This window comes from Salvelinus alpinus, chromosome 33, assembly GCF_045679555.1.
Source record: "Salvelinus alpinus chromosome 33, SLU_Salpinus.1, whole genome shotgun sequence".
Classification (NCBI taxonomy): domain Eukaryota; kingdom Metazoa; phylum Chordata; class Actinopteri; order Salmoniformes; family Salmonidae; genus Salvelinus; species Salvelinus alpinus.
In genome coordinates this window covers 19,213,685-19,330,791 of record NC_092118.1, presented here as the reverse complement: position 1 = coordinate 19,330,791, position 117,107 = coordinate 19,213,685, and the positions used below count along the sequence as shown (strand labels likewise).

Here is a 117,107-nt window from a genome sequence, read left to right as displayed (position 1 = left end):
GATTCGCGTTTATCGCCGAAGGAATGAGCGTTACACCGAGGACTGATCTCAATCCCGTTGAGCACGTCTGGGACCTGTTGGATAGGAGGGCTAGGGCCATTCCCCCCCAGAAATGTCCGGGAACTTGTAGGTGACTTGGTGGAAGAGTGTGGTATCATCTCACAGCAAGAACTGGCAAATCTGATGCAGGCCATGAGGATGAGATGCACTGCAGTACTTATTGCAGCTGGTGGCCACACCAGATACTGATTGTAACTTTTGATTTTGACCCCCCCTTTGTTCAGGGACACATTATTAAATTTATGTTGGTCACATGTCTGTGGAACTTGTTCAGTTTATGCTTCAGTTGTTGAATCTTATGTTCATACAAATATTTACACATGTTAAGTTTGCTGAAAATAAACGCAGTTGACAGTGAGAGTATGTTTCTTTTTTTGCTGAGCATATGTGTATTGGCATTCATATTGCACTGTACACCCTTACCCCATTTCATGGACCCAAGATCCATAGGTATCAGTCTACAAAAGACAATAAGTAGTTCATTTGACCAACAGAAAAAAAGTTGAATTCGCACTGTGGATGTATTAGATTTCAGAACTGTCTTGGGGACATACTTATATGCCCTGTACAGCCTTACCTATTGATGTTGGGTCCATGAACTGGGGTCCTGCAATACGTGCTAAAATGCTAACATTTGTGTAGACTCTTCACAGTTGTGTTCTGTGGGTGTCACAAGTAGGCTGATATAAGTATGTCCCCAACACAGTTCTGAAATCTAATACCTCCACAGTGCGACTTCAATATTTTTTTTGTCAAATTAACTACTTATTGTATTTTGTTGAATTTAATTATCAACATTCCAAACTTGTTTAGCAGGATCTATTCCAAATATTGCATTATTCCACTATTTGTATCCGTTTGCATGTTTCAATGGGAGCCTTTTATTTTGAAGGCGAATTGCAAATTCCAGACACTTTTGTGGCTAATCCTTATTGTGGCTAGTTTCACACAAGTCCAGCAACCCAACCTAGGTGCCATCAAGAGTAAACGGACGAGTCGAGCTGGGTAAACAACAGTGGACGCCTCGAAGAGGCAGGAATGGGGACTTCATCAAGGGCCCTGAAGGCAAATGGAATGGAAGTTCTGTTTTTTCGTAGATGTATGTATTGCGTACTGTGTTAATATGCCACATAAAGCCAGGAAAAATATTAAGTATTTTTCTCTCGGGTCTTCATCCAAGCGCTGATTTGTAACGACGTTGGTATTGCCACGGGCCCACTTCGATTTTGTTCCTGTTGTCAGTTTCACAACCCGGTGACTGTCGTTCGATCGCGATTTACTTGTGTCGCTTATTTAAGTACATTCAGGGCATATGCAATTCAAAGGGAGCCACGAAATAACACAGAAGCCCATTTCAAGAGAGTACAGGTATGTGTTGAGTTAATATACGTTAGCTAACTCGATAACTGCCTTTGTTTTTCTCTCAACGTTAGCTGGCTAACACTGCCAGGCAGTAGCCAGCAAGCTATTGTTTGCTCTGAAGATTCAGTAGTTAACGTTAGCTAGCTTGGTACGGTAGTGTGGTAGTAGCTAATATGTCTTGTTGTGAGCCATTTTGAGGTTGGCTAGCGAACAAGCTAGGTAGTTAGCTACATTGGTTATTAGCAAATAGGATCTTATCAGCGAGTTCATGAGAAACCCAACCTTTGAATGTGAAGATTCGCAGCCCTGCCATCTTGCTAACTAAGTAAACTAGTTAGCCAAGGCCATGTAGCTATAGCCATTTATTACATTTTACTACGAACTCGGACGTAACCCAAGTAGCTAACGTTAAGTTAACAAAATAAGACCACTCCGTGTAGAACTAACTTAAACGTTAGCTTACTAGTGCTGGTTAAAGTTGGGCAACATCAAAATATTTTGTATCTGTGACTGACAGAGGATGATGTCGAAATGTTCATCACATTATTTACAAGTAGTGAAACTGCGCTGTCAAATCAGCCTGGTAGCGTGTTATGTTTGTTGACTTACGTTAATATTGCTAGAGAAGAAAACAAAATGCTGGAGACGCTTGCAGCAGTCTATTTCAAATTTGGTATGGCTTTGGTTGTAATATTTATGTGGCAGGTAGCCTAGTGGTTAGAGCGTTGGACTAGTAACCGAAAGGTTGCAAGATCGAATCCCCGAGCTGACAAGGTCAGTTCTACCCCTGAACAAGGCAGTTAGCCCACTGTTCCTAGACCTTCATTGAAAATAAGAATTTGTTCTTAACTGACTTGCCTAGTTTAATAAAGGTCCAAATTAAATAAATATGCATTTTTTTAAATAAAGATTAAATAAATCGATAGGCTTGGACAATTAATAGGGTTATGTACCTAAAGAGCCAGAGACCAAATGAGGAAATATCTCTGACTGAGGCCTAGTACACGCCAGAAAACATTAGGCAAATACTGTCACAATGGTTTAAATGGGGGTTTTTTTGCATAAAGGAGAAAATTTGTCAACCGAATGACTCATTATTAGAAAACTTGATGTGTACACTTGGGACCAGTCAATCGTTAATTATCCTGCCCTACATTCTCTGCACTGTAGTATAAGAAGCACCAACACTTCTTCCCTCATGACATGTTTTGGTTTATGTTCACGATGTTGATGCCATTCTTTTTGCGTTGATGCTACTCTTTATCTATGATAGAAGACACCTAATCTCATAGTCACAATTTGGAGAACAATAACACATCACTGGATTGATTTAAAGCTGCAATATGTAACTTTTTGGGTGACCGAACAAATTCACATAGAAATGTAAGTTATAGATCTGCCATTCTCATTGAAAGCAACACCAAAGCCGCGTTTCCATTGGCACTTTGAATTCAACCCAGGCTGGGGTGGCCTTGGTGGGATAGCTCAAATTGCATTTCCACTCCCCCCAGAAATTAGAAATGATGTCATGTTGCTAGGTAGCCAGTATGTGACTGCAGCTGGCTTCGCTAATGTTGCTAGCTAGCAAGATGTTGAAGTGCCAGTCAACCATGTATTTAGCTTGCTGACGTTCGCTAACTAAACGTTAGCGTTGTTGTTAGCATAACTAATAATTCATACCTTGCTTGCCATGGTGTTGGCTATTAACTAGCTAGCAAACCAGGCGACCGGTTTGATATGATGTAGCTAGCTTTAAATACGACCTGGCCAGCTAAAATTCCTGCTAGATTACGTTAGCTAGCTTGTTTCAACTCTAATTTGGTAGCTAGCATTTGAGGGGTGATAGTTCTCATAAAAGTGTATTGTGTAGTGTACAAATTAATAAAGGATCCAGCTTTGGTGGTAATTTGTGTTATGTCTAGCTACTGCAGTACCGCTTGTCCATGTGCTAGCTAACAGCAACAAGCCCAGACAAGCTAGCTAAACGTATCAGCATCCAGCAGTGATCCGCTTGGTGGTTGCATAGTAATGGCGTCACCAACCCGAATTCGAGCCAGTTGTAAAACTAGGCTGCGCTGGCCCGGGTTTCCCTCGACCCAGGTCGAATTTGGCCAACATTTTAAGTGCCAGTGGAAACGGGGCTTTGGAAGCGGTAGCTCTGTTAAGTGTTCTATTTCTATGCTTACGTAATTAAATGTAGTTATTGCGTCTTTTACTTTCGGGTTTGTACACCAGCTTCGAGCAGCTGAAAGTACTATATTTTTGGTTATGGAAAATATATTTCACAGCGGTTTAGATGGTACAATAACAGCAACAAGCCCAGACAAGCTAGCTAAATGTATCAGCATCCAGCAGTGATCCGCTTGGTGGTTGCATAGTAATGGCGTCACCAACCCGAATTCGAATCGAGACAGTTGTGAAACTAGGCTGCGCTGGACCGGGTTTTTTACACTATTTTGGTTGTTTTGTCACATAAACTGAAATTAGGCAAACTGTTATAATTTTAGGAAATGGCAGAGCACCTTAAATTATATGAGCTAGAAATAAACTTAATTGTAGCTACACACATTCCCTTGTTACTATGGCAGCTTCTAAAACCCACTAGATGCCATATTGCAGAGCAGTGGCACAGTTATAGAATGATAATAGTGGTGCCTATTTCAGCATTTTCCTCTCAGCACATCAGCATGGTTATTTTTTTGTCAGTTTTAGTTTGACTTGAACAGTCATATCACTGTTTTTATCATCAGAAGTAATCACATCTGTTCTGCCCACAGAATTGTAGTAGTATTGAAATACGCCTACATCATGGCACTTCTCTCAAGCCTGTATTTGAGATGTCAAAACCTTGTAGGATATATAGTACCATGCACTAATAGGAAACCCATGCTTAATCACTCAAAGGTTGTCTAGGTGTTCATTCTTTGAATGATTATTTATTTGTTTATACAAATGGCCATTCTTGTCAGCACATTAGGGGATTTTCATCCCATTTGCAGTATGGAATGCTGTCAATGTTAGCAGTGCTGGTTGGTTCATACGGCATTAGAAGAATCCCTGTGATTGGGATGAGGATGACATCTTAGCTTCTCAGAAGGGCCTATCATAGCAGCAATGTATGAAACACTGTGCCTGCTTACTCAAAGCTGTTCGCTTTTTGTTTCTTGGCTAACATGTTGGCTACCTTTTTTTGAAGAGACAAGAATGTGTAACTTCCTGTTCTGCAGTTCATTGCACTGTTTTCTTCAATTATTGACTGGTAGAAGTACTGCATATTGAGTTCTGATTCACCCCACAATTTGAGTCACACCTTGCACAGAACACATTGACAAACCTGCACTCAAAATAGAAAAAGCTAAATTAGGTAAAGGTTTGGGATAGGTTTAATAATTTGTGTCCTTGCGTAGGTGGTAGATTTGGTTTTTCAGAAGCCATTGCTGAAACTGTGTGCCGAGAAGCTCAAGATAGGTCTGCATTGTGCTCCTCAAGGAATGAATTAAAGCAGTTTCCCATAAACGCCCTCTCCTCTGAAATGTCTCCACCTTGGTGCCAGGGGGGATTGATTGCCAAGGTGGCTGTCCTCTGAAGCTGCTGTGTGTCATGGCGCTGCTCGCTCTGTGGCACAGGGACTCATCAGTGGCTCACAGGGGGAGCCTCAGAGGATCATGGGTCGGGGCTTTGGTTCCCTGGCAGCAGTTATACATTGGAACCCAGGGAGGGGGCATCTCAGAACGCCCCCACCCCCACCTTCCCCCCCGAGCCCCAGTTCTCAGAAGTCTCCACCTGCGGCATCCTCTTCCTTCTTTTTGCTCATGAGATGGAAACACAGTCATGATACACAAGTGTTTTCATGAATACTGTATCAGGTATTTGTTCAGTGCTACTCTCAATGTTTGTTTTCTTTAGTAGGCTAGGCTACACATTGAGGGCTCCTGGCCAGATACCCTCTCCTGTTGTCTAGTTTGTGAGGTGGATATCATGTTTTAATGGTAGTCAACTCAGGGCTACACAAATCCTTGAGTTGTGGAGGATTCATGAGGATTCGATGATCGAGGATTCGATGAACCCTGAGGGTTTCGTTGCAGTTTGAAGACAAGCACCCACACAATCCTTATGTTTCCTGCATGCCTCAATCTACTTATGGGTCACTGGGATTTAATATGCATATGGAGAATTCCAGCAGAAGGTCAACCTGAGAAAGTATTTTTTTCATTTTAAAGTGAAACCAACATGCCAATATTGTATACACTCCCCCCAAGGGGTACTATAGACAAACACATCAAACTTTTAATTTATATATTGTTTGTCCATTCTGTGAGACATTTAAAGTTGTGGTTTTGCATGCAAATGTAACATCCATAACTATGGAATTACTCTTGTCCAAATAATGGGTGGGGGAAGTGGCTTCCACCCCAGGCACTCACTGACTGACTGGGTTTTGCAGTAAGTTTGCATTCTGGTGTATGCTCATGAATACACCAAATTACACCCTGCACTACTTTCCAGGTGCAGGTTTTCACACGCTTTATGATCATTAAATAAGCTAATAGTGCTGCATGCTCATGTGTGGTGTTGTGTAACATCAAGATCTCAGGGTCAGCGAATGGAATGCAACAGACTGGATAGTATTGCAGTATTTGCTATAGCTACGGCGAAAACACTGTGACCTGACCACAGTTGCTGGGTGCTTTTCTTTTTCTTTGCCTGAGATGTGCTAACATAGGGCCCTATAAAATCTGTTATAATTTTTTGCCAATTCCTTTTCTCTCTCAAATTATTTCTCTTAGTTTTCCCAGGTTTCTGAAATGTTCCAGTTTTTGTCAGGTTTTCGCTCTCAACCAGATGTTTTAATAGAAAAACAACAAAATTTCATGTTTTAAGAACACAAAAATGCTTAAACCACAACAGGAGACAATTTATTTGGGTCTGGGAAAAATCTAAGATATTTATATTTTGGAATGTAGTTACCCTTTTAATTCAAGTGAGCACCTAGCAAGAGAATGCTGTTTTTGTAGCAGACATAAGGGTAGAGTTTGCTAAACAAATACTCATGATATCATTCTGCCAGGTAAGCATAGGCTACTTAGTAGTTAACATTAATTGAGAAAGTTTGGGAGAGCTTTTCCATCTATCAGAGTTTGAGTTAGCATCATCGCTAACAGCTACACAAAGTGGTAGACGCTCGCACCTCACAGACGGGCATTCTCATTGCCTCTTCAGAAAGTTGCAGGAAATACAAATGACTGATGCGTTCTGTTCTTGTCTTATGATAAACTTAGGCATGTATTACTTTTCAATACATTTACTTGTTTCCCTACTAAGTTCAATATGTTTTTGAATATGGTTGAATTCCGTTTTAATGTCTGGATTCGGTGATTCCGCCATTATTCTCCACATCGTGGATTTTATAGGGTCCAACTAACAGTAAATACATGTGTTTTGACGCTTAGACAGAACAGAACCTTCACTTACTATAATGTGTGCTTGTGTCTTGTGGTGCATTGTTATAGCCTATGCCACTAAAGCCGTGTTCACATTGGCAGTTTGAAGTGACTCAAATCCTCTTTTTTCCCCCCCATATCTGATGCATATGTCCTTTTCTTGCAGTCTGAACAGTCAAAAAGGACATGGAATCTGATATTACAAGCTACATTTGAAACCACTCTATGTGGTTTGAAAGCAGATACAAATCTAATTCTTGGCCTTGCAGCTTGTCTAAATCTGGTTTATTTGCCCTCAACTGGTTTTTAGACTGCTATTTGGCATATCTTGTTGCTTGCTAGCTACTCTGACAGTTTGATCAGATAGAATGTTAGTTTCACAACACACACAAATGAGTGAATGTGCTAGAAAGCTGAACGGCTAGCCAAAAAGGACTCGATTTGAAAGTTGACTCATTTTATCGTTTGAAGCTTAGTCTTATTACATAATGATTTTGAACATTCAAAGCGACTGGGAAATGTCCATGGCAGCCATTGTTGTCACCTCAGCTTGCTACATCACTTCTGAGTGATAGGAAGCAGGAGCACCACCACCAATCAGCCTCCACTACAGAGCACACACCTGTTGTGACTATGACAACTAGCGTAGCCATGTCAGCAAAATAATTTTGACTGAACTCCCACACATCCGATATGGTCACTTGTAACTTGCTGTTTGGACAGTCAGTATTCCAAAGCAGTTTTGAAAAACTAAACTGATTTGAGCATTAAAGCCTGTAGTGTGAACAACGCTTTATACCATAGACTTCATTGTTTTCAAACTGAGCCTTGTCAATACACAGGATATTGCAGGCTGGAGAATGGCAATTAGTATGTCTTTTACACATTACTGTTTAATCAGTGCGGGCTTCATTAGGCCAACCATTATAAGGCTTGTAAAGGATAATTTACAATGTCCAGTTCACTTGTGTCATTAAATAAATACACCTCATAAAGTGGGATTTTATTCTGAATCTTAGTTTGAGGTGTTTTACTGGTGGATCAAGTATAGGAAAACACCACCCTGCCAGCTGTGTGTGCACGTTATACCACACCAAGAAGTAGGCCAATGAATGGAGCCAACGTGCCTTTTTAAACAGATGGCTGCTTTCATAATTCAAAGGAAAGGACTTGAGGTGACTGCACTGAAGCAGAAGACATTTTACTCTGTCCTCCCCTTGGTGAAAGGCTTCTTTTTTTAAATAGAAACTGTGTGATTAGACTAGACAATTTTAGGAAAGGAGGAAGCGTGATAAATGGTGAGGGATAGAGAGGGGAAGCGTGATGGATGGAGAGGGGAAGTGTGATAAATGGTGAGGGATGGAGAGGGGAAGTGTGAGGGATGGAGAGGGGAAGTGTGATAAATGGTGAGGGATGGAGAAGGGAAGCGTGATAAATGGTGAGGGTGGATGGATAGGAGGAAAGTGGTGAGATTAGGCCTATATGAAGGACTAGAAGCTTCCATTTAGGTAAGAGTTTCTGCTAGGCTAGTGTTTTGATGCCAGCATGCTTGTTTTTATTTACAAGATCTATATCAAAGGGATGCATGCTTAGCATTGGTTGCTTGTAGCCTGGAACCTTCTGAAGATATCGATAAGCGAGTTCTCCAGTCCGTTCTGTTCCGGTAATGCCATTATGAAAATGTCTCCTAATCTCCCCACGCAGCCTTTCCATGGTTTTATCACTTTACAATAGAGAATTGAGCTGGAAACATTAAACTGGTAAAAGAGATGCTCCAGTGTTTGTTTCCACTTTTTCCATATTGCCGGGCTGCATGACCTTACTTTGCTCATCAGTTTCCTTCATTACAGCATCAAGCCTAGCCAGCATACTGAGATTAGTCCCAGATTACCACCCAGTCTGAGTCATGCACTGCCAGGAATGGATAATAAAACAAATGCTACACAACTGACTCAGCCCAAGGCCTCAATTCATTTGCTCTCAAAAAACAAACCATGGTGCACTGTTTTTGCCTACACAACGAGATAGCGAGTGCCCCTATATTACCACCACATGTAATTATTATCATAATACATTTAGCCCATATTTCTGTTCATAAACTCCATTGAAAAATAATGATCGCACTTTGCTAGTGTCTAACGTTTATCTTCTCTTGTTTCACAGAACTAGGTTAGTTGCGGTGCCGCCAATGGACCTATAGGAGCTGGTGGAAGTGTAGTTGGCGTTGCTTCTGCGTGGACCAGGCAGCATGAAGAGCGAGGTGCCCTCTGAGGCCCAGGGTAGACAGGAGCACCTGAAGGGTCCGCTGGCCAACCCAGAGCCCATGGAGACAGCCAAGAGCTTCCCTGCCAACATGGAGGTGATCGGCAAGGCAGGCAGCGAGTTTGCACAGCTGTGTGCCGAGACTAGGCACCGGCCTCTAAGCCACACAGGGGCCCGCAGAGACCCAGACAGGGGCCTGCCCGGACGCAAAAAGCGCAAGAGCCAACAGCCAGGGCCTTCGGACTGCTCCCTGAAGGAGGGTCGTGTCAGTGAGGGCTCTCTTCCCCTTCAGCGCCACCAGCCAGATCTCTTGGAGCGTCGCAGCGAGGACGAACGCAACCCAGAGTCCTCGTTCAGTGACTGTGCCTCCTCTCCCTCCTCCAGCCTGCGCTTCGGGGACTCGGACACTCTGAGCTCAGAGGTGGAGGCTGGAGGGACGGGAGCAACAGGGGGACCGCAGCCCCCACAGCAGGTGCCGGTCTCCACCACAGGGGGCGGGACCGGGGTGGGTCTGCGCACCATTCTGGGTCGGACTCGGGGAAGCCGCTCTCATAAGTGGGCACGGTTGGAGGTGGAGCCGGTGCTGCTGAAGCGGCCGTGTCTGAGCGGGCGGCGGTCACTGCATAGGAAGCGGTTTGTGAAGCCTGGGCCCGGCGCCATCCAGCGGACTCAGAAGCAGAAAGAGCGCCTACTTCTCCAGAGGAAGAAGCGGGAGGTAATTGCTCGCAGGAAGTACGCGCTGCTCCACAGCACCAGCAGCTCCAGTGAGGAGCTGACCAGCGAGTCATCCTCACCCTCGTCCACAGAGGCAGAGGACGAGCTGTATGTAGACGTCAGCAGCAGTAGCAGCCAGCCAAGCAGCGCAGCTGTGGCCACAGGTAAACTCACCCTCCTTATGCACTCTGGTGCGTGCTTCAGACCTTTTCTCTTGTGCGCGCACACATTACAGTTGAAGGATTCAAACATTTCATAGGTCATGGATATATGGACACTTATGGATACAGAAAACACATCCTTCTCCATACAGCTAAGCTGCCCATGTCTGCTGACACAGAGGAGTACCTCGCTAGCTGCTTTGCCTTTGTCCTACGCAGGTCTGCAATCTGAAGGCTATGTACTGTCAGCCTATGTACATGGCCGAAACTCCCAAATATCATCACTACAAAGTTTGCACTGATAGCCAATGCTGTTCAGACGTGACACAAGGGGCTGGTATTTCAGAAACTTGTCAGTAAAGGTCTGCTCCATCTAGGAGTCAAAAGAGTAACCCACTTCCTAAATGTGCACCCCCACAACAACAGTAGCTGGCATTTTGTGAGAAAAAACACATACACAATCCCCATAGAGAGGAACATCTTCCTCACTCCTCTGACACTGAGCTTGCAATGACATGAAGCTGCTCTGACCAGGGTAAATTCTACTGGTCCTTACATTGTAGTAATTTAGCAGACTCTCTTATTCAGAGCAACTTAGTTCCTTGCTCAAGGACACTGACAGATTTTTCACTAGTCGGCTCGGGGATTCGAACCAGCGATCTTTCGGTTACTAGCACAGTGCTCTTAACCACTAGTCTATCTGCCACCCCACAAGTCAGACCAGAGGCAAAGGAGTCGCTCACTGTTAAATAGCCAGCCAGAGTTAAATCACAGATAGACTCCATCCGTAGCACCGTTCACTCGTGTCCAACTGCTCTGTTTCCCAGCTGTCTGCTTTGCAGGCCTTATTAGTATGGAGTGGGGGTGGGGGGTCATGGACTTCATGATTTTGCAGAGCCAAACATGTCATACTTTTGTCCACATTAGCCAAAGTCAAAGTCTGTGTTGCATCACACCCCAGAAATATGTTGTCAAATGAATGGAATGCAAGCTAATTTCTGTGAATCCGCTTTGCTCAGAATTGAGATCAATTGATATTTTTAGCCTCCGAGAAAAGACTGAGCGAAGGAATGCATGAATGGCTTTCAGAATGTACATTTAGTGTGTACACAGCCTATTCCTACAGTTTTATCCAGTCTCACTGTAACTGTATTGGGGGGAATATATTTGGCCTCTGTGGTGTTATTCTCTTGAAATGAAATGTGTAGCCTAGAGGCCAAGCAACCATTACAATGTTTTTGTTCCATCTTGCTGAAAGATGTCCTACCAGGGCTATTTGAAGACACTCAGAATTGCGATTTCTTTCACCAGGCCAGCAGCACTTTCGCTCTTTCTCTCTCACTCTAGCCAGAACTGTGTGTTGTTTACCGTCTCCCTCTCCCCTTTATTTGGAAAGGCACTTGATTTGAAAGTGAACATCAACCGAATGCTCGTTACACTCTCAAACACATGACTCCAGTAAAATGTTATTTTATTCAGAGAAAATTATCCAAATAAAGCTCCAGTAAAAGATACATTACTCCTCTGATCGTGGAAGAGACCATTTTAATCCCTGAGCCAAGTTTGGTTTGTGTCAGACCTTGCCTGCTCTGTGTGCTCAATAGCAATGAGAAAAGCTGCCTATATATTGATTGATGAATTCGCTCACAGTCAGAGCTAGGCTATTTTATGAACAAAGCACAATATCACAGGACTAGTGTGGGTGTGTCTGTGGGTGTATCAAATTTGATTGGTCACATACACATGGTTAGCAGATGTTAATGCGAGTGTAGCGAAATGCTTGTGCTTCTATTTCCGACAGTGCAGTAAAAGTAATATCTAGTGAAATTGTTAGATTACTGACAACTACCTAATACACACGTAAAGGGATGGAATAAGAATATGTACATAAATATATGGGGCGGCAGGTAACCTAGTGGTTAGAGCGTTGGACTAGTAACCGAAAGGTTGCAAGATCGAATCCCCGAGCTGACAAGGTCAGTTCTACCCCTGAACAAGGCAGTTAGCCCACTGTTCCTAGACCTTCATTGAAAATAAGAATTTGTTCTTAACTGACTTGCCTAGTTTAATAAAGGTTGAATAAATATGGATGAGCGATGGTCAGGTGGCATAGGCAAGATGCAAGACATGGTAGAAAATACAGTTGAAGTCGGAAGTTTACCTTCACCTTAGCCAAATACATTTAAACTCAGTTTTTCACTATTCCTGACATTTAATCCAAGTAAAAATTCTCTGTTTTAGGTCAGTTAGGATCACCACTTTATTTTAAGAACATACACTCAATTAGTATTTGGTAGCATTGCCTTTAAATTGTTTAATTTGGGTCAAACATTTCGGGTAGCCTTCCTCAAGCTTCCCACAATAAGTTGGGTGAATTTTGGCCCATTCCTCCTGACAGAGCTGATTATAACTGAGTCAGGATTGTAGGCCTCCTTGCTCACACACGCTTTTTCAGTTCTGCCGACAAATTTTCTATAGGATTGAGGTTAGGGCTTTGTGATGGCCGCTCCAATACCTTGACTTTCTTGTCCTTAAGCCATTTTGCCACAACTTTGGAAGTATGCTTGGGGTCATTGTCCATTTGGAAGACCCATTTGCGACCAAGCGTTAACTTCCTGACTGATGTCTTGAGATGTTGCTTCAATATATCCACATAATTTTCCTCCCTCATGAGGCCATCTATTTTGTGAAGTTTGTGAAGTGCACCAGTCCCTCCTGCAGGAAAGCACCCCCACAACATGATGCTGCCACCCCCGTGCTTCACAGTTGGGATGGTGTTCTTCGGCTTGCAAGCCTCCCCCTTTTTCCTCCAAACATAACGATGGTCATTATGACCAAACAGTTCTATTTTTGTTTAATCAGACCAGAGGACATTTCTCCAAAAAGTACGGTCTATGTCCCCATGTGCAGTTGCAAACCGTAGTCTGGCTTTTTTATGGCGGTTTTGAAGCAGTGGTTTCTTCCTTGCTGAGCGGCCTTTCAGGTTGTCGATTTATAGGACTCGTTTTACTGTGGTTATAGATACTTTTGTACCTGTTTCCTCCAGCATCTAAACAACGTCCTTGCTGCTGTTCTGGGATTGATTTGCCCTTTTGGCACCAACGTACGTTCATCTCTAGGAGACAGAACGCGTCTCCTTCATGAGCGATATGACGGCTGCATGGTCCCATGGTGTTTATATTTGCGTACTATTGTTTGTACAGATGAACGTGGTACCTTCAGGCGTTTGGAAATTGCTCCCAAGGATGAACCAGACTTGTGGAGGTCTCCAATTTTTTTTCTGAGGTCTTGGCTGATTTCTTTTGATTTTCCCATGATGTCAAGCAAAGAGGCACTTGAAATACATCCACAGGTACACCTCCAATTGACTCATGATGTCAATTAGCCTATCAGAAGCTTCTAAAGCCATGATATCATATTCTGGAATTTTCCAAGCTGTTTAAATGCACAGTCAACTTAGTGTATGTGAACTTCTGACCCACTGGAATAGTGATGCAGTGAAATAATCTGTCTGTAAACAATTGTTGGGAAAATGACTTGTGTCATGCACAAAGTAGATGTCCTAACCGACTTGCCAAAACTATAGTTTGTTAACAAGAAATCTGTGGAGTGGTTGAAAAACGTGTTTTAATGACTCCAACCTAAGTGTATGTAAACTTCCGACTTCACCTGTACATATGAGATGAGTAATGCAAGATATGTAAACATTATTAAAGTGGCATTATTTAGAGTGGCATTGTATAAAGTGACTAGTGATCCATTTATTAAAGTGGCTACTGATTTGAGTCTCTGTGTAGGCAGCAGCCTCTCTGTGTTAGTGATGGCTGTTTAACAGTCTGATGACCTTGAGATAGAAGCTGTTTTTCAGTCTCTCGGTCCCAGCTTCGATGCACCTGTACTGACCTCGTCTTCTGGATGGTAGTGGGGTGAACAAGCAGTGGCTCGGGTGGTTGTTGTCCTTGACAATCTTTTTGGCTTTCCTGTGACATCGGGTGCTGTATGTGTCCTGGAGAGCAGGTAGTTTGCCCCCGGTGATGTGTTGTGCAGACCGCACCACTCTCTGGAGAGCCTAGCAGTTGTGGGTGGTGCAGTTGCTGTACCAGGCTGTGATATAGCCTGACAGGATTCTCTCGATTGTGCATCTGTAAAAGTTTGTCAGGGTTTTGGGTGACAAGCCACATTTCTTCAGCCTCCAGAAGTTGAAGAGGCCCCTGCTGCGCCTTCTTCACCACACTGTCTGTGTGGGTGGACCATTTCAGTTTGTCTGTGAGATGTGTACGCCGAGGAACTTAACTTTCTAGCTTCTCCACTACTGTCCCTTCGATGTGGATAGGGGGGTGCTCCCTCTGCTGTTTCCTGAAGTCCACGATCATCTCCTTTGTTTTGTTGATGTTGAGTGAGAGGTAGTTATCCTGACACCACACACCGAGTGCCCTCACCTCCTCCCTGTAGGCTGTCTCGTCAATCAATCAATCAAATGTATTTATAAAGCCCTTCTTACATCAGCTGATGTCACAAAGTGTTGTACAGAAACCCAGCCTAAAACCCCAAACAGCAAGCAATGCAGGTGTAGAAGCATGGTGGCTAGGAAAAACTCCCTGGAAAGGACAGAACCTAGGAAGAAACCTAGAGAGGAACCAGGCTATGAGGGGTGGCCAGTCCTCTTCTGGCTGTGCCGGGTGGAGATTATAACAGAACATGGCCAAGATGTTCAAATGTTCATAGATGACCAGCAGGGTCAAATAATAATAATCACAATGGTTGTCGAGGGTGCAACAGGTCAGCACCTCAGGAGTAAATGTCAGTTGGCTTTTCATAGCCGATCATTAAGAGTATCTCTACCGCTCCTGCTGTTTCTCTAGAGTTGAATACAGCAGGTCTGGGACAGGTAGCACGCCCGGTGAACAGGTCAGGATTCCATAGCCGCAGGCAGAACAGTTGAAACTGGAGCAACAGCAAGACCAGGTGGACTGGGGACAGCAAGGAGTCATCAGGCCAGGTAGTCCTGAGGCATGGTTCTAGGGCTCAGGTCCTCCTCCTCCGAGAGAATTAGAGAGAGCATACTTAAATTCACACAGGACACCGGATAAGACAGCAGAAATACTTCAGATATAACAGACTGACCTTAGCCCCCCGACACAAACTACTGCAGCATAAATACTGGAGGCTGAGACAGGAGGGGTCGGGAGACACGTTTGCCACGTCCGACGATACCCCCGGACAGGGCCAAACAGGCAGGATTTAACCCCACCCACTCTGCCAAAGCACAGCCCCCACACCACTAGAGGGATATCTTCAACCACCAACTTAACATCCTGAGACAAGGCCGAGTATAGCCCACAATGAATTCCGCCACGGCACAACCCAAGGGGGGGCGCCAACAAGCCCACTACTGTTGTGTCGTCTGCAAACTTTATGATTTAGTTGGAGGCGTGCTTGGCCGCGCAGTCAATTGTTGAACAGGGAGTACAGGAGGGGGCTGACCATGCACCCTTGTGGGGCCCCAGTATTGAGGGTCAGCAAAGTGGAGATGTTGTTTCCTACCTTCACCACCTGGGGGCGGCCCGTCAGGAAGTCCTGGACCCAATTGTACAGGGCAGGGTTGAGACCCAGGGCCTCAAGCTTAATGATGAGTTTGGAGGGTATTATGGTGTTGAATGCTGAGCTGTAGTCAATGAACAGCTTTCTTACGTAGGTATTCCTCTTGTCCAGATGGGATAGGGCAGTGTGATGACGATTGCATCATCTGTGGACCTATTGGGGCTGTATGCAAACTGAAGGGTGGTAGGTAAGGTGGAGGTGATATGATCCTTGACTAGTCTCGCAAAGCACTTCATGATGACAAGTGAGTGCTACAGGTGGCGATAGTCATTTAAAAACAATACTGCATAGTTTCCTAAGGACTCAAAGCGAGGCGACCATCTCTGTGGATGTATCTGTGGGTATTGAAGAATCATTAAAAAAAGAAAAATTCTGTCCAGTGTTTGAGCTCTATGCATCTTTGTAGGTGCCAGGGGTAGATGCAGTGAGAAGTCCAGCATTTTCCATTCTTTTGACATAGCTCTTGTGCAGTGGAATACACACAGCGAAGTTAAGCCCAAGGTTTTGCTGGATTATGACCCCTGGGCCATGGCCAAGCCTGTTAGGATTTTTATACATTTACATAGGCTGAAAATGCCTGAAACAAAGAGGGCTATGTTCAAGAGACATTACAGTTTTTTTCCCTCTCATATTCATATGCCTCTTTAGGAACCTCTGAGGCCAGCTCTTCAGCAGTTACCATGAATATACATGCTTTGATGGAGCTCTAATGTATGTGTTTCACTTTGAGACATACAAATGAGGGCGTGCGTCGCTCGCTATAAAAGGTGCTATAGAATGGCCCGGTGCTGTACACACACATTTCAAGTTCGACTATATATGCACATTTGAATTTCCTGTTGATTAGCAATAGCACCTTCCCTCCCACATATCTCAGTCTTGCGCACGGTCATTATTATGTAGCACATTCTCTTTGTTCTACCGAGGTCACTCACTGGCTCCTCTCTATCACACCCCTGAGTCACCCCGACCTGTGAATATGTGTGAAAAATAGACTTTGCACGCAAGGTGGATAGGTACTGCTGATGGGAGGGCTAACCGACCTCGCACCAAAAGGGCATGTGTCTCCGCTCTTCTACCCAGAGCGCCAAACCTGGCAGCCCAGAAACCAGGCCTCTTCCTCGGTCTGAGCTGCAGGTGTCTGGGTTTATGCACCCTGTTTGTCCTCCCACAACACACCACATACAGCAGGGTAGAGCAGCACAGCACGCCTCTGACAACCACCTGCTGTTTCCCGAGCTGCACCGCTACAACACAAGCCAAAGAACGCCATTTTTCAAGGAACTCTTAATTTTCCATTCCTGCCTGACCCTTTTTCACCTCTCTCAGTTTAATGTCTTCATGTAGCTAATCTGTAATAGTGTTTCCACCCAGTGGCCCTGGGGAAGGATCGGGGGGGTCATGGGGCAAGGCTGCCTCTCACTGTGTCTTTTGCTATGGGAAGTAGGTGGGTGGAGAGGACTGACTCAAGCACTGAGCTCTAATCCCCACTGTAGCCTGCTAACAACAAGGGCTCTGAAGAGAAACTATGCCATTGTTCAGCAGATGAGAGGAGGGAGGGAGGCAGTCAGTAGAGATGGATCTCTATTGGCCAGAGGAGGGGATGAATATAATGGACATAAAAAGGCCCAATCACCAAGCTGCCTATTCACAAGACTTTAAATACATTGACATGACAGGAGTGTTTTAGTACTGTAATTCCTGTATTCATGTCACAATATAGACATATGCCATGCAGTAGGGTACGAAAATCATGACAGTTCTATATATTACATTTCTATCTGCAACTGATCATACTGTGTTAGGCCAAGCTGCATACACCCTGAGGTCACACTCTGCCTTCTCTCAACTGCAAAATGGAGAATGCAGACACTACACACTGAAATAGATCTCTATTCAAAGCTAGCAGCCAGGACATTTCTCTTATTTGTCCATGTCAATAGTCACATCGGCCATTGTTCACAGTTTAGATGTGAGGTCATATAGTCTTCTTATTTACATTCCCTAAACCAGGAAGTGTTTGTGTAGAGCAGTATGTTTCATGAGGTAGCTAGGTTAGGAGAGGGTGCTAAGCAGCAGCACCCAGTGGACCACTGCAATAGAACTCACTCGGGAGGGCTGATGTTCACTAGAGCAACAAGCCACTGCTCACTACACAGAAACACAGCATCTATGAGGCAACACATGGCACAGTTGAACCTAATGTTAGAAAATCATTTCAGTATAGTAATAATACACTGGACTAGAATTAATTTAGTTTTTGAACTGTACGTTTTAATCTTGTAAGATATGTCTGTAGATTAAACAGACAGTGAGTTTAAGTGCCACATTTAGAACTAGCTGTTTGGGGTGGTGTGACAAAAACAACAAGCCTCTTGCCTTCCTGGTTGCGATGTTATGAAATGTTAAGTGTATTGAACACACTCCAGGCCTCTTCCTGACAGTGAGGCCAGGTCAGGCATGGCTGAAATGAGAACTGGACAGGGGACCAATCAGTGCAGATGCAGAGATTGCACTGCAAATCCTGCAGACAGTGGAGAGCAGAGCAGCATTTACTGACCTACATTTCACACAGGCCCAGTACACAGACTGTTAGCCTGCACACCCACACCACAATCACTATTCATTTATACTGATACTCCTATTTAGCTTTGGGTGTGTTTCTCCCCTGGTGAGGAAGAACCACCAGAAGATGCTGGTGGAGGTTGTTTGTTGCTGCGTAACACACATGAGCTGATGTGTTGTCAACCAGCCATCTTAGCAACAGAGCCTGCTATATACAGCAACAGACATGTACAGTATAACCTCTCTGGAATTAACTGCGTACTAAAATGGCTGCAATTTTAATTACGTAAAGAGAATTTCTGGCCACTTTATATGACTACAGTCCAAGGTTCTCACGTAGCAAAGAGTCTCATTTGATCATTATCAGTTCAACAATGTTTACATCAGGACTTACAAATTGCTGGATGTCTCTCTCCCCAGTATACTCTTATCTGTTCGGATGCCTAGTCACTTTACCCTGCCTTCATGGACATATCCTACATTACCAAAAGTATGTGGACACCTGCTCGTCGAACATCTCATTTCAAAATCATTGGTTATTAATATGGAGTTGGTCCCTTCTTTGCTGCTAGAACAGCCTCCATTCTTCTGGGAAGGCTTTCCACTAGGCTTTCCACTGTTAGAACATTGTTGTGGGGACTTGCTTCCAGTCAGCCACATAAGCATTAGTGAGGTCGGGCATTGATGTTGGGCGAATATGCCTGGCTCGTAGTCGGCGTTCCAATTCATCCCAAAGGTGGACGATGGGGTTGAGGTCAGGGCTCTGTTCAGGCCATTCAAATTCCTCCACACCGATCTTGACAAACCATTTCTGTTTGTACCTCGCTTTGTGAGGGCCTGCCCCAAACTGCTGCCCCAAAATTGGAAACACAGAATCGTCTAGAATGTCATTGTATGCTGTAGCGTTAATATTTCCCTTCACTGGAACTAAGGGGCCTAGACTGAACCGTGAAACAGCTCCAGATCATTATTCCTCCTCCACCAAACTTTACAGTTGGCATTATGCTTTCAGGCAGGTAGCGTTCTCCTGGCATTCGCCAAACCCATAATCGTCTGTCGGACTGCCAGATGGTGAAGCGTGATTCACGGCTGCTTGGCCATGGAAACCCAATTCATGATGCTCCCGACGAACAGTTCTTGTGCTGATATTGCTTCCAGAGGCAGTTTGGAACTCAGTAGTGAGTGTTGCAACCGAGGACAGACAATTATTTTACGCGCTTCGGCACTTGGCTATCTTGTTCTGTGGCTTGTGTGGCCTACCACTTCGCGGCTGAGCCATTGTTGCTCATAAACATTTCCACAATAACAGCACTTACAGTTGACCGGGGCAGCTCCAGCAGGGCAGAAATTTGACGAACTGACTTGTTGGGAAGGTGGCATCCTATGGCTGTGCCATGTTGAAAGTCACTAAGCTTTTGGCTCCCGAGTGACGCAGCAGTCTAAGATACTGCATCTTAGTGCTAGAGTCGTCACTGCAGACCCTGGTTCGATTCCAGGCTGTATCACAATCGGCCGTGATTGGGAGTCCCACAGGGCGGCGCACAATTGGCCCAGCGTCGTTAAGGTTTGGCCGGGGTAGGCCGTCATTGTAAATAAGAATTTGTTGACTTGCCTAGTTAAATAAATAAATAAACTGACTTGCCTAGTTAAATAAATAAAAATATTGCATGTATTTGTGCTCTATTTTATACAACTGTTAGCAACCAGTGTGACTGAAATAGCAGAATCCACTAATTTGAAGGGGTGTCCACATACTTTTGTGTATATATAGCTCCACATTGATCTGGTACTGGTACTCCCTGTATATAGCTCCATTCTTGTGTATTTTATTTTATTCCTCTTGTGTTAAAAACAATTACATATTTTTTTACTCTGCATCAATTGGAAAGGTTTGTAAGCAAGCATTTCACTATATAGTCTATACCAGTTGTATTAATTTAACAACCCTACCTGCATGTACATAATTATAACAATTACCTCGACACCGGTGCCCTCGCGCATTGACACATTGACTCTGTACTGGTACCCCCTGTATATAGCCCCGCTATTGTTATTCACTGCTGCTCTTTAATTATTTGTTTTTCTTATCTCTTACTTTTTTCATTTTTTTTTTTTTTGTTGTTATTTTCTTAACTGCATCGTTGGTTAAGGGCTCGTAAGTAAGCATTTCACTGTAAGGTCTACACTTGTTGTATCCGGCGTATGTGACAAATAAATCAAATTTGATTTGATTCGGCGCATATGATGAATAACTTTGATTTGACTGTGTTGTGTTCCAGGTTCTCTGGATGAAGACGTGGTGGTGATCGAGGCGACCCCAGCACCCCCTGTCCCAGCCAGCGAGGAGATCAACGTCACCTCCACCGACAGCGAGGTGGAGATAGTCAACGTGGGAGATGGCTTCAGGTGAGCACCTTCCCCCGTCTCCTCTCTGAGGAGATCAACGCTGTACAGAGCTAATGAACCACAGTGGAAAATCGAATGAAGTGACATGGTAAAGTACTTTGGCTGTGAAATTCTCTCTCTCGGGAGTAAAAACATCCATCTCAATATTTCTCCCCATCTTTAAGCTGTGAAAGCAATCTAAATGACACCAGCCTTCATTTGTGTCCTGAGACAGCCTGGCCCTGCAGTACTGACAGTACTTTATCCTCGTGGCTCTGTCGATATAATCACAGTCAACTGTGGTGTGTCTAATAGAGGCTCGCTGAGCACTGGCTTCTCATCAAGTGTCATAACATTTACTGAGACTGCCACATTGGGCTGGGGTAGTGTTTTTCCAGGATACCTCAGAAATGCAGTGTCGGCTCTTGGAGTGCTATTTGGCCCCTATGGAGAAGTTACTGGTATCGCTATGGCAGGGGAGATAATTCTCATCTGGGATTGGCCGTGAAGCTGGCAGGCTGCAGCATTGCACTGGCATTCCACAGCTCTCCCAGCTGTTGCTATCGCTGTCTTCTTCAAGGGCAAGGCTTCCATACAGTAATACACAAGCTCTCTCCCCATCCATGAACAATCTAACAAGAGACCCTCTCTCCCCCCAGGGCATTCTCATCTGACCCTCAGTTCACTCTGATCCAGGTCCAGTTACCTCTGATGCCCCTGTCAGGGAACTGCAGGTTCAGTTCGTCTCTCTGGTACAGTCTCTGATCTAGAGAACCAGGACATTAGATCCAGGTGGATTTGCTTTTCTTCTCGCGGCACGCTCTCCTGAACCGATATGATTACTAAAACATGGGAAATAAATGCCAGCTGGTTACAGGTTACCAGGGCTTTTGGCAGGCTTTGTGAAGTGGGTACCCAGAGTGTACTCTTTCTACATAGACCTAGGCCTACATGATTTCTCTATCTGACTCATGTGGGATGTCTTCTGAAAATGCTCTCTGCCATGACCTGAGGAGAGTTGATCTCATTCATTGGGATTTTACAGCAGTGCCAGCCAGTGTGAGAGCCCTATGCTACAGTATATCGGTACTGTTATAGTGGTGTTCCTCTCGGATTTGTTTCTAGTTGTCTCCCCTTGTCTTCCTCTCCTTGAACCCCTCTCCTCTCTTTAATTGTTATTGAGGTGTCTTGGTGCATAGCGCTGAGAATCATTTCCACCAGCTTGATTCCATTATCTCACCCTCTGCTGCCAGAAATAGCAAGGCCTGTGAATTTCACTCCTGCCAGCAAAGTCACTCTGTCAACCCAAATTAATTGCGCTCTCTTTGTGATATGCGTTGCCTCTTGTGAGACAAATGAGCAGAATTCCAGCAGAAATTCTGCTCCGGCAATCAAATGGTCGGTTTCAGTTACTGTAGCGTTTATCTTGTAGAAAACCTTTATACATGCCAGCAAAGCCACAACACAACACTAAACAATACATTTATTGCACTATAACGGTGACAAACGGTGCCCACAAACTGTTAGGGCCTACAGTGCTTTCGGAAAGTATTCAGACCCCTTGACTTTTTCCAAATGTTATATTAGAGCCTTATTTTAAAATCGCTAAAACATGTTTTTTTATTAATCTACATACAATGCCCCATAATGACAAAGCGAAAACAGGTTTTTAGAATTTTTTGAAATGTATTAAAAATGAAAAACAAATGCCTAATTTAAATAAGTATTCAGACCTATTACTATGAGAGACGAAATTGAGCTCAGGTGCATCTTATTTCCATTGATCATCATTGAGATGTTTCTACAACTTGATTGGATTCCACCTGTGGTAAATTCAATTGATTGGAGAAGGGCCTTGGTCAGGGAGGTGGCCAAAAACCTGATGGTCACTCTGACATAGCTCCTGAGTTCCTCTGTGGAGATGGGAGAACCTTCCAGAAGGACAACCATCTCTGCAGCACTCCACCAACCAGGCATTTATGGTAGAGTGGCCAGACAGAAGCCACACCTCAGTAAAAGGCACATGACAGCCCACTTGGACTTTGCTAAAAGGCACCTAAAGGACTCAGAACATGAAAAATAAGATTCCCTGGTCTGATGAAACCAAGATTGAACTCTTTGGCCTGAATGCCAAGCGGCACGTCTGGAGGAAACCTGGCACCATCCCTACGGTGAAGCATGGTGGTGTCAGTATCATGCTGTGGGGATGTTGATGAAAACCTGATCCAGAGCATTCAGGACCCTAGACTGGGCCGACGGTTTACCTTCCAACAGGACAACAACCCTAAGCTCACAGCCAAGACAATGCAGCAGTGGCTTCGGGACAAGTCTCTGAATGTCCATGAGTGGCCCAGCCAGAGCCCGGACTTGAACCTAATCGAACTTCTCTGGAGAGACCTGAAATTAGCTGCGCAGCGACACTCCCCATCCAATCTGACAGAGCTTGAGAGGATCTGCAGAGAAGAATGGGAGAAACTCCCCAAATACAGGTGTGCCAAGCTTATAGCTTCATACTCTAGAAGACTCGAGGCTGTAATCTTTGCCAAAGGTGCTTCAACAAAGTACGGAGTAAATGGTCTGAATACTATTGTAAATGTGATATTTGTTTTTTTTATTTTGAATACATTTGCAAGAATTTCTAAAAACAGTTTTTGCTTTGTCATTATGGGGAATTGTGTGATGAGTATTTTTTTAAATCCATTTTAGAATAAACGTAACAAAATGTGGAAAAAGTTGAGGGGTCTGAAAACTTTACAAATGCACTGTACATAAAGCTGTCCCAATAGCAAAGTCCCAACAGCAGTCCCAACACCTTACCACTGCTACTCCTGGCTATCAGCGGAGCCTTGTCTGGCAGCGAAACAGTTAATTCAGCCTAATTTACTGACTTTAAAAAACATAGCTGATATGGCTGACTGCTTAAAGAAATGTGGTTTCTACTGACAATTGAGATGTTCAAACTATGGCGTAAGGGGACGACGTGAGGATGAGGCAATCTGTTATTTTGATTAAGACATTAATGAGCGAGTTAGGACAGATGTTTTTCAATATAACTATTTGTTTAGCACTTTTGAAATGGGCTGTTTTTACAGTGTTCTCCCTGTACACCAATTCAGAACCGTAGGATAAATAAAGGCGGCATATAGGCAGACAATGAAAGCTCTTACAATATTCAATGATTGAATTTCTCTAAAACAGGTTATAGGCACCACCAAGTCAGATCAGTAGGTGAAAATAGATGAAATTATTAGTGAGGCACATGGGCTACTAACAGCTTACTACACAACATACATTTAGTATTACTTTCTTAGCTACAGTATACATATCTACCTGGCATATTACATTTATGCAGCAGCATACAAGATATTTTTGGACTCAGTGTTATGCTGTGCTCACTTGAACAGGAAAGTGGCGCGGTGGTCCTTCGTGGGCAAATTTTGGCATCAAACTCTATCATCAGTCTGGCATTCTCTGGATTTATGGTGCTTTCAAGACAACTGGGAACTCTAAAAAAAAAAACAACAACAAAAGTTGTCCTGAACTCACTGAAGTCTGAGATTTCCCAGTTAAGAGTTTCCAGTTTTGAGCACGACAGAAGTCATGCTGGATTGACAGCATGGCCAATGTTGAATGTTTATCCTTTTTAATCTTGGAAAAGAGACCCTTAAACCCAGAGTTGGACCACACACCCACTCCACCAGAATAGCAGGCTAGTGATTGCTTAGCAATGCTTGCAGTTAGCCACGGATTCCTTTCAAACCACTCATTGTTGAATTTACGATTTCCAACTTGTTGTGTAATGTTTGTCCAATGGCCGATGAGCACCGATACGTTTTATCTATAATTTCTCATTATTATTTATCTTCATATGACAGTGATTGAAAAGGATTTATCAGTAGATTGTCGACTTGATTCATGATGACTGCTAGCTAAGATTTTAATTCCAATCAAAGCTACTGTAGATCTAACGTGATTTGATGTAATTTTATCTGTGGCCAATGACCTTAAGCCTTCTTGGATGGACACTGCTAATGTAATTTTATGGCAGCACCCAAGGGGCTTGAATTTGAGCTCTACCCGTAGATTTTGCGGTGATGTAGTTCACCGCTGACACTGTTCTGACACTGTCATTGTAATTAAGAATTTGTTCTTAACTAACTTGCCTAGGTAAATAAAGGTTACATTTAAAAAAAAATCTAAAAAATGTAATGTCCCCATGCGTGACAGAACACTGAGCCAATCACGGCGCAACTCGACAACACTACCAACCGCTACGCTCCGTATTTTCTGCTGTCTGCCCCTCCACCACAGAAGCACTGAGCTAGGCTGAAACCCCTGCATTTTGGAGCTGCCCTTCTCAAGAAAGCAAAAAAGAGACCAACTTGGTATGCGGCTTTATTAACTCAGTGATATAAAAAACATTTAAATACATTGTTTTGGAACAAATATGTGACACGTATTAATGCCAAAATAACGTGCAAAACAGGAAACAAAAAAAGATAAACAGCTGGGGCTCAAAACAGCCCTGAATGACTGGTTGCTCCTGCTTGTATGTAATGGCTAGGTATCTGGGGAGTAAAGTAATCAAAATAAACCTACATAGGGGATTTTATGTATCCTTTTTATCCCATGGCAGGTCAAAACACTGTTCTGACACTTAAAAATACTTCAAGGTTTACTGCAGGTTTTCTGAATAGGCAAATTCTCTCAACCCTGTGCCTGTCACCAATCTCTAGATGTGCACAAAGCATACCATAGGTCTAAAGATATCAGGAGTGGCCAGCCCAATGAGCCCTCTGCGTTTTCATGTTTTTTTCCATTTCATCTGAATGACATGCATATGTTCAGGGTGGCAGTAAGTAAGGCCTATTGATCAGGGGAATGGATGGCTGACTGGAGAGGAGATAGTTTGCTAGTAATCCCAGGTGAGCCTCCCAGCTGCTGTGTCCTTGAATGAGCCACTAATTTGCTTCAGTAAATACTCAGCTAGCTACATAAATGCAAACTTAATGAGGCCGTGTCATTCACTTGCATGTTAGTGGATTGGTTGGTTTCTGTCACTGTATAGTGTGTTAACTAGCTAGCTAATCCACCTTGTGTAATTATGCTCCTTACTAATGTAATCCTTGGCATAGCATGCTAGCATTGTTATCAATAAGTTTAAGTTTGTTAAACCCAGTCATTATGCTTTCAGGAAGATAATCAGCCAAATATGGCCTACTCAATGATGGCTAGAGAGGAGGTACACAGCACAGCCATGTCATGGAGTGTTCTGTCTAAACAGGCCCGTTGTGGCCAGAGAAGGTTCTGGAAGCCTCTTGTCTCTCTGGTATGACCAGTCATGTGGCATCACTTCCCATTATTTTCAGGATGAGAGGAGCCCCCTCCACATTCTACAAACAACAAACACTAAAATAGGCAACTCCATATCTGGCCCAGTTAGAGTCCTATGATATTGACCTACAGTATCTATCGTATAATACATTTAGTGCCTGCAAGGAATGTGATCATGTTGTTTTCAAGGGTAGGTTTTTAGATGTAGGATATTTGTTCTGTATGTAGGGCAGTGCAATGAAGTGTTGAGTAGTGTCTGGCTGTTCCCAGAATGGGACCCTCTGTGTGAAACCTAAGGTCAGTTGGTGGAGCTCCCTCTCTCAGGCTCTGACCGTTGACGTGACTCATCTCCAGGCTCCCAGTTCTCTGTGTGTATGTGCTGTGAGTGGAATGTGGGAGTGGGGGAAAACCGGGGGGGTTTCTAGGCGGGGGGGGGGTGTTAATAGTAGCAAGTCTTCACATCTCAGGAAAGTGTGTGCGTGCATGCGTGCGAAGAGGAACCAAAGCAGGAACAAGAAGAGTAATAACATACTGTTGATTGTGTGGATGAGCAGTTTAAAGAACAGGTTTAGAGACCAGTTCAGGCTGCTGTGGAGTGTAATAGCAGGGTGGCAGGCAGGGTCTCTCTATAGCTCTGCATAGTGCATAGCATACCCAGAGAAGAGCTACACTGGGGATCAGGCCACATGCCTCCGGTTGTTTTTAGCAGTGAAGCCAAGCCCCTCTTCCAGAGGCCAGCTCATCTGACCACTCTCTCTGGGCTCACCATCTCAGTGAGCCCATTCTGCAGGTCTGGAACCCCAATGGAGAATTTCACCCACTTGGCTTGACTGACTGGAGCTTTAGTGGCCCTGTTAATTTCTCCCATGTTCCCTCTGTCCCACAGACACACGATTAGCTTGCCCGTGATTGTTCCCTGACAGTGCTCCTCTGTAGATGTATTCAGGTTGTGCAGTGTGACTTATTTTAAACGGTGTTATCCAAGAGTTGATAAGGCTAAACGTGCCTGGCCTTTTCAGAAATATTCAGGGGGAAGAGATCGGGGGGGAGATCAGTAAGGGGGGGAAGAGATCACTAAGGGCCCTCTAAGAAATAGAAAAGGGCTGTCTTTTTCAGAGAGTGTGTAAATATTTGGAGTGTGATACAGATGGGTTTACATAAGCATTGCTCTCTCTCTCTCCCTCACCCCAGCCCTTGCTCTCCATCTCCCTCCTCCCTCTCTGGTGCTCCCTCACTTGCTCTATCACTCTTCCTCCCTCCCCCTCGCTCTCTTCCTTAATCTCCCTCCCTCCGCTCTCTCACTGTATCGCTCCCTCTCTCTCCCTGTAGATATCCCTCACTCCCTTCGCTCTCTCTCCCCTTATCTCTCTCCCTCTATCTTCCTTCTCTCCCTCTCTCTTCATGCTAGGTTGACCATATTCTCCCTAGGTATTTCCGGGAAGTGAATGAGCAGAGTGTAGTTAGTTAACGAGAGGGTGTGTGTGTGTTTTATTTCCCCATCTTTGCCTGCACCTCCCAGAGATGCCCTGGCTTGCAGGAGAATGCAGAGAAGGGCTGTTTCTGAAGGGGGAGGTGTAGCGAGGAGTACTGGATGTGTAGGTCAAAGGGCAGCAGGATGAGCAATACCGGTTTTCCGCTAAAAGATCCTTTGTTTACTGTGCAGAGAGGATAATGGTTGGGATAGAGGGTGTGAGTATGCATAAGTGCCATATTCAGTATCAGTGAATGCTTTGGATTTTGGTGCAGAACATGCAGCTTGCGCTTCTGCCTTGCTGTGATGTAGTACCAGATGCTTCATAATGTTTGTTTCCACACACAGTCCATTTAGTCCCTTAATTGTGTCGCCCCCTCCCTCCTCCCCCCAGTACCATAGCCTTTATACACAGTCCATAGATCCCGTCCCTGCAGTTAGCCAAACATTACCCCACTGCCGAGCCCTCTCTAAGCCCTCGGGCATTTGGCAGAGTGCGCGTGGAGATGGCAAAACCGTGGTCCTGCCAAGCCCCCAGTTCCCACAGTGTTCATGTTTACTGTGTTCTGTTTTCCCCTCGCCTCCACCCCTCAGAGGCCACGGTGGTAAACAGGTATTTACAAAATAATCCCAGGTCTACGTTGTGGGTAATTAGGTGCTTGTCCCTGGTGGGCTAGCCTGCTCCCTGGGCCCCGAGGTGGGCTAGCCTGCTCCCTGGGCCCCGAGGTGGGACAGAGGAGGAGCAGGTGCCAATTACAGTGCAATCAAGCCACACCCCCTGTACTGGCTCTCTGTGTGTACCACCTTCACTGCTCCACATGGGTGAGAACTGCCCCATGGGACATGCCATGGCTTTTCTTCCTCTTTTCTGCATTGCCAACATTAGAAGTTGCACTAATAGGTTTTTGTTGCCTTCCGTTCTTTTTCGTTTGTTGTGAAGTGTGTCCGTCTGACAGGAAATGGAATGGACTGCAGTATGAGCTAATGGGATCCCCCCACATCACAGCACTGATGCAGCCCACAGCAGTTAGAATGGCATTTCCTCTGCTGAATTGTGTGAGAAGACGGAGTGTGAGTGGACACTCTCTCACACGCCTGCTTATTAGAAGGACTTCTTAGGCCTACATGGCTGTGTGTGTGTGGCGCTGCTATTGTTGTGCACACACACACTGGTCTCACTGGAATAGCAGCAGCCCACCATGCTTGTCTGTAATCTTATTGTTTTAATGATGCAACCTGTGGTTTAGTGGTTCCAGCAGCAGCCCTGTGTTGAGAGGAGCAAGAGTCTCTCTGCTCCTGGCTCTCCCCTTCCCTCAGCCTGGTCTTGGCCATCAGTCCTGGTTCACTGCTCTCTCTCTTCCCCAGCCTCATCTCTCCATGTCTCCATGACAGGCTGCTTTACGGCAGGCACTTTATCCCCTAGGCTCCCCCCTCTCATCCTGCTTTACGGCACACTGATACTCTCTGGACTCCCACATCACACAAGATAGCGGAAGGCAGGAGGAAAGAGTGAGGCAGTGAGATGCGGAGAGAGGAAGACTGCAAAAGGGAGAGGGAAGAGAGCACAGTCAATAATGCACAATGGTTGTGACTTGAGCAAATGTGTGTGGTAGCTGAGGCTAAATGAGGTAGAGGTGTTTCTGTGTGTTGGATGTTGAATTGTGTTTTCCACAAGGTTGTTTTGGAGTTTTTTAGTGGGTGTGGTGGAAGAAACCATGTGTGTAAAACAAACATGATCTTTCTATGTGGTTCTCAAAAGTTTACACAGCTGTGTGTCTCTCTCATACGCACGGCTGTGTGTAGACTGTCTTTTTGAATTAGCTGCAGCGCTAGCACTCATGTCAGCTAGCTCTTATTTACATTCCAGCCAGGTGTTCCAGCAGCTCCCAAAGTGAGCCCGATTTGTGCTCATCACACAGAAAAAGCCATGTGGACCATCCCCTGCCTCCAAATGACAACGTTTCAACTTTCCCTTTTACTACATAAATGACATCATAAAATGAACTGTTGTTCATATATTTATGTAAAGGACAATCGGGCTGGGAAAGCAAGAGATTTGCTTTGGGAGGAAAAATAGGCTGAATTGTCTGGATTTTCTCACTTCTCCATGAAGTCTTATGGACTGGTTCTCATCCACTGACCACCGGTCTCCAGTGAGAGGGCTGTGTGGTCAGCAATCTCATAGAATTGTTACAATACCGTAGCCCAGGCCCGGGGTCCAGATAACCTGGCATTATCTGGTTGTTTACCCCCCTCTCCCCTCCTTCCTCTCTAACTGGCTGTGTGTTTGTGTCTACAGGCCTCGCTCGGTGGGGGGCCACGGCAGGATGTACTGGGGCCCCAGCTGCTCCCAGAACCGACCCCAGGAGCCGCGCAGCCGCCACCGCCTCTCTACCGTCATTCAGCCGCTGCGCCAGAGCGCCGGGGAGGTGGTGGACCTCACAGTGGACGAGGATGGTGAGCATGAGGACGTGCCGACCCACAATACCACTCTGAGATGAACTATATGATGTAACAGTCACATAGACGTCCTAGACTTGGCCTCTGTTTTTCCACTGTCTTTTCTTTCAAAGCTAGGCTCATTTGTCTTTCAACACAAAGGCGAGTTTACAGTAGTCCTCTGAGGCATTTGTCCTCTTAAGGACAGTCATTTTTATATGAGCAACATACAAATGGTTGCATGTTCTCTCTCTCTGTGTGTCAATGTCACACACACACACGGATACAGATACAGAGAAGCAAGTTTACTCTTGAGGCAGAAAGACAATAGATCTAGTGATTATATGTGTAAAAATCAATTACATTTGGGAACAGTTTTTTATAGATGCTGCTTACGATAGCCGGACTGTCGCACAGCATGTGAATGTGGGCGTCCAATACTAGGATTTAGATGAGTTTTAATGCTTTCTTACATGATCCAGCTCAACACTGCGTAGGAGGTTGGGAAATATTACATGTCAAATTAAATACTCTCATTTACACTCTATTGTTTAATAGGATTAGCTAGCTTCTTCCACACATCTCTCCAAACCTGGGAGCGAGTGGGTGTCGCTAACTTGAAATAAGAATTGTCCTGTCATCACAATTCAATTTGAAATGTTCCCGTAAGCGAGCACTGTTTAATAATGATTCATCTGTATCTTTTCATCAAATGGAGGGATATTAATAGCGACCGTGCCCCTAAGAGCGACTGCTCTTTCATTGGTTGGCTTTTACACATCAACCCAATGCATTTCTGATGCATGTCATTTCATACTGTCAATCCTATCATGTTTGTAGCATGATAAGATGTCACAGTAATGCCTGCCACTGGAGCAGTAGCCAGAAGCATGCTCTTCATTGTAAATGTGGAGGCATTAGGCACAATGAATGAAATACACCTGGCAGTATTAAAGCTTATGTGGGTAAAGGGTTTCACTCTGGATTTAGGGGACATACAGCCGACTCCTGATGAGTATAGCCTACATTGAATTACAAAGTCCATTGAAGAGCTGTGTATTTAATCATCCCCAATTCATACTACATCTACTTTGTGCATGACACAAGTAATTTTTCCAACAATTGTTTACAGACAGATTATTTCACTGTATCACTATTCCAGTGGGTCAGAAGTTTACATACACTAAATTGACTGTGCATTTAAACAGCTTGGAAAATTCCAGAATAGGATGTCATGGCTTTAGAAGCTTCTGATAGGCTAATTGACATCATGAGTCAATTGGAGGTGTACTTGTGGATGTATTTCAAGGCCTACCTTCAAACTCAGTGCCTCTTTGTTTGACATCATGGGAAAATCAAAATAAATCAGCCAAGACCTCAGAAAAAACATTGGAGACCTCCACAAGTCTGGTTCATCCATGGGAGCAATTTCCAAACGCCTGAAGGTACAACGTTCATCTGTACAAACAATAGTACACAAGTATAAACACCATGGGACCACGCAGCCGTCATACCGCTCAGGAAGGAGACGCGTTCTGTCTCCTAGAGATGAACGTACTTTGGTGCGAAAAGTGCAAATCAATCCCAGAACAGCAGCAAAGGAGCTTGTGAAGATTCAGGAGGAAACGGATACAAAAGTATCTATATCCACAGTAAAACAAGTCCTATATCGACATAACCTGAAAGGCCGCTCAGCAAGGAAGAAGCCACTGCTCCAAAACCGCCATTAAAAAAAAGCCAGACTATGGTTTGCAACTGCACATGGGGACATAGACCGTACTTTTTGGTCTGATGAAACAAAAATAGAACTGTTTGTCCATAATAACCATCGTTATGTTTGGAGGAAAAAGGGGGAGGCTTGCAAGCCGAAGAACACCATCCCAACCGTGAAGCACGGGGGTGGCAGCATCATGTTGTGGGGGTGCTTTGCTGCAGGAGGGACTGGTGCACTTCACAAAAAAGATGGCCTCACGAGGAAGGAAAATTATGTGGATATAGTGAATGCAACATCTCCAGACATCAGTCAGGAAGTTAAAGCTTGGTCGCAAATTGGTCTTCCAAATGGACAATGACCCCAAGCATACTTCCAAAGTTGTGGCAAAATTGCTTAAGGACAATGAAGTCAAGGTATTGGAGTGGCCATCACAAAGCCCTGACCTCAATCCCATAGATAATTTGTGGGCAGAACTGAAAAAGTGTGTGTGAGCAAGGAGGCCTACAAATCTGACTCAGTTACACCAGCTCTGTCAGGAGGAATGGGCCAAAATTCACCCAACTTATTGTGGGAAGCTTGTGGAAGGCTACCTGAAACGTTTGACCCAAGTTAAACAATTTAAAGGCAATACTACCAAATACTAATTGAGTGTATGTAAACTTCTGACCCACTGGGAATGTGATGAAAGAAATAAAAGCTGAAAAATCATTCTCTCTACTATTATTCTGACATTTCACATTCTTAAAATAAAGTGGTGATCCTAACTGACCTACGACAGGGAATTTTTACTAGGATTAAATGTCAGGAATTGTGAAAAACTGAGTTTAAATGTATTTGACTAAGGTGTATGTAAACTTCCGACTTCAACTGTACATACATTATGCTCACCAGATGTATAGGCTTACTCCAGTTCAGTTCATACATTCATGACAGCCCCAAGCCATTGCATATACACCTTTTAAAAATTACCTGAAATCCCTCCTCTTTAGGAAGGTCCTCCATTAGATATAGCTGTGTTCCTTGTCCCTTGTAGTGTCATCTGGGTACTTTGTTTCAGTTTCTCTGTCTAGTTGTTTATTGTTTTTATTTATTTCAATGAAAAGCAAATTATACATTCAATTTATTATTATTATTGTATATCAGGTGTCGACTGACTGTTTTTGCTTAACCATTCCAACATCCTACATATCTCTGGCTAATGGTTATGTTTTCCCAGACCAGTTTGCCCTCTAACCTGAGGCATTAGCAAACCAGACCAAAGCATTAATGTGACTAAGTCCAATTTGGTGCATTTTCTTTTTGGTCTCGCACCGTGTGACTGATAACAGAATAACAGAGCAGTGTGAGATATGAGCCTATTTGCATTTCTTTGGAGGAGGAGGAGAAATTAATTTGTGAGTATGAAAAGCAGATGGAGCGCACACTGTGGAATGCTAATGAGGTCTCTTCTCCCTGGCTGCCAAGCCACTGCAGCCAGTCTACACACCAGGGTTTCCGTTAACCGGTAATAGCCAGCTTTTGGCCGATTTTAAAAATAAATAAATAGAAAGCAGATAAAATTGCTGTGTGTATAGTAGGCTTACACTGAGTGTCCAAAACGTTAGCACACCTTCTTAATATTCAGTTGCAACCGCTTTTGCCATCAGAACAGCCTCAATTCGTCGGGGCATGGACTCTACAAGGTGTCGAAAGCGTTTCACAGTGATGCTGGCCCAAGTTCACTCCAATGCTTCCCACAGTTGTCAAGTTGGCCGGATGTCTTTTGGATGGTGGACCATTCTTGATACACTTTGATTTGACTTGATTGACTGCTTTGTTTGAATGGAATATTGGCATATTGAATCTGCAGACGTGTTGCTGTGCGTTTTGTTGCTGTGCGTTTTGCTGCCAACTTTACTTTGCTAGCTGACAACTTTACGTTTTTTTGTTTTGTTTTTGTTTTTAATTACCGTTTATATTTTTAGTTTTTTCCATCGCAACTTTTTTCCCTCATTCAACTTTTTCACTCCGGACGCTTTATCTGGACATGGTTCGTCAACACCTTCAACAGCCGAAGCTAAGTAGTAACATTAACATGATGTCTTCTAATTGCAGTCGCTGTACTCATAATATACAGGAGAACGATCGCCTTACGGCGAGAATAGCTGTGCTACAAGCCCAGCTTCAGACGCAATCGTTAGGCAAGGGTAATTTCAGTGTAGGAAAGGAAGAAACAGCGTCTGTGCCACCAGTAAGTACAGATAGTAACGTTAGTATAAATCCCCCCGCACAGTCCCCGCAGCCGGACAACTTTCTCATGGCTTCTGGAGGGAAATGCTGTTGGAATGCTCAACCGGTGTCGCTCATTCAGCCGACAGAAACTTTCAACCGGTTCTCCCCATTATGTAGCGAGTCTGAGTCTGAGTCTTCTCTTGTCTCTACTCCTCCCGTTACGGGGTCTGAGACGCCGAAGGCTCCCACCATTAGCTCTGACAAATTGAAAACCCTAGTCATTGGCGACTCCATTACCCGCAGTATTAGACTTAAAGCGAATCACCCAGCGATCATACACTGCTTACCAGGGGGCAGGGCTACCGACGTTAAGGCTAATCTAAAGATGGTGCTGGCTAAAGCTAAATCTGGCGAGTGTAGAGAGTATAGAGATATTGTTATCCACGTCGGCACCAACGATGTTAGGATGAAACAGTCAGAGGTCACCAAGTGCAACATAGCTTCAGCGTGTAAATCAGCTAGAAAGATGTGTCGGCATCGAGTAATTGTCTCTGGCCCCCTCCCAGTTAGGGGGAGTGACGAGCTCTACAGCAGAGTCTCAGCACTCAATCGCTGGTTGAAAACTGTTTTCTGCCCCTCCCAAAAGATAGAATTTGTAGATAATTGGCCCTCTTTCTGGGACTCACCCACAAACAGGACCAAGCCTGACCTGCTGAGGAGTGACGGACTCCATCCTAGCTGGAGGGGTGCTCTCATCTTATCTACCAACATAGATAGGGCTCTAACTCCTCTAGCCCCACAATGAAATAGGGTGCAGGCCAGGCAGCAGGCTGTTAGCCAACCTGCCAGCTTAGTGGAGTCTGCCAATAGCACAGTCAGTGTAGTCAGCTCAGCCATACCCATTGAGACTGTGTCTGTGCCTCGACCTAGGTTGGGCAAAACTAAACATGGCGGTGTTCGCCTTAGCAATCTTATTAGGATAAAGACCTCCTCCATTCCTGCCATTATTGAAAGAGATCGTGATACCTCACATCTCAAAATAGGGTTACTTAATGTTAGATCCCTCACTTCAAAGGCAGTCATAGTCAATGAACTAATCACTGATCATAATCTTGATGTGATTGGCCTGACTGAAACATGGCTTAAGCCTGATGAATTTACTGTGTTAAATGAGGCCTCACCTCCTGGTTACACTAGTGACCATATCCCCCGTGCATCCCGCAAAGGCGGAGGTGTTGCTAACATTTACGATAGCAAATTTCAATTTACAAAAAAAAAAATGGCGTTTTCGTCTTTTGAGCTTCTAGTCATGAAATCTATGCAGCCTACTCAATCACTTTTTATAGCTACTGTTTACAGGCCTCCTGGGCCATATACAGCGTTCCTCTCTGAGTTTCCTGAATTCCTATCAGACCTTGTAGTCATAGCAGATCATATTCTAATTTTTGGTGATTTTAATATTCACATGGAGAAGTCCACAGACCCACTCCAAAAGTCTTTCGGAGCCATTATCGACTCAGTGGGTTTTGTCCAACATGTCTCTGGACCTACTCACTGCCACAGTCATACTCTGGACCTAGTTTTGTCCCATGGAATAAATGTTGTAGATCTTAATGTTTTTCCACATAATCCTGGACTATCGGACCACCATTTTATTACGTTTGCAATCGCAACAAATAATCTGCTCAGACCCCAACCAAGGAGCATCAAAAGTCGTGCTATAAATTCTCAGACAACACAAAAATTCCTTGATGCCCTTCCAGACTCCTTCTGCCTACCCAAGGACGTCAGAGGACAAAAATCAGTTAACCACCTAACTGAGGAACTCAATTTAACCTTGCGCAATACCCTAGATGCAGTTGCACCCCTAAAAACGAAAAACATTTGTCATAAGAAACTAGCTCCCTGGTATACAGAAAATACCCGAGCTTTGAAGCAAGCTTCCAGGAAATTGGAACGGAAATGGCGCCACACCAAACTGGAAGTCTTCCGACTAGCTTGGAAAGACAGTACCGTGCAGTACCGAAGAGCCCTCACTGCTGCTCGATCATCCTACTTTTCCAACTTAATCGAGGAAAATAAGAACAATCCAAAATTTCTTTTTGATACTGTTGCGAAACTAACTAAAAAGCAGCATTCCCCAAGAGAGGATGGCTTTCACTTCAGCAGTAATAAATTCATGAACTTCTTTGAGGAAAAGATCATGACCATTAGAAAGCAAATTACGGACTCCTCTTTGAATCTGCGTATTCCTCCAGGGCTTAGCTGTCCTGGATCTGCACAGCTCTGCGAGGGCCTGGGATCGGGAGAGACACTTAAGTGTTTTAGTACTATATCTCTTGACACAATGATGAAAATAATCATGGCCTCAACCTTCAAGCTGCATACTGGATCCTATTCCTACTAAACTGCTGAAGGAGCTGCTTCCTGTGCTTGGCCCTCCTATGTTGAACATAATAAACAGCTCTCTATCCACCGGATGTGTACCAAACTCACTAAAAGTGGCAGTGATAAAGCCTCTCTTGAAAAAGCCAAACCTTGACCCGGAAAATATAAAAAACTATCGGCCTATATCGAATCTTCCATTCCTCTCAAAGATTTTAGAAAAAGCTGTTGCGCAGCAACTCACTGCCTTTCTGAAGACAAATAATGTATACGAAATGCTTCAGTCTGGTTTTAGACCCCATCATAGCACTGAGACTGCACTTGTGAAGGTGGTAAATGACCTTTTAATGGCGTCAGACCGAGGCTCTGCATCTGTCCTCGTGCTACTAGACCTTAGTGCTGCCTTTGACACCATCGATCACCACATTCTTTTGGAGAGACTGGAAACCCAAATTGGTCTACACGGACAAGTTCTGGCCTGGTTTAGATCTTACCTGTCGGAAAGATATCAGTTTGTCTCTGTGAATGGTCTGTCCTCTGACAAATCAACTGTACATTTCGGTGTTCCTCAAGGTTCCGTTTGAGGACCACTATTGTTTTCACTATATATTTTACCTCTTGGGGATGTCATTCGGAAACATTATGTTAACTTTCACTGCTATGCGGATGACACACAGCTGTACATTTCAATGAAACATGGTGAAGCCCCAAAATTGCCCTCGCTAGAAGCCTGTGTTTCAGACATAAGGAAGTGGATGGCTGAAAACTTTCTACTTTTAAACTCAGACAAAACAGAGATGCTTGTTCTAGGTCCCAAGAAACAAAGAGATCTTCTGTTAAATCTGACAATTCATCTTGATGGTTGTAAAGTCGTCTCAAATAAAACTGTGAAGGACCTCGGCGTTACTCTTGACCCTGATCTCTCTTTTGACGAACATATCAAGACTGTTTCAAGGACAGCTTTTTTCCATCTACGTAACATTGCAAAAATCAGAAATTTTCTGTCCAAAAATGATGCAGAAAAATTAATCCATGCATTTGTTACTTCTAGGTTAGACTACTGCAATGCTCTACTTTCCGGCTACCCGGATAAAGCACTAAATAAACTTCAGTTAGTGCTAAATACGGCTGCTAGAATCCTGACTAGAACCAAGAAATTTGATCATATTACTCCAGTGCTAGCTTCCCTACACTGGCTTCCTGTTAAGGCAAGGGCTGATTTCAAGGTTTTACTGTTAACCTATAAAGCGTTACATGGGCTTGCTCCTACCTATCTTTCCGAGTTGGTCCTGCCGTACATACCAATACGTACGCTACGGTCACAAGACGCAGGCCTCCTAATTGTCCCTAGAATTTCTAAGCAAACAGCGGGAGGCAGGGCTTTCTCCTATAGATCTCCATTTTTATGGAACAGTCTGCCTACCCATGTGAGAGACGCAGACTCGGTCTCAACCTTTAAGTCTTTACTGAAGACTTATCTCTTCAGTAGGTCATATGATTGAGTGTAGTCTGGCCCAGGAGTGTGAAGGTGAACGGAAAGGCTCTGGAGCAACGAACCGCCCTTGCTGTCTCTGCCAGGCCGGTTCCCCTCTCTCCACTGGGATTCTCTGCCTCTAACCCTGTTACAGGGGCTGAGTCACTGGCTTGCTGGTGCTCTTTCATGCCGTCCCTAGGAGGGGTGCGTCACTTGAGTGGGTTGAGTTACTGACGTGATCTTCCTGTCTGGGTTGGCGCCCCCCCTTGGTTTGTGCTGTGGTGGAGACCTTTGTGGGCTATACTCGGCCTTGTCTCAGGATTGTAAGTTGGTGGTTGAGGATTTCCCTCTAGTGGTGCGGGGGCTGTGCTTTGGCAAAGTGGGTGGGGTTATATCCTTCCTATTTGGCCCTGTCCGGGGGTTTCTTCGGATGGGGCCACAGTGTCTCCTGACCGCTCCTGTCTCAGCCTCCAGTATTTATGCTGCAGTAGTTTGTGTCGGGGGGCTAGGGTCAGTTGGTTACCTGGAGTACTTCTCCTGTCTTATCCAGTGTCCTGTGTGAATTTAAGTATGCTCTCTCTAATTCTCTCGTTCTCTCTTTCTCTCTGAGAACCTGAGCCCTAGGACCATACGTCAGGACTACCGGGCATGATGACACCTTGCTGTCCCCAGTCCGCCTGGCCTTGCTGCTATTCCAGTTTCAACTGTTCTGCCTGCGGTTACGGAACCCCTACCTGTCCCAGACCTGCTGTTTTCAACTCTTAATGATCGGCTATGAAAAGCCAACTGAGATTTATTCCTGATTATTATTTGACCATGCTTGTCATTTATGAACATTTTGAAAATCTTGGCTCTCTCTAATTTTCTCCTTCTCTCTTTCTTTCTCTCGGAGGACCTGAGCCCTAGGACCATACGTCGGGACTACCGGCCGTGGTGACTCCTTGCTGTCCCCAGTCCGCCTGGCCTTGCTGCTATTCCAGTTTCAACTGTTCTGCCTGCGGTTATGGAACCCCTACCTGTCCCAGACCTGCTGTTTTCAACTCTTAATGATCGGCTATGAAAAGCCAACTGAGATTTATTCCTGATTATTATTTGACCATGCTTGTCATTTATGGAAATTTTGAAAATCTTGGCTCTCTCTAATTTTCTCCTTCTCTCTTTCTTTCTCTCGGAGGACCTGAGCCCTAGGACCATACGTCGGGACTACCGTCCGTGGTGACTCCTTGCTGTCCCCAGTCCGCCTGGCCTTGCTGCTATTCCAGTTTCAGCTGTTCTGCCTGCGGTTATGGAACCGCCACCTGTCCCAGACCTGTTGTTTTTCAACTCTTGATGATCGGCTATGAAAAGCCAACTGAAAATTATTCATGATTATTATTTGACCATGCTTGTCACTTATGAACATTTTTGAACATCTTGGCATAGTTCTGTTATAATCTCCACCCGGCACAGCCAGAAGAGGACTGGCCACCCCTCATAGCCTGGTTCCTCTCTAGGTTTCTTCCTAGGTTTTGGCCTTTCTAGGGAGTTTTTCCTAGCCACCGTGCTTCTACACCTGCATTACTAGCTGTTTGGGGTTTTAGGCTGGGTGTCTGTACAGCACTTCGAGATATTAGCTGATGTACGAAGGGCTATATAAAATAAAATTGATTGATTGATACACACAGGAAACTGTTCATTGTGAAAAACCCATCAGCGTTGCGGTTCTTGACACAAACCGGTGCGCCTGGCTCCTACTACTATACCCCATCCAAAGCCTCTTAAATATTTTGTCTTGCCCATTCACCCTCTGAATGGCACACATACACAATCCTTGTCTCAGGGCTTAAAAATCCTTCTTTAACCTGTCTCCTCCCCTTCATCTACACTGATCTGAAGTGGATTTAACAAGTGACATCATAGTTTTCACCTGGATTCACCTGGCCAGTCTTTCATGGAAGGAGCATGTTTTGTTCACTCTGTGTATATTCGTTATGTAGGCATATCTTATTTATCACACGCATACAGCATACAGATACAGAGCCTTTGATCGGAAAATCTCTCAGAGCGCGAGAGCTGTTGCTACAGCATCTCAAACAGCAAACGCATAGGCAACGGAAGACACGCTTCATCAGCGCGAGGTAGTATGCATTTTGAAATTCAAAAGTTCATTAGCTAGAGGTAGTATGCATTTTGAAAATAGATACTTAATTGTTTTTCCCATTTTGTTGCATTACAACCTGTAATTTAAATTGATTTTTATTTGGATTTCATGTAATGGACATATACAAAATAGTCCAAATTGGTGAAGTGAAATGGAAAAAAATTACTTGTTTCAAAAAATGTATAAAAGGAAAAGTGGTGGTGTATTCACCACCTTTGCTATGAAGCCCCTAAATAAGATCTGGTGCAACCAATTACCTTCAGAAGTCACATAATAAAATTGCACACATGTGGACTTTATTTAACTAAGTGTCACATGATCGGTCACGTGATCTCAGTATATTTACACCTGTTCTGAAAGGCCCCAGAGTCTGCAACACCACTAAGCAAGGGGCACCACCAAACAAGCGGCACCATGAAGACCAAGGAGCTCTCGAAACAGGTCAGGGACAAAGTTGTGGAGAAGTACAGATCAAGGTTGGGTTATAAAAAAATATCTGAAACTTTGAACATCGGAGTATCTGTCCATAGGACCACTTTAAGCTGTATTCTCCACAGAGCTGGGCTTTACGGAAGAGTGGCAAGTAAAAAGCCATTGCTTAAAGAAAATGAATAATCAAACACGTTTCGTGTTCGCCAAAAAGCATGTGGGAGACTCCCCAAACATATGGAAGAAGGTACTCTGGTCAGATGAGACTAAAATTTAGCTTTTTGGCCATCAAGGAAACGCTATGTCTGGTGCAAACCCAACACCTCTCATCACCCCGAGAATACTATTCCCACAGTGAAGCATGGCCGGCTCGGTCCTCCCCTCCTGCTCCGTGGCTCGATGACTCATTGCGAGCTCACAGAACAGGGCTCCGGGCAGCCGAGCGGAAATGGAGGAAAACTCGCCTCCCTGCGGACCTGGCATCCTTTCACTCCCTCCTCTCTACATTCTCCTCTTCTGTCTCTGCTGCTAAAGCCAATTTCTACCACTCTAAATTCCAAGCATCTGCCTCTAACCCTAGGAAGCTCTTTGCCACCTTCTCCTCCCTCCTGAATCCTCCTCCCTCTCTGCTGATGACTTCGTCAACCATTTTGAAAAGAAGGTCGACGACATCCGGTCCTCGTTTGCTAAGTCAAACGACACCGCTGGTTCTGCTCACACTGCCCTACCCTGTGCTTTGACCTCTTTCTCCCCTCTCTCTCCAGATGAAATCTCGCGTCTTGTGACGGCCGGCCGCCCAACAACCTGCCCGCTTGACCCTATCCCCTCCTCTCTTCTCCAGACCATTTCCGGAGACCTTCTCCCTTACCTCACCTCGCTCATCAACTCATCCTTGACCGCTGGCTACGTCCCTTCCGTCTTCAAGAGAGCGAGAGTTGCACCCCTTCTGAAAAAACCTACACTCGATCCCTCCGATGTCAACAACTACAGACCAGTATCCCTTCTTTCTTTTCTCTCCAAAACTCTTGAACGTGCCGTCCTTGGCCAGCTCTCCTGCTATCTCTCTCAGAATGACCTTCTTGATCCAAATCAGTCAGGTTTCAAGACTGCTCTTCTCTGTGTCACGGAGGCGCTCCGCACTGCTAAAGCTAACTCTCTCTCCTCTGCTCTCATCCTTCTAGACTTATCGGCTGCCTTTGATACAGTGAACCATCAGATCCTCCTCTCCACCCTCTCCGAGCTGGGCATCTCCGGCGCGGCCCACGCTTGGATTGCGTCCTACCTGACAGGTCGCTCCTACCAGGTGGCGTGGCGAGAATCTGTCTCCGCACCACGTGCTCTCACCACTGGTGTCCCCCAGGGCTCTGTTCTAGGCCCTCTCCTATTCTCGCTATACACCAAGTCACTTGGCTCTGTCATATCCTCACATGGTCTCTCCTATCATTGCTATGCAGACGACACACAATTAATCTTCTCCTTTCCCCCCTCTGATAACCAGGTGGTGAATCGCATCTCTGCATGTCTGGCAGACATATCAGTGTGGATGACGGATCACCACCTCAAGCTGAACCTCGGCAAGACGGAGCTGCTCTTCCTCCCGGGGAAGGACTGCCCGTTCCATGATCTCGCCATCACGGTTGACAACTCCATTGTGTCCTCCTCCCAGAGTGCTAAGAACCTTGGCGTGATCCTGGACAACACCCTGTCGTTCTCAACTAACATCAAGGCGGTGACCCGTTCCTGTAGGTTCATGCTCTACAACATTCGCAGAGTACGACCCTGCCTCACGCAGGAAGCGGCGCAGGTCCTAATCCAGGCACTTGTCATCTCCCGTCTGGATTACTGCAACTCGCTGTTGGCTGGGCTCCCTGCCTGTGCCATTAAACCCCTACAACTCATCCAGAACGCCGCAGCCCGTCTGGTGTTCAACTTTCCCAAGTTCTCTCACGTCACCCCGCTCCTCCGCTCTCTCCACTGGCTTCCAGTTGAAGCTCGCATCCGCTACAAGACCATGGTGCTTGCCTACGGAGCTGTGAGGGGAACGGCACCTCCGTACCTTCAGGCTCTGATCAGGCCCTACACCCAAACAAGGGCACTGCGTTCATCCACCTCTGGCCTGCTCGCCTCCCTACCTCTGAGGAAGTACAGTTCCCGCTCAGCCCAGTCAAAACTGTTCGCTGCTCTGGCACCCCAATGGTGGAACAAACTCCCTCACGACGCCAGGTCAGCGGAGTCAATATTCACCTTCCGGAGACACCTGAAACCCCACCTCTTTAAGGAATACCTAGGATAGGATAAAGTAATCCTTCTAACCCCCCCCCCCCCTTAAAAGAGTTAGATGCACTATTGTAAAGTGGTTGTTCCACTGGATATCATAAGGTGAATGCACCAATTTGTAAGTCGCTCTGGATAAGAGCGTCTGCTAAATGACTTAAATGTAATGTAAATGCATGGTGGTGGCAGCATCATGCAGGGGGGATGTTTTTAATCGGCAGTGACTGGGAAACTGGTCAGAATTGAAGTAATGATGAATTGTGCTAAATACAGGAAATTCTAGAGGGAAACCTGTTTCAGGCTTCCAGAGATTTGAGACTGGGACAGAGGTTCACCTTCCAGCAGGACAATGACCCTAAGCATACTGCTAAAGCAACACTCGAGTGGTTTAAGGGGAAACATTTAAATGTCTTGGAATGGCCTAGTCAAAGCCCAGACCTTAATCCAATTGAGAATCTGTGGTATGACTTAAAGATTGCTGTACACCAGCGGAACCCAGGAGCTGGAGCAGTTTTTCCTTGAAGAATGGGCAAAAATCACAGTGGCTAGATGTGCCAAGCTTATAGAGACATGCCCCAAGAGTCTTGGAGCTGCAAAAGGTGGATCTACAAAGTATTGACTTTGGGGGGGGGGTGAATAGTTATTTTTCACTGAGGTTTTCTGTTTTGTGGTCTTATTTCTTTTTTGTTTCACAATAAAAAATATTTTGCATCTTCAAAGTGGTAGGCATGTTGTGTAAATCAAATGATACAAACCCCCCAAAATCTATTTTAATTCCAGGTTGTAAGGCAACAAAATAGCAAAAATGCCATGGGGGGTGAATACTTTTGCAAGCCATTGTATGAGGCAAGTTTTAATTTGCTTCAAAGTAGCCTATCCAAAATCAGACCATATCCGTGAAGGCAATCATTTGATATAAACTTTCTTTCATTTTCCGGTAGCCAAAGGCACAATCCTAGTCATATTAGCAAACCATGCAGGTTGTTGCATATTAGATCTCCCCTCTTTCTAAATTTCCGCAATCACGTGCCCTTTTGACAAGTGTTTTCCCGCTAATTGGGTTATGGAACAAACATTCGCACGTTGCTTACTGCCTTGTGCGCATTGCTGCGCAAATAATAGTTTATCAACATTTTAAGCTAAATGTTCTAATCTGTTGCATAAGACTCATTGCTTTGTAACGTTTGTTTTATGTAGCCTAGGCATACTGGTTGTATGAATTTGGGATCTATCGTTCCGCAATTGTCCCAGAGTTTTTGGAATAGGCTATTTCTTTCTCGACAAGCTGACCAATAGAATAGGTCAATGTTCTACTATGGGGGATAGTAGATTGACATAGGCTAGTGATTTTGCTGTTCTTTACTTGTCTTGTTAGCTGAGGAAAAGTAAATGTGGACAGTTATTCTAACCTCTTTAAAGTGCACATCAGAATTTGGTAAGAAGGACTGCACGTTATTGCGTCCTTGACTTGCATGTTCTGTTTTTTTGAATTACCATAAGTGATTTCTGTCACTCTGAGCACTTTGGGTGGACGCCCTAATAGGTTATGCACCCAATGCGTATGGGTCCGGTAAATTAAAATGCTGCCGGTCAAATGTCCGGCGCCACATTTTCCTGACGGAAACCCTGCTACACACACACATACACAGATGGATATGTGTGCTACATAATAAATTCCCACCTATTTACTCTGTTTACTTGTCTGTCTTCCCTACCTCAGATCTCTCTGTCGTGCCATCCACCTCTGACAGCATTCACCCTCAGACTGTCAGCTCCTCCTCTTCATCCTCCTCTCATCATACCTCTACCTCAGAGCCCCACGATGCTCCGGGCCCCTCCACCAGCTGCCCTGGTCAAGCCCCAGACAGCACGCTGGCACAGGGGCCAAGGGGTACCGCAGGCACGGAGGGTAAGACAGACCATAGACTCTCCAGAAAGCCATGATGTCAACCTTGTGTGCCTTTTATAAGTTTAGTAATCTTCCCTGTGGGTCATCTATGAATAATGATTGAAGCTTAAAGGTGTTTTCCATCTCTCTATCAGATGAGAGCAGACGAGGCTCATCCGGCGTGGCAGGAGAGAGTGGGGGTGCGGCCATGCCCAGGTTACCCTCCTGCTGCCCGCAGCACTCCCCCTGCGGAGGGCCCTCCCCTGGTCACATGACCCTGGGCCATTCCAGCTGCCTGCAGGCCCAGCCCTCCCAGCAGCCGGGCTCCCAGCAGCACAGCCACGCCCACCACTTCCACCACCACCATCACCACATGCCTCAGCACCCACCTCCACCCACTCTGCCCTTTCCTGAGCCCAGCTGCCCCCTAGAGAGGCCCACTGCCCTGCCTGCACCATGCAGAGGGGGAGGGATCAGCAGCAGCAGCTCCACCCAATACCACGACCAGGTAGGCCTGAGCATCAACACCCTGTTATGTTTTTTTACATTGTAGCATTGTTGGAGGTTTGGCTGTTATTTCTGCTTCCTGTTTTGGCTTCCCCAACTTTAATATATCGACCAGAGAATTTATGCATTTCTTATAGCAGTAACATTTTATAAATATAGTCCATATTAAAAATTTGATTTCTTAAATCTTGAAAGTATTTTATCATTTTCTTTTTTGCCCCAAATCTATAAAAGTAGGCAAAATGAATAGAATTTGAGGAGATAAAAGGCTGCCTTTTCCTCCCACAATAGCTGGAGATAAATTAGAAATAATTTATAGTTTTAGTAAACTATGTAAGCCATGTTCTCCCTGGCAGATGGCACCATCGCATTCAAATGTATCTTTGACCAAGTCTTTGTGTATCTAAACAAAAGGCTCCGTCAATATCTGCACTAGCCAATGAATCAGATTCAAGGTGATTTAAAAAGGATTAAGAAGGAAAAAATGGAATAGGAACTGAAACAGACAAATAACTGGTATCTTAACAAAAATGTTACAAAGGATCTAGCTGGCAGCCTCCCTTGAAGCCAGATTCACTGCTGAATAGTTAAAATTCTGCTAATTGTTAGGAGCTGCTGAATTGTATTATTTACCATCAAAGTGGAGCAGTGTGTGGTTAAAGTGTAATGAGTTGGGTTGGGGTTGAGAGGGCTGTGTCTGCAGGTCAGGTTAGGGGCTCCCTCCATAGACCTCCGTCTCTCTGTCTTGATACTCTCTGATTCCTACATAATTCATGCAGGGCTGGGGCAAGTATTCAAAACTGGGCCGTCAGGTCTCTACCATGAAAAGGAGGAAGTAGTTGCATGGGTAAAGCAAAATGCTGTGCCCTTTGATGGGCTTGGCCTACATGTAGGTACCGCCCTCAGCTACAGCTCAGAGAAAGGAGACATACTGCCTGAATAAGGTGAATAAGTCATGTTTTATGCATCAGTCTAAATATGATTATTTATTTGAATAATTCAACGAGGGATGGCTGCTACTATGATTTGAAACTCCATCACTTAGATTTCATTTTCTCAGCCGGTTTACTGCAGTCTAGTCTGTAAAGCCTGTTGTCTTGTACTTGTATCTTGTGCTTTGTGCTGGCTGGACCATGAAGCCCTGTGGTTTTAGTTTAGTGTTTTGCTGGTTAGTTATATATTTTGTCACTACAGAGATCAAAGTCAGACAGTAGCACCATAACATCATATTCTGGTTCTACTCTCTCCATACCTCCCTTCCCTGTATCTCTCTCCCCTATTCTTTCCTTTTCATTCCCTTCCTCTCCTCTCCAACCCTCCTATCTCTGTCTCTCCCCTCCCAAGCAGACTCTGCCGGTCGACCTGAGCAACAGTGGCTTGCGGAGCGGCGGGGGCAGCGGGGCCGGTAGTTTCCATGGCACCTCAGCCTTTGACCCGTGCTGCCCAGGCTCCACGTCGCGGCCCACTGCCTACAACTCCCAGAATGCAACGGGGCCAGGGCCCAGCCAGCCCAGCGCAGTGGTGGACTCCTTCAGCTCAGCCATGGTGGCCCAGCCTCAGCCACAGCCACAGCTATCCACCTGCAGGCACTTCATGCACCCCTCCTGTGAGTAGAACTACATCTGCACCAAAAGGGAAATGGCCTTTTATTTTGGGAGGTGATATAATTTTGTGGTTTCTTTTGTTTAAATGTTGATTTGATAGGAAAATTAAATGCTGCAGTAGTAACTATAGTGTATTATTCCCATGCAGAACCTGCATACTACTGTACTAAACACGTGAGCCTTTAGGATATATACATACAGTAACTATTACCACCAGACATTGAAAGATTATGCCGACAACAGCACTCTTGAAACCCAGTGCTAATAGTAATTAAGAGAAACACCTGATGTTTAATGTGCTAAGTGCTGCGGGTGTGCTACCAAACAGGCCCTGTTAATTGCTGTTTCTCCTCAGAATAGCTCTGTGTGGAATGAGAAGGAGTGTGGTGGGGCTCCCTGGTGCAGCCATATTTAGAGGGATAATAGGAACTGTTTGGCGCACCTGTCTAGTGCCTACACTCTGTCATGTCAGACAGTCATTCCTGATCCATCCCCCTTCTCTCTGCAGTAGGGAGGGAGACAGACAGACAGAGGCTGGGTCTGTCCGGGGTCTCAGGTGGGAGACCTGCTCAGCACAGGGAACTGCCAGGCAGCATGTTTCAGTGAGGAGAGTCATAACTGATGATGATCAGGTGTCATCATTAGGAATGGGACTTAAAGGCGATCTGGTAACGTGTTACTAACTACTTCTCAACTTTCTCCCACCATTCTCACTCTGTCTCTCTGACACCCAGACGCCCCCCTGGCACGCTCCCTGCACCACCAGCCCTCTAACACCTGCCCCCATTCCCATGGTAACCCTCCTCCCCCTCCTCAGCCCACTCCACAGGGTGACTACGTCATCCCCCACCCCATCCATCCCTTCCACACGCCCCTGCCTTCCCACCCCCCTGGCCACGCCGTGCCCCCACCCCCCCCTGCCCCTCTGCCTGCCCACCACCTCACAGGCTCCAGTGCCCCCCAACACCTGCCCACAGAGCACCAGGCCCTGCAGCACCACATGCCCGCGCTGGGGACCTCTGTGCAGAGGCTGCACCAGCACGAGATGCTGCAGAGGATGGAGGTGCAGAGACGCAGGATGATGCAACACCCCACGTGAGTGTAGCCTCTGTCCAACCCGTCTGATGGCAGCAACACAACTGCTAGCACAGACAGTAGCTTCCAATTGTCTGATTACAGGGACAATATTATGGTGTTTTCCATCTCATGTTTCTGATACACCTCTCTTTCTTCTCCTTTCTCCAGACGAGCACATGAGCGCCCCCCTCCACACCCCCACAGAATGCACCCCAACTACGGCCATGGCCACCACATCCACGTGCCCCAGACCATGTCGTCCCACCCACGACAATCTGAGCAGAGGACTGCATGGTTAGTACCATTTAGAGCAGTGGAGGGCCAGTGCCTTGCGTGTAGGGCCAAGAGTATTTATTATTATTTTTTACCGACGTATATGTGGCCTGCTGTGTGCAAAGGATATAGTCAGTCATGTATGCCCTCATCTTCACTGTTAAAATGGCACCTGTGATGTCAATGTCTATGAGTTGATAAGGACTGTTGTTGGTCTGGTTCTCTTCTGTAGGGAGCTGGGTATCGAGGCTGGAGTGACCGTGGCGCCATATCCTTCAGGACACCTACACCCTCACCTGCCCCACTACCACCCTCCCCCAAGACTGCACCACTTCCCCATCCCCTTCATGGTGGGTGCACGACTGGCACCCTCACTCTAAGCACACGTGCCTACATTATAATAATTTCGAAGTATGGCTTGGATTAATGATGCTAGTCCTCTATTTATAACATCTGTTTTTTCAAGGATGGTTTGTTGGGCCACATGAATAATGCATTGGCAATTAATGGTGGCCCGTAAGGCATTTCAAGTGCATATTCAACATAACCAGCAGCCTGAAATCAATGGATGCCCCTTTGAAAAGATGTTAAAAGTTAATGTACAATGTCAGAAGATATGAAATTGTGAGACTTCTGTGGTTATCAAAAATGCCGTTTTCGGCAATGCTAACCAGACTTTATTCCCAAGTCAAGCAGTGTCAGCAGACTTAGTTAATAATGCTATATATCCCTATATGTGCTTCATGAACTGTAGCCTACAGAAACAAATGACTGTACTCCACTGAAGTGAACATATTTCCATGGAATTGTTTTGCCTCCCTCACAGCACACTGGCATGTCTGAAGTAACCTACCCGCACATTCGCTATATCTCATCCAGAATGACTGGATTTGGACGAACTTATGAGGTAACACTCGATTAGTAAAGATATAGTAACTAGGGCCTGGAGTTTTTCCTGCACACGTCAGGTGGTGAGGAAACTCTCCTGGCCCTGGTAATTAGTTATGAAGGAGCTGAGAGCGTGTTATGGCTGTGGCTTATGAGCTGTGTGGAACTGAGTTGGCTCAGTCTCACGTTGGGTTGTTTTCCTGCCCTTTTCCTCAGGATCTGCTGCATTTAGAGGAGAGATTGGGGACTGTGAACCGAGGGGCCTCTCAGGGAACCATAGAGAGGTGCACTTACCCACACAAGTACAAAAAGGTGAGAGCACTCCTATAAAACTGTGTGTGTGTTTCAGAACATATCCTGTTTAATGTAGTTTGCTGTGATGCATTTTGTGCATGTCTGCACAAGATTTTATTCTGGGACAGAGTGCACACTCGGTGGTTATTTTGTGCTCCTCAGATGCTGTAGAAACTAGAAAGTGTCCCTTTCAACCAAAGTTGCAGCCTTTAGAAAACATTGTAGGGAAAGATTCCATCTAGGTTTCCAAATGTATTTAAATAAGTAACCTAATAACCTGCTGCCCAATACAGAAGGTGTTGGAGACTGAGCGAGACATTGACGAACAGTTAACCCCTGAAGCATGGGCAACTATTGGGAAAAATATGCACGCAACCTCCGACTCGGTGAGAAAAAAATGAACAAATTCAATTTGGAAACATGTCTCTGCTCATTTATAGTTGTTAATGGTAGTAGGTTTGGGGGCAAGGGGATTCGGCAGTAGAAACATTTGATAGATTTTTTTGTTTTATATTTATTTATTTATTAAAAAAAAAAAAATCCATATTACCTTGATCCATAGGGATGACATGACATGTTTTGTAGCCAGGACAAAATGACCATTCTCTGTGTCCTCATAGGGATATGTGTTCACCCTCATAATGCTTGTACTGTATACAGTAAGCCCTCTATCAGTCATAAAGGATAGTTTATTCACAAGTTGGATTGTAGCTGTAATGTTTACACCCTGTGAACCCTGAATACATTTATTGTGTTTGACAGTAACCCTCATAGAATGGTCTCAGCCATTCCCTGTTTGTAATACGTCTTTATAATTTGAATAAAAGTTGTCTTTGTGGAAACTGTGGTGCTGTGTATCTATAATGGTGTTTTCATTAACAGAGAAAGCTGCATGGTAAGCAAGAAGAAGATGAGGGGGCGGACGAAGACACAGAGGAGAAATGCACCATCTGTCTGTCAATACTGGAGGAAGGGGAGGATGTCAGGTACAGTTATACTGTAGCATGTTTTTTAATGCGGGGCTGTTTGTGTGAGAACGACCACTCCTTTCCCACATTTTCTCTTGATATGCCGTGGAGATTTTCTCAACACCCAAAAGTATAGTAATCAGCAGAAAAGCCAATCCTTTGAGTGCCTGAAAATGACTGGTCTCAGAGGACATTTCTGGAGCTCAACATATGTGCTCATGTGATCAAGTGAGTTTAAGAGTTTCTGCCCTCTGTTGGTATAATAATGTAAGAACTGTAATGTATGAATGATAATTTTCCATCTTTCAGCAAACCAAATTAAACATTTTATTCATTGTCATTTCATTCCAACTTCACATGATTTTTTCATTATGAAGATGGAATTCAAAGTCTATGTCTAACAATATATTCTCTCTTCCACAGACGCCTACCTTGTATGCATCTCTTCCATCAACTGTGTGTAGACCAATGGCTCCTCACCAATAAGAAGTGCCCCATCTGCAGAGTGGACATCGAGGCGCAGTTGTCTGCCGTTGAGAGTTGATGCTGTTTTTCTAACAACTCTTTGTTGGAATTTTCTTTATTTGTTGTTTTGTTTGAATTTTTCTTCAGAACTGCAGTCAACCAAAGAGGGCATGAATTACCTGCGCAGATCCACTATGAGAAAATAAAAACATCAGGCTAAAAAAGCGTTGAGCCTAGAGTGCCAGCTATCACACAGTACAATACTGCTAGAATTGACATCTCCATTAAGGATTTAAAATGTTATTGTATTTATAAAGCTTTTATGTAGCTTTTGATTGTTTCCTCGTGTCATATTTTATTTTTATTTGTTTTATTTTTTGCATGGCTCCTCGCAATGCATTTCTTTGCACATATATTGTGGGCTTCTCATAGCCTAACAACTTGCAGGTGAGGATAGCTGCTCTAGTAAAGAAGCATTTCTATATACCTAATGCCTTGCTTTACTAAAGTAGAACGTTAACCTCCATTTAAAAACATTGCAGGACTCATTTTACCGATCATTGTATTGATTAATTCATGTTTAGACAATGTGGTTTGCTAGTGGAAGACGTTTTATTTCTAAGAAGGTAAATCAAGACATTCCTTAATTAGGAAAATATCATGTTAAACTGATCAGCTGCTGTATTCATGTTCACCCAGTATTTCTAGAGTGGGAATAAACTCAAACTTCACCTCACCTCCCAGAAAATGCACATGCGTGTCTTACACCTCTCCTGCACCACCTTGATTTGACTAAACACCATTCACACGTCATCTAATGTATTTTAAGGAAAAAGAAAATGAATGTCACATCTGTTCTTGACTGTTCTTTTTCAATGGAATGATTGTTGAGGTCTGCTGAGGATACAGTCTGTGTTCTGTTTGGATTTCTCCCTCAGACAGGCCCCAGATGGAAAACTGGGTTCTATAAGGGGATCTCAGGCCCACAGATGCAACCAGTTTCACATGAGCCTACAACCTGGGGATATCTGTTGTTTGGAAACTGGGAATGGCGTTGGTTTTTCCTTGCTTTTCGTTTATCCTCCGTTTCTTTTTTCAGAGGGAAATACACAGCGCTCAGCTCAGAATAATAAATAAGTAGCTGATTATTCTTACGTCCCAGATCATTGTTCTTACCCACACTTTCTCTCTCTGTCTCTCTGTCTCTGTAGCTGTGCAGCAGCAATTTCTCTCTGCTGCCATTGAAAAGATAACACTAATATTATTCTCGACTTGCTAACTTGCATATACTTGCACAGGAGAGAACAGACAGGAGTGTTGTAAAGAGAGTGCGCTGAGGCCATGTATTTCCACTCTGATTGCTGAGTTTTGGAAAAAATTAATAATTTTGAATGGAGTGTTGGAATGCAGTACTTATGGCAGGTATCCATGCATTCATAGACTTAATGGCACCGGGATGATATTCCATGGGATTTATATTAGTTTTAAAATAATATTAATAAAGTTAGAACTCTTTCCTGTGTCTGTTTATTTGTGCCTTACCGTTCACCTATGCATGTTAGTCCATATTTCACAACTGCACATTCAGAGGGATCTACTGACAAAAATATTGTTAACACTTGGTATTCACACCCCTAGACTTTTTCCAAATGTGTTAAAGCTTGAATTTAAAATGTATTACATTTAGATTTGCTTGTCATTGGCCTCCACACAATACCCCATAATGTTAAAGTGGAATGAATTAAGTTTTACATTTTTTTTTACTAATGAATTAAAAATGAAAAGCTGAAGTGTCTTGAGTCAATAAGTATTCAACTCTTTTGTTATGGAAAGCCTAAATTCCATGAGTAAAAATGTGCTTAAGTCACATAAGTTGCATGGACTCTGTGTGCAATTCTAGTGTTAATATGATTTTTGAATGACTACCTCATCTCTGTACTCCACACATACAATTATCTGTAAGGTCCCTTAGTTGAGCAGTGAATTTCAACCACAAAGACCAGGGAAGTTGACTGAGTGAAAAGAAGTCTGTACAGAATAAAAATATTCCAAAACATGCATCCTGTTTGCAACAAGGCACTAAATTAATACTGCAAAAGATGTGACAAAGTAATGAACTACTAGTCCTGAATACAAAGTGTTATGTTTGGGGAAAATCCAATACAACATTACTGAATACCACTCTCCATATTTTCAAGAATAGTGGTGGCTGCATCATGTTATGGGTATGCTTGTAATCATTAAGGACTGGGGAGTTTTTCAGGATAATAAAGAAACGGAATGGAGCTAAGCACAGGCAAAATCCTAGAGGAAAACCTGGTTCAGTCTGCTTTCCACCAGACACCGAGATTAATTCACCTTTCAGCAGGACAATAACCTAAAACACAGTTGCTTACAAAGAAGACAGTACATGTTTCTGAGTGACCGAGTCACAGTTTTGACTTAATTCTGCTTGAAAATCTATGGAAAGATTTGAAAATGGTTGTCTAGCATTGGTCAACAACCAATTTGACAGAGCTTGAAGAATTTAGAAAAAAATCATGGGCAAATATTGAACAATCCAGTTGTGCAAAACTTTTAGAGACTTACCCAGAAAGACTGTAATTGCTGCCTTAAAGGCTACCAAAGGTGATTGTAACATGTATTCATAGGGTGTGAATACTTCTGTAAATTAGATATTTATGTATTTTGTTTACAGTAAACGAGCAAAAAATTATAAAAACATGTTTTCACTAGATGGGTGAGAGAAAAACATATTTAATCTATTTGGAAATCAGGCTGTAACACAACAAAATGTTGAATAAGTCAAGCGGTATGAATACTTTCTGAAGGTACTGTGGATGTAATATAGCAGTACTAAAAATGCCTATTCAACTCACCCCCCCAAAAAATTGTTTGTGCCATGACAGTAAAAGGCATATAAACGGTTTATAATCTGTTTATAAGCCTTATGGCAAATCAAGTAAAGATTAACTGAAGTATCCATCCATGTATCCAAAGAGCCTGCAGCAAGAATAAAAAAACGTATTTTATCCATTCTATGTAGATTTTATGAATATTCCCCTTACTTATTACTACTCGTCAATCAGGGAAGACCATGTGTAGTGTTTCTTAATTAGAGTAGCCAAGATTAGCAATTTGGTCAATTCATAGAATGTTATTTTGGCCAAGTGGATTTATCAGCAATATTGAAATGTGGCCTCTGCTGAGCAATAAATCCAAGCTGCAGACACTTTTTATTTTTCCTTTATTTAACTAGGCAAGGCAGTTAAGAACAAATTCTTATTTACAATGACGGCCTAGGAACAGTGGGTTACTGCCTTGTTCAGGGGTAGAACGACAGATTTTTACCTTGTCAACTCGGGGATTCGATCTAGCAACCTTTCGGTTGCTGACCCAACGCTCTAGGATACCTGGGGCCTAAGGTTGTGTAAATGGTATGGTGTGTGTTGCAAACATTGATGCAACTATTTTCTCTCTTTTCTTCAAATGACATTTCAAATGACATTCAAATGGCATTGCTTTTTGTAATTTAAAAGGAAAGTGTCGTTTTTGGATGAGTAGTGTCAATTTCTCTTTGATTGGGTCGTCACTAGCTAGCTACCCCAGCCACAAAGTCATAAAACCCGCCTATTTCTACAATTGATCTTCTTAAAATGTAATTTGAAACATAACCTTAACCCTAACTTTAAACACACTGCTAACCGTATGCCTAAACCTAACCATTTGTATTCATGAATTTTGACTGTATAGCCAATTGTGACCTTGTAGCTGTGGTAACTAGTGGAAACCCTTTGATAGGGGTGTTCGTTCGTTCGTGGTTTAATCGGGTGGGGGTTCTTATAGATTTTTCTTTATTTTTATTCATAATACAAATCAACAACTTACATTTCTACAGCATACAAAACAGAACGCAGGTATTAACAATAAAATAATAAAACATACAAAAAATATCAGTGAAATAAAAAATAAAAAACAATTCTAGTGCAATTGTAATCACTCTGAAAAAATATCATTATAATGATTCAGGAAAATGTTATTCTCGTTGTTGTTCACAAGGGATAATGTTTTAATAAGATAGTTAAATTCAATCATAGAAATATGTAATTTTGGTATAGAATTTTTGTTTGTGTATGAAGTATTTGGCAACAAGAATAAAAAATTAACAATCATTTCAGTGGTCTTGTTATCATTGCAATGGTAACATATTATATCTTTCATGTCAAAAACATAGGCAGTGTTCATAATGGTAAATAAGTATTTTGCAAGGTTTTTCCAAAATTCTGACACAAATTTACATTCAAAGAACAAGTGAGACAGATTCTCACCTTCTTTTTCACAGAAAACGCAGATATCATCAATAGCCACAAATTTGGATATCATAGAATTACATGGATATATCTTATGTAAAATTTTGAAATGCACTTACTTAACTTTGTTTGGTATACAGTATTTGTACGGCCTTAACCATGCATTTTTCCAGACAACGTCAAGAATAAGCATGTGTTGGATTTTGTTGACATAAATTACACTTTCAAGATAAACTGGTTGAAAAGATGTTTGATCAATACTGATTCAATATGGTATTTCATTCCAAATAATGTTTTTAATAAGTTGGGAGGTCTTCAATTTTTACTGAAATGTAATTATATTCCTGAAAGATTACCTGCTAAATTGGCTAGGTTTCACCAACAAGCTTTAATGGCCTGGAAAATATGTTTCCTGCACAATTTTTCCCCACATAAAGCTCTTTTGGGGAATAATTCAGACATAACTATAAGGAATAAGTCATTGTTCTACCCCAGCTGGCATGAGAGGAATATTGACTTTGTTCTTGATATTTTCGACAACAAGGGTAATATTCTCACATATGAACAACTTATAACATTGAAAGAGTTTCCAATACCTTTCAGAGTTATTTCTGTGATCAAAGCCGTTCCCAGTGGTCTAACTACACTAATGAAAACTCAGCTTAGTTTTGGGAATGATCACAACGTTTATCCAGAACTCAGATTGGAAGGTGTGGGCTTACTTGAGAGATCTTGTTGTAATAAATATATAAGACAAATTCTTCATTCCCGAAACCAATTTACACCGAGAGGAAAGTTTTTCTGGTTCTTATCATAGATATCCGTTCTGATTGTGACTGTGTGACGTCATTCGCTAATGTGTTTTTGTGTGCATGTTACTCACAGCTAACGTTACTGGCGATATATAGTTATCTTTTAGTTAGCTAGCCAATTTGCTATCTAGTAGGTAACGTTAAGCAACTAGGAAATAAACCCTGGCAAACGAGCGTATGCCTTGCCTAAAATAAAGTTACTTAATCGGCCAAAACATTTAGCTAGGTAAACTAAGGTTACCTAGTGTAATTGCGCATGGCTAAATAATTTGTCGTTAGTTAGCCTTCGCTTGCTAGCTAACATGACAAAAACTGCCGACTTCTTTTAATTAAATATGTTTTGTGTTCACTTTTTTTTGGGGGGGGGGTTAAGGAACGCAGACAACCAAACACTAATGTGAAAAGCAAACGTAACTGGAGCAAGAAGGGCTGTGTTTGGAGAGCTGTCCAACTTTCCCAATGCCAGCAAAGCGGTGCCGTTCAAGGTATGTTGTCTTACCCGGCGTTGTTTGGTCCATTGTCTGTGATTTCACTAGTTACTCTTTTGCACACTAGTATTTCTACTTGCACATCGATCACTCCAGTGTTAATTTGCTGAATTCTAATTACTTCGCTACTATGGCCTGTTTATTGCCTTACCTCCTTACGCTATTTGCACACAGTATATAGACTTTATCTATTGTGGTGTTAAATGTACGTTTGTTTATTCCATGTGTAACTCTGTTGTTTTGTCACACTGCTTTGCTTTATCTTGGCCAGGTCTCAGTTGTAAATGAGAACTTGTTCTCAACTGGCCTACCTGGTTAAATAAAGGTAAAATAAAAAAAGGTTCTCAAACATGCTTCTCTATACTCTCTACAGAAGACTGTTCCTGCCAAGGCCTCAACCAAACAATCTATGAACCAACAAGACCAGCCAGCAGCTGTTTGGCCTAAACGTTCCCCAGTGCCTCAAGTTCCTCAGCCTGAAGTGTCTGCTAATGTGTCCATGAAAGAGGCATTGTGCCAGGTGTTCTCAGTAGCTCTGCTTGCTGTAGAAGACATTGACGAAGGGGATTCAGACCTGCCACAACTGTGCTCTGAATATATAAAGGATATCTATGGATATCTGCAGCGCCTTGAGGTAACTTTTTTATTTTTTTTCTTTTCTCTAGGCTAACATGGTGATGACTCATTAAATATTTTGTACTGGTCTCTAAGACAATCTTGAAATGTCTTTCGCAACAGACCCAGCAGTCTGTCCGGCCCAAGTACATGAATGGCTATGAGATCAATGGACGCATGCGTGCTCTCCTGATTGACTGGCTGATTCAGGTGCACTCTAGGTTCCAGCTATTGCAGGAGACTCTCTATCTGACGGTGGCCGTCCTGGATCGCTTTCTTCAGGTAAGCCTTGTAAAAAATAAAATGGTGTATCCATGTTTATATATATTTTTTAACCCGCTCTACTATCTAGGTGCAAACTATTGGCCGCAAGAAGCTCCAGCTGGTTGGTGTGACTGCCATGTTGTTGGCTTCCAAGTATGAAGAGATGTATTCCCCGGAGATTTGCGATTTTGTTTACATCACAGACAATGCATTCACCAAGGCCCATATTCGGGAGATGGAGCAGCTGATTCTGCAAAGTCTGAACTTTGAGCTTGGACGGCCTCTACCCCTACACTTCCTCAGGAGAGCCTCCAAGGCTGGCAATGTAGGCTACTCAATGACATGCATGTTTTCATACAATTTTCTTTATGGGTGTGGTTATTCAAATCACCCCATCAACATTAACTGCAATTATTTGTTAGAGGTGGAAAAGCCAACCACTGACGGGTTACCAGGAGGTTACAGTAATACCAGTCTTTTCAGGCTGATGTTGAGAAGCACACCTTAGCCAAATACCTCATGGAACTGACCCTATTTGACTATGACATGGTGCACTACCACCCTTCTGAGATTGCTGCTGCTGCCTTGTGCCTCTCCCAGCTGCTGATTGATGAGCTCAACTGGGTACGGTACTGTTTGGTGGCAATTATTGGCATGGTCCACTCAGTGTATCAGACACCAGGTTGAATTTTGTAATTCATTTCTAACTGATTTGGTGCTAGCAACAGATATGGTCGATGTTTTTACTATTGTTTCTACTCCCTGTGCAGACTCCAACACAGGAGCATTACTCTACCTATAATGAGAACCACCTCAAGCCAATCATGGAGCACATCGCCAGAAACATAGTTTCTGTCAATGAAGGGAGAACAAAGCTTCAGGTAAGTGGTCCTCTGATGGCTTGACCTTGTTGTAGTGATCTAATCTTGTGCAATTGGCTTTGGGTAAATTGATACATGTTAGCTCTTGGAAAAAAACATTGAGTAATTGTGTTCCAGGCTGTCAAGAACAAGTATGCAAGCAGCCGACTAATGAGGATCAGCCTCATCCCTCAGCTGACGTCTACCTTTGTAAATGACATGGCTGCTGCTCTGCTCCCAGAACCTAAACCCTAATGTCATGATGTGAATGTGGACTGCTGCACTTTTTATTTTTAAGAAAATCCGTTGTGAGATGGCCTTTTTGGACTGCTGCTTTTAAGTACATTTAACTTTGTACAAATAAACCTTGTTTTGAACCCTTTTAAATATAATCTAGATGTGTTTTGGTTGTTATGCTTTTAAACATGGCTGTGTAGCAATTCAGTTTTAGTTGCTGTTGAAAATGTCATTAAAAGCCACGCAGCCTGGTGGTTTCAATTTTATTCTTACGGAGTATCGACGGGTAAACGCCACCTGTAGTCAAAGTACAATAACTTGTTCCAATAACCATATGGACCTGCCATTTTTATTCATAAGACATTTAACTTTACATCAGCATAATCATGAAGTTCATTAGTCTGAACAGCTTGTTCCTACTGCAGGATTTATAGCCCAGTGTTCCTGAACACACAGCTACACCAGGATGTTGCATAGTCCCAGATCTGTTTGCATGTACAGTTTTGTCGACACGATAATTACTAGGGAAAGGAGTTTCCTAACCAGCTAGGGCAGAACAGGATAAAGAGGCTAGTTAAAGCATTTATGCAAAAAACACTAACATCTACTTTATAATGCAGATTTAGTACATGCTTGACTCTTGATATTGCACAACTCAAGCCTGAAAAAGCTTTTTTAGGGCTCTCTTCAATCCATAATGCTGAAGATGTGAATGGCAAATGCGTCATGTCGGCTCAATCGGGATTTACCTTTATTTCAACAGAGCGTCCAAGATGCTTTTATGGATTGAATCCAGACCTAAATTATTTGATGATGCATAAAAGCTGTGGAAACCAGAAAGAAAAGAGCGTGTGAAGTCAGTGGAATTTTTACTTTCACCTGAAAGAAACGCCATTCACCGTCTAATGACCCATACTGTGCACTTAAATCTACATGGAAATGAAAATATCAAAAGCAGAGAACTTTGAATAAAAATTAAATCCTGCAGTGAAACACTTAATTTAAATTGTAACAAAGTATTGACTTAATTCCTAAATGTCAAAAGATGCACATACAGGCATTTTAGATCTGTAAACAAATTATCCTCCAGTAACTAGGCCCATCTAGTTTGGCAATCTTTCAAAACATCCAAGGATTACTAGCTGTGGCAGGAGTTAAGTCTGTCCAAGTTAGTACCTGTAGCTACTGATAAAGTGCTTATAAACCAGACAATATACAGTGTGGCCCTACAGTTCTGGAAATAAGAGCGGGGAGATTCCTGAAGACATTTAAATTTGTCACACTGCATTTCCTTTTCCCGAAAGTGATTGCATCCGTTTAGTTGACTAATAAGAATTGGTTAACAAACACATTCGATCATTGTTTTTCTAGGGAAATGCATTGCCGAAGTTTATAAAATCACAGTGCAATGAACTATTAATGTCCATTTTATGCAGAAATTTGTCAACAGATTTCTATAGCCAATACCATCTGTAAATTCATCTTAGCAGCACAAATCCCCATTGAAAACTATATTGAACTAAAACAGACAGTGGCTTCTTGGAAACAACCCCGAATTCATGTTAAAACCCTTTCATTTCCAAAATGAGAAATGTAATTACAACCTGGTTCCACATATCATGCATCCAAAATATCACCATGAAACCATAGCGAAGTGAAAAAGGGAAGGGAGAATGTAGAAAGCTATATAAATACAATAAATAGTTTTGTTCAGTGCTCACAGGGATTGAGTAGCAATTTGCCCCTGGACAAAAAAGTATTGTCCTCAGATCCCCATAAAAATAGAACTTCATTGCAAGCCTGACGCTCCTCTTGTCTGTCCAGAATAACAGGAAGTTACATCCAGAAGAAGGCTACAATGCAGGAGTGGAGAAAATGTCAGTTTCTCTCTTCTCGGTCTCACAAAATCTCTGTTTTGTTTGGTAGCTCTATCTCCGGTCTGTACTTCTCTCCTGGTGATTGACAGTCAGCTGTTCTTCATGCAGCTCCTAGATCTTGCTGACGTAGTTGTTGGGGAACAGGCCTTGCTTTGCCCGTAGCCTCCCCGTCCACCAGCCAGAAGCATCTGATCAAGAAAGAAGACTTAGTTTACAGTGGGACTAAAGTGTTACATTTTTTTAAAATGTGAAAGCGTTAAATTGCAAATGTTTTGTGCACCCCGCACCAAACAAAATCCAATAATTTTCCCTTTGTGCGATGACGGTATGATTTCTGCCTCCTGTATATTACCTTCCTTGATGATGTCGATGACGTCGTCTGCATTGAAGCTGAGCTCATCTGTGTCCTGAGCATCATAGGCATAAAGGGCTTTGCACTGGGGCACCTGGGGCTTGGGTTTGGGGGCAGGTTTGGGTCGCCCCCCACCTGGGGGTGGTCTACTGACCGACTGTCTTTGGACACTGAGGAATAAAGAGAAAGACAACAGGAGCGAGCCTTAGTTATCAAAGAAAATAAAGTCTCCTATCCTTCATTTGTGTGACACTGTTCTACTGGCTGACTAGAACACTACAGTCAGTCATTAGGAAAGCTTCTGGTTATTGTGTGGCTTTAGCAAAGGATGTGAAGTTATCGATATTGGGATGAAAGAACATACCATGTGAGTTTGTGTGGTAGTTATTATTGGATTGGTATGTGCTTACTCCATTGTTTCTTTCAAAGACACATAACTAAATAGAAGTTGATATGCACAGCTCTACCACAAGATGGCGAGCCATCCCATAGATTTGTCTCAGTACCAACACTATTGGTGCCTTTCCAATTAGGATTTACCCCAGTGTTTTACCCAGAAGGCTCAGACTTTTGTGTTTCCATCTACGCGGGCTGGCACCCATGTCTCACTGGGCCATGGCTCCGGCGGACCTGCTCTGCATTGGAGCCAAGGCAAGGCCCTGGGTACTTTTCAGCTGGTACTTACAGTACATAACAATGGCTAACAGTGAACTTTAACACCTTCTCACAAAGCAATAGTTTTGAAAGATGCAAAGGTGGTTGATTATGCACACCACAAGTCTTTAGTGTCATACTAAAGACTAGTTATTGTGGAAACACAATAACATTAGAGCTCACATTAGCATAACACACTGGTAACTCCATGGTGTGGGGCTAAGTCTCATTGGAAATCACCACATGGTATTATGGGGTGTAAAACACTGGAAAGTAGTTTGTAAATACAGTGAATTCACTTGAGAAGGCTAGAGATGAAAAATACACACACACACAACCCCTTCACGAAGTCAACCAATAAGCAAACTATCACACCAAATTAATCACCAATAAAAAAGTTATATCTTGCTTCCCCAAGATTTGTATCCAGGATATCTCAAAACCATTGAGACGTACCCAATAAAGGTTTTCCATGTTAGCTGACACCAGACCCAATTTTGGGAGAAAAAAGTAAGCCCAGTAATTTGCAAGCAGTGGGATCTAGCGATATTATATGAGAATAGATTCCATATCAGGAATCCATATCATGCCTTTGAAGGTATAATTCTGGAGCAAAATGACTCTTCAACAACAGAATGATTGATAGCATGTTACTGGGCTCAGACTTTTTTCTGTAGTTTCGTCCAATCAGATGATAGGTTTTGCCTTCTTCTGATTCAACATCAGCTGTTAGAGAGATGTCTACAAGCAAGAAGGAGAGCATCTAGCTACAGGAGAGCCAGGGAGAGATACACATCATGCCAGTGAGCTGCGCCTGGCTTGGCTAAGGCCTGAACCATCATCCAACACACCGCAAACACTCAGACTCACATTCCTCCATTCGAAGCTGTCCGGGCGCCTCCGTTACTATAAAGGAATACATCATCCAAGTTACAGCAGGACACTGTGTGTGTGTGTGCGGGCGTGTGCGCTCACACACCGAAACAGCACTGCACCATACTGACACAAACCATGTTACACACCATACTCATCCTCAGTATTTACATGTTTATGTAAGAGCAAACGTATCTGTATAGTAAGTCATTATAGTTATCAGTTCTTAGGGCTCTGTATTGGGAGGTAATCAGGGCTATTGCTGCCAGTACTCACCCTGCCGCCCCCTGGTCAGGGACCTTGAGACAGTCCAGGTTTGGCTGGTTGGGCTTAGGATGGCTGCTGCCTCTCTCCTTCAGAATGACGTTGTTGGGTAGAAAGGGGCGGGACCCATTGCCTGTTGACGGAGGCCTCTGATTGGAATGCTGTGAGGCGTTCCTCTGATTGGCTATATGGTTGGTGTTTTTCGGACCACCATTCTGATATGCAACTGTGACAAAGAGGAAGATGGTTGTCATCAAGTGGAAACAGCTAACTGTTGCTAACTGCTTTATCATGTTCAGGGGTGAGGGCCTACATCAGCTAATGATTATTCTACCTGGAGGCCCAGGGGCAGCCCGTGTGGGAGTGTTCTGATGGGTTCTGGACACGTTGGAGCGACTCTGAGTGAAGCTTTTCTTGGTGGGACCTACAAAGGGGACTAAGTCAGTAAACAGCATGTTTCAGACAACACTAAGAAAACACCATGTCGATTTAATCCTGATGTGGAGGGATGGTACACCCTACTCCTGTAATACTCACGTGTGTTCTTGGGCAGCCCGGCTCCAATGCTGACCTGCAGCGTCTTACTGGAGGGCTTTGTGACAGCCACGTCCCCCTGGCCCTGGACAAACATCACCTGTCTGGAGCCGCCTCCACTCAGGAAACCCCAGTTCTCCTTCTTCAGCTTCAGCTCCAGTCTGAGAGACAGAGCAGAGAGATCTCCCTTACAACCACTGACTCAAACCATCCACTGGAAACTGCCAGAGAAATGTCATCCGTTATCTCAGTACCAAATCAAAAGTAGTATTTCCAGAACTACCCCAGAGTATTGTAAATAATGTTGACCAAAGCTTTGTCTACATCCGCTCCACCGATATATAACACTGTCTGTTTAAATGCATGTTTGTGTTTTCAGCACGTACGTGGTGCCAAACTTGAGCGGCAGCTTCCTCTGGGTCCTCTCCTCGAACCTGCGGGCCAGCAGGCTGATGAACTCGGTCTTAAAGGTGCACTCCAGCAGGCTGTCATACTCCTGCTCATGCAGGATCAGCAGGTCGTCCTGCATCGTGCTGAGGGACAGTGACAGACCAATCATTTGGGACTGGGGGAGCAACTTTGTGACATGCACTGTAATGTGACAGATATGAATAAAGTTTGATTCGAACTGATAGAGAGTGATTGTGAATTCGACATTTAATTCTATCTTCAGGTAAATATAGTACATTTGCATGTAAACGGCCCAGATGAATTATTTTATTTTACCAGGCAGGTCAATTAAGAACAAATTTTTATTTAAAATGACGGCCATTTGTTTTGTTGAAGTCACCGGTAAAGACAAATAATACTGACAGCATCAGCCCAGAGGTCAGCATAGGTAAATTATTACGACCCACATTACGTCATGACCCACTAAGCTTGACATTTGCATATAACCAGCGAGAGACAAAGCAGCAGGTAACTAAGGAGAGAGGGAAACCTGTTCCTGCAACTCACACAGCGATGTACTGTTTCCCCCCAATGAACTAAAGTCTTCTCCAATGAGCTTTTTACAATGCCTGCTTTCCCTCCCAGCACCACCTGGTTCATATTACCCACAACCCCCTAATCACTCACACAGACTCAAAAGCCTCTACAAAGTCTTCTATAATGTCCCCACCAAAAACAAAGCCCCATGCAAATCATGTGCAACATTCAACAAGCTAAATGATCATACAAGTTCCAAAGTTACACTCATAATCTAGTTGAGTGTTAAACACGGCTTTGACCAGTCAAGTTTTTTTTCTTTTTTTCCTCGCTGGTTATATGCAAATGTCAAGCTTAGTGGGTCACAGAGTAATGTGGGTCGTAATAATTGACCTGACCTCTGGGCTGATGCTGTCAGTATTATTTGTCTTTACTGGTGACTTCAACAAAACAAATGGCCGTCATTGTAAATAAGTTCTTAATTGACCTGCCTGGTAAAATAAAGGCAGAATAAAATAATTACTCTGAAGCGTACTTTGTAGTTGTGTTCATATTCATATAGCCTTTACACACCCACAAGAGCAGATATATAAAAGAAGAGGTTTGAATCTTTTCCATGTTTGTAATACCCCATGTGTGACATTTAAAGGAACATGAAGACTTGAGTGATCGTACATCCAGACTTTGTAGCTTCTGCAGATAGCTGTAGCTTAACATGGTGGGTTTCTGTGAGCTGACAGAACAATCTCATGTGTACTGGGGGGCTGATTCCTGAGCTGTTTATCAACTTCCCTATTGAGACCCAGTGAGTAGTATCTTTTGTACTTGAACATACCGAAACCCAGATACCATGAATGTACAACCGTTTGGATGACATCACTGACAAGACCAATAGTCTTTGTGTACAGTACATTGTGCAACTATCTATTTGTGACTGCTGGTGAAAAGCGTTACACTTTAACTAGCTGACTTTGCGAGGCCTTGAGTCTGCTGGTCCTGTGTGTTCTTACTGCCTAAGGGGAATAAACACTAAACAGTCAGTATGGGGCTAGGCAGACCCTGCCAGCCTCTCCTGGCGCCTGGGACCTGGGTCATAATATCTGGGTCTTACCTGAGAGACACAGCTAGGATCTTCTCCACATCAATCCGCCTCTTCAGCACCTCGTTCACCTGACCTTTCTCAGGGCCCTGCTTCACCTTTTCTCTACCAATCAGGTACATACACTTCGGGGTCAGGATCAAGTCTCTCTTAATGCCCTGGAAACACATATGGACAGAGAGGAGACAAATTGTCATTGGACTAACAATATCAGAAACAAACAAACAGAGAATTCTGCTGTTCAAGACACCTACTTTGAAGCGACGGTCGTATTTTGTGACTTTGTCAGCGAAGTCAATCTTTTCCCTCTTGGCCAGGAACTGTCGTAGCTCAGGCCTGTCGTCCATACCGAGGTAGTCCCCCACAAAGTTCCTATTGAGGCTGTGTCTCCTCCTCTCCTTCCTGTTCACCAACAGGTCAGAGGCTGGGAATGGACACACAGGGACAGGCAGTCAGACAAGAATGCATACATATAGTCTCAATTCAGTTCATTTTTAGAAGCATTAGACCAGAACCTTGACACTGTTTGACATCTAAGTTTGAATATTAATCATGATGATTAGACTATTTCGTTTTTTTCAAAACGTGATTGTCACTCACCTTCCTCCCTCATCTGAACGTATTTCTTGCGGGCCACATACTTGCGCCAGGCTTTCTGGATGGCCCTGGCGTGGCTGTCAAACTTACGTTCCCTCGTCTCCTCCAACAGGAAGAGCTGTAGAAAGAGGCACAGATATGAAAACATTTATACCTGAACAACCTGTAACAGCAAAACATACTGTGCATACCTCAGTGTACAGACCCACCCAAATACAATGACAGGGATGACTGAACAGACATACTGTTAATGCTTGTAGAAATCCGAATAGACAAACACAATTGCAAGTTGTCAGGTTTTTTCAAATTCCTATGAGTATATAATAGCATAACACTATAATGTTCTCTCCAAAGCGAAAAGTGAACTGTTTTGATAACACTTTGACTAGATGGGTTATGGATAGATAAGCCATCCAGTGAAAGGAGCCTTGCCTAATACACTATTTTCTCCAATGTCCAGACCCATATACAGTAGTAACAGTGCTATGGGTGGGTGTGCTATCAAGTCCTAAGCCCACCCTGGCTCTGTTCCCTCCCTCTCATTTCCTGATGGCTCCCCAGACACCCAGCATCAAATCTCCCCCTGCCCTGTCCCAGACTAAACATCATGCCCACTCACACGTGCCCAATGCAGCCCTGGCACTGCCACACCCCTGGTACAGGCCACACAGGCTCAGTCTTGTCCTATCACTTTACATCAAATTACCCTTTAGTTACTAAACACATTCAAACTAGATCCGAATGTCAAATCAAATCAAAGTTTATTGTTCACATGCACACGGTACAGTGAAATGCCTGCTTGTTAACGCTCCTCAACAATGCAGTAAAATAACAATAACAATCACAAATTTAAAAATGGTATAAAAAAAAGAGTAATAAAAACAAGTATGAGTAGTATGTTCACAATAGAATATAAAGTATGATTGATTTATAAAAATGAAGACTGCTTTATACATGTTAAAATAAAATGGGAAAAAACAATAGTAGGGATAAAAATTACTATGAAAGGAAGGAGATGACTGTTAAAGAGACTGTGGAGCCAGTGTTTAACCTGGGCTGGGAGTGTACTTAAGCCATCCAGACCTTTAACTCTGAGCAGCACCTGACATTGTGAAACCTCTGACAGTGTCTCACAGGGTTATCCATTAGCACCTTGTGAGACAGTCTACTCTGAAGAGAGAGTGATTCTACTCTTGGCCTGGACTCAAACTATGTCATCTAATTGTATGAAGAGAAAAAATAATGCTTTAGCCATGAACTAATGACTTTGTGTCAGCGTCTTATCAGAGGGAGGTTTGTTTTGAGAAGCCTGGCAGCTGGGTAATCGCAGGGTCCGCCCGTGTGATATTTGTGTTTCATAAGCACACCTCAGTCACATCGGCTAAGGAGGGCAATGAGGGGGGAGGGGGGATAGGGAACTTGGCAGTCTGCTGCTGAAATCACACAAGGCCTGATTCAGGACTATGTAATGTATCTTCACGCATGTGTGTACAGATGTCAATAAGTGATCTCACGGGCTAGCCACAAGCACGGCTTTCATTGGAGCAGTGGGGAAAAGTGCAGTTACGGTGGAAAAAACACCCTCCAATGTCCCACCACCTCCTTGACCACAGACTCGCACTTGTGTATGAGTTCCAGTGTAGTGTTGACTCAACAGCTCTGACGTGGGCACCAGAGCTGGGTCTAACCCCCTCCTTCCTGCTCCCCAATCACAGATATACTGACATGTTCCTGCATACTACTTTACTACCTTTTATGGTGTTCAGTCTAAAAACTCTTGAGTTCTCTCCCTGACAACAGAATTATTGCATGCCAACGCACATGCCAACAACACCATGGCAGCCTGCAGCCTATGAGAGGTCTAATTCCACGCCTGTTCTAACCTATTAGAAGAAAGTTAGGTAGGTGGTATTTTCATTGGACGAAGGCAGGTTGGTGGTACAGTTTCATGGAATGGGTTACTTGAATGGGTATACTTACTGGAAGAGGCCAGTTTACAGTACATATTCACTGTACATATTCCCTGTATGTTGGCATGTCAGAGAGGAGTGGTTTAACTGTATGTAGGCAGGTCAGAGAGAGGAGTAGTCTAACTGTATGTAGGCAGGTCAGAGAGGGGCGGTCTAACTGTATGTTGGCAGGTCAGAGAGGGGCGGTCTAACTGTATATAGGCAGGTCAGAGAGGGGCGATCTAACTATATGTAGGCAGATCAGAGAGAGGAATGGTCTAACTATATGTAGGCAGATCAGAAAGGGGCGGTCTAACTGTATGTAGGCAGGTCAGAGAGAGGAATGGTCTAACTATATGTAGGCAGGTCAGAGAGCAGCGGTCTAACTGTATGTAGGCAGGTCAGAGAGGGGTGAGTCTTACCGACTCAGGTGCTTTGATGAAGACCTTTGTGCATCCAAGCTGGAACTGGTCCTGGTCCATGTTGACTGCACGTAGGAGATGAAGAACACCCTGCTTCTCATCTCCACGCCATGTAGGCCACGACTCCTTAGTCAGGATGGCATACCTGAGGAACATAATGAGGGAGAGAGAGATAATTAGATGAAGAGAAAAATTTAGAGAAAAATCCACAACTAAACACTCATTTTGAAATGTTGTTGCAGCATTTGCGAGAGATTAAGCGTATACTATTGCTATCCTTGTCCTATATGATGCAAGGGAGAAGAAAGAGGCCTGGGGCGCATTAAGAAAATACATTCACCACACCACAAGTCTAACAATACAGTAACCAAACTCTAAACTCAGCAGTGATTTTTCACGATGACTCTTATACAGTATGTGTATAAATCCAACAACAGAAGCCCTGACTTCTCCCTGTGTTCTATAGCAGTGGTTCTCATCAGCAGGCTCAGCACACCCCACAGCCTGTTCCTTCGAGCCTGCCAACACTAACATTAGCAAAGTGAGCACTTCCCGACTGCCTGCAAATGCCGACCCTGTGTCCTTTTCCTGAGAGAGATGAGAGAGAGACCGCCCTACCCTATGCTGCTGACTGGGATAGGGGCATTCAAAACCAATCGCTATTCTTATTCTGGGAGGGCAGGGCAGTGTCACACGAAAGAGACTCATACAATTGAAGTCAGAAGTTTACATACACCTTAGTCAAATACATTTAAACTCAGTTTTTCACACTCCCTGACATTTAATCCTAGTAAAAATTCCTTGTCATGGGTCAGTTAGGATCACCACTTTATTTTAAGAATGTGAAATGTCAGAATAATAGTAGAGAGAATGATTTATTTCAGCTTTTATTTCTTTCATCACATTCCCAGTGGATCAGACGATTCCTCCTGACAGAGCTGGTGTAACTGAGTCAGGTTTGTAGGCCTCCTTGCTCACACACGCTTTTTCAGTTCTGCCCACACATTTTCTATAGGTTTGAGGTCAGGGCTTTGTGATGGCCACTCTAATACCTTGACTTTGTTGTCCTTAAGCCATTTTGCCACAACTTTGGAAGTATGCTTGGGGTCATTGTCCATTTGGAAGACCCATTTGCGACCAAGCTTTAACTTCCTGACTGATGTCTTGAGATGTTGCTTCAATATATTCACATAATTTTCCTTCCTCATGAGGCCATCTATTTTGTGAAGCACCCTCACAACATGGTGCTGCCACCCCCGTGCTTCACGGTTGGGATGGTGTTCTTCGGCTTGCAAGCCTCCCCCTTTTTCCTCCAAACATAACGATGGTTATTATGGCCAAACAGTTCTATTTTTGTTTCATCAGACCAGAGGAGATTCTCCAAAAAGTACGATCTTTGTCCCCATGTGCAGTTGCAAACCGTAATCTGGCTTATTTATGGCGGGTTTGGAGCAGTGGTTCCTTCCTTTCAGGTTATGTTGATATAGGAATCGTTTTACTGTGGATATAGATCCTTTTGTACCTGTTTCCTCCAGCATCTTCACAAGGTCCTTTGCTGTTGTTCTGGGATTGATTTGCACTTTTCGCACCAAAGTACGTTCATCTCTAGGAGACAGAACGCGTCTTCTTCCTGAGCGGTATGACGGCTGCGTGGTCCCATGGTGTTTATATTTGCGTACTATTGTTTGTACAGATGAACGTGGTACCTTCAGGCGTTTGGAAATTGCTCCCAAGGGTGAACCAGACTTGTGGAGGGCTCCAATTTCTTTTCTGAGGTCTTGGCTGATTTATTTTGATTTTCCCATGATGTCAAGCAAAGAGGCACTGAGTTTGAAGGTAGGCCTTAAAATACATCCACAGGTACACCTCCAAATGACTCAAATGATGTCAATTAGCCTATCAGAAGCTTCGAAAGCCATGACATTGTCTGGAATTTTCCAAGCTGTTTAAAGGCACAGTCAACTTAGTGTATGTAAACGTCTGACCCACTGGAATTGTGATACAGTGAATTATAAGTGAAATAATCTGTCTGTAAACAATTGTTGGAAAAATTACTTGTGTCATGCACAAAGTAGATGTCCTAACCGACTTGCCAAAACTATAGTTTGTTAACAAGAAATTTGTGGAGTGGTTGAAAAACGAGTTTTAAATGACTCCAACCTAAGTGTATGTAAACCTCCGACTTCAACTGTACATATAAACTCAGCAGAAAAAGAAACGTCCTCTCACTGTCAACTGTGTTTATTTGTATAATATTTGTATGAACATAAGATTCAACAACTGAGACATAAACTGAACAAGTTCCACAGACATGTGACTAACAGAAATTGAATAATGTGTCCCTGAACAAAGGAGGGGTCAAAAATCAAAAGTTACAGTCAGTATCTGGTGTTGCCACCAGCTGCATTAAGTATTGCAGTGCATCTCCTCCTCATGGACTGCACCAGATTTGCCAATTCTTGCTGTGAGATGTTACCCCACTCTTCCACCAAGGCACCTGCAAGTTCCCGAACATTTCTGGGGGAGGGGGGGGCCCTAGCCCTAGCCCTCAACCTCCGATCCAACAGGTCCCAGACGTGGTCAATGGGATTGAGATCCGGGCTCTTCGCTGGCCATGGCAGAACACTGACATTCTTGTCTTGCAGAAAATCACGCACAGAACGAGCAGTGGCATTGTCAAGCTGGAGGGTCATGTCAGGATGAGTCTGCAGGAAGGGTACCACATGAGGGAGGAGGATGTCTTCCCTGTAACGCACAGCGTTGAGATTGCCTGCAATGACAACAAGCTCAGTCCGATGATGCTGTGACACACCGCCCCAGACCATGACGGACCCTCCACCTCCAAATCGATCCCGCTCCAGAGTATAGGCCTCGGTGTAACGCTCATTCCTTCGACGATAAACGCGAATCCGACCATCACCCCTGGTGAGACAAAACTGCAACTCGTCAGTGAAGAGCACTTTTTGCCAGTCCTGTCAGGTCCAGCGACGGTGGGTTTGTGCCCATAGGCGACGTTGTTGCCAATGATTTCTGGTGAGGACCTGCCTTACAACAGGTCTACAAGCTCTCAGTCCAGCCTCTCTCAGCCTATTGCGGACAGCCTGAGCACTGATGGAGGGATTGTGCGTTCCTGGTGTAACTCGGGCAGTTGTTGTTGCCATCCTGTACCTGTCCCGCAGGTGTGATGTTCAGATGTACCGATCCTGTGCAGGTGTTGTTACATGTGGTCTGCCACTGCGAGAACAATCAGCTGTCCATCCTGTCTCCCTGTAGCGCTGTCTTAGGCGTCTCACAGTACATCTGCAGTCCTCATGCCTCCTTGCAGCATGCCTAAGGCACGTTCAAGCAGATGAGCAGGGACCCTGGGCATCTTTCTTTTGGTGTTTTTCAGAGTCAGTAGAAAGGCCTCTTTAGTGTCCTAAGTTTTCATTACTGTGACCTTAATTGCCTACCATCTGTAAGCTGTTAGTGTCTTAGCGACCGTTCCACAGGTCACATGGGAAACAGTGTTTAAACCCTTTACAATGAAGATCTGTGAAGTTATTTGGATTTTTACAAATAATCTTTGAAAGACAGGGTCCTGAAAAAGGGACGTTTCTTTTTTTGTTGAGTTTATATATTCTTAGTTCCATTCCTTTTCTTAGATTTGTGTGTATATGTTATGAAATTGTTAGATATTACTTGCTAGATATTGCTGCACTGTCGAAACTAGAAGCACAAGCATTTCGCTACACCCGCAATAACATCTGCTAAACACGTGTATGTGACCAATAAAATTAGATTTACACTGAAAGTGTAGAATTCATTCATTCCTTTATGCCACTCTCCCCCAGAAGGAAGGGCCTTACCTGTTGAGGAACTTCCTGAAGACTCTGCGGTAGGCATAGCCAGCACGCCTCACCCTGATGTTCTCCTTCAGGCCCAGGTACTCCACTTGGTGCTTTACCCTGAAGAAAGAAGAGAGAGGGGAATACAGGGTCAGTCTGGCTGGGATGTATGAAGAAGGTTGGTCAGATGCCTCAACCAACCCTTCACCACAAAGATATAGCAGTGAAGACGGTCATCTGTCAGCATCTACCTACCTCCATTTCTAAGATAAATCTAAATAAATCAATTATATTTTATAATGAACCTCATGGTGAGGCTATAACATAATTGATATGTTCCAACACTAAGGATACTGTAAGGAATTAAAGAATGCACCCAGGCTTCCTGTGAAAACAGCAGTCCTGGTGCTAATTAGGCAGCCGACCTGAGCCCAGCTCACAACAGGAAGACCATTAGGCCCCAACAACACAGCACCCTGCATCAGTACATCTCGTACCCAGCCAGGGAAGAAAGAGCGAGAAGGAAAAACAGAGGGAGTTAGAGTAAGAGTGTCTCAGAGACTTCCTCCATCACGCAGTCTTAAAGAGACCAGAACAGGGAAATACAATACCAGTGAGTGATTCAACAAGCAGACCTAACAACATTGAGTTGTGATATCCTGCTCAATATCAATTGACAATCTCCAGAACGGACTGTAAATTATGTAATAAAAACCGGTTTTGTTTGACACTTTCACACACATCTCAAAGACTATGTGTTTTGCAGTTCCCTGACATTTCAGTGTTCAGACACTCACCGGCTCTCCTCCCAGTCCTTAGGCTTCTTGGTCTCATTGGGTTTGATGCAGCGGATGTAGTGAGGGGTGCACTTCATCAGCGTCTGGACCAGGTCATTCGCTTGTTTCTGAACGGAGAAGTAGGAGGAAGAAGAGGAGGAGGGAGAGGATGAAGAATAGTTTGTGTTTAAAACATATAAACTGTATCTACATGTTGTTGCTGAATCACTGTTTGTACTCAAAGCTGTAGTGTTCAGGGACACAGCACCGATGCGACTGATTACAAGGCGGTATCTTTGTGCTTGAGAGATACTGATGGGTGTTAGAGAGAGAACATGGCACCACGTCCCTGATTAAAACTGTCATCACTGGAACACAGAGATGACACTAAAACAACACTGGAGTGAATTAGCTTTTCATCTGCAGGCTCTGGATTTGCACCTGACAGAGTGATAAGGTCCGGTAGGCGTGTGGCCCATAGATACACCCATGTCACTGATGTACGGCGTACAAACACACGTCTCACAGCAGCTCAACACACCTTGATTTTACTGCCCGCTGTCGTTGGCCTGCCTTTCTTTTCGGCGTTGAGGTTATCTGGAAACAGGGCCCTGATGAAAGCTCTGTAGAGGAGAACCAGGGTGTAATAAGGACTGATAGACAGCATTGGCAATGTTTATAGAAGACCAGGCTAAGACTGTTTTCCACTTGAGTTTTCTTAGAAGCAGCAAACTCAGGTCTGTGGAATCTCTGAGCTGGCTGCCAGTGGCTTAGCTCACATTGTTGTTTAGCTTCAGGGAACTGAGCTGAAGTTTGTATAACTGTGGTTTTTAGCTGCTCTCCTGCCAAACTGTGACTTTCACTTCCTCGAAATGTGCATTTTTATTGCACTGTGACTGGAAAGTTATACCAGCAAATATGGTATTTTCTTTATACTCATTCCTTTTAATCATGCTACAGTCAGAATGTCCTCACTCACAACATGGTCTCTTAACCCATGATGGATGTGTGCTGATCAGAATGTAGCACATAGTTGCCGGGATTCCAGAACCTCTCAATAGTTCTGATCGTAACCTTTCTGTTTATCACTTGAAGTGCTCAAAGTGCTCATTTTGCAGTCCTCAAATAAACCTGTTGTAAATAACAACTAACAAGGTTCAAGTTCAAGAAATCTACTGCTTAAGGAATTATTTATTTGTTGTTGACAAACATATTAGTCAAGTAAAACAAATACAGGGACTGTCAGGACACAAAATGTGCAAACGTTTACACATGAGGGCTACCATCTTTCCCTGCATGAGTATTTGTCTGGTCTTAAACGTTTTAATCAAGGCCATGTGGACATAAGGGAGGATCAGTGGGCTTTGTGTGTGCAGATGGACCAGCAGCACGCTAACAATGTCCAGCTGACTATAATGATATTTTCTTTCTTCTCTGAGCAGACCTGCTGTGCTAAGGAATGAGGCTCCTTTCCCTCCACACATTTGTGTCTGTGTGTCTATAAGTGTGTGTGTGTGTGTGTGGGGAGTGGGGGGGGGGGTCTTGGCATGGCCCACCCTGCAGGCCCCCCTGCAGGCTACACACAAAAGGGCTTTAGAGGCTGTGGGGGCTGTTTGCACAGATGGCCACTGGCGGCTGAATGGAGGCCTAGGAACGCACAAGACGGTCAGGGGAGTCTACTCCTCAATGTAGCTCCCTAGGGAGACAGTAAGACACTCGCCAGACCTTAGAAGTCCTGAGCAAACCCCCAAGAGAGGGGAGAGCACCTCCAGCCCTGCACACTCCTATTGAACTGCCTCTCCAGCTGCACTAGTAATCTGCAAGTCTCCTTCAGATGCATCCATTCATATACATCATAATAGATGATCTCTCTTTGTGGACTTCTAAACAAAATGCTCAGCCCGGTCTCAGAAAGAACAGCTAGCTGCATATGCTCTCTAATACTTGCATAAGTGACTTACATTTCGCTGCTTTGCATCAACTCGATGAGGTCACTGAAGAGGACGTCACGGTTCCTTTCACAGAAGCCCTCTGCGTCGTAGGACACCTGGAGGAGAGATGTTAGAGGGTTAGTGACGATCACAGCACACAGTTAACCCATTCAGATAGCAGTTAGTACTGTCAGCTCAGTCCAGGTGCCCTAACAAAATTAACAGAGAATGTTAAGAGCAGCAACAAATAATTAATTGACAAAAGAGAATCGATTGATGACAGGTTCTCTGCAAGACCACCAATGTTACATTTTTAAGCTTGCTTCCCAACTACAGCTTCATATACATAGAGTGTGTATAGATCATTGGTATAGCCACTATAGTCTGGGGTGGTACTGTAGGAATGTTCTAAGCCATGATGACTTAGGACCAGAACCCCTCCAAGCCATTATGACATGGTTCATTAGGACTTGTGGCATGTGTACCAGACTGAGACCCAAACGCATCTGAAGCACACAGCACAGACCATGAGAATGAAAGTGAGAGAAATGGAGAAAGAGTGAGAAAAGGACTGGAAGAAGAGAGAGACGACATGAGAAGAAAGAGCACAACAGTATGAAAGACAGAATGAGAGAAAGATAGGGGGAGAGACGAGAGATGAGAGGAGAGCGGGATAAGGAGAGGAGAAGAGGTATACTGTAGTGTTGCAGACCTTGCCAGCGTAGTGGTGGATGATGAAGCCTTGGTTCCAGCTGTTGAAGTGTTCATGGGAGTTGATGGCCACCCTCAGCTTCTGCAGCATGGTCTGGTCCGCCCCCTCACCCACCGCGTGCATGGTGGCACACACGTCATCCAGGATACTCATGATGCCAGGGGGGTTCTGGGAGGAGAACCAAAGAGATGAGCACAGAGAATAACCTCAGCCATGACATCAGATCTAAAACATTAACATATCCCCCATGACCATCTTGATTATAACTGACAATGCCAACTTTCTTCACACACTAGTACACTCTTTCTGAATTCCACATAAATACATCAATGTCAGCGATAGACTAAAGTGATAAACATGGGTTACAGTATTCGTTGTGTACTCCACCAGCTCAAAGCATAACAGCAGAGCCAATTCACAATTAGCGACCGCATTGCATCTCAGAACATCACACACCCACACTGAATGATGTCATCACAACACACACAGCTGCTGCCCTATCTGGCTCCACACAGTGTCCATGGACACGGCAGCCAGTGGCCTTCACTGGTGACAGTCGTTGCAGTGTCTCTGGCTCTTTAGTTGTGGCAAAGTCACAAACAGAGAACACAGGTTTTTGTCACTAGTGGAAATGCAGCTCTGGTAAAGTTACCACAGTCACAGATGTAGCCAACTGGGCTTGGTCTAAAACAGAGGAGTCAGAGACTGGACACAGACTCCCTTGCTTGGCTGCCTCAGATTTCAGCTTGTTTAAGGGTCGCCCTTGTTGTGGATTTCATGGATTAAGCCTCTCAGCGGGACGGATAAATCAAATTAGGAGGCAAGTCGGCACGTTTGAGGATGTTAGACTGCCGGTCATGGGAAGAGGTTGGAGGCTTCAGTGGCCCTACTGTGACTCAATTGGCAGAGTGTTTGCTCTTATTTGGAGCATTTAGACGGCAGGCATAACAAACTACAGATCTATCTAAAGTAGTTTCACAACCGTTTCCTGTTATCCCATTTATATATGTGACTTCACGGTATGCATTAAATTAATAGTGGGCACTGGGGACTCTGCTTACCAGTTTGCTCTCAATGAGATCGCAGACAATCTTGTTGTTAAAGTATTCGATAGGAGTCCACCGGATGCCTTCTTGTATATACTCCTCCTAGAGAGAGAGGGGGGAGGAGAGTGATTGGTCAGATGATGATTCTCTACTTAAACATGAGACAACTAACTTCTGCTGGTGAAAAGGTGTGAGAACAATGAGTGAAATGCCCAAAACATTACCTGCTCAGCTTTAAGCGTGAGCTCAATGAAGATCTGTTGCAGTTTCTCATTCACAAAGTTGATGCAGAACTGCTCAAAGCCATTTTTCTACACAGAAAGAGATGATGCATTAGTGATAAACCAGAGAGTCTGTGAGAGTGAAGTCATCCGTACGGACACAGAGAGCTGGGGAACTCCTCTGGGCTTCCTGAATGGGCCCTGTTTATGAGGTGAGGATATCTACCAGTCAGCCTGGCGTGGCTGGAGGAAAACATCTCCACAATACTTTACACCACAATAGACCTGGGACCTGAGACTAATGTTTTATCTAAAGAAACCCAATATTTCCCTTCTCAGGCCCTCTGAGCACTGAGGTTTATTTTCTCTGTGCTTTGTTCGTAATAGGCCTGTGTATTAACATAAGGACTGTGGACGGACCCAACCACTGTTTAGATAACAGTTGTTAAGCTGTATGTTTAGATAGCATACAGCTTAACATTAGCTCATGTTAGGTATCAGAGGACAGGTACATCATGGTTTGAGACTGTAGCCACGCTACGTTTCATTATTTAATCAAGGCCAGTCCTTTTCAGGGGGCATCAGTGAGACCCCCAATAATGCAACCTAAACAAACAGCTAATCAGATTAGAAAAGTCCATTAAAGAATGCTGTCCCAATCAAGAGATGGGACATAATCCGGACACTTTACAAAATCGGTCTGATCCGGTGTCTTTAAGCTGTTTAACTACCCAAACTTTACTATGATTACTGAGATGTAGTGACCATGTATCCCCTTATGCTAGGATTTCCATATGTAAATCATAAAACATAAAAGGGCAAATCTACAGAAAACTTACTTGGAATATTTCAAATCCATAGATATCCAACACGCCAATATTAAACTCTTGATGAACCTTCACGATGGCTTTGTTGATGGACTGAAACAGAAGAAAAATGCTTTGTTACATTTGCCCATTTAAGAGGGGAGAGGACCGGGTATTATTCTAAAGGTCAACAGGTCATGGAGAAGGAGTGTCCATTCATACCTCTACTAGGAAGTCAAAAACACGTGAGTGCAGGGCCTTGGACAGGGCGTCCCGTGTGTAACACGCCTGCTCCACATTCAGTGTCACGTCGATGGACTCCATGGAACTGCCCCACTTGCTGTCCATCTTCCTGCTGGTCAACTTCTCCTTCAGCCGCTTCTGGTCAATCCCCAGCAAAAACGCAGGGAAGGCCAGGACTGCAGAGAGAGAGAGAGACAAGAGAGAATGAAGAAAGAGACATTCTACAGATGTGTGGCACACACCCTCCTCATGAAACAAAACACCAGTACATTCTGAATACGTTGGATACAATAAAACAAAGGGTTCAACAACAAAACGGAAAGCAATCACGTCTGGTGATGGCTCATTGCTCCCTCCTCCCTGCCATAGCCACAACAACTGGGTTCTCCTAGCAGAGGCCTGAGCATGCGGAGGGCCATTAGGACTCTCCTGAGAGCCCCTCCCTGCCTCATTACACTGAGTCACTTCCCCCAGAAGGAAACTGCTCTCAGTCTCTGGGTCTGACAGTGTCTGAGAATGCATCAGACAGTTCAAATAGCCACCGTTTGGGAAATGAGGGTGTGACCGACTGTACTCCATACCACAGCACAGGCCAAGTCTATCCTCAGGACCATGCTGCATCTCCTACTGTAGCCCTCTCCCTCAAAGAGGATATAGATAGTATCAATGACGAGCAGCCAGTTCATCTATACCCAAAATAATGATCCATACCAGTCTGATGGATGGTTAGAGGTTTATATGTACAGTACAAGGGAGTGTTCTTTCTAGTGGATCTGAGGCAGGGATTTGTTTGGCTGAGCGTGAGCAGATGTTTATGCAGACTTGTGTTGGTGTGGTTTTATATGGAGCACCAGGGGTCTTGATATGTGAAACACATTGCAGTCAGACAGGAAGTGAGATAGGGGGGAGAGGAGACGCAGAGACTCTACACAACGCCGCTTTGTACCTGGCTAACCAGAGGTGCTACATTGCATAATTCAGCCTGGATGGGTGGCTGTGAGGTGGGCAAGGAAGTAGAGAAGAAGGGAGGGAGGGAGGAAGGGGAAGAGAGGGGCGGGGGGAGAGTAGGAGTGGGGCAGGAAGAGGCTGCATTTCTCTGAGTAACTTTAGTCTGTGATGTAATGTGCTCAGACATTGAAAATGTTTTTTTATTTTCTCTGGTAATTCAGCGTGGCCTGGAGTTTGGCTGCAGCCCTGCATTAACACAATGAAGCTTTGGGGAGTGAAAACAGTCAGCACAGCGTCCTGAGGAATGTGCTTCCTAACCTAACCTGTCCCATAAAGAGCAGCCCAGGACACTGGAGAGGAACGCTAGGGGGACATGCCAGTCTGGAGGTTGGAGACACAGAGAGACAGTCTGACCCCTTTCTCCCTTCCCACACCCTGTTGACTCCCCTCAGATGTGAAAGGACTGGATTGGTGCAAGCAACAAGCTCTACCTAGCCCTCTACATAAACAAAGTTACAAGGGTTGGTACGTACACTCCTCGCTCTCAACAGCGGCGTAGTTCCCTGCTTCCCTGAAGTTGATGTTCCCAAGGTGCAGGACTCCGGCTACGATCTGCAGCACCAGGCCACGGTCCTCCCCTGAGATGCCAATCACCTCCATGGCATGCTGGTAGAGGACAGAGACAGAACAGGAGACATGAACCCAGGGTTGAAACGCAGGTTTACAGTGGCTTGCAAAAGTATTCACCCCCCTTGGCATTTCTCCTATTTTGTTACCTTACAACCTGGAATTAAAATAGATTTTTTTGAGGGGGGGGTTGTATCATTTGATTTACACAACATGCCTACCACTTTGAAGATGCATAACTATTCAGCCCCCCAAAGTCAATACTTTGTAGAGCCACCTTTTGCAGCAATTACAGCTGCAAGTCTCTTGGGGTATGTCTCTATAAGCTTGGCACATCTAGCCACTGGGATTTTTGCCCATTCTTCAAGGCAAAACTGCTCCAGCTCCTTCAAGTTGGATGGGTTCCGCTGGTATACAGCAATCTTTAAGTCATACCACAGATTCTCAATTGGATTGAGGTCTGGGCTTTGACTAGGCCATTCTAAGACATTTAAATGTTTCCCCTTAAACCACTCGAGTGTTGCTTTAGCAGTATGCTTAGGGTCATTGTCCTGCTGGAAGGTGAACCTCTGTCCCAGTCTCAAATCTCTGGAAGACTGAAACAGGTTTCCCTCAAGAATTTCCCTGTATTTAGTGCCATCCATCATTCCTTCAATTCTGACCAGTTTCCAAGTCAGCTGCCGATGAAAAACATCGGCATGATGCTGCCACCACCATGCTTCACGGGGATGGTATTCTCGGGGTGATGAGAGGTGTTGGGTTTGCACCTGACATAGTGGTTTCCAATGATGGCCAAAAAGCTACATTTTAGTCTCATCTGACCAGAGTACCTTCTTCCATATGTTTGGGGAGTCTCCCACGTGCTTTTTAGCGAACACGAAAGATGTTTGCTTATTCTTTTCTTTAAGCAATGGCTTTTTTCTTGCCACTCTTCCGTAAAGCCCAGCTCTGTGGAGTGTACGGCTTAAAGTGGTCCAATGGACAGATACTCCAATCTCCACTGTGGAGCTTTGCAGCTCCTTCAGGGTTATCTTTGTTGCCTCTCTGATTAATGCCCTCCTTGCCTGGTCCGTGAGTTTTGGTGGGCGGACCTCTCTTGGCAGGTTTGTTGTGGTTCCATATTCTTTCAATTTTTTAATAATGGATTTAAAACGGTGCTCTGCGGGATGTTCCAACCTTGATATGTACTTCTCCACAACTTTGTCCCTGACCTGTTTGGAGAGCTCCTTGGTCTTCATAGTGCCGCTTGCTTGGTGGTGCCCTTTGCTTAGTGGTGTTGCAGACTCTGGGGCCTTTCAGAACAGGTGTAAATATACTGAGATCACGTGACAGATCATGTGACACTTAAATAAAGTCAACCTGTGTGCAATCTAACTAATTATGTGACTTCTGAAGGTAATTTGTTGCACCAGATCATATTTAGGGGCTTCATAGCAAAGGGGGTGAATACATATGCACGCACAACTTTTCAATATTTTTTTTTAATTTCACTTCACCAATTTGGACTATTTTGTGTATGTCCATTACATGAAATCCAAATAAAAATCTATTTAAATTACATGTTGTAATGCAACAGAATAGGAAAAAACGCCAAGGGGGTGAATACTTTTGCAAGACACTGTACTTACTGCTGTGGTACCTAAACTATGTACTCTAATTACTCCTGTTGTGGTTTCACTGGTAAAACAAAAAACAGGTGCAGTACAGGGTGGAGAATGGAAGAGAGGCCGAGAAGAAGAGAAAGAAAGGCAGAGAGAGAGAGAGAACAATAACAATGGAAAGATACCAAGTAAACGTACCATAGTTTCCTGAAAATCACTTTTGTCGTTGATGTCATCCACTTTGTAGGATCCAGACTGATTGAGGTAATTGTAATAATCTAGGCTTGTGATTCCGAGGCTGCTCTTCTGTTCTCCAGTGGCTCCCTCTATCAACTGCACAAACAGAAGACAGTGTTAGATGATTACACTTCTGTCAAGTAAGAACCTGTATACAGTAATTCTAGACTCAAAGGTCTACAGGAGCTTTCAACCTGTGAACTCACATTGTCTTTCCTCACATTTCTACATGTCAGACGTCTTTTAGACAGGCAGCACCATATACACATGCTCATTAAGTGATCAGCACCACACGTTTTACACCCAATTTAGAGTTGAATGCTTTATTCTCCTTTCACGTGTCAAGAAAGTTGCATTATGGGAGTTTGACCGCGACCTCTCTTCCAGAGACCTCAAGTGGTACACAGTGAGAACAACTCGACCAGCTTTCAGGAACCAAATAGCACATCAAATCAAAGTTTATTTGTCACGTCCGCTGAATATAACAGGTGTAGAACTTACAGTGAAATGCTTACTTACAGGCTCTAACCAATAATGAAAAAAAGGTATTAGGTGAACAATAGGTAGGTAAAGAAATAAAACAACAGTAAAAAGACAGGCTGTATACAGTAGTGAGGCTACATACAGACACCGGTTAGTCAGGCTGATTGAGGTAGTATGTACATGTAGATATGGTTAAAGTGACTATGCATATATGATGAACAGAGAGTAGCAGTAGCGTAAAAGAGGGATTTGCAGGTGGGACACAATGCAGATAGCCCGGTTAGCCAATGTGCGGGAGCACTGGTTGGTCAGTCCAATTGAGGTAGTATGTACATGAATGTATAGTTAAAGTAACTATGCATATATGATAAACAGAGAGTAGCAGCAGCGTAAAAAGAGGGGTTGGGGGGGGGGGGGGGGGGGGGGGCACACAATGCAAATAGTCCGGGTAGCCATTTGATTACCTGTTCAGGAGTCTTATGGCTTGGGGGTAAAAACTGTTGAGAAGCCTTTTTGTCCTAGACTTGGCACTCCGGTACCGCTTGCCATGCGGTAGTAGAGAAAACAGTCTATGACTGAGGTGGCTGGGGTCTTTGACAATTTTTAGGGCCTTCCTCTGACACCATCTGGTGTAGAGGTCCTGGATGGCAGGCAGCTTAGCCCCAGTGATGTACTGGGCCGTACGCACTACCCTCTGTAGTGCCTTGCGGTCAGAGGCTGAGCAATTGCCGTACCAGGCAGTGATGCAACCAGTCAGGATGCTCTCGAGATTGCAGCTGTAGAACCTTTTGAGGATCTCAGGACCCATGCCAAATCTTTTTAGTTTTCTGAGGGGGAATAGGCTTTGTCGTGCCCTCTTCACGGCTGTCTTGGTGTGTTTGGACCATTCTAGTTTGTTGTTGATGTGGACACCAAGGAACTTGAAGCTCTCAACCTGCTACACTACAGCCCCGTCGATGAGAATGGGGGCGTGCTCGGTCCTCCTTTTCCTGTAGTACACAATCATCTCCTTAGTCTTGGTCACGTTGAGGGATAGGTTGTTATTCTAGCACCACCCGGCCAGGTCTCTGACTTCCTCCCAAATGGCTGTCTCGTTGTTGTCGGTGATCAGGCTTACCACTGTTGTGCCTTCTGCAAACTAAATGATGGTGTTGGAGTCATGCCTGGCCATGCAGTCGTGGGTGAACAGGGAGTACAGGAGGGGACTGAGAACACACCCCTGGGGAGCTCCAGTGTTGAGGATCAGCGTGGCACATGTGAAGCTACCTACCCTCACCACCTGGGGGCGGCCCGTCAGGAAGTCCAGGATCCAGTTGCAGAGGGAGGTGTTTATTCCCAGGATCCTTAGCTTAGTGGTGAGCTTTGAGGGTACTATGGTGTTGAACGCTGAGCTGTAGTCAATGAATAGCATTCTCACATAAGTGTTCCTTTTGTCCAGGTGGGAAAAGGCAGTGTGGAGTGCAATAGAGATTGCATCATCTGTGGATCTATTTGGGCGGTATGCAAATTGGAGTGGGTCTAGGGTTTCTGGGATAATGGTGTTGATGTGAGCCATTACCAACCTTTCAAAGCACTTCATGGCTATGGACGTGAGTGCTACAGGTCTGTAGTCATTTAGGCAGGTTGCCTTTGTGTTCTTGGGCACAGGGACTATGGTGGTCTGCTTGAAACATGTTGGTATTACAGACTCAATCAGGGACATGTTGAAAATGTCAGTGAAGACACCTGCCAGTTGGTCAGCACATGCCTGGAGCACACATCCTGGTAATCCGTCTGGCCCCGCAGCCTTGTGTATGTTGACCTGTTTAAAGGTCTTACTCACGTCGGCTATGGAGAGCGTGATCACACAGTCGTCCAGAACAGCTGATGCTCTCATGCATGCCTCAGTGTTGCTTGCTTCGAAGCCAACATAGAAGTGATTTAGCTCATCTGGTAGGCTCGTGTCACTGGGCAGCTCGCGGCTGTGCTTCCCTTTGTAGTCTGTAATAGTTTGCAAGCCCTGCCACATAAGACGAGCGTCGGAGCCAGTGTAGTATGATTTAATCTTAGCCCTGTATTGACGCTTTGCCTGTTTGATGGTTCGTCGCAGGGCATAGCAGGATTTCTTGTAAGCTTCCGGGTTAGAGTCCCGCACCTTGAAAGCGGCAGCTCTACCTTTTAGCTCAGTGCGAATGTTGCCTGTAATCCATGGCTTCTGGTTGGGGTATATACGTACAGTCACTGTGGAGACGACGTCCTCGATACAATTATTGATAAAGCTAGTGACTGATGTGGTGTGCTCCTCAATGCCATCGGAAGAATCCCGGAACATATTCCAGTCTGTGCTAGCAAAACAGTCCTATAGTTTAGCATCTGCTTCATCTGACCACTTTTTTAAAGACCGAGTCACTGGTGCTTCCTGCTTAATTTTTGCTTGTAAGCGGGAATCAGGAGGATAGAGTTGTGGTCGGATTTACCAAATGGAGGGTGAGGGAGAGCTTTGTACGCGTCTCTGTGTGTGGAGTACAGGTGATCTAGAATTTTTCCCCCTCTGGTTGCACATTTAACATGTTGATGGAAATTTGGTAGAACTGATTTAAGTTTCCCTGCATTAAAGTCTCCGGACAGTAGGAGCGCTGCCTCTGGCTGAGTGGTTTCCTGTTAGCTTATTTCCTTATACAGCTGACTGAGTGCGGTCTTAATGCCAGCATCTGTCTGTGGTGGTAAATATACAGCCACGAAAAGTATAGCTGAAAACTCTCTAGGAAAGTAGTGTGGCCTGCAATTTATCACAATATACTTAACTTCAGGCGAGCAAAATCTAGAGACTTCCTTAGATTTCGTGCACCAGCTGTTGTTTACAAATATGCACAGAACGCCCCACCCCCCCCCTCGTCTTAACGGAGTGTACTTGTCAGTGTCCTGAAAGCTGAATTTTACTCATGGACACTGCGAGACTATTCCTGTACACATTTCCCCAGTTCTAAAATGTGCATAAACACTTTTCTTAAAACAGGAAAATTATAAAAACACACCATGTTACCGGAGTCCCTCACCTGATAGAATATATGGAAGCTTCTCTCTCCAGGATTCCTCATGACGACGCGTGATTTCTCCAACAGGAAGTTGGAGATTTTCCCTCCATCTGGCTCGCCGCCGGAGCTGAACTGGATCTCAAAGTATTTCCCCTGAAGGAGGAGAGTGTGGCGCTTTAGTATCAGCGAAGGCCTTGCTAAAGCTAAAACCCAGACCTCTCCGAGCAGGAAATAACAACCATCACATGAGTTGTACTTCGGGTGCACACCTGCAGCCCAGTGGTGTGTGTGTACTAAGGCTTGAATCCTTTCTCTCTCTCCCTTGCCCTTTCCTTCTTTCCTCCAGACAGGTCTGTCCTCTGTAATGTCTATCCCATTCCCAGCCAGTCTGAAGCCCCAGAGTGCACTGAGACACTATTCACACAGGGAGACTTCCTCAACCATTTCTCAGACCATGAGTCAAACCTCATTTACTTTCCCCAAACTAAACCAGGAAAACTAAGAACAGAGACAATACTGCCTTGTCTGTCAACCTGAATGCAATACTTACCACTAAGCTCTGTTGTGAATTCTGTAAGTGGGTAAACTGGCTTTAGAGGGCACTAAAGTCTGCCTTTAAAACCTCTCTCCAAGCCAACGGTCTTTAAAAGTATGGTATGTGTTTTGTCTATGTGCATCTTTACTGGTAGTGGAGTGCCCACTCTTTCTGGACAGTGTGTCCCCACAGCCCTGGTTCACCAGGCCACACGAGGCTAGCAGCCCCAGCCAAGAGGAGACGGGAGAAGGCAATAACACAGCTTATAAAAAGAGGAGCACACTGTAATTCACCATCTCCTTTTTTCTCTTCTCTATTTGCAATGGACGTCCTTGTGTTTGCTTTGGTTCCAGAAACAACCGTGAAGCAGCTTCAAATAATTCCAGGGCAGAACACAGTGCCAACCATTGGATGTTAGGCGCCCCCATTCCGCTAATAAAAAAAAGAGAGATTTGGAAAGACGTGGGACCCTTACAAATCTGCTGGAGTTGTTGTTCCTCACTGTCTTGGCGTTCCCGAAGGCCTCCAGGAGGGGGTTGGACTGGAGGATGATGTCTTTGATGTGCTGTGAGGGAGCAGACAGACAGTAGGCTCGTTTTAGTGACTGACAGGTAGGGTATAGAGACAGTTGGTAGGGAGACACTACTACACTCTGCAGTGATCAACATCCCTGCTGGCAGATCAACATGCACCGTCTCTGGAACTTTCAAACGTCGCTCCGCTCTCATAGTGTCTGGAGCACATTATCTTTCCCATGATCCATCTGCATATCAGGAGCCCATGAATTTTAAAATCAGCACAGCGTCGTGGAGACCGAACTATTATCCTCTCTATTAATCAATGTGGAATGGTAGCATTTCTTTGAATCGTTTTGCGTCCCTGAACTATTGTCCTCTATGAAGAAAAACACTTTAGTGGCATGCGGTTCTAGTGTAACAGCTTTTTGTACTTACCCCAGTGCTCAGTTAAACCTTACATACAGTTGAAGTTGGAAGTTTACATACACTTTGGTTGGGGTCATTAAAACTAGTTTTTCACCACTCCACAAATGTCTTGTTAACTAACTATAGTTTTGGCAAGTCGGTAAGGACATCTACTTTGTGCATGACAAGTTTTTCCAACAATTGTTTACAGACAGATTATTTCACTGTATCACAATTCCAGTGGGTTAGACGTTTACATACACTAAGTTGACTGTGCCTTTAAACAGCTTGGAAAATTCCAGAAAATTGTCATGGCTTTAGAAGCTTCTGACAGGCTAATTGACATCATTTGAGTCAACTGGAGGTGTACCTGTGGATGCATTTTAAGGCCTACCTTCAAAATCAGTGCCTCTTTGCTTGACATCATGGGAAAATCTAATGAAATCAGCCAAGACCTCAGAAAAAAAATTGGAGACCTCCACAAGTCTGGTTCATCCTTGGGAGCAATTTCCAAATGCCTGAAGGTAACACGTTCATCTGTACAAACAATAGTACGCAAATATAAACACCATGGGACCACACAGCCGTCATACCACTCAGGAAGGAGATGTGTTCTGTCTCCTAGAGATGAACGTACTTTGGTGCGAAAAGTGCAAATCAATCCCAGAACAACAGCAAAGGACCTTGTGAAGATGCTGGAGGAAACCGGTACAAAAGGATCTATATCCACAGTAAAACAAGTCCTATATCGACATAACTTGAAAGGCCTCTCAGCAAGGAAGAAGCCACTGCTCCAAATCCGCCATAAAAAAGGCAGACTACGGTTTGCAACTACACATGGGCACAAAGATCGTACTTTTTGGAGAAATGTCCTCTGGTCTGATGAAACAAAAATAGAACTGTTTGGCCATAATAACCATCGTTATGTTTGGAGGCAAAAGGGGGAGTCTTGCAAGCTGAAGAACACTGACTGGGAGACTAGTCAGGGTCGAGGGAAAGATTAACGGAGCAAAGTGCTGAGAGATCCTTGATGAAATCCTGCTCCAGAGCACTCAGGACCTCAGACTGAAGGCGAAGGTTCACCTTCCAACAGGACAACGACCCTAAGCACACAGCCAAGACAATGCAGGAGTGGCTTCGGGACAAGTCTCTGAATGTCCTTGAGTGGCTCAGCCAGAGCCCGATCGAACATCTCTGGAGAGACCTGAAAATAGCCATGTAGCGACGCTCCCCTTCCAACTTGACAGAGCTTTAGAGGATCTGCAGAGAAGAATGGGATCCCAAGGGATAACAGGTGTACCAAGCTTGTAGTGTCATACTCGCTGTCAAAGGTGCTTCAACAAAGTACTGAGTAAAGGTTCTGAATACTTATGCAAATGTAATCCGTTTTTTTATTTGTAATACATTTGCAAAAAAATCAAGAAATCTGTTTTTGCTTTGTCATTACGGGGTATTGTATGTAGATTGATGAGAAAAAAACTAACAATTTAATCTATTTCAGAAAAAGGCTGTAACGTAACAAAATTTTGTCTGAATACATTTTCGGAATGGACTGTACATGGAAAACGTACAGTAAATAGTCATACACCCTTTTCCACATGACTCAGAGCGTGATAGCTAACATTAGCTTTGAACTTGAAACCTTGACTAAAGTACAATAATTCCAGGGTGGAAAAAGCACTGTACTAATCAGACTGAAAAAATGACTACCATCACAATTGCATCTGAGTGGAAGCATCTTGTGATCCAGCTTATATTCCTACAGACTGGAAATTCCAAGCCCTTTTCAGTGGGCCAATAATACCAGGGAGGCTGGTGGAGAGGGGTGGCTTGTGGACAGGACATCTGCTGAGTAGTGTGGGGGCCAGATGGCTGCTGGGGGGTTGGGAACGAGGGTATTTGGGGGTTGGATGGGCTGCTGATGGACTGATAATGATAATGGGAGATTGGAGGGAGGGATGGCAGGAGATGGTTTTGGTGGTGCGGAAAAGGGAGGTTTAGACAGGAAACAGCAACCGGTCATTAGGATGGACTGACCTCATAAGGTACATTGTAAATGACAGTGGATGTGTGTGTGATCGTCTGAAATGAATCACATTTTCACAACTGTAGTTGAGCTGTGTTTCACGGTGTAAAATGGAAGTAGCTTCTCTGGACTCACCTGCACTTTGGGTCCTCCTCCGGATACTCTGGAGATGTAGCCCATGATGTATTTGGCTGCTACAGTCTTCCCTGCACCACTCTCTCCACTGAAACACAAAGTAGAGAGGTTAGAACGGTCCATATAACATGGCAGTCCTCTGAAACACAAAGTACAATTCAAGGATGCCCACGTTGTTAGTTAAAGGCTGTCAGTAACCAGATGCTGTAATTACTCTGCTTGCCTTGCTATTCAAGAGGACGTCCCTCTTAGCAACACAAAGTTCTGGAAATAACAAGTAAATGAGAGTATACACTTTCTCTGTGGAAATTCAACTGAACTCTGAAGCTGAAAAAGCAGTTGTAGATTTATGGTACCAGACAGTAGCATGCTAAATAACACTCCATGAAAATCTCCTCTAAGCCTGGTTTTAAGAGGGTCAGTAGGGGTTTACCAAAATGCTCCTTTATTGTCTCTTCTTATCCCCAATTAGCATGAAGGTGGCCTACTATTGAAGGAGGGTATTTCTCTTTTCTCTTCTCTTCAATGTGCGGTGTAGGAACAGAAGTTGACCCAGTCAAAATGCTCTTCCTCTAATTCTCCCAGCTGAGCCAAACCCTTCACTTCAAAGCAACTTTTTTCAAACATCCAGAATTACCAGGTGAAACGCCATCTCTTAACTTCCTGTCCACAGAGACTCCACTTCCTATGTTCACTCAGCTCTCCTTCTCTGTGGTTGATGCCAACCAAAATCAGACTCATCTCAGCAGTAAACCTCCCACTCTAGAAGGGGCTATTAACACTAATCCTGTTTTGTCATATTTGCCCAGTTTCTTTTATTCCTTCTCTTTCCTCAACCTCTCCTATTTTTCCTCCTGTCCTTTCACTTCACCAGGGTCATACTTATTTAGACATATGTGGTTTGGCAGTGGATGACAGGAGTCTGTGTTTTCATTTCATTTTTGAAGGGGAGTCATGTCGGTAATGCCCTTCTGAGACGACCCAGCTGCAGACCGTTAGAGGACGCCATAAGAAGTCATCAAAGCAACTCTATATGCTTATTCATCTCACTAAGCCGATACTGGACTCTGCTCCTCTATAGTATTCAGTCTAGCTTGTTACACAGCTATTCAAAACAACTATAACAGTTCTAGATATAGTGGTCACTACAATGCACTCAAAAACAATCAGTACACTGACTAGTGACCAAAAGTGATTCAATGTTCCCTCTATTCTTTGTCAATAAGCATTTGTAGGACCTTGACCCTTAAGAGAACCCATCTGCACACGTGGACTTATGGGCATGTTCTTTTCAGCTGGAGCAGGCTAGGGGCTGGAGTTTGAATCACATCCTATTTTTACCCTCCTGAGGGGTGCGCCCATTGTTGTAATTACACAGCACGTAGATGCTTAACACATTGTTGACTGCCTCTCCCATTTATTGGCCAAACAAGGACAGAAGGAGAGTCATGTCGTTATAGACGGCTTACTGTAAAGTACTACATTCAGCGCTGAATCACTGGGCTCACTCACAGCTCAGCTTGACAAAGAAAGCACCTGAAGTGATCATTACAGACATCAGCTATGAGTGAAATGGAATGCATGCTGAGTATAATGTGGAACGATGGATACCAGTTACGGCAGATTTGTATGATTAGGCACATTGTGTTCCCAAGCCACTACCGAATGACACACACACACACACACACACACACACACACACACACACACACACACACACACACACACACACACGAGGTGTGACTGAAGTCTGGCTTCATTTCGACTTGTTGGATAGCATCATTTCCTGCAACTGAAGGGTCCTTCCATTAACAGTGACAAAAAAACTTAGATGGATTCTCCATTTCCCATGTCATTGTTTCCATGAAACAATGACCCATTACCAAGCCTTTCATATCAATGGGGGAGAAAAGAACCTTCCCTACATAACTAATAAGCAGAAGAAAACTGTTATATGAACAGAGGGTAGAATATAGTGTGTCATTAGACACTACATTTCAGGCCACCCTTTGCGGGATAGAGCTGTAAACTCACCGGCCAGAGCCTTGGTAAAAAAAGACAGCAAAAACTGTGCAGAACACAAATGGTGCTATGTGATTTGAAATATTGCAACATCAGTGTTTGTAGAAGCGCAAGCACTTCTATATTTCATATGGCATCATTTGTGTTTTAACCACTCGGAGATAGTTACTACATTTTTTAAAACTATTTTATAATAATACTCTACATCTTTATTGCCCTTTGTAACTTAGCTTTCCTCTCCCAAAAATTTGAGTGCAGAAAAATCAGTGAAGTCAGACATTGACAGAAAGCCCAGTCAACACCACTTGACCACGTCAGATGACTCATGACATGTTGAATGACTTCTTTAATAAGTGGGAAAGAAAAAATGTCCAACACAGTACAGTGCTGACCACACTGCCTGGACAGCAATTTCATGGAGGGCTTTGTTTGCTGATCTGGTGCATCACAAATCCACTTCCATTCCTTTTATGTGGGAATCTGTACTGGCAGCTGTCTAAACAACGGGAGGAAAGTGCTGAACCAGTGGCCATTCGCCATGAGGTAAGCACTACAGTAACCGTCCTGGCCCCGGGCCTCAGGTGACTGGCCCACAACATAAAGCCCCAACTATGAGACAACACTTTGTACAGTCATGTTACCCACTATAGGCTTCACAACACTAGGGAAGGATCTCTGGACTACCACTAGCTTCCAGGAATCCAGGGCTGTGACCAAACACATTTTAATGTCCAGTTAGGCCATTTTACATTTCCTCCTTGACCACTGCTTGTTAAGACCGACTTTGGTTTGGTTCAATCATATTGCTTTCAACTGTCAAGTCTTTTCAGCTGAGTGGTCTAAAGAGGAAAGGAAGCTGTATTTGGGGCATGGCCAAAGAGTCCATAACATTTCCTCTGTCTGTGATCATCTGTCTGTCTGAGGCGAATAATCCGTATCCGAGTGTAATATACAGCATACTCTCAAATGTGTTAATTGTCACTACTTATCCGCTCTCAATCCATAACAGCAGAGGAACAGTCCCTCCCCCTTCCTGTACTGTGAGAGAGGACTCATGCATGCGCAACAAAGTACTATGCATGTGCAATTCCTGTTTTATAAAAGCAGGAAGCTAATGCATAAATAGACGCTGTGTTTTGTTTTCATTCTACATCCTGAGAAATGTTTCTAAAATCAACCAGCTGCCACAAGAAAAGAGTCTTGAGGACATATATTTAGACTTGAAGGTGTATTTTCCCAGTGTGCCTTTCCCAGCAGGCTGTGATATGAGGAGGGTGGATTAAGACTGGTTGAAGAATCCAGACTGAGCAGGGCACTGTCAGTCACCAGCACTCCTCCCAGTCAGGTGGTGGATCCTGTTGGGTCTGTTGGTTCCCTTCCCATCTATTATCATCACATTCAACAGTAGCACTCTTCCACCTGTGTCACCATGCAGTCTCCTCCTATCCCTCCCTGCCTCTTGACTTCTGCCTCTCGACTTCTGCCTCATTCACAGGTATTTCCCACATACCAGCTCTGTTGTTATGGTTGTCAGTTGTCACCCTTTCTCCCCATACACAAACACTGAAAGGGAGGGGAGGTGCCTGAGACATAATAACGAGAAAAGCAGGCAGGCTGACTCACCTGATGATGACACACTGGTTCTCCCTGTCGATCATCATGTTTCTGTACATGTTGTCTGCCAGGGCGTAGATGTGAGGAGGGTTCTCATACTGGGCCTGGGGGTTCAACAGAGATCATGATATAAGAATATCTCGTAAAAAAACTGGGTGGGTCCATTTTCTTGGTCCTAAGTGGAAAACTGACTGTAAAGGCAAGACTGTAAAGAAGTAAGAGTAATTAATGTAATGAAGTAATAAAGTCAGAGGGCTAACTGTTTTTATCAAGCATAGTTAACGTCCGTGTTGGCAGCCAAGGCCACTTTCAGTACGCTGGCCAAGAACACTTTAAATAATACAGACTTGAACAGGCTGTACTGAAGGCATTGCCAGGCCTTTTCAATGGGTAAGGCAAGTTTCTAAATCTGCTTCAACTGAGGGGTGCTGCTGGAAAAGGTATTTGAAGCACACCTAACCCAGTTCATTTAAAACTTTGTTCTTTCTACTGATAACATCATCTTAAAAACATGACTTATCTTAACTTTTCCAAGTATGAGGTGACGTTGTGCAAACAATTAGGATACAAGTTGAATACATACAGAGTTTTATTTTTACCCCCCCCAAAAAAACCTATTGGTACCCTGTCTCACTGTCTCATACTCCTGTCTAAAGAGAAAAGGCTGCTCACCGCGCCCTGATACATCTCCACTTCCTTGTCCCCAAAGTATGGCATCTGCTTGAACGGGTTAACAGAGATGAGCACAGGGCCAATGTAAGTCTGTAGAGGTTAAGGGTCATACTAACATATGTACCAGTAATATCAACTGTTCAGGTCCCTGTGACTCACATGGTCAAAGGAAAAAAAACAACACTAAGAATTCCCAGAGTTCACTAGTCATCTGCATCGAGCACCAATGACAACCCTCCACTCATTTTACTCTTTAAGACAATGCAGTTTCAGAACATATTTATAAATCTTGACGTAGTCCCTCTTGGAGAAAAATGACCTAACTGTGAGTAATTGGGCCCATGACATCATTGCAATGTGCATCTGTGTGGTAGCACTGGAGTGTGTGGTGATTGGACCCAAGCCTTGTAAAGACAGTGTTCACACATCAGAGCGAACAGCCCAGCAGTGTAGTGATGTGAGGTTTTGGCCCTGTAGCCCAAAGCAGCTCCCGGCACATAAAGCTGGTATTGAGGGCGCCCTGCAGTGACCCCAACCCCAGTACGTCACTGGCTGGAACACTGTGTTGATGCTATTTTCTGACCACAATCAGAGGATTGACTCAGAGTTTTCAATCTAAAATGGCCAGCATCCGCTCAACTCTATAATCCTAAAGACTGCCAGGACACAGATGAGGTTTTAATTAATGAGCTCCTTCGAGAACTTTCAACATCTTCCATCAAAAGGGTCATTCAGAGACCCAAACATTTCAACACTACTTGGATACATTATATGGGCACAAGAACAAAACTTTAAACCTCAATATATTCTTGAGGTCTGTAAGAGTGAAGCTGAATACTCTTCTTAGGGATTGTATAGGCCTACAGGCCTGGGGCATTTACAGATCTGGCCCTGAATGCTCTCAGCACAGCCAAACAAAACCATTACTGTTGTAGGAAAGTAGCTGCACTGCTTACATTCACTATGCATTTCTCAGCAACCCTTCCCCCCAACCTCTTTCCATATTGCTGCATGGTGAGATTAAACCAGAGTAAACCTGATTAAGATCCATTCCAGCCTGGAGGTGAAGGAAGCTGAAGTCAGGGGTCCAGATAGGGGCGCAAAGAGGCCCGTCTCCCCCTCTCCACTGGCGATACATGGTGGGAGTAGCCCAGTGTCTGGAGCCTCAAACACTAGATCATTAATCTGAGTTATTACAGCACTGTGAATGGTCACTCAGCTATTCTGGGAACAGTGGGAGTGTGTCTACGGCAGGGCTTAGCCATTCTTCATCGAGGTGTGAACTGTGTGTGAATGTGAAGGATACAAAGATGTAGTCGTCCATGTATCTCTTCTTGAGGTTGTCCACAATGGCGTCCTCGTTGATCTTGGAGAGGAGCACCATGTCGTCCACTCCACTCTGCTTGACATTGTGGCTCTGCCAGTGGTACCGGTAATGGCCCCGGCTCCCCTGGAACACACAGAACACAATACACATCTGTTAATGCCTTCAGACCACTAGTGCCCTCAGACTGGTTGCAGCCGCATCAAACTATAAAAGGACAGAATAATATCTAGGCTAGGAGTGTTTCCTGACTGCGTGACCTGACCAGGAAAAAAAATCATGGCCCTATAATCTCATAGAAACTTAATTAGCAGAAGCTTACCTTTACCTAGGACTGAAATCATCACATTTGGTGAGAGTACTGGAGTAGGCAGCCAAAACTTTTAGCAGAAAACTGAACAACTGAAATGAACTTGGGCTTTCCCCTGAGTAACTAATTTTCACCCATGCAGAGTTTTGATTTATTTTTTTTACTTCTAATAGGTGCAAGGTCAAGATTCCAAAAAGTGCTTTCAGTGTGTTTTTGGCTCTTTGATGTTGTGTTCTGACTGCTGTCAGACCTTTCCCTTTACCTCCCTCCCCCTCTCTTCCTCTCCTACCTCCGTTCCAGTTGGATTTGTTTTGCTGAGAGCGGGTCTCCAGAAAGCTTAGGGCATTCATCATGTGCTGTGAGTCAATGTCATCTGGCTACTGAGGAAAGGATTACAACGTGCTGTGTAGAGTGAGTCTTATTCTCCTGGATGGAGAACCAATCAAAGCCACAGACCAGATCCAGAACATTAGTCAACACTGGACACATCTCAATGCCATTTAACGCATTGTTTGCCTCCTGATTCCACTGAGAAAGAGCATTTTAAATCCCTCCTATTCTATTTTAGTTTACCTTTGAACTGGAGGGCAGCTTTACATACGGCTGAACGATTTGTATTTCTATGCCTGTTTTTTCTTCCTGGTTCTGGAATGCTATGTTTAAACTTTTGAAGTGGTTCAGATTGGAAAGGGCTGGTGCATAGATTAGATGGCAGCAACACTTCCATATTTCAGATTCCATAGGCTACAACAGACTGAATGGTGCAATGTGACAATCACTTGTTAAATGGCAATTTGTGGTTTAAGACAAAAAGTACAGATGCACTAAGATGTACTTTTTCTACCAAAGCAACACAGAGCAAAACCATGGTGAAATTACAGTAAAATAAAGTAACGCACAGTAGATTTAATACACCAATGGAAAGCCATGGTAACTTTCAGTAATTGACTTCTACAAAGTCGAGCAGAGAGACTGCTCAAATGAACCCTTAACGTTCTCAGGGGTGGCTCAATTTTTTTACACCAACAAAATAAATACCACAACCTCTCTTTACAGACTCACTCTTAGCATGGAACATAGTGAGTAATGTTAATAGCTTCTCAGACTATTTCTATGTGCATTTTCACTCAGGAGCCAAGACATAAATTACTGCTCCATTAATTTTCCAGACGGTTCCCATTATCATGTTTTACTACTTTTTTTAAAACAGAAGAGGAAAAGGCTGCTTTCTCTTCTCATTGGCGCGCTAAGCAGGGTGCATTACATGTGATTCCATACCCTGGGAGCTCATAAACACCTCGATGGAGATGATGTGTGAATGAAGAAAATATTGATGGGACACTGGGAAATTGGTGTCTCAGGAATTTGAAGATATACAGTGCATTCGGAAAGTATTCAGACCCCTTCCCCTTTTCCACATTTTGTTATGTTCCAGCCTTATTCTAAAACAGATTAAATCATTTTTTAATAATAGGTGAAATAGACATCTTACCCGCCAATGCCTAAATCTACCCGGATTTGGCACGTGGCAGGTGTTCATTTTAGGCCCTGCTTCCAAATCAAGGTAAACTTTTGGTTTTATTAATTTATTACCACGAGGCCGACCGATGTAACTGCTAAACTGCTTGCTGACTGTACTGCATGATTGTAGCAGGTTTATTAACATGTTAGTTCTAGTAGCTATGTTGACTATGACGTTAGCTAATATGGTGAGAATGATGTAGACTGTGTGTAGCGATTATGATATGAAGGTTTGGCTTAGAAATATTTTTCCAACTAGTCACAGACAGCTGTTTTGTTATACTGCATGTCCATGTTTGAGTACATCACAATCAAAGTATGTGAGTCTGTCTGAGTAAGGGTGAGTCAGACTCTTGATCACAGAGCCCTTTACACAAGATAAACAGTCCAGTCTTCCAGGCAGCGATCATAAACATTCAGAAAAAAAGGACTAGTTGATCAATAACATATAATAATGTCATATTATACTGAGCTTCTGTTATATTTCCATACTCATCTGAAATCCAACACATCAGCTTCATCTCATTGTTATGCTTTAACGCAGTAGCAATGACATTAACTGCATTGAGCTTGGAATCCACTACAGATGTCGCAGTTGAGCCCACCACAAATATGCATAAAACAGCCCAGATCTATAGCACAACCCCAGGCAAATCCTACACCATGTATGCTGTAGGACACAACCCTACATCCACAAATGAAAATGAAGTACCACCCTAGGCTATTTAGAGTGCTATATTTATCCTGTTGCTGCTTTGTTGGGAATGATAATGTTCTACTTGAAGAGGGAGAGGACGTAAGCCGGAAACACAGGAGCCAAAAGTTCAGAGTATTTTCCATGGGGGTTAGAGGAGAACATTGGGTACTTTGAGATGTTTTCAATAATTTTCTAACACACCAATAAAATAGTTTATAAATATTGATAATAATGTATAATGGCTTATTGATAACAGTGGTTATAAAGCCAATCATTGACTGCTTGTTGGATGCTGTGCCATTAACAGCTAATGTATGGCTCTAGTTGTTTTGACTGAGATCTAGCCTAGAGCAGGATGCTGTTCTCTCTGGTAAGTGATTCCCTAGGTTAGTGGAAAAGTTGAGGTGAGTCAGTCAGTGCTGGAGGTCGGAGAGCATACAGTCCCTTAGGGGGACAGATGGGACTGGGAGCTACCAATAATATCTGACTTCACTTTGAGCACATCTTAACAACCACCTTCTACACACAGACCGCCCTTAGTAACAGCATACTACAGAGCATCAGTCATAACTAATGATCTTTGCTTCTGTACAGTTCCAGTCACATATTATGTGTTTCACAGATGTCAAAACAACCTTGATCCCAGGAAGTATGATTGGGACCTCTGTCCAAAGAGATCTAGGATTAACCTGATTCATTACTTGATCTCATTCGCTCTCTGAAATAACAATCAACTCCTTAAAGTCTCCCAGGTTTGGGACCAGACCTTTTCCTTAAAGTTATCCCGACAGCAGTTGAGGAATTTCTGCACCAGCCCCAGATTCATAATGTCAGGCTTTTTTTCATGCAAATACCATTACCATATATGGAGAGTGCTGAGCAGAGCTGAGTTCGAGAAATGGCTGGGTTTGATTCAGTACAACAGGCGGCACATCCCCCCCCATTCCCCACTTTTACTCTGTTCTCCTTTTCCAACCTTGGATTTGACACAGAGCCCACCATGTGTTAAGAAGACCACTTTCTGGGTGCTGCACTCTACTACAGAACTGGATCTCTTTCCAGTAACAATCTTGGTGGATATTGCTTGGGATGTGGCCAGGATCAGGCTACAAATGTATTTTGTTCATGCAAGGGTTTTACTCAGTGTTGGATAAGTGCATACATGTGCTACCATGTAGCAGTTCAGTTGACCTGATTTCTGAAAGCAGCTCCATTCTGAGTCAGGTTTCCCTTCCCAGAGAAGGATTAGGATTTTATGAAAGATGTTTGATTTAATTTAAACAGATTTGAGAAGCTTTGGACAGATGCACATATACTAAGTCTTACAGTATGAAATGCCATCATGCATTTTGTTGATTAAAAAATCCCAACCCCCCCACCGCCCCAAACCTTGAAGAAAATACTCTGTGATCCTTCACACCAACCACACTATATCTAGCACTGGAAGGCATGATGTCAGTTAGTACTTCCTGTCTCCATGATCCCGGGTCACAGCCAGGTCACACAGCCATACATCAGCTATGACCTTTGCAGTTGTAACATCCATCTTTGGTGCGTACTAATTGATTCTTGAAGAATATAACTTAGAAATGCCTCATGAGCTTAGTTCAACTGTCGTACCCCTTCAGAACCCAAAATATCAGCTTGTTTTACTTCAATGTTTGTAAACAAAGTAAATGTAAACAAACACTGTATAGCCTCAAAACATGGTTAAAACTATAATGTTGATATCATGGATGTCAACATTATATTTGCGAGTGGTTTCTCCAGCCATCTCTCAAGTTTTTACTGAAAAAGGGGCGCATTGTTATTATTTCAACTGCGGATTGCCCCTTTAACAGACATAAACTCAATAGAACTAAATCAAGGCCAACACTAAGCAGTGCTTCCACCTGGACTCTATCACTGCTCTGGATTAACTGCTGAATCTGCACTTTTAATAAACCACTCATTTCAGAGCAGTGCCAGGAACAGAGTGCTGACAGAGAGTAAACCTTCCACAAGTCAAGAGGAGAAAACAAAGCAATCAAAGAGAGAGGTTGAAAAACCCTGGATGATGATTGAAAATACTGTGGTGATTCTAATATTAGAGACAGTAGTCTGAACAGTCTGAATCATCATCCGGGGTATTTCAAGATGGGAAAAGAGAAGTAACAATAAGCAGCAGTGTGGGGCTGTTGCCATGCACAGCTACTCCATGGGATGGGATATTCATTAGGGTCACAGAGCACCCTAGACAGCAGCCTCTTCCTCAGCTGGATCTGGACCCAGACTGGACCATGGTCACCATGGCAGCAACACCCAGGATACAGCCAACTTCACCACTGCTCAGCACCATGCCAGTAGAGGAGACATCCATGCCAAGCCTAAGAACACTACCCAGACTTGGACTAATAGTTGTCTCGCGTCGATAAGTAAAAACATTTCTGACCCTGTCTGAGTCTCTCAGCCTGGCACCCATAACTCCCCATTAATAAAAATACCCAGAGCCCAATGCCAATGAAAACAGTCCCCGCTACCAAAGCTCATGGGCATGAAAATGACTTACACCGATTAGTCAATTCAGTGTTTGTCTGAGAGACATTAACACCTGTAAACATGCAGTTTGGTCTATATCTATTAGATGTAGGTGGTAGACATGAGAATCCAGGCTGCAGTGCTTCTCTCATTCTGCTGTGCAGCTTACCCTGAAGTCATCTGCTTAGAAAAGATATACCAACATCAATAATGCAGAGAAAACCACCAATACTCCTTAACTGGCTAAGTTCTTATACTGTTTATCTGGGCCAGGGCTGACGTACACGTTGAATAAGCTTTTATGTAAGACAAGTGAAAAGAGGCCCTATTTTTCAAAGAGTTTGTTACACAATTGTACTAAATCAACTCTAGATAGTAGCTGAGGGTACTGTGAACTGGAGAGAGCTGTAGCCTGCAGGGCAGGGCTAGGTAGAGCTGGGCTGGGCAGGGCTAGGTAGGGCTGGGTAGCTGGGTGCCTGTGTCCTCCCCAGGGAGAACAAACAGAGAGGTAAGGAGAGGTGTAAGCTGAGACAGGAGGAGAGGTTACAAAAGAGAGATTCCTCCTATGTACTGAATCCATGGAAACTCATGTGAAATGTCAGATTTCATGAGAATACATCTACGGTTTATAAGTCCCCCTTAAATACATGACAATGTTTATGATAAGATTCACTTCTAGCCACACAAAAATAATAATTAAATGTAATATCAAATGCTATGGTATAGGGTGGAACTTAGAAAGACAAAAAAAAGCTAGATGTCATTGTGGGTAGGCCTACTCTTTTAAGAACAGCCACACTATTTTTCTTGCAGCTTGAACGTAAACAAACCATTTGCAGCAGGCTCTCATTCGTACCAATGATTTTCTGTGCCACACAGTGGCTGCTATTTGTCCAGACCAGTCTCAGATTTCAGTCACACAGCTTCCAGCTAGGAGCCCTCCTATAGGAAGGGAATTTTTGCAAATGTTCAGCGCCTATAATAGAAATTATATATTTTTGCAAAGACAATATCTCCCTGGTCTCAGTTTTTGTATGGCGGTTTGCGCTCTCTGTCAAAGAGAACCTTCCGTCCTTCTTTTTCAGCTTTCCATACATTACCGGGTAGATGCGTGCCACACATAGATTTCCCTGAACTAGATCTCCTAAGTGGGTCCCATGGCACTGCTTAACATTGCTGTGGCAACAACATTCACTCTCTCTAAAATCAGGTAGACCTCAATTATCTCCTGTAAACATGACTGATAAGAAAATGCCATTGTGTGAGGTGTGACACTTGCAGGGATACCCTCCCATTCCCAACAAGTAATACCATACTGCAGAGTTCCCCAATAGGCACCCCGTGGGCCAAATTCGGCCCCTGGGTGATTTTATTTGTCCCCCCCCCAAAAAAAAACATTTGATGTTGGACATAAGACTGTAAAAAAAATTTAATAAAATAAATCACCAGGAAATCAGCTGGAAGTAATTTTAAATTTAGGATATCTGTTCCCAAGTTATCCTACGCATAAATAGAGAGGCATATGTGATTTTATCCCAATGTAATCAAGGTTTGAAATCTTTTTGTTTTTGTCAAATACTATCTGTTTGGGATTCTTGCGGTATTCCGGCCCCCCGTCCATCCACTCAAGGATAAATCGGCCCACAGCTGAATGTAATTGGGGACCCCTGCTATACGGTCATTCAATATCCCTTTACTGTGGAACACATCTGGGTGGTCTGACATTCATACTCATTCATAAGGGATATGGGTAGCACTCTCGAGGAGTCAGTATTGGAATAAAACGTCAAGCTATAACACTGCCAGTTAGCAATGTGTTTTTATAGTATAAATTACCACTAAATTATGTTTTCTCAAAGAAAACCCCTATGACTGAAGGATTATACCAAATACTTCTTCTCAGCTGTGAAATCACCTGCTAGTCAGGAGCCAACCACTTCTCATAAATGCAATACACCCTTCAATATCCACTGGGTATCTTGAAGATAGACCTTTAGAAATCTTTCATGACATGGTAAAGACTCCATCCTCAGGGTCTGAGACACCAAACTTCTTAGTGATGCAGGAGGTATCTCCTCTTGTGATAAGACTGTTGCCAGGAGGAGAGTCAATTGCCATAAACAGAAAAACCATCCTCTGAATTAGTGAGGCTTTAGCCCAGAAGCAGTCATGGGTTATGGTCTGGACTAATTGGCCCATTGAAACAGATATATGACAAAGGACCTCCCAGGCCTAGACAGGAGAACTCCTGAATGGGAGAAGGAGAAGGGCCACTCACTGGAAAACACATCAATGCAGCAGGAGTTGTTTTTACAATGTGTACCAAAACTGTCTGGGTCCTGGGCCCAGTACTGCTGTGGCATAACACGGCTGAAATGAGCCCAGAAGCCTCAAGTTACTGTGGGATAGGACTGTGAAGGTCAGACACTGTTAAATGGTGTGGCTGGAGCAAAGATAGGTTGATGTATATTCTCTAAGACACGTTGAGTGCTTTCAGCGTCTGGATTTTTATCACCGCAACGGAGAGTGAGAGAGATATCTTCGACAGTGACAGAACAGGAGGGATACAGGCGGTGGTGGTGGTGGTGGTGTGACACGTCAGAAAGAAATGTCAAAGAGAACCTCGTCATAAGGGGTGTGGCTGGCTGGGTGTGTAGAAAAGCATGCCTTGTGCTTGTTCATGGTATAAATAGAATAAGGGCCCAGTTTATACATTGGATGTATGGTTCATTTTCCTCCTTTGGCTCCACCAAGTTCATTCCTCCGCTTATGAACCAGTCCTTTCAGGGGGCAAATAGATGCCTGACAATAGAGGTCAACCGATTATGATTTTTCAACAGCGATACCGATTATTGGAGGACCAAAAAAAGACGATACCGATTAAATCGGCCGATTTAGATAGGATAGTAATAATGACAATTACAACAATACTGAACGAACAATTAACACTTTTATTTTAACTTAATATAAATACATAAATAAAATCTATTTAGTCTCAAATTAATAATGAAACATGCTCAATTTGGTTTAAATAATGCAAAAACAGTGTTGGAGAAGAAAGTAAAAGTGCAATATGTGCCATGTAAAAAAGCTAATGTTTAAGTTCCTTGCTCAGAACATATGAAAGCTGGTGGTTCAATATTCCCAGTTAAGAAGTTTTAGGTTGTAGTTATAAAAGGAATTATGACGCGTCGACTATTTCTCTCTATACCATTTGCATTTTATATACCTTTGACTATTTTATGTTCTAATAGACACTTTAGTATTGCCAGCCTAATCTCAGGAGTCATAAACAGCGCTGTGCTTCAAGCATTGCTAAGAGCTGCTGGCAAACGCAGTAAAGTTTGAATAAATGCTGCTGCCTACCACTGCTCAGTCAGACTGCTCTATCAAATCATAGACTTAATTATAATAAACACACAGAAATAAGATCCATAGGTCATTAATATGGTCAAATCCGGAAACTATCATTTTTGAAAACAAAACGTTTATTCTTTCAGTGAAATACAGAACCGTTCCGTATTTATCGAACAGATGGCATCCGGAAGTCTAAATATTGCTGTTACATTGCACAACCTTCAATGTTATGTCATAATTATGTAATATTCTGGCAAATTAGTTCGCAACGAGCCAGGCGGCCTGAACTGTTGCATATACCCTGACTCTGCTTGCACTGAACGTAAGAGAAGTGGCACAATTTCCCTAGTTAATATTGCCTGCTAACAGGAATTTATTTTAACTAAATATGCAGGTTTAAAAATATGTACTTCTGTGCATTGATTTTAATAATGTTTATGGTTAGTTACATTCGTGCAACGATTGTGCTTTTTTCGCAAATGCCCTTTTGTTAAATCATCCCCCGTTTGGCGAAGTAGGCTGTGATTCGATGATAAATTAACAGGCACCGCATTGATTATATGCAACACAGGACAAGCTAGTTAACCTAGTAATATCATCAACCACGTGTAGTTAACTAGTGATTATGTGAAGATTGATTGTTTTTTATAAGATAAGTTTAATGCTAGCTAGCTACTTAACTTGGCTCCTTGCTGCACTCGTGTAACAGGTGGTCAGCCTGCCACGCAGTTTCCTCGTGGATTGCAATGTAATCGGCCATAATCAGCATCCAAAAATGGTGATTACCGATTGTTATGAAAACTTGAAATCGACAATGCAGATTAATTTGGTCAACCTCTACCTGACGTAGTGAGCAGTCCAACAGGGCAACAGCAGAGAATGCATTCATTTCACTAAGAGGACACAAAGACACATACACCGCCTGTGTCAATAACATCAGCTGTGTGATAAGCTGTCAGACAGAGGTGAACTTACACAAAGCGACTTCTATACAAGTCAATATTTGTTTTTTGGGCCCCGCTGCTGCTGTGTACGTATACAGAGAGGAAGCCACACTAGGTGCCAAATGTATAGTAAGTCCACTACTAGAGTGGATAAATTACAGCCTGCCATAAAACTGCCCTGCCTAAACAAAGTTTGACAGATTCATACAGATGCACAACAGCTTTTAAGAGATATTAGCAGCCCACAAAAGGGAAGCATAACTGAGAAGTTAATCAAAGCCAGACATGTGGGAGCTTTATTAAATACTAGCAAGAACTCAACCTCTCTTTCTGCCATCTATTTTTGGCCTGAATAAAAAAGAAATGTGATTATTCACCATAGTCAAACTCAAATTCAACTGGGTGCATGAAAAAAAAAAAACAGGGATGTCCTGGTAACAGTAGAGCCAGATTGGGTGATCATTTATCCTAAATGCTAACATCTAGCATGGCTCCCAGGAAGGTAGCATCAGAGAGATGAAAGGCTGTGTGTACTCCTGATGGCATAGAAAACAGGCAGACTAACGATGCTGGCTAGAGCATCTTACTCCCAGCCACTCCGGGAAATGGGTGCTGGCTGACGACCAAGAGCAGCACAACTCCCATCTGAGCTGACGTTAAACACTCAGGAAGTCATCAACAACGGCCTCTCCCCAGAAAGCATTCCACCCTCCCCAAGTATGGCCTAATAACCTGGCTCACCCAACAGAACACTGGTAGTAACCTGGCTCACCCAACAGAACACTGGTAATAACCTGGCTCACCCAACAGAACACTGGTAATATCCTGGCTCACCCAACAGAACACTGGTAATAACCTGGCTCACCCAACAGAACACTGGTAATATCCTGGCTCACCCAACAGAACACTGGTAATAACCTGGCTCACCCAACAGAACACTGGTAATAACCTGGCTCACCCAACAGAACACTGGTAATAACCTGGCTCACCCAACAGAACACTGGTAATAACCTGGCTCACCCAACAGAACACTGGTAATAACCTGGCTCACCCAACAGAACACTGGTAATAACCTGGCTCACCGAACAGAACACCGGCACAGACCTTTACTTTACACACCCATCCATTTACAGTCTGTCTGGGACTGGGTATGAGGCTGCCGTCTATCACTGCATTTCCACACCACATGCCCAGAGAGTACTAATATAAAATACTTATTTTTGGAATCCTTTGTTTAGTCACCGACTTACTTTGTGTCTGAACAGCCCAAGCAGCTGACCAGGTCTAAAAAATAAATGGAAGAGAGCTCAAACTCAGTCACTGCTACAGACACACACCGAAAAGTGATCCCAAATACAGCTTTATGACTTACTGTTCTGAATATACACAATGAATCCAATGACAAACATTTACATTCCACAAAGACAACCTTAATGAATCACAATCAGCTTCACTGTCACAAAATCACACACCAGATTTCACTGCAATCCTTTACACACATTTCTCATAAAATGTTCTTTCAAAGGGTTTTGGTGCAGTAAAAATGTGAAAAGAATAAAAATGATAGATGTTGCAGTAGGCTGTTTGTAGTCCTCTCCAGCTTTGAAGGGAACAATATAACACAGTTCTGATTATTTCCAGCTGACAATCTCTTGATTCTCTGATATTAATCTTATATTGTGTTGATCACTATAGAATTGCAGAGCTACATCACACCCTTTAGATATTTTCATTGAGGGTTACAGTTGATGTTTGGTTCAGTGATATGGACAGTTAAGACATACATACATACATACATACATACATACATACGTACATACGTACCAGTACCAGTACCAGTACCAGTCAAAAGTTTGGACACACCTACTCATTCAAGGGTTTTTCTTTATTTGTACTATTTTCTACATTGTAGAATAATAGTGAAGACATTAAAAATATGATATGACACATATGGAATCATGTAGTAACCAAAAAAAGTGTTAAACAAATCAAAATATATTTTATATTCTTCAAAGTAGCCCCCCTTTGCCTTGATGACAGCTTTGCACACTCTTGGCATTCTCTCAACCAGCTTCATGAGGATTGCTTTTCCAACGGAGTTCCCAAATATGCTGAGCACTTGTTGGCTGCTTTTCCTTCACTCTGTGGTCCAACTCATCCCAAAGTATCTCAATTGGGTTGAGGTCAGGTGATTGTGGAGGCCAGGTCATCTGATGCAGCATTCCATCACTCTCCTTGGTCAAATAGCTCTTACACAGCCTGGAGGTGTATTTTGGGTCATTGTCCTGTTGAAAAACAAATGATAGTCCCACTACACGCAAACCAGATGGGATGGCGTATCGCTGCAGAATGCTGTGGTAGCCATGCTGGTTAAGTGTGCCTTGAATTCTAAATAAATCACAGACTATGTCACCAGCAAAGCACCCCCACACCATCACAACTCCTGCTCCATGCTTCACGGTGGGAACCACACATGCCGAGATCATCCGTTCATCTACTCTGTGTCTCACACAGACACGGCGGATGGAACCAAAATGATCACATTTGGACTCATCAGACCAAAGGACAGATTTCCACTGGTCTAATGTCCATTGCTCGTGTTTCTTGGCCTAAGCAAGTCTCTTCTTATTATTGGTGTCCTTTAGTAGTGGTTTCTTTGCAGCAATTCAACCATGTCTCCACTGAACAGTGGATGTTGAGATGTGTCTTAACTCTGTGAAGCATTTATTTGGTCTACAATTTCTGAGGCTGGTAACACTAATGAACTCTGCAGCTGAGGTAACTCTGGGTCTTCCTTTCCTGTGGCGGTCCTCATGAGAGCCAGTTTCATCAAAGCACTTGATGGCTTTCAAAGTTCTTGAAATTTCCCGGATTGACTGACCTTCATGTCTGTCGTTTCTCTTTGATTATTTGAGCTGTTCTTGCCATAATATGGACTTGGTATTTTACCGAATATGGCTATCTTCTGTCACAACACAACTGATTGGCTCAAAACGCATTAAGGAAAGAAATTCCAAATTAACTTTTAACAAGGCACACCTGTTAATTTAAATGCATTCCAGGTGATTACCTCATGAAGCTGGTTGAGAGAATGCCAAGAGTGTGCAAAGCTGTCATCAAGGCCAAAAGGGTGGCTATTTTGAATAATCTCAAATATAAAATATTTGAATTGTTTAACACTTTTTTGGTTACTACATGATTCCTTGTGTTATTTCATAGTTTTTGATGTCTTCACTATTATTCTACAATGTAGAAAATAGCCAAAATAAAGAAAAACACTGGAATGAGTAGGTGTCCAAACTTTTGATTGGTACTGTAGCTAATGAGATTATGGGTATTACTGGCACAATACAGTGGGAAACTGTGTGGCACAATAGTATACAATTTATGATTATAGGAAAGCCATAATGAGCCATTAGACTTAATCTGAGAAGCGATGCAGGGTGAAAACAATGGTGACCTAGGGTACGGTGACAGACTGAGATGGGTTGATAAAGTCTCCATGGGGCAGTGCTGGAGCCCAAACACTGAATCAGAGGCCTATGATCTTTTGACATAATGCGACAGTGGGAAGGAAACAAGCTGAACAGATAAATGGAACTCAGCTCTGACAGAGCGTGACATTCTTTCATTTCCACAGCTGTCCTAACGGGTGAGAAAACACATGCAAATAGAAGTTTCAGATAGGACTTTTTACTTTTTTGTTAGGTCAGAGCTTGCTGAACAGAGTTCCACCTACTTAGTGTGGGAGACTGTAGACAGTGGATATCTGTTGAAAATTACAAAGGTAAAGCAACCAACCACAAAATAAGGAAAAACAGATCATGCAAATTAGGACATCTAGAGCATGTACTTGTCTCTCACTATGGTGCTACTTGTTTATTATTAAGCAATAAGGCCCGAGGGGGTGTGGTATATAGCCAATATACCATGGCTAAGGGCTGTTCTTACCCACTAATGAACTCAGAGTGCCTGGATACAGCCCTTAGCCATGGTTAGTTGGCCAAATACCACAAACCCCCGAGGTGCCTTACTGCTATTAGAAACTGGTTACCAATGCAGTAAATATTTGTTTTGTAATACCTGTAGTATACGGTCTAATATTCCACATCTGTCAGCCAATCAGCATTCAGGGCTCAAACCACCCATTTAATAATAAGAATTATTAGTTATGCCTAGTTATGCACCTGTAACACTAAAGTGACATTAACATGCGACTGATGATTAATATGTGTACCCAGGAAAGAGATGGATAGACCTGGGAGATGAGCTATCCTTTTACTGGAACGCAGGCATCCCCCATGGAATTCAGGGCATGTTTGTCTGTATGCTAGTGAGCAAACAGAACCCTGTCAATTCAGCTCAGATCCACAGACAAGACAGAAAAGATCCAGAGGCAGACAGAAGACTCCAGCTGTGCTCAATGGGGCTGATATCATGGTAACTACTTTTGGAAAATATGAAAATTATAGTAACAAATGTTGTGAAATCTTTGTCTCACAGCATGAAATTGCCTAAAATATATGTCAAACCTACATACTTCAAGGAAAAACATGAGTTTCCATTTACTACACATGACACCTATAAAACATAGCAGCTGTTTAATTGTGGCCCAGACTAGAACAGGTGGGTATTGTCTGAGAGAGAGAAGATATCACATCAGCCTAGAAGTCTGATCAAAAGTGGCCTCCTCTGCATGGGACCAAAGAGCTGCCTGGTACAGTCCTCCCCATCCCTCACTGGGGTAATGGGAGACATTCGCTGTGAGAACAGACTGTGCTCTCCATTGGGCTGCAGCCCCAGTGAGGGTAGCCTGCTGGGCTCCCAGTCCTGTGGGTAGTGGTGCGAGAGCCAGGCTCACAAACGGTGTGCTGTACCAAGGGCTGGGCAGCAGGAAACCTAGGTAAGCCAAAAGAGAAGAGGGGAGCTGACAGTGAGCTGGCCGGGACACACAGACCCAGATCACTTTACAGAGGGGAAAATGCAGCTGGCTGTTCCTCACCTGACCACCACATTCACAGCTGGCCCAGGTTGCTGAGGGATGTGTTTCAAATTTCAAAGAATATTAAAGGCCTGCATTAGGGAAAGGGAAAGGGGGATACCTAGTCAGTTGTCCAACAATGTATTCAACTGTAATGAGTATTCCACATTTAACCCAACCCCTGTGAATCAGAGAAGTGCGGGGGGCTGCCTTAATCGACATCCACGTCGTCGGCGCCCGGGAAACAGTGGGTTAACTGCCTTGCTCAGGAGCAGAACGACAGATTTTTACCTTGTCAGCTCGGGGATTGGATCCAGCAACCTTCTAGTTACTGGCCCACTGTGCCATCACTGAACAGACTGAGGAAAGCAGAAAATAAAATAATGATTTATGGAAACGTTCACTACACAAAGGTGAGGCAGAAAATGGGTATACAGCCTCCCGGGTGGCGCAGTGGTCTAGGGCACTGCATCGCAGCGCTAGCTGTGCCACCAGAGACTCTGGGTTCGCACACAGGCTCTGTCGCAGCCGGGAGGTCCGTGGGGCGACGCACAATTGGCCTAGCGTCGTCCGGGTTAGGGAGGGTTTGGCCGACAAGCATATCCTTGTCTCATCGTGCACCAGCGACTCCTGGGGCGGGCCGGGTGCAGTGCGCGCTAACCAAGGTAGCCAGGTGCACGGTGTTTCCTCAGACACATTGGTGCGGCTGGCTTCCGGGTTGGAGGCACGCTGTGTTAAGAAGCAGTGCGGCTTGGTTGGGTTGTGTTTCGGAGGACGCATGGCTTTCGACCTTTGTCTCTCCCGAGCCCGTACGGGAGTTGTAACGATGAGACAAGATAGTAATTACTAACAACTGGATACCACGAAATTGGGGAGAAAAGGGGGTAAAATGTAAAATTAAATAAAAGAAAAAAAGGAAGAAAAAAAAATATGGGTATACAATTGGATCTAAAAGGAGAATCCTCTATATTTTTGCTTGCTCCAAAACCAATAGATTGACAGGTAACCCTACATTATAAAAGGTGTCAATGTTAGCAGGTGGTATTTAGTTAGCAGGTGGTATTAGTTTGCACAAAGGGAACATTTACTTGTCAGTAAAGAACAATGGGATTTTGGTTTGGAGAACAAACTGCCACCATGATCAACTACTGAGGAATACTAAGTAAGTGCCAAACAGAGGAAGTTGCTGTGTTAATGGCATCATGAATGGACACCATGAAGTGGTATCCTCTAATGTGATGCACTTTAAAAGACATGGCAGGATGTGGCATCACATCAGACAGCATATCTGTTTGAAGACAGAAAGGTCAACATCAGCTCTTCATAAAACGAATGAAAATGTTAAACTTTCAATAAAAAGCTAAATTAAAGAAATGCTCATTTTAGCCAGTTTTATGTTTAATTCGTCCTTTTAACTTTTCATTTTGCACAAACAAACCACAAGGGGTTACAACCAATGAGTAAATATCATTCAGAGGAGCTTCAGTGAGAACATTGTCAGAATAGTAAGGCTAAGACAAGCGTTTAACATCCATTAATAAATCTGATTCTTGATCCAGTCTGATTCTGCCATCTGTTCTGGAAGTCAGTGAGTCGGAACTTAGAACCTGTGTGATGGCTTATGGAACGCCACGAACATGAAGATGGAGTTTTGTAACAAAGACCAATATGTGTGGGATTGATAAAGAGGAGTGTAGGTTTACTGGATCTCTGTGAACAAATTGAACAAGTTCCCCAGAAGGGGCGTTCGCCCTGTTCTAGAGAAGGGCTCGAATTCCTGCAAAAATCTTTTCAGCATTGCAGGGTGAAAAAAAAAAAAAAAATGTAGCACAGGCTTTGAAATGGGGGGATATTACTGAGCATTCACCTCCCTGCAGGAAAAGCTGATAAAAACCATATGCTGTCATACTGACCTAGTATTCAGCATCTGCCTGTGAGTGATGCTGCCGCCTGGTGCTCCAGACAGTCAGAGTGACAGACTGCTTCTCTCCACACAAGCCAAATATTAGAGTTCCCTCAATGTGGCCCCAAAAAGCCTTTAAAAAAAAGGAAGAGTTTTGCACTGAGTAACTGCAGTGTGTTTCGCATTGGTGCATTACGTTCATTCTTTATCTCTGACATCAGACTAAAGAGAGGAGAATATCTGGGGAAGGTTTATTATTTGACAGAAAGTCTGTTTATGACGAGCCCAGGTTCTGACACATCCAGATGACGTACTATGATCTTGCACACAAAACAGCTACCTACTTTTGGAGCAAACCTGGAAAAACAATTGCTCCTTTCATGTCCAATTATTCCAGTGCTGCAAAATGTTAAGACGCAAGACGTATTAAATGTATTCCACCTGGTTCATTGAAAGGATACATTCAGTTGTGTCCAACAGTTTCATATAGTTTTGAATTCAACCTTTCCATTCTCTGATTACTGAATATTATGCTGTATAAACCTGTCACTGATGAAGGGATCTGTATATACAGTACATATGTTCTACTGTCATTAATGCTACCTCACCAGAAGGAAACCAGTCCATTTCCTTCTGGTCATTCAGCATGAAATTCAGCACCCATGCCAGGGAACCGCCCACAAGCGCTAGTCTAAATAAGAATATCTCCAACTTCAGCAGATCTAGAGGACTTGGGTTCACCGCAGCATATTACCTCTGAAGTGAGTCAGATTGTGCCTCAAGGCTAAAAGTTGTCTAATGCTGGCTCATCTAGATGTGTGCACAGCATGCTAAATCTATCTATCCTCATATCTGGGTTTATTCGTTGGAATCTACTACAGAAGGATGAAGATAATGTTTTTAAAACCATCATGAGCCTACAGAGAGGGGGTCGTCCAGTCATCAAACAATGTATATGCATGCATTTTATGGTACCCTCATACAGGAGGACAATGGGTAAACCATTTGAATTCAATCAATTTTGACAGCACCTCTTTTGATTTGAACTTAACCTTCCATACGTATTTGCCCATTGTAGAAATGGTCAGAAAGAGAAAGAGTGCTTCAAAAGATAAAAGGTGCTCAAAGTTGACCTTTTTTGCATACCCCACCTTACTATTAGATATCCATGTCTTTATCACTGGAAATGATACAGTTGAAATTTATATCATTTAAAAGCTTGCAAACAGGGTTGTCAAACTGTTTAATAATTTCCTTTTTTTGTGTTGTGCCCGCCCTCGGTTGAGACACACAACATGCTCTTGAATACAGGCTAATAAACGTACTAAAATGGGAATACAATTTAAAAAATTTGACTTTCAAATGGTATCACAAAGATGGTTGGAGGTCCACAAATCAGACAACGTTGACTTAAAATGGTAATATCTGTTTTACATTGTACTGTCAATCCTCCATAGAAAACCTATTGAAATTTGAAATCATAGATAATAGAATAGAGATGACCATTTAAGTTGACATTGGATGGTGAGTGGGCCGGCGGTCCTCTTTGTGGTAGTAGTTAGAAGTAAAAATGTAATTTCAAATTTCAACGGTGGACCAGTTAAATTGCAGTTGTCTGAAGGGATAAGATTGATATTTCCATGATCGGGCACAACAAAAAATATCAGATGATGTAGGGTCTAAGAAATGATCAAATAGTTTGACAACCCCGTTCGTATGTTTTTAAATTATATCAAACTAAACCGTTTATCTTTTCCAGTGATGAAGACATGGATGTCACATGGTATGGTAAGGTGAATGCACCAATTTGTAAGTCGCTCTGGATAAGAGCGTCTGCTAAATGACTTAAATGTAATGTAAATGTATGGTGTGGTATGGAAAATGGGTCAAATCTGAGCACCTCTATCACCCGAATGTTTTGTCATTCAGGTCCAAAAAGTCACTTTCTGACCACTTCTTCCATGGGCAAACATGTATGGAAAGTTTTGTTTAAATCAAAAGGGATACTGTCAAAAAGTGATTGAAATCATATGGATTTACCAACGGAAGATCACGTAAAAGAGTTATATTGGAACTCCTGTAATTGTAACATTGTTCTAATACAGTGCATTCGGAAAGTATTCAGACCCCTTGACTTTTCCCACTTTGTTACATTACAGCCTTATTCTAAAATTGATTTTTTTTTTAAATGCTCAATCTACACACAATACCCCATAAAGACAAAGTGAAAACAGGTTTAGACATTTTTGCAAATTTATTAAAAAACAGAAATACCTAATTTACATAAGTATTCAGACCATTTGCTATGAGACTCAAAGTTGACCTCAGGTGCATCCTGTTTCCATTTATCATCCTTGAGATGTTTCTACAACTTGATTGGAGTCCACCTGTGGTAAATTCAATTGATTGGACATGATTTAGAAAGGCACACACCTGTCTATATAAAGGTCCAACAGTTGACAGTGCATGTCAGAGCAAACACCAAGCCATGAGGTCGAAGGAATTGTCCTTAGAGCTCCGAAATAGGATTGTGTTGAGGCACAGATCTGGGGAAGGGTACCAAAAAATGTCTGCAGCATTGAATGTCCCCAAGAACACAGTGGCCTATATCATTCTTAAATGGAAGATGTTTGGAACCACCAAGTATCTTCCTAGAGCTGCCTGCCCGGCCAAACTGAGCAATCGGGGGAGAAGGGCCTTGGTCAGGGAGGTGACCAAAAACTCGATGGTCAATCTGACAGAGCTCCAGAGTTCCTCTGTGGAGATGGGAGAACCTTCCAGAAGGACAACCATCTCTGCAGCACTCCACCAATCAGGCCTTTATGGTAGAGTGGCCAGACAGAAGCCACACCTCAGTAAAAGGCACATGACCGCCCACTTGGAGCTTGCTAAAAGGCACCTAAAGGACTCAGAACGTGAGAAATAAGATTCTCTGGTCTGATGAAACCAAGATTGAACTCTTTGGCCTTAATGCCAAGCGGCACGTCTGGAGGAAACCTGGCAGGATCCCTACGGTGAAGCATGGTGGTGGCAGCATCATGCTGTGGGGATGTTTCTCAGCGACAGGGCCTGGGAGACTAGTCAGGATCGAGGGAAAGATGAACGGAGCAAAGTACAGAGAGATCCTTGATGAAAACCTGCTCCAGAGCGCTCAGGACCTCAGACTGGGGAGAAGGTTCACCTTCCATCAGGACAACAACCCTAGCACACAGCCAAAACAACACAGGAGTGGCTAAAGGTCTCAACGTCCTTGAGTGGCCCAGCCAGAGCTCGGACTTGAACATCTCTGGAGAGACCTGATAAAGGCTGTGCAGCGACACTCCCCATCCAACCTGACAGAGCTTGAGAGGCTCTGCAGAGAAGAATGTGAGGAACTCCCCAAATACAGGTGTGCCAAGCTTGTAGCGTTCTACCCAAGAAGACTCGAGGATGTAATCACTGCCAAAGGTGCTTCAACAAAGTCCTGAGTAAAGGGTCTGAATACTTATGTAAATGTGATCCGTTTTTTATTTTATTTTGTATACATTTTCAAAATGTTCTAAAAACCAGTTTTTGCTTTGTCTTTATGGGGTATTGTGTGTAGATCGTTGAAGGAAAGAAAACAATTTAATAAATGTTAGAATAAGCCTGTAACGTAACAAAATGTGGAAAAAGTCAATGGGTCTTAATACTTTCCCGAATGCACTGTATAACTTTACGTTTTCAGCTCGACTGTTAGCCAAGGTACATAGCTCAGTTACGTGGTACTGATGGTTTGTTCCTTGGATTCCCTTGTGGGAAACCAGATCTACAGGCTCCATACACTGAGCAATGGGAGCAGAGCAGACTGCATAACAGGGTTGACCTGTTCTAGAGAGACAACACATGGGATATGGACCTTCCTAACACCTTCCTAATGTTTTGTACACTGTGTATATACTGTCATTACCAACCCTGCCCTATGTCCATATCCCACGTGTTGTCTCTCTAGAACAGGTCAACCCTGTTATGCAGTCTGTGCACTGGGAGCAGAGCAGTGTTGCAGTTCTTGACACACTCAAACCGGTGCACCTGGTACCTACTACCATACCCTGTTCAAAGGCACTTAAATATTTTCTCTTTCCCATTCACTCTCTGAATGGCACACATACACAATCCATGCCTTAGTTGTCTCAAGGCTTAAAAATCCTTCTTTAACCTGTCTTCTCCCCTTCATATACACTGATTTAAGTTGATTTAACAAGTGACATCAATAAGGGATCATAGCTTTCACCTGGATTCGACTGGTCATTCTGTCATGGAAAGAGCAGGTGTTCCTAATGTTTTGTACACTCAGTGTACAGTACATGACATTACAAGTCAAGCAAAGTCTTTCAGTGGATTTGGGCAGAACAAATGATTTAAAAAAAGATTTATCCTTAATTAAATCAAAATACTGCAGTTGACTTGTTGGATTCAATAAACAGTACTTTAGCTGATACCCACAGTGGGATATCTGCCACAATGGCAATGGCCTCATGAACTGTGGTCTAAACACAAAGGAAGAGCCCACGCAACAGGGACAACTTTCTCCATAACTCTCTGGGATGACATTCAGTAAACAGGAGAAACCGGTCTCCATGTGGATAACACACAGGCTGTTCTCTGTCTCCTCTTCCATGACCAACCTGTTTTATTCAAAGTAGGGCCGTGCCAACACTGTACCTAGGAAGTGGGAGCTGCATGTGACTGTTTGTCAGTATAGGTGGTTGCTATAGGGACTGTATCTGCAGGCCACCTTTCTTTTACACCCCCCCCCCCCACAACAATTACAAATTAGAAGTTTTTTTCCATTATGCAATATTGGCTTAGTTGTGAGCAGTGTGACCCACCTGTATCACAGAGAGTAAACAAACAAGTTTAACAACAAACAGGGCAGGCTGTTTCCACTGGGCCCTCTTGATCTCAAGAGATCCAAGATCCAGTTTTCATCTTTAGCATGTCTCACTAAGGCTTTGGTATCAGATACACACTGTTGTCAAAAACATTTTATTGGTTTAATGTTTTACTATATCTCTGTCCACATACAAAATCCTGCTCAGTTAGTGAGGGAGGGCGAGAGAGAGTGTGAGGGAGAACTTTTATCATAAACATATGGTAGGTAGGTTACTCCTCAAATAGGAGGGAAAATAGTGGATTGGATTGTTGTTGCATTCTTATCAACATTCCATACAACCTGCTAGATCGGATTGAGACTAGAAGAGGCATTTAGTCCAAGTTGTTCTTTGAATTTAACTTTACACTGTAGCAAAACAAAATCTAATGATTTCAATTCCTGTCTACTTAAATATATAATTCCGTGAAATAGGCACTCATACATCTCGCTATGTTATTATTAAAAATAGGCAACTTCACATCAGCCTGTAAAAATGACTCTTGCAGCACCTTAGTAGGCTATGACTCATGACGACATTACCTTGTTGAATGACTAGCTAAACATTTCTTAAAATATTCTGGTGTCAATTTACAGGATGCAATTTCAACCTTATTTTACAATTTAGACAAATGATATGGTCATTCAGACTAAAACCTAAGAATATATTTCATAAAAGTACATTGTCGCCTTGCATTGACCATTTAATCTGTGCAATAGGAATATGCTGATTTTGCGATTTATAAAAAGGTTGACATGATATTTAACGTCATTGTGTCACGAATCCATCAGACCTCCATATATTTAAAAATCTATAAATAACTTTCACGTCCCTTTCAAGAAGAGACATTATCGTGTTCCTTCATATCCATATGACATGTTATCCAGAAAAAAATGGTCTGTAAAAGCTAAGTTATCTTACCATTCTTTCTCCTTCCCCAAACAGTTACAATGTATCCTTGTATTCCGTATTGAATAGGGGCTGTCTCAGTAGTCGTCTATTACTAAAAAATGTAAAACGTTGTTGTTTTGCAGTTGGCCAGCTAAGAAAACAAACAAGACAAAGTCTAAATAAACAATAGGATCGCAGACGCCTTCCAAGCAAGAACACACAGATTCTCCTCAGGACCAGCTTCCTCTGTCCATTCTGTAGCTATAGTCTAAACATGAATCGACATAGGAACTGAACTCAGGCTCTCGAATGCTGCTGTTGTATGTTTGAGCGGTGAAGTTAAACTTCGAGGCTGGTAGCTGACTGAACAGCCTGACCAAACAATCCATAAATGGAAAATTCGTCTTTAGCCCTCAGCCAATAGGAGAGAGGTCTGGAAGCGTCACTCCAGAGGGAATCACACCAGATGATTTTGGGTACGTTGGAGAACGCATTTGCTGTGGCTAAAAATTGTAGCGATATCAAATCAGACAAAGAAGAGTTTTGAATTTGATAAGAATTTATTCTGAAAGAGGACCATATTGTACAAGCATTATACACGGTATAATACTTTTAGATCACTCGTGGGATAGCTTTTACAAGTTTACAAGTTCTAAATTGAGCAGAAAAAGTTTCATGTTCCTTTGATATTGCCATTCCGTTTATTTTTAATCGTGAAAAACTCCCAATTCTTTAACGATTAAAAGCATACTCATAACATCATGCAGCCACCACTATGCTTGAAAATGTGGAGAGTGGTACTCAATAATGTGTTGTATTGAGAACAAAAAGTGAATTGCTTTGGCCAAATTTTTTGCAGTATTATGTTAGAGCCTTGTTGCAAGCAGGATGCATGTTTTGGAATATAACAAGCTTCCTTCTTTTCACTCTGTCTATTAGGTTAGTATTGTGAAGTAACTACAATGTTGTTGAGCCATCCTCAGTTTTCTCCTATCACAGCCATTAAACTCTGAAACTGTTTTAAAGTTACCATTGGCCTCATGGTGAAATCCCTGAGCGGCTTCCTTTCTCTCCAGCAACTGGAAGGATGCTTGTATTTTTGTAGTGACTGGGTGTATTGATACACCATCCAAAGTGTAATTAATAATTTCACCATGCTCAAAGGGATATTCAATTACTTTTTTGTACCCATCTACCCGTAGGTCCCCTTCTTTGCGAAGGAATTGGAAAACCTCCCTGGTCTTCGTGGTTGAATCTGTGTTTGAAATTCACTGCACAACTGAGGGACCTTACAGGTAAGAAATGAGGTAGTCATAAAAAATCATGTTAAACAATATTATTGCACACAGAGTGAGTCCATGCAACTTATTGTGTGACTTGTTAAGCACATTTCTACTCCTGAACTTCTCTAGGCTTGCCATAACAAAGGGGTTGAATACTTATTGACTCAAGATTGTAATTAATTTGTAAAAAAAATAAAAAATAAAACATAATTCCACTTTGACATTATGGGGTATTAAGTGTAGGTCAGTGACAAAAAAAATCTAAATTTAATCCATTTTAAATCCAGGCTGTAACACAACAAAATGTGGAAAAAGTCAAGGGGTGTGAAAACTTTCTGAAGGCACTGTAAGTAACATAACCCAAATAATAATCATGTGAATGAACGTTAGAATGACATTTAATGAGTTCTCATGTGTCAGATAAAACAACTGTGTGAACACAAATAACTGTAGCAGTGGGATGAAGACAAAGCACTAATTTTTCACTGTGTCAAATATAGAAAGAGTTCCCAATTAATTTATTCCATTGTAATTATTGAATATAAACCATTATATAGAGTGTGTTTAC

The 117,107-nt window shown here is 43.6% G+C and overlaps 3 protein-coding genes across 10 annotated transcripts; 2 read left to right on the top strand and 1 right to left on the bottom strand.

The window, feature by feature from the left end:
- The first annotated feature begins 1,018 nt into the window (after positions 1-1,018).
- Positions 1,019-51,901, top strand: LOC139563063 (E3 ubiquitin-protein ligase Arkadia-like). Of its 5 annotated transcripts, none has more exons than XM_071381327.1 (15): positions 1,019-1,159; positions 9,027-10,003; positions 20,446-20,572; positions 29,656-29,813; positions 44,143-44,331; positions 44,466-44,818; positions 46,162-46,423; positions 47,156-47,516; positions 47,667-47,792; positions 48,004-48,121; positions 48,598-48,678; positions 48,876-48,971; positions 49,247-49,339; positions 49,836-49,939; positions 50,345-51,901. In XM_071381327.1, exons 2-15 carry the CDS (start codon positions 9,112-9,114, stop codon positions 50,463-50,465), a joined length of 3,081 nt encoding a protein of 1,026 aa, XP_071237428.1. In that variant the 5' UTR covers positions 1,019-1,159; positions 9,027-9,111; the 3' UTR covers positions 50,466-51,901. The 5 variants fall into 5 exon arrangements, with proteins under 5 accessions (XP_071237428.1, XP_071237427.1, XP_071237432.1 ...); XM_071381326.1 differs by having other exon boundaries at positions 1,020-1,428; XM_071381328.1 differs by having other exon boundaries at positions 1,021-1,428; positions 46,165-46,423.
- A 3,031-nt stretch (positions 51,902-54,932) lies between these two features.
- LOC139563064 (G2/mitotic-specific cyclin-B2-like) lies at positions 54,933-58,122 on the top strand. 2 transcript variants are annotated; one of them, XM_071381332.1, is made up of 7 exons: positions 54,936-55,993; positions 56,370-56,630; positions 56,735-56,893; positions 56,964-57,200; positions 57,359-57,499; positions 57,646-57,756; positions 57,874-58,122. In XM_071381332.1, exons 2-7 carry the CDS (start codon positions 56,406-56,408, stop codon positions 57,988-57,990), a joined length of 990 nt encoding a protein of 329 aa, XP_071237433.1. In that variant the 5' UTR covers positions 54,936-55,993; positions 56,370-56,405; the 3' UTR covers positions 57,991-58,122. The 2 variants fall into 2 exon arrangements, with proteins under 2 accessions (XP_071237434.1, XP_071237433.1); XM_071381333.1 differs by lacking the exon at positions 57,359-57,499 and having other exon boundaries at positions 54,933-55,993.
- Positions 58,123-58,299: 177 nt separating this feature from the next.
- Positions 58,300-115,620, bottom strand: LOC139563062 (unconventional myosin-Ie-like). 3 transcript variants are annotated; one of them, XM_071381325.1, is made up of 30 exons: positions 115,287-115,620; positions 109,484-109,606; positions 93,226-93,369; positions 91,920-92,009; positions 91,257-91,351; positions 87,612-87,699; positions 85,003-85,092; positions 84,014-84,145; positions 80,457-80,591; positions 78,564-78,696; positions 77,062-77,258; positions 76,873-76,953; positions 76,037-76,123; positions 75,828-75,914; positions 74,767-74,934; positions 74,085-74,170; positions 72,665-72,746; positions 72,145-72,251; positions 71,369-71,467; positions 67,521-67,665; positions 65,153-65,267; positions 64,807-64,976; positions 64,565-64,710; positions 62,913-63,059; positions 62,530-62,687; positions 62,327-62,416; positions 62,005-62,218; positions 61,726-61,761; positions 60,202-60,371; positions 58,300-60,037 (listed from the first exon to the last, which is right to left on the bottom strand). In XM_071381325.1, the coding sequence occupies exons 3-30, from the start codon at positions 93,301-93,303 to the stop codon at positions 59,961-59,963; spliced, it is 3,303 nt and encodes a 1,100-aa protein (XP_071237426.1). In that variant the 5' UTR covers positions 93,304-93,369; positions 109,484-109,606; positions 115,287-115,620; the 3' UTR covers positions 58,300-59,960. The 3 variants fall into 3 exon arrangements, with proteins under 3 accessions (XP_071237426.1, XP_071237424.1, XP_071237425.1); XM_071381323.1 differs by lacking the exon at positions 109,484-109,606; XM_071381324.1 differs by lacking the exons at positions 61,726-61,761; positions 109,484-109,606.
- Positions 115,621-117,107: the final 1,487 nt, after the last annotated feature.

Excerpts from the sequence above, each read along its gene's own strand:
- LOC139563063 (XM_071381327.1), top strand. The coding sequence starts at position 9,112 with ATGAAGAGCGAGGTGCCCTCTGAGGCCCAGGGTAGACAGGAGCACCTG. Across the intron at positions 29,814-44,142 it reads CCTCACAGTGGACGAGGATG|ATCTCTCTGTCGTGCCATCC; the intron begins GTGAGCATGAGG and ends TCCCTACCTCAG. Across the intron at positions 47,793-48,003 it reads TCTGAGCAGAGGACTGCATG|GGAGCTGGGTATCGAGGCTG; the intron begins GTTAGTACCATT and ends TCTCTTCTGTAG.
- LOC139563064 (XM_071381332.1), top strand. The coding sequence starts at position 56,406 with ATGAACCAACAAGACCAGCCAGCAGCTGTTTGGCCTAAACGTTCCCCA. Across the intron at positions 56,894-56,963 it reads TCCTGGATCGCTTTCTTCAG|GTGCAAACTATTGGCCGCAA; the intron begins GTAAGCCTTGTA and ends TCTACTATCTAG. Across the intron at positions 57,500-57,645 it reads TGATTGATGAGCTCAACTGG|ACTCCAACACAGGAGCATTA; the intron begins GTACGGTACTGT and ends CTCCCTGTGCAG.
- LOC139563062 (XM_071381323.1), bottom strand. Across the intron at positions 92,010-93,225 it reads ACATGGACGACTACATCTTT|ACTTACATTGGCCCTGTGCT; the intron begins GTATCCTTCACA and ends TAACCTCTACAG. Across the intron at positions 60,372-61,725 it reads ACAGCTTCGAATGGAGGAAT|TGTCCAAAGACAGTCGGTCA; the intron begins GTGAGTCTGAGT and ends TTTATTCCTCAG.